At 39.0% G+C, this 138,681-nt stretch overlaps 6 protein-coding genes across 10 annotated transcripts in view; 5 read left to right on the forward strand and 1 right to left on the reverse strand.

Moving 5' to 3' along the window:
• The first annotated feature begins 28,024 nt into the window (after positions 1 to 28,024).
• Positions 28,025 to 73,227, forward strand: plppr2a (phospholipid phosphatase related 2a). Of its 5 annotated transcripts, none has more exons than XM_056233565.1 (8): positions 28,025 to 28,337; positions 33,011 to 33,132; positions 43,487 to 43,675; positions 60,000 to 60,120; positions 65,185 to 65,435; positions 68,365 to 68,541; positions 70,225 to 70,368; positions 71,889 to 73,227. In XM_056233565.1, the coding sequence occupies exons 2-8, from the start codon at positions 33,064 to 33,066 to the stop codon at positions 71,922 to 71,924; spliced, it is 987 nt and encodes a 328-aa protein (XP_056089540.1). In that variant the 5' UTR covers positions 28,025 to 28,337; positions 33,011 to 33,063; the 3' UTR covers positions 71,925 to 73,227. The 5 variants fall into 5 exon arrangements, with proteins under 5 accessions (XP_056089540.1, XP_056089561.1, XP_056089531.1 ...); XM_056233549.1 differs by having other exon boundaries at positions 28,026 to 28,337; positions 70,225 to 70,352; XM_056233586.1 differs by lacking the exon at positions 43,487 to 43,675 and having other exon boundaries at positions 70,225 to 70,352.
• A 6,321-nt stretch (positions 73,228 to 79,548) lies between these two features.
• Positions 79,549 to 99,967, forward strand: tlcd4b (TLC domain containing 4b). Its single transcript, XM_056233634.1, has 7 exons — positions 79,549 to 79,844; positions 83,283 to 83,435; positions 88,565 to 88,654; positions 97,657 to 97,715; positions 97,841 to 97,935; positions 99,434 to 99,507; positions 99,587 to 99,967. Exons 2-7 carry the CDS (start codon positions 83,290 to 83,292, stop codon positions 99,915 to 99,917), a joined length of 795 nt encoding a protein of 264 aa, XP_056089609.1. The 5' UTR covers positions 79,549 to 79,844; positions 83,283 to 83,289; the 3' UTR covers positions 99,918 to 99,967.
• Positions 99,968 to 109,763: 9,796 nt separating this feature from the next.
• cnn1b (calponin 1, basic, smooth muscle, b) lies at positions 109,764 to 121,565 on the forward strand. Its single transcript, XM_056233599.1, has 7 exons — positions 109,764 to 110,150; positions 115,837 to 115,958; positions 117,868 to 117,934; positions 118,231 to 118,368; positions 118,721 to 118,837; positions 120,345 to 120,491; positions 121,133 to 121,565. The coding sequence occupies exons 1-7, from the start codon at positions 110,091 to 110,093 to the stop codon at positions 121,370 to 121,372; spliced, it is 891 nt and encodes a 296-aa protein (XP_056089574.1). The 5' UTR covers positions 109,764 to 110,090; the 3' UTR covers positions 121,373 to 121,565.
• A 4,137-nt stretch (positions 121,566 to 125,702) lies between these two features.
• Positions 125,703 to 126,935, reverse strand: elof1 (elongation factor 1). The gene is made up of 4 exons (XM_056233681.1): positions 126,800 to 126,935; positions 126,111 to 126,238; positions 125,927 to 125,997; positions 125,703 to 125,828 (listed from the first exon to the last, which is right to left on the reverse strand). Exons 2-4 carry the CDS (start codon positions 126,224 to 126,226, stop codon positions 125,764 to 125,766), a joined length of 252 nt encoding a protein of 83 aa, XP_056089656.1. The 5' UTR covers positions 126,227 to 126,238; positions 126,800 to 126,935; the 3' UTR covers positions 125,703 to 125,763.
• Positions 126,936 to 128,411: 1,476 nt separating this feature from the next.
• Positions 128,412 to 129,249, forward strand: tmem205 (transmembrane protein 205). The gene is made up of 3 exons (XM_056233659.1): positions 128,412 to 128,553; positions 128,635 to 128,798; positions 128,879 to 129,249. Exons 1-3 carry the CDS (start codon positions 128,454 to 128,456, stop codon positions 129,179 to 129,181), a joined length of 567 nt encoding a protein of 188 aa, XP_056089634.1. The 5' UTR covers positions 128,412 to 128,453; the 3' UTR covers positions 129,182 to 129,249.
• A 4,438-nt stretch (positions 129,250 to 133,687) lies between these two features.
• The window catches only part of rab3db (RAB3D, member RAS oncogene family, b), a 10,753-nt gene continuing 5,759 nt past the window's right edge, over positions 133,688 to 138,681 (forward strand). Inside the window, exons 1-2 of the mRNA XM_056233609.1 lie at positions 133,688 to 133,801; positions 134,111 to 134,344. Coding sequence (XP_056089584.1) covers positions 133,772 to 133,801; positions 134,111 to 134,344 — 264 coding nt within the window. The 5' untranslated portion in view covers positions 133,688 to 133,771. The remainder of the gene's footprint in view (positions 133,802 to 134,110; positions 134,345 to 138,681) is intronic.

The raw sequence follows: 138,681 nt of genomic DNA on the forward strand, positions 1-138,681 counted from the left end.
GCCAAGGCTAGAGATAATAGGGATTTCTTTCTTACATCTAAGAGCGTAACATTTAGCACAAGTACTTCAAACGAATTAAACCTGTGACCTGTTTTCTGAGTAACATTAAGAATATCTCTATAGATTGTTGCAACACCGCCGCCACGACCGATCAGACGGGGCTCATGCTTATAACAGTATCCTGGCGGAGTAGACTCATTTAGACCGAAATACTCATTTGGTTTAAGCCAGGTTTCAGTAAGGCAAAGTACATCGAAGCTATTATCTGTGACCATTTCATTTACAATAACCGCCTTAGGTGTGAGCGATCTAATGTTTAGAAGACCTTGTTTTAGAAATTGTTTTTGTTCACTGATATTTAGATTTTCTGGTTTAATTACAATAAGATTTTTCCTAGATCCTACACTAGATTTATTGTTTGGCCTCACTAGACGAGGAATAGACACAGTTTCTATATAATGTTCTACACTACTTATATCAATTAAGTTGGGACAGCAAAGACTGTGAATTGGACTTTGACTTACTAGTCAGATGGTGTGCAACGTCTTGGAGATGTTGTCCGACAGAACAGCCGCTCCGATTCTGCTGGGGTGCAGGCCATCAGCACGGTAGAGCCTAGGTCGCTCCCAGAACAGATTCCAATTATTTACAAAGAGCAGTTTCTGTTCATTACACCATGACATTAACCATTCATTTAGAGTAAATAGTCTACTGAACCTTTCTTGTCCTAGTCGGTACGTGGGAAGCGGTCCAGACACGATGATCGTTGCCTCAGGCGCTGTGCTGCGTACCGTCTCGATCAGGCTCCTGTAGTCCTTCTTCAGAACCTCCGTCTGCCGCAGCCTGATGTCGTTCGTTCCCGCATGGAGGACAACGGCTCCGACGCGCTCGTCACCGTTCAGGATCTCGGGAACCTGTGCGGCGACATCAAGAACACGAGCACCAGGAAAGCAGTGAGTGCGCACCTTACCCTTACCTGAGGTAGCGCGGACATGACGGACCATGGAAGTGCCGATGATCACGGCGTCGTCGCGTTCCGACTCGCGAAGAGGGGAGAAGCGGTTCCGAGTGGAGATCTCGAAGACCGGGAGGGGCGGAGAGGTTCTTGCTCTGGTCCTGGCTCGTGTCTTCCGCTGTGGGATCACCCAGGGTCCATGGTGCTGTGTCGGTGCCGGAGTGAATGAAGCCAGAGATGATCGCGTCCTCCTGGGCAGAGAAACGCATGGAGTAGAGGAAGTCGGAGTCAAAAAGTTACTAACCACTGACTTGTGAGCATCGGCGCGTGACGTTTCAAGCGCTGATCGCCGATCCCGCAGCTCGGCTTGCCTCTCCAGCAGCCCACGGATCTGTTTCTCCACCGATTCCAGTTCCAATCGTACCGACATCAGCTCGAATGTGTCCTCACCTGCACTCAGAGGTAACGTTAGACACACATCCGATATGTTCGCCATTATAACAGATGAACAGTAAATTAGTAGTGATACTACCAATATCACTACTAATTTAGGACTGGAATGCTGGATATAACCTGTATCCTTTCAGTGAAACGGGTGTAAAATCAGACGCTCGATAGGCGCGAGCCCACGCGTGAAATGCTAGCGGGCTAAAGGCTAGTATCCGAGATTCGCAAAGTTGGATCTAAGTAGCGATATCAAAGCAATCCGATTGTTTTTTATAGGGAATAGTATCGAGGATAGGTTCACACGATATAAAAATAGAAAGTGCTTGTTAATAAATGAGTGGTAAAGAAGAAAATCAAGGATTAATGAATCAATTCGACGGAGCTCTAAACACAAACAAACACCGCACGCGCATGCGCAGATAATGTGTCCAAAATGATATCAACATAGCACATAAAACTTTTTTATCAAGTATGCCTATTGAAGTATGCGGCTGCACTGGCATTCATAACGACATCCATGGCGACGTTTTCATTTCTACTGCCATAGGAATTCATTCAAGCACACTGCGAGCGCCACCATTATCAATGTCCGTGCAGACGTCTGTAGGCCTACTTTACTTTCACTTTTAAATTAGCGATTTAAAAGCTCTCGCTGGTGTCACACGTCGATTAACCGGTGGGAAAATATCCTCAGAGCCACATACCTAATATATTTATATATAAATACAAAGTGTGACTTTAAAATTAGCGCAATATCGGGCGATTGCTTGAACTGTGAGTTCAATAGCCTATTATTTTTCACGGAAAACACAACAACAAAAGAGTACAATGACAGATTCGCTTAAATAGACGCTTTTACACAAAATATTCCGTCATCATCTTTTCAGTCAGCTCTTCACTCTCGTGATCAATGAAATTTGACTCTGGTTGCTGATCTTTGCTGCCTGCAACCTTCGTTCAGCTCACAATTTAGTAAGCAAACACGTTCAGGTTTTAATTGTAGTGACTAAATGATTTTATTAAACACACACACACATCAAATTGACAGTGGGGGGCCATGGTATATTTAAATCTGCATATTGTAATATCTGCAGGGCACCCCTAGTCTAGTCTTATTAAATGTTTGCTTCATCTTTCATTTTTAATTTGTAAATTTGATCAATAAATTCAACTATTTAGAATACTAAGACACTATATGGCTGTAAATAATGTTATGAGATTGTTTTAAATATGAGTTAATTAACAATCATTGGAAAGAATGATACTTTTAAACATAACACTAAACCGTTATTAGGTTTCGCCAGGCGACCGTCTTAATGAGCGAGTCATTGATTCATTCGTTCAAACAATTCGTTCGACTGACTGAATCATTCATGAATGAGACAGATGTTTATGGATTGGTCATTGAATCTTTGAGTCAACCGATTCTTCAAAATGCTGAATCATTCAGTAATGAGAAAACATGTTGCTGTGAGATGCGCAATGGTTCTGCTGTGATCTTTGTTTAACTATTTTCGCTGCTGAAACAGAAAAAAAAAGTAAAAATTGCATCTAAAATGTAAGTGTCTTGACTTGTTTTAAATGTATTGTTTGCTTTGAATTGAATTAAGATTGTAGATTTGGTAATTGAACCTGAATGAATGAATGTGATATATTTCAGATCAATATACAGGTGAAACTCGAAAAATTTGAATATTGTGCAAAAGTCCATTTATTTCAGTAATTCAACTTAAAGATGAAACTAATATATTATATAGACTCATTACATGCAAGGTGAGATATTTCAAGCCTTTATTTGTTTTCAGCTTATGAAAACCCCTAATTCAAAATTAGAATATTGTGAAAAAGTTGTCATAGCTGTAAGCCATAATCATCAAAAATATATAGGTAACTAAAGGCACCGGGGTTGCGGTGCCACCGGCTTGGGCCCGGCATCGCTGCTCGCAGCTATATTTTTCTTTGGCCTTTAATGCTGCTTAATTCTGGTAGTTATTGTTTATCTATTGCTGTGTTTTCCTTTATTGGTTGTTTTATTATTATGACTTAATTTTTTATTCTGTCCTGTACGGCTGTCATGAACAACCAGACAAGGTTAGATCCAAATGCAGCGTGAGTTTATTCACAGGGCAGTCAGACAGGCAAGGGTCACAGACAGCAAACACAGCATAGGAGACAAGGCAATACTCAGGATCAGAAACCAGGCGAGAAGACAGTGGCAGGCAGCAGACGAGACAGAATCCAGGAAACAGGCGATGGGTCAGATACACAGACTGGAACAGACTAGACAATGGAACGCTCGGGAATGTACACAACAGTGAAACCAGACTTAGCCCTGAGTGATAGTGAGAGTGGGGTATAAATGAGTGTGGAGCTGCCTGAGGAACTTGATGCAGGTGTGAGAGTGATCAGTGGAAACAGGTGTGTGCACAATCAGTTCAGGGTGTGTGCGAAAACAGTCCAAGTGAAGCCAGTGCAGAAGTGGAGCACCCTCTCGTGACACTAGAGGGCAATCCAGCCGAACTTCATCACAACGGCACTTTGGTCAGCCTTGGTTGTTTTTAAATGTGCCTTATAAATAAATAAATAAATATTGTATTGTATTGTATTGTATTGTATTGTATTGTATTGTATTGTATTAGAAATCAAAGTGAATCATTCTGAGTTTTCAAAAAAAGAAAAGAAAAACAAAACAATGAATCATAAATTTAATCAAGTGTGACCAACAAACATTACATACGTTTTCGAAATTCCCCCCAAGTCACGCAATCCCACAACGGGCCTGTGCGAGACGCGAGCGCAACGGTCACACACGTCCGTCTAGCGCATGATTACATTGAAAAACAATGGACAAGTAGCGCAGTGAATGGAAAAACACGTTCTGTGTGAACTGGCCCTGAGAGTCTTTAGATTCTTTACACATGAAATACAATGCATTGTTCATTTCTTTGTCCAATTGTAATGAGTCATTTTAATGAAGTATTTATTGTATTTTTCAGCTGTTCTGAGCAGTGTTTGTTAGCTTTAGTTGAAGTGGTTGAGCTCAGAGAGAATCCAGAGCTGGTGACTTCACTGTTGGAGGTTCTTGGCTCCTCCGTCAGTCTGGAAGGAAGTTTACCCAGTAAATCCTGCAGGATTGTGGGACGAGTCTTACGCTTCTCTTCTGACAGACTCAACCTCTCTCTAAAACCTAAAGCCATCTCTATAAGAGGAACCAGGCTTCTCTTCAGACACATCACACACATACACACACTCAGGTACAGACAGGATTATTAATAATCATTTCAAATGTTGATCTTGATTAATTTTCCAGCTAATATTTCCAGTGTGTGTTGTTTTGTTCAGGCTGAGTGTTTATATGGTGCTGAGAATAGTGCAGGTGTTGAGGTCAATGAGGGTTCAAACTCCCGTCACTGTTAATGAACTCACACTTGATCTGAATGGTGAACGGCTGTCAGAGAGGAAGTGGTCGAGAGTCCTGAGCAGTTTGGCCATCTTTCTGAGACGCTGGACTTTCCAGTGTTTGAACCTGACTGAACACAAGATGGCGTCTGTTTCTCTATGTGTCCTACTGTGTCACCAGGCCCCAGTGATTCTCAGGTATAAGACTATAAGACACATTTCAGCAGTGTTTGACCTTATATTTATCATGGCATAGAGATAAATCAGTTAATTCTGTATGTGTAGAGCATCTAAAGAGAGTCTCCAGAAGCTGGTTGAATGTGTCTATGAAGCTCAGGAAGAGGAACTGACTCAGCACTTCCTGCAGAAAGTGGGCGGAGATCTGACTTCCTGTTCCTTGAGCTGGGAAGAGCTTCACTATTTCCTGCAGCACAGAATTCAACAAATCACTGTGAACTTCAGAAAGAGCGACATTCAGTGCAACATCAGAGAAATCCTGCCATTTCTGCACAGGATTCAGTTTAAACGGTAAGCTGTTCAATACATTATTTCTATCTCAAAAACACTTCCTACAAATGAATGGCAAGATTTAAAGGTTTTCTTTTTTCATTTAAAATCTGGAACTGAATAAGAAGTGATAAAAAGATCAATCTTTAATCATGATGATGTGTGTGTGTGTACAGGATGAGCTCTGTCTTCATGCTGTCTGTAATCACAGAGATCTATGAGAGCGGCTCTGTTGGGTGTGTGTTCAGTCTGTTGAGTTCAGTGCAGAACTACATCAGCCTGCAGAGCAGAGATCTGGACTCTGGCCACTGTGCGGCGCTGCGCTTCACACTGCAACACTGCACTGCAGTTTCACTCGACCTGCTGTGGACCTCCATCCCAGAGGAAGAGCTGGAGAGCATTGTGCCTCTCTTCAGACATGTGTCCCGCATGAGGTCTCGCTGCTTTACTCTGGAGAGGCTTCTCAATGCGAAGGCTGCGTTCCTCCTTTACCAGTCCTTCTGAAGCGTTACACACTGGAGTCTAGTGGATCTGATATTAATAATATGTTGAAGAAAACTATACATTAAAAATCTTTATATTTTCTGTCTTAATGTAGTACTAAATGGCAATCATCCGTGGTCTCAAAGGCTGCTTTCCAAAGATCCTACAAATTGAATTCGCCAGTGTTGTGTGATCGAGATATGCAGCCTTTCATTTGAGAAAGTCCTTATTTCTCTCTTCTCCTCTTTCTCTCGGCTGTTTGTTACATTCAACAGATTTTGTGTGATATAAAAGCCTTATGGCCATCATGTGCTTGTGTGTGTTCGATGATGATGATGATGATGTTGTGTGTGTCTGTGTGTGTGTGTGTGTGTGTGTTCAGTGTTGACAGGCTGCTGTTACTGAAGATGCTTCACTGCTGCAGTGTTGATGATGGTGTGTGTGAGTGTGTGTGTGTGTGTGTTCAGTGTTGACAGGCTGCTGTTACTGAAGATGCTTCACTGCTGCAGTGTTGATGATGGTGTGTGTGTGTGTGTGTGTGTGTGTGTGTGTGTGTGTGTGTGTGTGTGTGTGTGTGTGTGTGTGTGTGTGTGTGTGTGTGTGTGTGTGTGTGTGTGTGTGTGTGTGTGTGTGTGTGTGTGTTGACAGGCTGCTGTTACTGAAGATGCTTCACTGCTGCAGTGTTGATGATGGTGTGTGTGTGTGTGTGTGTTCAGTGTTGACAGGCTGCTGTTACTGAAGATGCTTCACTGCTGCAGTGTTGATGATGGTGTGTGTGTGTGTGTGTGTGTGTTCAGTGTTGACAGGCTGCTGTTACTGAAGATGCTTCACTGCTGCAGTGTTGATGATGATGTGTGTGTGTGTGTGTGTGTGTGTGTGTGTGTGTGTGTGTGTGTGTGTGTGTGTGTGTGTGTGTGTGTGTGTGTGTGTTCAGTGTTGACAGGCTGCTGTTACTGAAGATGCTTCACTGCTGCAGTGTTGATGATGGTGTGTGTGTGTGTGTGTGTTCAGTGTTGACAGGCTGCTGTTACTGAAGATGCTTCACTGCTGCAGTGTTGTTGATGATGGTGTGTGTGTGTGTGTGTTCAGTGTTGACAGGCTGCTGTTACTGAAGATGCTTCACTGCTGCAGTGTTGATGATGGTGTGTGTGTGTGTGTGTGTGTGTGTGTGTGTGTTCAGTGTTGACAGGCTGCTGTTACTGAAGATGCTTCACTGCTGCAGTGTTGATGATGGTGTGTGTGTGTGTGTGTGTGTGTGTGTGTGTGTGTGTGTGTGTGTGTGTGTGTGTGTGTGTGTGTGTGTGTGTGTGTGTGTGTGTTCAGTGTTGACAGGCTGCTGTTACTGAAGATGCTTCACTGCTGCAGTGTTGATGATGGTGTGTGTGTGTGTGTTCAGTGTTGACAGGCTGCTGTTACTGAAGATGCTTCACTGCTGCAGTGTTGATGATGATGTGTGTGTGTGTGTGTGTGTGTTCAGTGTTGACAGGCTGCTGTTACTGAAGATGCTTCACTGCTGCAGTGTCTCTGATGTCCAGCAAGAGTTTTCCTCAGTTCTGCTCTCCGTCCTGCAACACAAGCTGGACTTCTCCTGCCGTTCTGCTCTGGATCTGACAACACACACACACTCTGAGACTCTACATCTGACCACTGAGGACTGCCGTGTGATGACCACAGTCATTCAGAGAGCTCTCTCACACACACACACACACACACACACACACACAAACACAAACACACAGCTGATTCTACAGGACTGTGAGATTCACACAGCTGGAATGGACCAGCTGTTCCCAGTGTTACATGCTGTTAAACTCTGGTGAGAAACATCCACAGATTACATTCATACACAAACAGACAGAAATATAATATAAATATTTCTCTTTCTGTGTGTTTCAGCTGTGATAAATCTCTGCTGCTTCAGTTTCTGGCTCATGTGAGTCCTGAGGAAGCGGAGTCTCTTTCTCGAGCTCTGGGTGACGAGGTGGACCTCAGTCAGACTCCTCTGGAGCCGCAGGTCTGTCGAGGTCTGGCGCTGATTCTGGAATATTCTGAAGGACTGACTGAACTGGATCTGAGTCAGTGCCGTCTCACTGATCCCAGCCTGGATCTGCTGCTCACAAACCTCCACAAAGCACAAAACATTGAGTGAGTGACTGAGACACAAAGAAGTAGGATGTAATAATTTTGCATTTCTTCTGATTTGTTTGTTTGATCTGCAGTTTTAGTGGCAATAGCATCACTGACACTGGGGCTCAGAGAATCTACAGTGTCGTCTGTCGCAACAGTGACATAAAGACAGTAAGGTGTGTGTCTGAACGTCACAGAATCACATTCCCTTCTAAAGTTATTTGAGCTGAAGTCTTATAGTATGCAACAAACATGAGGCTCAAAAATAAAACTGATCTCTGAGTTGAAGTGCTTTCTCTTTGATTCAAGGCCATTTTGTTACTGCTTTTCTTTTGCTCTCTACTACAATTTATCATCCATTAAAAAGAATTATTGGAACAATTTATGTCTACAAATCTGAATTCTGTTCCTGATGGTGTGTTTGTTTCAGCTGCTGTTTCTAATATCAGTGTGTGTTTGTGTCTGTAGGCTCTTCAACAACAGAATTGAATCCAGAGAGCTCTTCCTCACTGACCCACGATTCGAGATCTGGTGATGATAATAAACTCTCTCTGGAATCAACAAGCAGGAGAAACTACCAATGCAGATCTAGAGAGATGAGGCTCGTGAAAAGGGAACGGGTGTGAAGACTTTTGAAGAATCGGCCCATCAGAGTCCCAGAGATGAATCTAGCAGCAGATTTTAAACCATATTCATGTTTCAGCATCATCTTCAGTCATAATCAACATTGGGTTTCTGTTGCATTAACTGTTTTGTAAAATGAACATATCCATTTGTAAAATTTCTTTCCTCTTCTCGATCCCTTTATATTATTTGTGTCATGCAGGGTTATAGTTTTGAATTTAGTTTTTATTTCTGTTATATTCAACTTAGTTTAGTTTTCACTCAAATTTAGTTTTAGTGTAGTAAATATAGTAATTTTTTCTCAGAGACAGCTTTAGTTATTATTTCAGTTTAGTTTTAGTATTGTATCGGCTTCTAAAGTAAATATGCTAACTGGAATCGTTTAAAATAAAAACAGGGTTTAATATTCAAGTCTTTCAATCCAGTGTTTTTGCTATAGAGGCTTTTTCATGGTTAATTCAGGCGGGATGTAAAGGTTTTCTAGTTTGACGTGTCATGTATTAAAACCTAAAATTAATTGGTGGTCTATTTTAGTATCTTTTGGAGTCATGAAAATGTTATGTTAATCTTATTTTATGATTTTTAATCTCTGTATTTAAAATGTTTTCCAGATGTTTGTGCTTCATTGGATGTGGGCCTTGCATTGCATTTATGGCACGTTTTCACAAATGGCAACAGTTTAGATGTAAACCGTTTTAAGGTGATGTGTGTAACATTGAACAACTTGTTTGAGCATCTTAAAAAACAACAACACTGCAACACTGACGGTCCATAATGTGGTTAAGCTTTTATGAAGAAGATGTTGACGTACTCCTGTTGGAATATTCCTGTATGTGTGTTATCAGCATAATCTGAATATATGATGGATAGATGATAGATTTTATTTTTGCAGATTTGCATTTTTGATTTTATTTTTAACTGTGTGTAGATGCTAGAATTACACATTTCAACTAAAAACAAAAAGAGCAATTTGTATGTACAGTATATTACTGGCATTTTACGTTTTTTTTTCTTTTCTTTTTTGAATGCTGAAGATGCTATTGATATTTTAAATTTTAAATTTCAATGTCTTGCCAGTAGAGGGCAGCAATGATTTGTTAAAGTGAAAGTGAAAGGAAAGTGAAGTGATGAGAAGGCCCAGTTAGAATCTGTCCTCTGTATTTAATACATCCAAGTTAGTGCACACACATTAGGAGCAGTGAGTAGTGAAAGCACACAGACACACACACACCCGGTTAGGTACTCATGGGCATCTCAGTCGTTTCCTTGATAATCGAACCTGCAACCATTGTGTTACAAGTCCGACTCTCTAACCATAAGTCCACGACTGCCCTCTCATTAATAATGAAAACATCCAAACTGGAGATCAAACAGTAATGCATTTACACCATTGATTACCTGATCTTCTCCTCTTCATCTCTTCATCATGAAGGAGAGTAGAAACCGTTTGACTGCCTGAACTAGTGTTTACTGCAGACACAATACAAGAGAGACGTTATATTCAGGAAAACACACTTACCTCATTCCTCCGACTGAATGATTGGTCAGTTCGGCGAGTAAAACTTGCTTTAGTTTTTATATCTTCTAGTTCTTTCTGAACTTTATGGTACTAAGGCAGTTAAAATATAATGTATTACAAATGTTTACAGGACGTTTGCAAGGTGTCAAACTGTTACTTGACAGATGTATTTTGTTTTGTAGTTATTAGATGTGTTATTTCTGTGGATACGGTAATAACCTGTTACTGATTGAAATAAACATTTTCCATATTCGTGTCATATCCAGCATATGTTCATTTTGAAACATAATATTTTGCTAGACCTTTATTAAAGTTTTCCTGAATTTAAAGCTACTGAACTTTATCAGATTTTAGCAGTTCTTTAAGGTAGAGAAACAGGACGATCTGATCGAGAGGCACATTAGGAGAGACAGTAATGGCACTTGTATTTTCCTCTTCGTTATGATAGCTGTTGTCATGACGATTCCGTTTCCTCAGACATGCTGGAACAACGGCTCCAATCACTGAAACAATCTCAGTGTTTTTCAGTTGATGTTGAATGTGTCTGTATGAGGGAATCTCAGTATGACGACTGAGAGCTTACAGAACATAAAACATCTCAACATCTTTGAGAAAGAGATGAGCAGCTGTTGAAGTGTCTTCCACTCGTTCACTAATATATTACGCTTCACTGAGGTTTGTTTTGAAGAGAGAAACTATGTTTAATTTCTGCACTTCATAGTCTGTAGATTTAAAAAGTCATTTCATCAGAAGAACAATTCAAAATGTAAATTAGCCATTTTATGAAATCACTCTTATCATTTAACTAATTTTCTAGTCCTACAAGATATTGGTCTTCAGCACCAGCAAAGTACTTTTGCATTTATGAAAATCACGCAATATTGAGAAGCTTTCTCCAAATCAAACACATTGTAAGGTAACAAAGAGCTGGTTCAGTTTGACCAGCACAGATTTCCTTGCGCTTGATTTTTTTTTCCTTTTTTTTTTTTTTTGAAGTCCATAGCTGGACTTTTTTTTTTTTTTAATTTTAAGTGTGAACAAACTCTGTACTGTGTATTTCCAGCTGAGTTGAGACAGTGCTATCGCTGTGTGTGAGACTGAAAAAGCAAAAGACAGTGTGTGTTTAACAATTATGTTGTGAATGCTTAAAGCAGTTACGTCTCTCATCGTCAGGCTTTTTAAACATTAACTAATATTGAAAGATGTAAAACATGCAGTTAGTGTAGTTAATCCAAATGAAATGCAGTAAATGAAACTTTTCTAGTTTTCAATTCCGAAACGTTTCTCTGGTGGTTTTGTTTGTTTGTTAGAGCATCATCTTTTGGGAGTCTGTCTTTAACTCTTCGACAAGCAGAGTCCTGACGGGCTCTTCAATGAATTATTCAGCTTCTCCACTTTGACCGTCTGTGGCTTGTTTTTAAAGTCTTCTACAACCTTAATTTGCTTTCAGAGACCCGGCCAGCAGGTGTTTCAACACAAACTGGCTTCTCGTATTCTGGGTTCCCTTTCAGTCGCTCACTTTCGACGTAGTCGACGTGTCGACTGATTGGGATCACGCCTAGGAAGCCTGTCATCTTCGAGTACTATTGAAAACTTAGCCAATGGAATTGGCGTGCGTGATTTGCATCACACACCCCGAGGCAGGGGTATAAATACGGAAGTGGATGCATGCACTAGTTGCCTTTTGCTTCAGAGCCGATCGTTTTGATGTCTCTGAAGAGTGCTCTTGTTTTCAACAAACCAGTGTGTAGGTGTTCTTCTGGAAAGACTCTCCCGGTGCTGGTGGTTCTACAGTGCAGTGCAGCGGTGGTTGCGAGCTTTGAGCTATCAACTGCTGTTTTTACAGCAACCAATTTCTGTGTTTACCTTCCCAGAAGAAGCCTGGAGTGCCGTCTGGGTTGGGTGACCTGAGGATTACAGTGAGGGGCAGGCCCGCCCAAAGAAATGTCTGGGCCCCTGAAAAGGTCCAGTGAATGGGCCCTCCCCAAATCTGCAATAGGCTACTCATATCATGCGTGTGCTCTCTCTCTCCTACATTAACACATACATTTAACTGAGAGAGACTTACTCGGTGATGGGGTACACACACACACACACACACACACACAGGGCTCTCAAGTGTCACGCATTAAGCATGACAGTCACTAATTTCGGTCTTTTGTCACGCACTCCCGCCACATATTTTATTTCTCACGCGGAAAAAACGATTTATAATATATTTAATATGTCGCAGCGCCCAAAATGTCTCTGGCCGCACCGCTCAGGCAAATAAAAATGGTCATGAAACAACTCATTCCCGCGACCTGTCCAATATCTAATGGTGTGTTCACACCGAACGCGAATTTAATTATTTGCACGAGTAGATTACATACAAAGTCAATGCAAAGACGCGAATAGACGCATCATTCGCGCCGGGCGTCGCGAATGACGCGAATTGGGCGACGCGTTTGCCGCGAACGTCTTCCGCGCAAGTTGAAAAATTTGAACTTGAGTGGAAGATTCAAGCGTCTAACTAGACGCGTATTTGACGCTCCATTCGCGTTCGGTGTGAACACACCATAAGGCTGCCACTCTGCAGAAGCAAATTCCATCCTATCTTCGATATGTTGGAGTAGATTTAGCCGGACAGTGCACATGACAACTGTAAATGACATGAAATATTCTCTCAGTCCTCGCGCATCTGATAAGGCCTCATTAGATAATTTACAGGACGATTTTAGGCAATCGATTGCTATCACACTGGGGAGGTGGTGAGCAATAGGTCTTACTTTTTCGTTTACTGTCTATGGTCTTACCGTGTCAATTCGCGCACTCCATCATGTGTCACTCACTTGCGCTGCTGACCGCGAACTGCCGCGAAGCACTGGCGTTTTGACTTTGCGTAACTTACGTACAACAAAAAATAGCCTACTCATACCATTTTCAGGAGAGGGGTGTTTCATTATGACACAGGCTACATTTTACTCAAGCAACATTAAATAAAATGCATTTTTTCTCACTTTCTACAATAATGGTGCTATTTTGGTTAAAAATAAAATATGGTAACCTTTGCTTATATTTAGGATGAACATAATTATTGCTGGACTGCATGGGCCCCCCCTAGTGGCTGGGCCCCAGAAAACGTTCCCCTTTATCCCCCCTTATGGACGGCCCTGGTGAGGGGTAATCCGCCCAGGAAGGCCCTGCGGATCCCTCACTCCTCTCTTACACCGCAGCCGGTGGAGCTCCCCGATGAGCGTGCTGGTCCCTCTGTGGTGGACCGACCAGTCGTCTCGTTCGGGGCCCCTCCAGAGGACAGGATGTCCATCGCAGCATCGGAAGGGGAGCTGGGCTCTGGAGAGGACGACTCTGCTGTGCTGCCTCCCTCTGGGAGACCAGCATTGCCCGAGCCGGATCCAGAGATGGCAGCTTTGCTAAAAAAGGCCGCCGAGGCGGAATGGCTCGAGTGGAGCGCTTCTTGGAGCGGGTCGGTCTGGTTCTCAGCCCGCCGCTCCAGTACCTTTCTTTCCTGAAGTGCATGAGGAGTTGACAAGGGCATGTAGCTCCCCCCTCACTACCCTTGATGGGGGAGTATTGAAGGGTTACGAGGCTATCTCTCCAGTGGAGCGGTCTGTTGCGATGCAGCTGTGTCCAGCGACCACCACTTCATGGAAGGGGGATCCTCGTCTCCCCTCTAACGGACGAATCCTGTAAGTACTCATCTGTTCTGGCGAGGGGGATCCTCGTCTCCCCTCTAACGGACGAATCCTGTAAGTACTCATCCGTTCTGGCGAGGGGGATCCTCGTCTCCCCTCTAACGGACGAATCCTGTAAGTACTCATCCTAAGTACTCAAAGCCTGTGGGTAAGCTGCTTCCTCACTGCATGCCATTGCTTCAGGTCCACTAGGCCCAGGCACTCATGAACATGCACGAGGGTAGCCCAGACCGTGAACTCTCACCGAGATGGGTAAGGTCTCGATCTGGTGAGGTCCACCCTTGTTGTCTAGGAGCGCCATCTCTGGCTCAACCTGGCTGATATGAGAGAAGCGGACAAGGTTTGGTTCCTGGACTCTCCTATTTCACAGGTTGGGCTGTTCGGCGACGCGGTAGAGAACTTTGCCCAGCAGTTCTCTGCCCCCCAGAAGCAGGCGGAGTCTATCCGGCACATCCTGCTATCAGCCCGCTTCTGCCTCCACCCATCTGCCGGTGGCAGATCCTCCGCCTGCTCGTCACTGAGGGCGCCCGCCTGCAGCCGCCTCCGCTCCCGCTAGATTGTCGCAGCAGCGTCCACCAAGGTCTCAGCGTGGAGCCGGTCGCAGGAGGGGCGCCCTGCCTGCTTCAGGTGCTGCCAAACCAGGTGGCAAGCGACAGCGAAAGCGTTAAACCTGAGTGGGCCACCCAAGGATGAAGGGAAGCTCTTGGCAATGGTTAACGACGACTCCCTTCAGTCGTAGGAGGCTCGAGTGAAGTTTTTGTTTTGTGTGTGTGTCTGTTCCGCCACTGGCTCCCAAAAAAAAGAGGACCCAGCGGCACCCACATATTCAAATAATAGGGTCCCTGTCCTCCACCTCGCTGCCCCACCTCGGGTATGTCTGTGGTCTCCCTGGCCCCTGGTGGTGTGTGGAAGCCTAAAAGTGCTCCAACTGGTCCACCTGGCCCAAAACTGAGCAGCAGAATTGGCTTGCGATTCATTTTCGCTTGGCTTCCACCCGGGCTTAATGATGTTCATCATACCTGTCCTGTGTGAGAACATCCCAGTCCTACTGGCGAAGGACGCGATATAGCCTCTCCCTCCAGCCGATATGAAGACTGGGTTCTAAAAGTTCAGGTTACTACCGCAAGAATTATTATGCCGTAGAAGCCATCAATTCTTCTGTGAGAGCACCCTCTCAAAAATGAGGCTTGTTCCCCCTTAGAAGTGGAACCTTGACGTTGAACAGTCTTCTCTCCGTGAGGAGGTCCCGAATGTATTCGATCACTTCAGTGTTTTCTTCCTGCTAGATGGGTTGGAGTGACCCTGTCTCTTACACCCTCAAAATGTATCTTGCCTCTGTATTGATGCACATCATGATGCAGTAGGGTGCAAATGCGAAGCACGATTTGATCGTCAGGTTCCTGAGGGGAGCAAGGAGAATGAATCTGCCTCTTTACCCTCTTGGGATCTATCTCTGGTGTACTACACTCAGAGATTTACCTTGAGCCACTCCAGGCAGTGAGTTAAAAGTCCTGTTTTTAAAGAAACAGTTCTGCTTGCTTGGTCTCTACTAGGCAGACCCAGCCCTGGCTTTTCTCTGTCCGTCCTCTCCATTGCGATTATACGTGCTCAGAATGCAAAGCCTGGACCCCAGACCAGCTCTTGTCTGTTACGGAGACCAGCAGAAGGGAAAGCTGTTTCCAAGCAGAGGTTGGCCCACTGTAATAGTGGTTGCCTTCATCTTGGTGAAGATTCCCAAGCTGCACGTGTCCACATGGGTGGTGAGCTCTTCCAAAGTGAGAGTTGCTCCTTCTTAGGCATTGGAGTTTATGTGTTTATGTCCCAGTTTATGTGTATTTTTGGATTTTTGAGTGATTGTCCAATCTCATCCAATAAAACAATATTTGTTGTGCTTATTTAGAGTCAATCAGACTTTGACTTACATCTGCTCACTTGCTAGTTTAGACAGTAAATTTACACATCTATTTAGACTAACAAATACTACAAAATAGAAAATAAAAAAACACCATTTGAGAGCAACTATGGGCTCTATGAGGTTCATGCTTGAAACCAAGTGTTAGATCATTTATTTTTTGAGTCACAGATACTAGGATACATATTGTCCAAATGTCATTCCAACCAGCTCAGCAGAGAGTCTGAACAATGCAACAATGCTGCAGATTTGTTAAGAGTTCCCAGCATGCATTTCTGCATGAATAAATCATGTGGTTACTTTTATAGGATCCTTTTACTCTTTGCTGGCTGTTAGTTTCTTGTTGTGTGATGTTTAGAGTTCATCTTTTTACATGATTATGTATATTGATTGTCACTTTTAATGAGGTTCATGAGGTCCCTGTGTGTTGTCTTAAGAATGTATATGTTGTTGTTTTTTGTTTTGTTTTTTTTGCATGATAAAGATAAATAGTTTTCTGTGTTAGATAATCCAGTACAGTGTTGCCTTTTTTAATTTTTTGTTTTGTTTTGTTTATTTTATCTTATTTCAGGGTAGGAAAGTAAATATCTTTAAAGGGGTCATATAATGGTACATGCACTTTTACAAGTTGATTGTAGTGAAATGTGTGTTGGCAGTGCCTGTACACAACCATCATATAATGATAAAAATCCATCCAGTGTTTTTGTTTTAATCTCCTTATATGTTTTCCCCTGCCTCAAATCGAGCCGTTCGATTTTGTGACGTCACACGCTCGGACGCCCCTCCCATGATTGTTGATTGACAGCATCGTTTCAACACAGACCCGCCCTCGCTCGTGAGCGAGCTGTCAATCATAGTCTGCGCGGACCGGCGCACTCATTGTTGATATCGTCGCTGCCCGATGAAACTCACGTATGTCCAAAACGGTTACTTTTCAGGAAGTGAAAAAAACACGTAATTTCAAAAGCAGTTGAACGTAGCGTTGTCATACTTGGTACGACAACTTTAAATGTAACCATATTCTTGCCAGTGTAATGATATAATCCACATTTGACCAAAATTGAGTTTAAATGGACATACGTGCATATTTTACAGTAACGGTGGTCGATACGCGTTTTTCCGATCATTAATGACCCAGTCGCGTTTCATATTGACAGATAGGCTACGCTCAGTTTATTAAATAGCCTACGTCTCAGTTTATTAATACGCTCAGTTTATTATATGTCTCTTGCAAACTATGAAGGGACAATGAATCAATACACTGACATGGCAATGCTAGACTGATACTATGAGGGGGAAGCACAGGCGGAGCACTTCTACTTGGGCGCAGAGATCAGCTATCAAGCAACACCTGAAATAAAGCTGGCAAATTTGTTGATGAAAACATTTATTAAAATGAAGATACAATTTATACAAAACGAAATTTTCAAGCAAAAATAATATTCGAAGATCGCTGGGTATTATTTGATTATTAGCATGTGAGCAAAGCGGAGCGGTGTGACGCTTATAAGTTAAAAAACTTAAACATAAGTTAACGTTTCATATTTATGTTTAAATAATAAAATGTTATTTTTTTTATTTCATCTATGTTGATTATATGAAAACGGAATCGCATGAGATGAGTAAGATAGGATCATAAGATGACCAATTAGGCCTATATCGGAAAACATTTGGAATGGGTCAGATTTTGATCTAAGTTTTGTTTTGTAGAAAGCCTTTCCTTAAATTTTATTTCGTTTTGTATAAATTGTATCTTCATTTTAATCAATGTTTCATCAACAAATTTGCCTGGATTAATAAATAATCACTTCATATTTCTCTCTATAGGCGCGTTCACTACTGCGAAGATGGCGAGTCTGCATCGTCAACTTTTTCAACAATTCAAATGTTTCATGCATAATCATTACCTTCGCCGGTTCTTTGTGGCAAGCTTTATTTCAGGTGTTGCGTGATATCTCTGTGCCCAAGTAGCAGTGCTTCAAAACTTCACGAGACCGGCGAGATGCATCCACAGGGTGGGAGATACGCGGCGTGATTGACAGCTTTGACACCAAATGGATATACGTGAAAATCAGATGACATGATTTCACAACTTTTCATTGGTCATTTAGATAATGTGAAGCATGCTGTATACGTAAATGAACCTGGACATTATATCCGTCAAAAAATCTCAAAATCGGCAAAATGGACATACGCGGTTTTCATCGGACAGCGACGATATGCTGGAGCACTGTCAGAATGGCGTCTAAGCGACTGTGGTGTTCTGTTCTTGGGTGTAGTCACAGCAGTCATTTTAATGTTCCTAAATCCGAACCGCTGAAGACGCAGTGGCTGAGTTTGTTTTCGAAGGGAATATTCCCCACGAGCAACGTCAATGCTCTCATGTTTGCGCGAATCATTTCTCAGCAGACTGCTTTATAAACGAGGGTCAGTATAAAGCTGGTTTTGCTAAGAAGCTGCTCATGAAAAAAGGATCGGTACCAGCTATTCGTGTTCCTGCTGAACCTCTAGAACAACTGAAGTGAGTGTAACGTTTTATTAACCTTTATATTAATATTTATATTAATCTTTGCAAATCGCTAGCTGCAAACGGCGTGCTGAAAACAGGGCTGTTTTTGACCAAGTAAAATAAGTGTTTTCTTACAATACTAATGAGAATTTTTAATTAAAGTATATTACAAAGTTTGAATTTAGACCCTAAAGAATCATACTAGCTTGTACAAAAATGGCATTATATGACCCCTTTAATATCTAGCAAATGTAGACATTTTCTGAAGTCTTTTTCTTCTTAGATTTTTTTTTAATCCAGAGGAAAGTCCCCAATAATCTCACACATCTCTTCATAAAAAAAGAAATCGGAATAGTGTCTTAAATTGTGCTCCTAAAGTCTGCAGTTTATATTTTATAGCACAATATCTCCTGTATGATCTTAGGTGTTTTTGGAGAAATGTCTGAGACAAAGATGATATGATTCATCAATGTCTCCTATGAAAGAGAAATAACATTATATTTTTTTGATTTCACACCATGCAAGTGAGTAATCACATTTTGATGAAATATTATGAAGACAAACTTTCTTTTCTTTGGAATAACATTCACTGATTATTTGTGCACAACAAGAACAGGAACAATGGCATTACAGTCAGTTTTGATTGATGTTGACTTTAATTGAATTCTACAAATGCACTGCATCTCAAAAATCTCCATTTGTATTCCAGAAGTAAAGTAATATGGATTTGAAATGACATAAGAGTGAGTAAATGTTGACAGGATTTTCATTTTAAGGTGAATTGTTCCTTTAAGTGACACTCATTTGTAGGGAAGCACCCTCTTTATGTTACTGTAGCACAGAGCTGATTAATCGTCCTCTGCGTGTGCTTCGCCCACAGAACACATCCCTCCCTCCTCGATTTTATTTTCTGCTTTCATCTGCTCTCCTCTCGGGAAGGGTGAATTGTCTCATATTGTCTTTAAGCCCTAAACACGAAAGCAATCTGCTCAACAACTGACACATCAGACAGCATGAGGCTTTCCTCTGATAATAATGTTTGATTGCATAACAAATTTTAAAATGTCTATTTTTAAGAATGTACTGGGGGTTTTAAGGCACTATTCTCTGTAATGAACAGTACATATGTTTTTTTTTTTTTTTGTGAATATATTTGAGCTATGGACTTGTTACTGCTAATAGATACAAAGAGATGCTGCTGTGTAGATCTAGGCAGGTGGAGCTGGGGAGGTGGAGGGGTTCAGAGGAACTCTGATATCGCACTGCAGGACTAGTTTACAGCAAACAAGGAACCAGACTATTTAAATGTTGAGCAAGCAATCTCATTGGCTGCAGGATCAGCAGAAGCCAATCAGCTTGTGCCATGCTGTAATGATGTGATTGCTTGCAGATTGCATGTAAAGGACCGATCAGCCTGCACCCTCGAGTTTCATGGCTGAACTAGATATGTAAAAATTCTAACTTACCTACTGGATATCAACTCATTTTTAGATGTTATTTCTCATATTCAGATGTAAAAGCAGTCAGCCAACAGCCAGGTTTTCTACAGGATAAATCCCCTGGTTAGAGGTTGCAGGACTGCTGTATATTGATGGCAGAGATGCTGATGTCTGCAGATATTTTTGGCTAATGCTGATGAAGCTATAGAGCTCTCAGCTGTCATGATAGATAGATTCAGTGAAAGTGCAGATTATAGAGTCCACTTACAGCTTCACCTTGGCATGAACTTTCACCTGATTACCTAATGTACATCACCATACAACATACTGTAGAAAAATGCAGTTCATAGCACAGCAATAGATATCAGGAAATTCTTTATGAACATCCATTCCAGTCAAATATGGCTGTTATAATGGAACAATAATTGAAGAGTTCAGATGCAAAAGCCTCTAAAAGCCATCTGAAATTTTCTTCTAAAATGATAATTTTTATCAAGCTCGTATATTTAAGTTCAATAATTTCACTTGAATGTCAAGAAAAATTACCCAATAATTGTCATTTAAGTGAAATTACTGAATTTAAATATACGAGCTTGATAAAAATGATCATTTTAGAAGAAAATTTCAGATGGCATTTAGAGGCTTTTGCATCTCAACTCTTCAATTATACTGCAGCTGTTTTTGTTTCACCTGTAAAAGCTTCATGATAATGGTATTATAGTGACGATACCGGTTTCACTCCAGGTTTGAGTCATGGATTGGTCGGTAGAGGTTTATGTGTGCCTTTATGATCCATATAGAGTCATTTGATGTGAGCAATAGGCTATACGGCCAAAATGCTTAATAAATAAGCTTATACTCCAGTCCAGAGCAGCATTTTGTTCTTTTGTGTTCATATTTGCAACTATTGGCTTGCAGTGCCCTGCCATCAGTCATTCTGTCAAATTAATTCCCACCTCAGCCGACCGTTTCCAGTGAGTAACCACGGATAAATAAACCTGTCTTTAGCTTCAGTATAACCTGGCTCTTTATGAACATATGCCAAATAATGGCATAAAATCGTAAGTCATTGTCATATATTGTATTTATTTATTTATTTAGTCTATTCCTTTATGCACATACACACTCATTATACACACTTATTATATATTTTCCTCATGAGTATGCACTAACTGTGTATATATATATATGTGTGTGTGTGTGTGTGTGTGTGTATTATCTCCATAATTTCATGATTCTTATTCTTATCAAAATCCTCCAGTTTCTTGGTTTCTCTTGTCTAAATGCTCCATCTTTCACATCCTGAGGGTTTTGCCTGTTTGCATGAGATTTGCTCTGGCGTGACTCACAAACACTTTCTACTCAGATTTCGACCATGCTGTATTCAGAGGAACCCGGAGAGCCCCAGGCCTTGAAATATGACATGCTTCCACATCACCCAAGTCACATCTGCTCCACTCTGAACCCAAATGCATGACCAAATTTTATTTTATTTTTTACCCATACTAAAGAAATCTATTTTTGTGGGACAAGCTTTAATCCAGAATGTCACAAAAACAATTGTTTATATTTAAAGCTGCTGTCCGTAACTTTTTTAAGTTAAAAATAATCCAAAATAGTTATATTAAAAAAAAAAACATATTCTGCCAGTGGTCAAAACTATCTGCTTGCCATAGCTAGATTCAAAACGGTTAGCTTGTAATAATGATTTTAATTCCAGTGGTACTGGTGGCTTTTTCCCCCTTAGTTGGTCAGAACAAAAATGGATTTTACTTACTTGTTCAGAAGACATTTTCTTATAAAAATTCTTATGTTGGTCAAACTTTCAAAAAGTGAATCTGTGATTCTGTATGACAGTATCCACACAGCGCGGTGACTGACAGCACCACTCGCCTCAAAGCACTGTGTTCATCCGCGCTGTTTCATGCCGATTTACAACCCACGTAAAGATGATAATTCCGCGAATCACTGCAGTTACAGATTTCGAACAGAGAGATGGCGACAAAGAGGAAAAGCTACGGACTGGAGCTTTAATAATAAGATGGTTCCAAATAATAATGAATATTTTTTTAATTAAATGAATTCATTATGGTGTAAAGTGGATGTTTCAATTGGTGGATAGACAACTACTTTATTTTAACTTTTATTTTATTTTTTCAAATCTATTAGTTGTTGGTTTTGAACGTTTAATATGTCAATGTAAGCAAGCATTAATTTACAGCATCAACTTTGTAGATGTTTGTAAAAAGCCACTTGTGATAACAGGAAAAAACAATCAAGATTGTTTCAGAGACTAAGTATCACTATGATGAAATACTTTTTTGATTTTGGAGTAATGCAAACTGATGTATTGTAAGTAAATGCAGTAAATTTCGATTTCATGTAGAATTTAAAGTTATGGATATATTGTTAGGAATGACACTGATTTTGATGACAGTTTGGATGAACGTAAAATAATACTCTTTTCATTGTGCAAGTATACATTTTATGTGAATATAATGCAGGGATACTCATAAAGGTGTTTGAGAAGGGCAATACTACATTACTTTTTTTTTTTTTTTTACATGAAGTGTGCAGTGAAATGCATTAATCCTTATACATGCACTCACACATGAACATACATACATGCACACACATTGGGTTTGCCTCTCATGCCTGAAATATTCATTCAGTGGCATTATGGGATGTTTTAAAAGCAGCCAAGCATGCGGAGGGTGGACAGAGGAAGATTCCTGGCCATTTTTCAATCAACTTTCCTCTTATGTCTGTCTCTCACATAATGAAGAAGACCATGTGGGTATGATTTAAATGAGCTGGCTGTTCCAGACACAATCTGGATTCTCAATGATCTGCCAGCTAAGAACATCCAGCCCTGTGCCAATGATTCTCACTAACAAACGTGTGTGTGTGTGTGTGTGTGTGTGTGTGTGTGTGTGTGTGTGTGTGCATCTGTGTGCGCGTGCGTGTGTGTGTGTGTGTGTGTGTGTGATGTCTTTATTCTTTCTCTTAGACACCATGCACTGTTAAAAAGAATCTGTGAAATTCGTGATAAAATGTGGCTACCATATTTTTTAGGGTAAAGTGCAACCGTAGCTGCTGTTTTTAATTTAATTTTTAATTATTTTTTAGGTTTTACGGCTTAAAATTAAATGAACTGTAAAAAAAATGCTATGATGTTAATAAAATACTAAAATAATGCTTTGTAATATTATAATATACTGACAACCACCATTTTGATTTAATGTTCATCACAAGTATAGCTTTTCTAAATACTAATATAGAGAGATAAGACACAAATACAAAACAGTCACACATGACATTAAAACAATGCAATAAATATTAATGTAAAAACACAAGATGTAGGAGTTTTTAAATGTGACAGGTGAGTAACAAACAGTTATTTAAATGGAAAAACTAATTCTGGGAATGTCATTTTATGGTTTTCCACTGTAAATTATAGGATTACTTCTTTTTCACCTCCAAAAACTGTTAATTCAACTGTAAAATTACACAAAGTGTCTTGTTACTTGAAATGTACTTGCTTTTAATCTGCTGGGATTGGACCATGACCAGGGGCGTCACTAGGCCCTTTTTAGGGGGGCTTCAGCCCCCCTAAACTTCTGCCAAGCCCCCCTAAAAATGTGAGATTAATGTAGGCTACACAAATTCGTGTTCGCTTCAGTCTTGTTATAATCAGATTCAGCACGTTCTCAATCCACAGCTGCGCCGTGCAGAGAGCACGTCAGAAACAGAGGACAGGGTGTGTGTGTTCATTTGTGTGTTCATCTGAGCCTCATTGGTCTGTCACTGCTCGTCAATGTCAGAGACGACCAATCAAATCAAAGTAGGCGGGCTTTATGTTCACAGACGCTGCTGAGCGCGAATTTTAACAGTGCGAGTGCGACACGACCATTTTTTACAGTCTATGGACTCGACGCGTACGGTCAAGTGCGAGATAAGATGTAAGTAGCTAAACTTAACATTTCATATTTTACTTTTTTTAGGTCATAAATGTTAAACGAATGACAAAAAATAATCAGGCAAACTAATATAGTTTTGTCTAATTTCGCCATTTTGAACTGAAAATAGGCCTATACACTCATATAACTCATGTAATGTAATAATTAGTTTACAAGAAACATTAACAAAGCCGTTTTCATCATGTTAGGCACAAGATTAATAATGAATGTGTACATATTGAGAATATAATACGACCTCTGTGATTATAAAGCCCTGTCTACGGCCCTGTATTAGGCATAAGATCAATAATAAATGTGTAGCCTACATATTGTGAATGCATTTAATAAACTTAATTACCTTTAGTAGCTTTCAGTAAATAAACGCGTCTGAGAAAATGATTCATAGGCAAAATCAACCTATCACCCTATGTTTACTTTCTTCACTGACAGACAAAAATGAAAAGCCTATATCAGTCAAAGCTCAGCTTTAGGAGGGGAAGAGACAGGGCAAGAGAAAAACAAAGAGAAAAAAAGTGATGCTGCTGATGAGGAGAGAAAAATTGTCAGCTGCCCACTATCCAAGTTTTTTGGCCTTCAGAACATCTTAAAATGCACATATGTAGATCAGAGAAATCAAAATTTTCTCGGGGAGACCCCGAACCCCCCTATTTGCCCTGCCTCACATTTGGGACCACAGTTATTATAAAACCGTGCCTTTGCATCGTAATGAAAATGGTTAATAGTGATCTTTAGATCCTAAACTAAAGTGTTACCTTTTTTTATAATTTGTTTAAAAATCATATTGGGGGCTTAGCCCCCCTAAAATGAAAATCCTAGTGACGCCCCTGACCATGACATGAGGTTGGAGGGGAGCTGATACAAATTTGTGTGTAGGCTAAGTGTATTAAGAAAGTAAATTGGGTCAATTTTCTTTTCATATTGTCTTTTTAAGTTGCTAAAGCAGGAATACATGTTCCTACAGTATGTTGCAGAAAAAGAGAAAAGTTAATAATGATTAAGATGTTGTTCTTTAAATATTACATTGTAATAAAAATATGAATTAGGGTTTATAGTTCTATAGAATGTTAAATGTAATCGAGAGAAAAAACGGCCTGTTAAGTTGCAATATTAAGATATAATAATAATTAATTTTGCTTTAATCGGCACTCAAACCGCTATAGAGGGGGGAATCTCCTCAACCACCACCAATGTGCAGCATCCACTTGGATGATGCGACGGCAGCCATATTGCGCCAGAACACCCAACACACACCAGCTGGTGGAGAGTGATGAAGCCAATTAGTATATATATATATATATATATATATAAGAATGATTATAGGCCATGGTGGACAGAGGCCACTGGGCAAATTTGGCCAGGATGCCAGGGTAACACCACTCTTTCGAAAGACATCCTGGGATTTTTTATGACCACAGAGCTCGGTTTAACGTCTCATCTGAAGGACGGTACTCTTTGACAGTATAGTGTCCCCGTCACTACTCTGGGGCGTTAGGACCCACAAAGACCACAGGGTGAGCGCCCCCTGCTGGCATCACTAACACCTCTTCCAGCAGCAACCTGGTTTTCCCAGGAGGTCTCCCATCCAGGTACTGACCAGGCTCAGCTCTGCTTAGCTTCAGTGGGCAACCAGTCTTGGGCTACAGGGTGATATGGGTTGGTGATATGGCTGCTGGCTGATATAAAAAGCTCCTCTCTAGAAATGTGTTACTTCCACTGGGTGACACTAGTTGCTTGCTCCATTGTGCTCTACCGAAAAAACCGCAGGAATTCAACCTGTCCGTTCTGACTGTTTGCTAGCTATGACCTCTTTTTTGTCATGAATTTTAATGAGGGAGGGCCGTTCTGTCGCATCAGTGTAGTCTGCATCAGTTCTCCATCTGGCCCGCTGAATAACACGCATCATTTCCCACGTGGCGGCAGAAAATAAAGATGTTTTTCTAGGGGACGAGGTTCTACAAGATCTTCTGAAACAGGCTCTAATGAAACATGATGTTCATTTAACCATGTACATAACACTGTGGGGGAGAGTGAGTTGCACCCGCTGGTAGTGTCGTTTATTTGCGTAAGATGTTTTCGTCGCTTTAACACCTAATTCACTGAAGGAATTATGCAAAATAAATCCGACAACAGTGAAAATCTGTGCTGACCTCAAGTTGCATGGCGCAATCTTGTCCCTTAGACTGAGTTGTGGGTGGTTAGTGAGTTTCACCAAAATAATATAGTTATGGCGGGGTACTTCATCAATGTACGTCTATGGTATTTTTTTGCAGAAATCATTAATCGGAGGGTTTAGCACAGATCTCCTCAATTCTCATTATTCTGCAGAACGAGTTACACTTTAAATAGATACTGTTAGTGGTTTGTTCAGATCTATAACCCTAAAGTATAAACAATAATATGCTTTTGCAACAAAAAAGAAAAAGAAAAACATCAATGATCAGAAACAGAACTGGTTGTATTTCTAGTGGTGTACATAACATCCATGCTTTAAATATATTCATGATTTTGACCTTTTTGTTTTTATTCTTCCTCCTGGTCTTGGAAAAAAGAGAATGCAGTCATTTTTTTTTTGTATACAGCTGACATACAGAGCAGAAATATGAAGCATTTAAGGTCTTTATCGGTTTTTCACTCCCTCGTACAGGAATGATCAAGTGTGAGCCGCACTGCCTGACTGAGTACAGGACTCAAGGGATTGCCGCCTGACAAGATGTTAAGCAGAGCTGTCCAATCTCTCTCACACACACACAAACACACACAGTCTAGAAGTAAAAGGTTAAGTCACATTTGCACCCAATGGACTGCTATAATGCACATAAATCACCCTTGAGACATGCAAGCTGCTTTAGTTTCAGATTTCATTTGCATTTGCTCCAGTCCGTGATGTCTTTGCTATCTGCAATTAACATTAAAGCAATATCCAGAAGCTTTTATAGCAAAGGTTTGGTACTTTAATCTCTAAATAGATATTGCTCATTTCTAAAATATATGTGAATGGTGCTTGCACATGCAAAACCCATTCTGGATGGTTGTTAAGGCATTGCTAGGTCCATGCTTAAGTCGCAATGAATGTCATTCCAAATGCATTTTCTTTCCTCTGCAGAACAAAAGTTATGCCATGACAACTCTCAGAGTGTTTGACATGATAATGGATATGGCAATGCTGATGTGTTTGGTCTTGGCGTAACAGATCTGCTACGCTGCTGCTGTTATTGCTGGTGCTGCAGAGCAAGTACGGGATTTGCTACTTGCCAATACATACACGACACGCTGCTGTGAGCAAGTAAGACATGCTGCTGCTTTACAATATAGCGTACATGAATTACCCGTAGCAGATCTATACAGGTGGAGCTGGGGGAGGTGGAGGGTTCCTAAAAGTGCGCTGCACTGCTAAGGCAAATCCAATGACCAGTGAAGGTTGAGCACACAAGCTCATTGGTTACTGATGCAGCAGGAACCAATCAGCTGTGCCCTATAGAGAATTATGTGAATGTACAACCCGACCTCACGGCAATTCGTATGTATTTCACGAGGTGGCTAACTCGTACGAATTTGTAAGATTTTTGCTAAATCGTACATATTTTACGAGTTGCCCAATTCCCCTGACCCCGCCCCTAAACCTACCCATCACAAGGGTTTAGACAAATCGTACGTATTCGTATGACCCCACACAAATTCGTACGAATTGCTCGTGAGATAGCATTGGAATGTAAGCAGGTTGAGGGGAGGAAATATTAGCCTGCGTCATCAAGACAACTATATAGGCTATATTTTGAAGACAAAACAACATTGGACTTTTATTGTGTGTGCACACACAAAACAAAAAACATTTCAAAAGTCATAGAATGGCATAAGGGTGAGTGTAAATGGTGATAGTATTTTACTTTTTGAGGGAATGATACCTTAAACCACCTTTCACTGCTTACGAATACGATAAACAATAGACAGTCGTTTCAAATGAAAAGTTGCATGGAAAAAATGTGGAGTTCTGACTCAATTTGATCAGACTTTATCTTAAACACCTGCTATATCTGTAGAATGGACAGTTATAAAAATCAGAAGTAGGTGAACAGTTTAACACTAACATGTTTCATCACATTTTGGCCGCCATTTGTCTTATATGGGTCACCGTTCGTTCATCATACTGTATACATTACTATCAACACTCCTTGACAGTAGCTAATACTGATGCATGCTATAGTAAACACCACTAATGAGTGTAATCAAACTGTTTGTTTTTGATATTACCGACAAACTTTGACCTATACTGCAGATCAATTTGAATATAACATTAACCTACATTCACTACAGCTCAGACTGTTACCTGAATCCTCAGAGACTCAGAGAGAGAGAGAGAGAGAGAGAGAGAGAGAGAGAGAGAGAGAGAGAGAGAGAGAGAGAGACGCGAGCTTGAATACAAATCAGGCTCCCCGTTGCGCACACGCGCATTCTCTGCAGCCGCACTGGAGAGCTGCGGTTGAGGTGACGATTTAATCTCTCACGCCTCATTAAGCAGGATCCGCCTGTGCATGCGAGTGCGGTTTACACACAGACCGTGAGCGCGTCTGCATGCGCTAATGTGAGGAAACACTCCACGAGAAAAAAAAATCCTGTGTGGGTGGGAGGACAGAAGGAAGGACGAAGAGAGGAAAGCTGGATCGGTTCACAGGAGCTCCATGGCAAACGCGCGTAATGGCCACTGCATAGGAATCTATCCATCGTGACGGCTGCAGGGTGTGAAGTAAGTGGATATCCATTTAATTGTGCATACGAACGCTTCTGGTCAGCGTTACGCGAGGGTTCTTCCATTGTGGACGGTTCATGGCTGTAATTTTACGGCGAGTGTGACCGCTTTGGAGTGAATCACCCTGGATGCATGAGTGATGTTTCCTGTCCCATATCGCTGGAAATCAGAAGGACATGAAGAAGGAGGGTGGGGGTGTGTGGTATTCCCCAAACGCTAGCTCTAATTACCCTGTATGGCAAAATCCCTTTAGGGTTTTACGCTCTTATTGCCTTCGCATATACATCCCCCACCTTTAATAGCTTGAAATTGCGATGCTGCCGGATGATGCATGTGGTGATTTGAAACGTGCGTGTGTTTTGGTGGTGCTCGAAACCCAGAGACACGAAATCAATGATTGACAGAGCGACAGACTTAGACACGTACAGTAAACAGTGTAATCCAGGTGCTTACAACAACAGCGCGCCAGCAAGAGGATTACGCGCTTGAGCATGTGTTTTATTACTGTTGGGTTGGATAAATCAAGGAATGCTGAGAAAAGGGCGAGAAAAGAGACAGAATAAGTCGTGCATGGTATATGTTTTTGAGTTTCATTTGTGCATGATGTATAAAGGAATGATAGTTATGGGATAGTTCCCCCAAAAATGACAGTTCTAAAAACCTTTCTTGTGTGGAACACAAAATAAGATTTTTTTAACTATATCTCAAGTTTGTCTGTTTTTGTTTTTCCATGCACTGAAAGTAAGTGCGGTTCATATTTGGTTTGGACCCCAAATATCTTCTTGTGTGTTCTGCCGAAGAAAGATATGCATAGAGGTATAGAGCAGCATGTATTTTCTGTTTCCATTGAGTGGCATAAATCCTGCATCATTTAGGCTTAGACATATATTTGTTGATGAGAGGTGAGCTATTACTTTTCTAAGCAATATAATTGTTTTCCCTTGGTGGGATTTATGTTGTTGCCCTCTTAAATATCATAGACACTCTTTTGACTAAGCAAACACCTGGCAACCACCCAAAACAGCCTTAAGCCACCAGCTAGCAGTCAAGTCTACCTTGTTCTGTAAAACTCTTGATTAATTTCCATGAAATGGAATTCTTTTGTGATGTATATATTCGATTGAAAAACTTTAGGGCAGGACTTGATTTAGTCCATGGGTAATTGATTGGCTGGTTAGATGGTTGTGGTTTGCTATTGGTGGATCTCATGAGAGTGACATGTTTTCCCGCCCTCACGCCAGTGAACACATCATCAGAGAAGAGATGAGCTGCAAGAGAGGGAGAGGAAGTGATTTTGATTAAAGATTACAAGGGCACATGAATTTAAAAATAATGATGTGCACGGATAAATAATTTACTGCATAATAGATATTGCAATATTCCATATTTCATGGTGACTTTAAGGTAAGACTGTAAATAAACACACATATGCATCTTGCAGGACTTTTGCCGAAAGGAGTGGGACCAGGCAAAACCTGCTAGTGGGAAAAACAGACTGTAGGAATTACTGGAAAATGTGTTCCATATTTACATTGCATATAATTTTACTAAAAATTGCTGACAATAATGTGCAAAATGGCACGTATGCATGCTTGTCTTTTCAAACCATGTCTCTCTTGTCTTTTGTAACTTGTAAATGTCAGTTTGTATTGGTGAAGACAAGTAATGCTCTATTATAAGCTAAACACATTGTGGAGAATGTTTTGTTTTACTTTTCACCATCCTTTAATAACAATCATTCTGAACGCTAATGTAATATGAAAGCTGATTCAGACTGTCTGTATTTTCACACATGAACCATAATGGAAAGTCAGGGCAAGCTTTGCATTGTAATGGAGTTGGTCTAATTGAAGCTCGAGTGTCCTCTGAGGATATACTGTAGCAGCCTAATCTCGATTTGGTCATCCAGAAACCCTCTATCTCTAGAAAAGCCCTCCTTTGTGAAGTGGCTCTTTCAGCATAATGTATTATTTTAGTCATTGCCTTTGTGTTTGTTTGTCAGCTTGGCTCTGTAGATTGTATGACACACATGAGTTAGTCATACAGAGCCAGACTTTTGACTATCAACAAAGTCTGGCCAACTTTGCAGCTTATCCTGACCAAAACCGGCTCATTTAGTTGCAACACAATCATATGATTTGCATGGAAATATAATTTAATATTTTTTCGATGAGATACAAACATAAAATAAATATATATATATATATATATATATATATATATATATATATATATATATATATATATATATATATATATATATATATATATCTTAAGGCTTTTTAAACTGCTTTTTTTTTTTAAATAACACTCAAAATCTGTCTTAACAAACATTGCATTTCTAGTTACTAGTTAAAAATTAGTTCAACTGTCATACAGTACACACACACACAGAGAAAGAGAGAGACTATGTAATTTACCATAAAAAATGAACTAACCTGCTTGAAAATTGCTCATTGTATGAAATTGGTACCTTGTAAGCTTGTCTTTGTTTCCAAGCAAACTGACAAAAACTCTAAAGAACAAGAGCAGCAGGATTCTAGCTAACAATTTTCACTACGATCTTGCATTTGTTGTGTGTAAAACGCAACAGACGGTCCGTAATGTGTGCATGTAGGCTGAAGGTGTCTGAGTCTAAACATGAGTGGACCATATGCTCTTCCAGACACTTTACCTACATCATTTCTTTCAAGCTTCAAGCATCTACATAATTATCAAAGCACATGTTAACATTTAACCAGAGAGACCCAATTTGTTCTTAAACCTGCTTCCAGGTTGTTTACAGTTATATTTAGATGAATTTACCCCTGGAGTCCTACATTAGAGCACGTCCCTCTCATGGATCGTGCACTTCAGCTTTCTTTTTCCTCAAAGACATTAAAACGACACATGGGCCGAGTTTTTTAGAAAAACCTTCCAGTGTTGCCCAGCAACGAGGAAAGGTTTCAAAAAATGCTGGGCTCCTTTTTTTTTCCAATACATTATCTGAGGACTCGCACACTGACAGATGTAAAATGTTGACCGCTCCACCGCTGTGAGCGTAAGGCACACTAAAAGCGGAAGCGTGTACTAGATGCTTTCTGTCGTTGGGCTTTAGTGCCTGGCTTCATGTGATATTCATTTCCCTGTCCTGAACTCAGAGGTTTACAGTGTGATGTTGAACAGGCCAACTGACAAAACGCTGCTCTGTGGTTCACGGTCCAACGAAAGCCCAGTCCTAGAGAGTTGTTGGTAGGTTTAGACCAGTTAATATCCCGAAGTAAATGGGACTTTGTAACTACTAATTAGATTGTAAGCTGCTAAAAATGGTTGCACCTTCTGATTTTAACACAATAGTTAATCTTGTAGGTCATAAGCTCTCTGTAAAGGAATGAGCAGTCACTTAATATGGCATCTACCTTAATTGATCCAATAAGCGGCCTTAGTTTGTAAACAGCAAGTCTTGTAGTATTTCAGTTTGTCAATTTATACTTTAAAAATCCTTTTTGGGTCATGTAACTGTCAGTGGTAATACAATACATTTCTATAAAGGATACACAAGAACAGGAAATACGATAAATAATAAATCATGAAACAATAAATAGCATATTTTAATATGTAAATAATAAATATTTTCCATTGCTGGTTTGGGGGATGTTTTTGTTTTGGAGATCAGTCACTGGCAATTCATATAATGGCCACAGTTTTAAAACATAACTGAGCCTGAAAAAATCAGCCTTGTTGGTGTGTCTCAAGTTGGATTAATTAATCACACATCAAATTTGGCTGAGAAATTAAAGGCACGCAGTATTAATACAAATACATTAGCTAAAATAATACGTTTTTAATAATGTCTGAGTTAATACTTGTTCAAAACAATCACTTTGCACTATTTTCTGTTTACTTTGATAAATAAAATAATTAGTTTTTTTATTTTAATACAAAAATGTATTTTAAAAATACATCAAATTATTTTAAAAAGTAAAATATTCTGAAAGCATTGAATGAGATCCCATAATGATTTAATTGAGATTTACGGTAGTAACATGAAATCACGTTTTATTATATGATCATGTTTTTAAATATGATGGTTTCATTCAAAATATGGTGATTATCTCTAAGGTGGACACCCGATTTGATATGTATGTAATATTTACTATATGAATCTAACCATGTCATGTCAATAAATGGAAAAGACAGCCAGATATGTATTATCATGTTAATTATTGTCCTTTCACCTCAACAGCAGATGCCCTTTTTTACCCCAAATACCATACGTTTATATGTGTTTGCTTTAGGCTCCATCTCTTTTTCTTTTCTTTTTTTTATTCATTCAAGAAACAGAATGCAAATATACAAACACCTTCAGGAGAACATAAGAGTTCAAAAAACCATTTGTATGTAAAGTCATATATCTAAAGGAAGTAATAAGAATCGCTTACATGTATATGAAGAGGACAAATAAAAGAAAAGGGATAATGAGAAAAATTTAAGATTAAGCACCATACATTTTTATAGAGAACAACACTAAGTTTAAGGCTCCAAGTTATTGCATCATGTTAATGTTTCGTTTATATATCATGCAAGAGAGTTAGCCTAGATGTACAAGGACAAATGAGTTATTGTAATGGAGTTATTGAGTTTTCTAGCACCTGACCTGTTCTTTCTTACTCTCTCTTTCATGTGTGAAGACTAAAGTAGGAGTGCGAGAGGAGTGCAAGAGCAGAAAGAAGAGGGATCTACAATGGCGGCAGAAGAGAAGCCTGCAGTGAAGAGCAGTAGCTCCATTGTACCATGTTTCCTGTTTGTAGAGGTGAGTTATCAGAAAAAAAACATTAATAATCCTCAACCCTGACTATAATTAGGACTTCATCAGGAACGTTAATGAACTCTCAATGGGCCTGCAGTGAAAATATGAGGTTATCATGACCTGAAAGCTCAGATCAGCACCATCAGTGGTGTTATTGACATGGAGAAAGGCTGCACATCAACAATTCACTTAGTATTGACTGAATTCAGCTTCACTTTGAAAAAAACAAATGAGTAATAATAAATGCATCTAGTGAAGCGTGGAGGAAGAGTGTCATTGTGTGAGGAGTCTTTTTAGCTGCTGGTGTTGGTGAGATGCTTCACTGTGAAAACTCATTAAATGCTTTGGAGTACATGAGAGTATCGCAGAAAGTGAAAAGTTGTTATCCAAAGAGGAATTATCAGATGTTATTTTTCAACAAGCCAATGCTCCTGCGCACAAGTGTCTTGAGAACAAGTACACCAGTTTTGGCCTGTCAGAGTCTAGATTTGAACCCTGTACTGAATATTTGGTCTCACGTTAAACTCAAGGTGAGGAAGGCTATTCTGTTACTTTGTCTACAGTATTTGTGCAATTCTTGCTAATTTCCTGACCTGTGATTTGTGATTAAAATGGCGAAGACCGTTAAAAGACCACTAAATATTTAGCCATTTTTGGATTGGCCTTTTTGCTGCCAAGGAGTGTATATTAATAAATAATTTATGTTAGATATACATATTTAAAAACATTTTAATGAGATACTTCAAAGAGCTGCAAAATACAGCAAAAACAGCGATATTGTAAAATATTGTTTTCTATTTGAATAGTAAAATATAATTTATTCCTGTGATCAAAGCCGAATTTTCAACATCATAACTCCAGTCTTCAGTGTCACATGATCCTTCAGAAATCATTACAATAGTATAGGGGAGAGTGGGGTAAGATGAGCCAGTGGGTAAGTTGACCCACCCCCTTTATCTTGGCAACTGTACACTTTTATGGTCATTTGATCATATATTTTAGAATCACCCATCTTTTCTGTCATACTGTAAAAAGGAGATTGTTACATCAAAGCAAATTTGTTCTAAAAATTTTTATGATCCATATTGATGATTTAGCAATGTATAAAACCATCCAAATATTAAATATTAGTCTGAATTGGTAAGCTGGCTAGTTTTTTTCCAAAATGGCAGCTATGGGGCAAAGTGAGCCAAATGATGTGGGGTCAATTGAGCCAGTATTTTAACTTACACCACCATAAGGCACTGTAGTTAAGTTAAATCTATGAAATATATACTGGTATACTATCAATTTAATATTACACAAACGTTTTTTTTTTTTTTTTTTTTTAGTTTAGTTGATAGGAACAATGTACAAGTACACCAAATCCTTTTCTGATAAGAACCAGAAGATGCTTAATCATCTCTATTTGTCCAACTGTAGTCCCTAATGGCCTTACATGTTCGACATTGCAGAAAAACTACCATGCCAAGTGGCATTTGTTCATTCATTCTAATTCAGTTTTTATTTAGTTTTACTCAACAAACTCTCTGTTTAGTCTGTTTTTGGGAAGGTTACAACTTGTGGTTACAAGGTGTTCAACAAGTTGTTTAAGAACTGCAAACAATTAAAGATATTGACATTTCAACTTCATTTGGTTGGTTTTATGTTGTTTAAATTATCTTTATGAAAAGAAATAGAATGATTTGTAAAAGGAAATTGGATTATTCAATTCGTTTTTAAAAGGGAATTGGATAATTTGATAGTTTGAATCAGATTCATTTAGATGGTTAGTTTACACCCAGATGGTGCAACTTACCCCCCTGACTCGGATCAACTTACCCCTAACCTGGGGCAAATTGAGCCACATGAGCACTTTTTTATAAAAGGCCATATTTTTAGAAACCTTTGTCATAGATGCAGTCTGACAATTTAAAATGATAGGAAAGATTCTAAATTACTTTATACACTTTTAGTACACTTCTACCTCATTTCCCCTTATCTTGAGGACCACATAATAATAAAAAATGGCTCATCTTACCCCACTATATATATATGAGAATTTTATACATTTATAATAACGTTTTATTAAATGATTTCTATGATTCAGAACATTTCATGAAGAATAGTTTTCAAGTCAGTTCTAAATGTCAAGTTTCTTCCATTCTTTGTTTTCCTGAAGGATGGGAGGATAATGGACTGAATTGTTTTTGTGTGTGTTATTGTGTGTGAGCTCGCGCACTAACGTTGCGTGTGCATCACAAACACATCACGACACTTGCCTCCGCTGTTGTTACTATGGAGACCAATCAGCTGGATCTGGATCCCGTCTCTCTGTTATCATTTTTAGATTCTCTCCCCCACACGTGTAAATCTTCTCTATGCTGCTGCCTTCTGCTTTCCTCCAGTGATTCACCCGCTCATGCATTCACAGGCAGATCCAGTGTGCTCTTGCAGAATGCATGGATGATTATTTGATAAGCCACATTGATTTTTTTTCATGTAGCACATTCAACTACTGCTATGACTCACTTTAGCAAGGCGAAGCATAAAGCATGGAAGCTGCGAATGTGAAAGAACTATAACAGCCAGTTACACAACTCAATGGAAGGGTTCTCTGAATGTGTGTGTGTGTGTGTGTGTAAGTGTGTGTGAGAAAGAGAATCTGTTATTCAATTACAAATGTTCAATGAAAAATGTCAATTTACGAAACACAAAAGGGGAAATTTCGAAGAATGTTCACGCTGCTCTTTTTCACACTATGAAGCTGAGCAGGGATACTTTTTAATATATGATGACAGAATTCACAGTTTTATGAAATTGTTACCTTTGCCTCTGTAGGTTTGTGATGCTGAATGAGAAATTTGTTTCGCATCTCCTATAAGATCCAGCAGAGGGCGAACACTGCTGCGCTTCAGTGAACTCTAGGTGGAATTTGTAGTTTATCTATGGATCTGAAGGTTTGTTTGCATGTCTCTCTGGGTCTGATTTGACTAAATGTCCACAAAGACAGTCAAGTAAACCCTGATATATCAGCTTGGTATGAGGAAATTTGATGGAAATGGTTTAAAAAGGTGTCTTAAAGACATTAAATGCTGTGGTTTTCTATGGAAAAAAGCCTAACGATGCATCATTAATAAGGTGTATTTTGAATTTGGTCTTTTAACCCTTTAGCTGTCACCCCCCTTTTTGAGCGTTGACGTGAAAATGCACTACCCAAACTTAAACGGTTGTAATTCATGAAGCCTTTGTACTAAAGACTTATGGTTGGTCTCTTTTAAAAGAAGACTCTTGGCAGATTATTGCTGAAGTGGAATAAATTAATAGAATTAAATTATTTAAAAGTTATTGAAGTTTAAGTTTATTGTTATGAAAATATAATAAAATATATATTTTTCTTTTATTAAAAATATATATAAATTAATATAGGTTTCAGCCTAAAAATGACAGAAAGTCAAAACCATATATCTAACCAAGTTGTGTTCCAAATTTGAAGTTGATGTCACAAACATTGAAGTTCCCATGAGATTTTGTTTAGGCGTAATACCAAAAATACCCACCGGGTGCCATCGCATTCCATTGAATTTAATTGTATGCATTCTGCCATAACAAATTAATACATTTCTATCCACATATCACTTCTGTCACTAAATATGTAACCTTGAGACTCAGATCTTTCTGACAATATGTGTTTTTTCAAGATTAGAACATTTTTGATAATAAATTATGACAGATGATGCCCAAAAGGGGAGGGGCCTAATTAAAAAATACCGTTTCTATGGTAACACAACGTCCAATTTCAAAACGGTTTTCACAGGATGAATTCTGAGTTCTTAAGCTTTCAAATGATACCTAATTTATGATAACTACTAAAATATGTGATATAATAATAATAAAATATATATATATATATATAATATATATTATACTTTTTAGAGGACTTTTTACTTTACTTTTTAAAATATAATTTTATCTTTTTTATTGACAAATACAAGATTATGTTTTATTATGAACTTTTAGCATTAAAAATCAAAGTTTCAATTATTAAAAGTGTGTGCGTCAACTTTTTGTGACAGTTACAAAACTCCTGTAATGACGTCGATTTTTTGAGGCGCACTCTTGTCATAAATTCATATATTACTGTTCATACATAATTTGTAAGAAAAAAACAGCGCTAAAATATCTATTAAGGAGGCTTAGACCTTTCCAACGATATATAGTTTGTCATGACTAGATTAGGATGTAATAGTAATATAGTGAAGTAAATTTAGGTTGCCCGTATACGGGCAGGTGACAGTTATTAATATCACTGTCTTACTACATTAGTACTTAGCACAAACCTATAAGTGTGTGACGTCACGTATGAATAAAAATCAAGGTTCTTTATAGGCAATATACCTTCGATATACATTTGAAAAGGGTTCTCACACTAAGAAAAAAAAAATTATTTTAAAAGCTGTTTACTGAAATCTTACCCAAAATGGTTCTTTAATGGCATCGCTGCAAAAAGACAATTTTTTTTTCAGAAACTTGATTTTTAAGAGTGTACATGCAGAAGAAAACCCCATCTCCATCTTTCTCCTCATGGGTGGGTCTTTGGAAGCGAATGGCCCTAAGCGATAGCAGATCTGCTCGACTACAGTCTCTCTGGCTCCTTTGATGGCAGCGTAGAGATCTACAAAGGCACAGGAAAATGAAAGGAATAAAAATGTATTTTTTTAAACGAGTTCGACACTTGAACTGGCGGGTCACTGATGAGTGTTGTGAGAGCTGAGCGGTTTGACTCAGTAGGACGATAAAAGACTAACAGCGGGAAGGCAGAGGAACAGTGTTGCTCTTGACGAATTAAAGAATAGTTACGGAGACTTGTAGAAAGGGAGGACATGAAGGGAGGATGGATAATGTGTGTTTACAGCTGAGACTTCACTGCACACTCGCACAAACACAGACTAATAACAGACTGATGTTGCTTCTGTAGTCTCTTAACAAGCTGTTAATTGTGATGCAACAACAAACATCTTGAAACATTATTCATTTTGTGCTGTAAATAGTTTAAGCGGTGCTTGCCACAATATTAACTGAGCACACAACCTGAGCAGACGCTTTTAATGCAGGATTTAATGCATGGATTCATTGATGGCTGCCACAAAAACTACATTTTATAGATCTTGTTGTTGCATTCATCCATCTATCCATCCATCTATCCTCACACAGTCCGTGTATATGGTGCATGCTGTCCTTTGCTGTTTAGTTCATCGGACAGAATAAAAGCCCTTAATGAGATATGAATAAGAGAGCTGTCACTCAAACTGCTAGACAGTATTCAGTGTCTGTCGGCTTGAGAACGCCGTTGAAGAGGAAGAACTCTAAAAATACCCTGAAAGAAAGAAAGAAGAGTGATTTCAAGCGCAATTAGAGCTGAGACATTTAAATGACACAAAGAATATGAGTCATATCCATAGACGTAATTTGCGGGTGGGACATGTCCCCACCACTTCTTCTAAGGGTGGATATTGTCCCACCACTTTTTGAAACATTTCGAGGCACGGATGTACCTATCACAAATAAATAAAACACCTCCAGTTAAGCACTGATGAACATATTCGGTTTTGATGAGGAAAAACTCTATACGAATGCGGATTCGAACCTGTAACCTCTGACACGCTTGGCAAAAGATCTGACCGCCAGACCATTAAGGAACACAATAATAAATCATGCAGATCTATGTATTTATTCACGTGAAAAATCTCGGTACTAACAATATATTATATTAGTAGATTTAATTAAAAGACAAATTAAACCCAAAATTACTATTGAAATTGATTTCTAGACATCGTAATAATATTTTTTATATTTTTTCTCTTTCTGTCTGTCTGTCATTCTATCTATCCATCTGTCTGTAGTCTATCTATCTGTCTATCCATTTGTCTGTCTGTCTGTGTAGGTGTCTGTCTGTCTGTTTATCTGTCTGTCTGTCTGTCTGTCCTTCTATTTGTCTATCCACCTGTCTGACTGTCTGTCTGTCTCTGTCTATCCATCTGTCTGTCTGTCTGTCTCTCTGTCTATCAATCTGTCTGTCAATCTGTCTGTCTGTCTGTCTATCCATCTGTCTGTCTGTCTGTGTAGGTGTCTGTCTGTCTGTCTGTCTGTTTATCTGTCTATCCGTCTGCCCTTCTATTTGTCTATCCACCTGTCTGTCTGTCTGTCTGTTTCCGTCTATCCATCCGTCTGTCTGTCTGTCTGTCTGTTTCCGTCTATCAATCTGTCTGTCAATCTGTCTGTCTGTCTGTCTGTCTGTCTCTGTCTAACTCCATCTGTCTGTCTGTCTGTCTGTCTGTCTGTTTGTCTGTCTGTCTGTCTGTCTCTGTCTATCCATCTGTCTGTCTGTCTGTCTTTCCATCCTTCTATCTGTCTGTTTGTCTGTCATTCAATTTGTCTGTCTGTCTGTCTGTCTGTCTATCTGTCTTGTCTGTCTATCCATCCTTTTATCTGTCTATCCATCTGTCTGTTTGTCTGTCTATCTATTTGTTTCTTTCTTTTGTCTGTTTGTCTGTCTATCTATGTCTTTTTCTGTTTGTTTGTTTGTTTGTTTGTCTGTCTATCTATCTATCTATCTATCTGTCTGTCTGTCTGTGCAGGTGTCTGTCTGTCTGTTTATCTGTCTATCCGTCTGTCCTTCTATTTGTCTATCCACCTGTCTGTCTGTCTGACTGTCTGTCTGTCTCTCTGTCTGTCTCTGTCTATCCATCTGTCTGTCTCTGTCTATCTTGTCTGTCTGTTTGTCTGTCATTCAATTTGTCTATCCATCTGTCTGTTTGTCTGTCTATCTGTCTATCCATCTGTCTGTCTTTCAGTATGTCTGTCCATCCGTCCTTCTGTCTGTCTGTTTGTCTGTCGTTCTATTTGTCTATCCATCTGTCTGTCCGTCTGTCTATCAGTCCTTTTATTTTTTTGTATTTCACAAGGATGAAATTATAAATATTGAAATGATTAATAAAATAATAAAACAAAACAAAAAATCCTCAGTTTTTCCTTTGACAACCAATATAGTTAGTCCTAAACATCAGCAATGGAAAATAACTTCTCAGCGTTCAGGCTTTATGTCCTCCAGATGTAGTGTTTTACAGGCCAGCCACACACGGCTCTCGAATCCTGGATCAGAAGAAGGTCAGAATCCTCCGAGGAGCCGTACCTTCTCAAACAGACCTCGCTTCACCACGTTCTCCCCGAGATCACAGCACATCTGTCATAATTCATTTTTGACGGCAATGAATCTTGTCCTTTGGAAGTCCCTTCCTCCGCTGTCCTCCAAACTCCTCCAAAGCGTGGCGTCTGCTGTCAGCTTTGTTTACTGTGAAGCGGAGCTAATACGGCGAGGGCCTCTATTGATCTGTCTCAACTTGTTTGCTGTACGCGCCACAATATGGGTGTATAGAAGTACATTTATTACAGAGCAAATATTCATATGCATCCACACGAACCCGCCTTCTTTTGCTCATGTCTTCCACGGCTCTTTATTTCGGTTTGGTACAGTCATGTCTCCAGTCCTGTTCAGAATCTGACCTTTTATCTCAGGCTAACCTATTCAGAACTGACTGATGATAGCACAGCGGATTTCTGTGGGAAAACATGTTGGCATATGGAATATTCCTGCTCCCCCGGCTCGTTCATTAGACTCTTTGAGTGAACACGGATCCACAGAGGGATTCTGGCACAGTGGGTTTCAGGAGCGTTTCACTAACCCATGCCAAATACAAGCAGCATGTTCCAATGAGATACTATTTTTAAAATGTGGGTGGAATATTTCCAACTAGTGAATGAATGAATGATCAGATACTGCATGTATTGACATACACATGAAATTAATATGGCGAAAGAGCAAATATTGTTCACTAACATACTAATATCCATCCATCAGTTTGAGCTCGGTAAGATTTTTTAAAGAAGAATAACTGTTTTCTATGTGAATATATTGTAAAATGTAATATATTCCTGTGATGGTAAAGCTGAATTTTCAGCATCATTACTCCAGTCTTCAGTGTCACATGATCCTTCAGAAATCACTCTGATATGATGATCTGGTGCTCAAGAAACATTTCTGATTATCAATGTTAAAAAAAGTTGTGCTGCTTCATATTTTTGTGGAAACCGTAAAAAAATAAAATCAGGTTTCTTTGATAAATAGAACGTTTTTTAAACAATTGAATGCATTCTTGCAGAATAAAATGATTAATTTCTTTACAAAGCAAAATCTTACTGACCTCAAACTGCTCTAGGTGTTTTTCTGCAGGTTCAAGTCAAAAGACTCCAGCCTAATGAAGTCTGTAAATATGCCTTGAGGTTGTTTTCCTATTTTATTTTCCAAAATCATAAGTCTGATCATTTGGAAAAACTAATAGCACATCTCTCCCAAACAAACCACGCAATTTGTAATATTATTCATTTTTGTAACAGCTATTCACCAAAGTTTAATACTTATGGTTATGGATTTGTTCAAATTTCTTACTCTCTCTTAATATGAGCAATGGTAGTGATTCTTGCCTTATGAAGCGCCACTGGTCATCTTCAAAGCTTCAGTCTGTCCTCTAGTGGACAACTTCAGCATTGCACAGCACCAAACCTAAACTCTTTTTCTTTCATTTTCTTCATCTTTGTTTCCTGTAAAGCTGTTTTAGAACAGTGTGTTTTAAAAAGCATTGCGGAAATTTCTGGTTGGTTGTTATAATCTACTATTATATTGATGCTGTTACATAGGATTCAAAACTGCTGAATATTTTAACCCTGTATGTTTAATTCTTCACCACGGAAATTATACCCAACAGTATTTGTATTTCTCTCTCTCTTTTTAAATGCGAGAAACATTGAGAACTCTTGACTGACACGTGGGTCAAGGTGTGTGTGTGTGTGGGTTGAGAGATCTAGGTGAATAATGCACGCTTTTAAAATGCTCAGGAAGCAATTTTTTGCATTTATGAGAATAAGAAATGCGTATCGTATTCAAATATAGTGGCCTAAAAATGTATTTGAACACTAATGTCACAGTTATGCCAGGTCACATTTAACACTAAAATCAAAAGATTTTTTTTTTTTTTAACTGTAATATTATTGTCATGTGACATCAATTTACTGCCAAATTCTTATTACAAAAAAATGGCCAGATGTTTTCGAAATTTAAAGACAATGCTTGTAAGATTTTTGTATTTTCTTACATAGTGACATTACAGTCATGTCAACCATTTACCAACCAATTCTTATTTTTAAGCCTTTTTTATTTATTTTATAATATATTTCAAAACATTATTAATAGTTAACACACACACACACACACACACACACACACATATATTAACTATAATAATACAATTATACATTTATACATTTATTCAAAATATTCAAAATATTTAATCAAAATAATGTGAAATATTACAATAGTATTTTCATTTTATTATGCATTTCATTTAAACACAATATTTTTATATTTATTTTAATAGTCTATTTGAGTATTTTTAATAAAAAATTATGTAATAGTAGTTTGTAGTAGCCTATTTTAATATTCTTTTCATATTATTTAATAAAATAATATACAATATAGCCTTTACAATATTTTATTTTTTTTATATATTGAGTAATTTTTAGATCTTTAATTTATCATTAGTATTATTATTATTGTTGTTGTTATTATTATTGTATAGACATAGGCTATTGAAATATTATAATCACAAAATGTTGGCCAAATCATGCAGGCCTAAAACAAGCAAACCTGATTTTTTATTTTTTTATTTTTTTAGCCTAAATAATGCATTTAAATCGCAATCGCAATTAATTGTTTTCCCCAAATGGTTCAGCCCTACCAGATGCCTTTTGTGATATCAGTACAGAAAAATCATAAGCTATATCACTAGTTATATTTGTGGTTTGCTCGTGTCAAATCCTGTTGTCTTTGTGTGATAAAGGTTTGATGAGAAGCATACAGTAGTGTGAAAAGGCTTGAATGAAAGCGAACTCATTTTGAAAGTCGCTAATGAGCGTGTTCACACCCTCGTTGTGTTTCACACACATCCAAAATGTCATCCACATCCAACACACGGACACACACACACACACACACACACACACACACACACAGTGAGCCAATTTGTGTGTGCTCAGGCTCAAATTCACGCTGTCCCTCCCCGCTGTTTCTCTCCACATCTTTCCTCGCTTTCCACTCTCTTCTCGCTCGCTCTGTGAAGCGTTCCTGGTAGAACAGCATGTAACGTTCTCAGTATCACGACACCGGAGTGAGTGTGTGTGTCTCTGTGATTGTGCGCTAACACACAGGCTGTGGCGGAGCGTCTTCATCTCTGGTTGTAAAGCGTGGATCATGTTCTATTTTCAGCTGGTGATCATGGCAGGAACCGTTCTCCTGGCGTACTACTTCGAGTACACGGACACCTTTCCCGTACACATCCAGGGATTCTTCTGCTTCGACAAGACGTTCTCCAAACCGTACCCTGGACCGGATGAGAGCAGTAACGTGCCGCCGGTGCTCGTCTACTCTCTGGTTGCTGCGATTCCTACTATGATCGTGAGTAGCCTCTGTCTTCCCTTCATTTCTCTGTGTGCTTGTGGGTAGAAGTGAGACTCAACTTTAGCTTGAGTGATAAAGGATGAATCATCGTTCATTATCTGGATATATATGTGGGCTACATGTAATGTGATTTTGTGTGTGTGTGAGAGAATCCAAAATTCAAAAATGTACAAAACAGGCTTTATTATGTAATGAAGGTTATTTTCGGACTAATCATTTTGTATGTGACATTATTTTCCTAACCCCAAACTCTCGTTATCATAATGGAAAAAATAATGTAATTCTTATCACCATAATATGGGGAAAAAATCATAAAGATGTAGGACTTTTTTTTTTTTTTTCATGAACACGTTTTGTTATTCTGGTTGAAACTCTCTTCACGTCCTAAGAGCAATCAATAATAGAAGTGGTCTAAATATTAAAACATGCACATATATTTTCTGTGGAAGTCTCAGGACCAAAACAATGTCCGTCCAATCAATGGTGCAACAGAATGATCTGATAAACCAGAGCAACCTTCTGAGCTATAACTGGATGTGATGGTTTGTAGGTGCTGGTTTTACTGGTGTCGTTGTGAAGCGGAAGCAACAGATTGTGGGACCACACGGATCTGCCTCCCTCCTTTTTCCGAGTCTGTCAGAGCCACGTGTGGTACATGTGGGCATGTGTTTCTGGGCGAGTGTATGAGCCAGCAGTCGATCTGAAGCCTGGAGTACGAGCTTCATGTACGAGTGTACTGGCATGAGCTGTCAGAGCCAAAACACACACACACACACACAAAGTACCAGCCAAGTGAAGACGAGGTCGAGAGACGCATGAGAAGGTGTTTGATATGGAAGAGAACTTCTGTTAGATTCATAAATAAGGGAAAGTACAAGAATTCAAGCCAGGCATTGTGGGATAGAAACACGCGCAAGAGACTCATTTAGAGCTGTTATGATGGCCGACAGAGGCAATGATTGATTGAGAATGAGAAAGGGAATGAAATGTGCGACATCTGGTGCTTTTGTCCATCGGGACACAATCACTTTCTGTCCAAAACAGAGTGACACGGTCACCCAGATTCTTTATGGGGTAATATCATGCATAAAATACACTACAAAATTCGAAAACAAGTGATATTGTGAAATATTATTACAAAACGGGATTTTCAGCATCATTACTCCAGTCTTCAGTGTCACATGATCCTTCAGAAATCATTCTGATATGATGATTTGATCCTCGAGAAACTGAGCGATTCTGATTATTATCCGTGTTGAAAACAGTTGTGCTGCTTCATATATTTTTGTGGAAACAGTGATACATTTTTTTAGGATTCATTGATGTAGAAAGTACTTTCTTCCCAAATTCACTCATCCTGATTCACTATGTTTATATTATAAGTATTTATATTTTAGACCTGATGGGTTGGATTTCACAGGAAATTGTGTATGCGTCATTCGCCCGTGCTTGTCTCGTCATATCCGTAAATAGAGAAAAGTTGCTCCGGCTACTTTGACAAAACAAACGTTTTGTATGGGTACGATTTTTAATGTTTTTAAAAGAAGTCTCTTCTGCTCACCAAGGCTGCATTTATTTGGTCAAAAATACAAAAAAAACTGTAATATTGTTAAATATCATGACAATTTAAAATAACTGTTTTATATATATTGTAAAATGTAATTTATTCCAGTGATCAAAGCTGAATTTTCAGCATCATTACCAGGGTTCTAAAGTAACTTTTTTGATCACCAGCCAATGTGGCTGGTAACTTTCTAAAGTTACCAGCCATTTAGAATTTCCACTAGCCAATTTTTTTCCGGTGAAAATAAGAGAAATTATGAGTGCCACTGAATGCATTTGATAATTTTATTAACATTGTTGGCATGAAAAACACATATAAAGTACAATACAAGACAGAAAGTGCAAACATTTCATTTCAAGTTTGGGATCTATCTCTATTAGGGATGTGCACGAATATTCGAATTTTCGCTCTGTAATTATTATTAAAAAAATAAAATACTAATACTAATACTTTTTTTCTTCAATTTGTTTTCGCAGTTATAATTAAATGCACTGGGTGGAGCATTTAACAAGTGGATTGTGTTTTTGATCACATAATATCGTTGTCTGCCTCGCGAAGTTTGGAATTACTTAGATGAAAATGATAGCCTATTACAAAATGGAATTACGTTTAATCAATTATTAATTATTATTATTATCATAATATCACCACCACAATGAGAAATCACATGAAATCCAAAGAAACAGCAGTCGACTGAGGAAGCAGCTGTCCATCACTGCATTAACGACTGCAGGTCAGCAGCTGTACCCCGATATCTTCTGGTAGCAAAATGATTTTGACATATGCTTCCTTTAAGTTTCGTTGAGGGAGACAGGTTTAAGAACAGAAAACGCAAAGTGCTGTTACTTCACTTTGCACACACACACGCGCGCGCGTCTCTGCAACGCCTGTGTCAGCGCAGCGCGTTTTCTCACTCGAGCATGTGGATATTATTGTTTTTCTCAACATGAACGTGAAACAATATAAACACGATAATCATATGCTGACTCGAGTATGTAGGCTACGTTCTGTACGATAACTGCGCAGTCTGCTTCTTTTTTTTTTGGCGTTTTTTCCCCGTTTGCGCTGCCTGAGCTTAAATGCTTTTGTTGTTTATATATTTTGTTTACACATATTGTTTAATGTTTTCAACTAAAAGAAAACCTTAAGAGATATAGTAAGCTTGTTGTGTATAGGCTATTGCCTATAATGTATAAGCTTGTAAGAAATAATGACAAAAACCTTAAACTTAAAAACAATAACGTAGGCTATCTCTCGTTAAACGACATTTAAATTTAAACCCAGAAGTCTGTCCCAACCACCGCCGCATTTAGTTTAATCTTAACTTTTTACTTTAGCTACTTTACTAGCTCCCTCCTCTTTCAGTCTGCTCCCTGCTCTGGCTCGTTCTTCATCTTCCTTGTGTTTTCTGGTGGACGGACGCGTACGCTCCGTTTGTTTCCATGATCATTTCTCGCGCTGGTCTCACTGCAAACTGCGCGCAGCCAATGGGCGTATGAAACGTCATCACGTAGCATTACGGCACAGTGTTTATGGGAAATGTAGGAAGTACTGCCAGGGGGATAAATGACCGAGAGCAGAACCTTATGCATCACCGGCCAAACTGGCTAGTAAGTTTTTATTAACACCCGCCAAAATGAATTTTAACCCGCATTTGGCGGGTTGGCGGGTGTTAATTTGGAACCCTGATCATTACTCCAGTCTCCAGTGTCACATGACCCTTCAGAAATCATTCTGATATGCGGATTTGATCAAAAAGCATTCAATATTATTATCAATGTTGAAAACAGTTGTGTAAAAAAATTGTTCGGATTCTTTGATGAATAAAATGTTCAAAAGAACAGCTTTTATTTGAAATGGAATCTTTTGTAACATTATAAATGTCTTTACTGTAACTTTTGATCAATGTAATTCATCCTTGATGAATAAAACTATTGATTTATTTTATTTATTTCCCCCAGAAAAAAAAAAAAAGAATTCTTACTGAGCCCAAACTTTTGAACGGTAGTGTTTAATGTTACAAAAGCTTTCTATTTCAGATAAATGCTGTTCTTTTGAACATTCATCAAAGAATCCTGAAATAAAAATAACTGTTTTAAACTGATAATAATGAGAAATGCTTCTTGAGTATCAAATTGTCATATTATAATGATTTCTGAAGGATCATGTGACACTGAAGACTGGAGTAATGATGCTGAAAATTCAGTTTCGATCACAGGAATACATTACACTTTACTATATATTCACATAGAAAACAGTTATTTTAAATTGTAATGATATTTCACAATGTTACTGTTTTTTTTTTTTTTTTGTATTTAGTAAATGCAGCCTTGGTGAACAGAAGAAACTTCTTTAACATTATGGTATAATAGCATTTGTTCTATACTGTCTTTAATTCTTGCCAAGTTGAACAACAGCAGTCGAGGGAGTGTTTGAGAGTTTGCAGCTTCATTTGGTGCGGCAGAAATCACTTACAGCACCTTGACTCATATGGCCCACAACCGATGAAATGAAGTGTTCATCAAAAAACACACACCACTGCCCATGGGCGACATGACATCAGCCATCACCATCAAACACAGACATCACCTGTTTTAATGGTGTACATGTCAGCATGTTGGCCTGAGCTCTCTAAAGTCATATTCAGTCATTTCAGAGAGCTTTCCGGCAGCGCCAGAGGGAGAAGAGACGTCCAGATCAGTCTCCAGCTCTTTCATTAAACTCATCCATCATTAGACGCATCTTTAAAGACACGTTCTCTTCATCACAGACGACACAAACAGACATCAGTGCTTCATTTTAGATCTGTTGGAATGGTCAGTCTCACCCAAACAATATTATTTACATCTCTTTATCAGTGGTTATTTTCTTGTTGCATTTACTATTATTATTATTATCGCAGGCTGATCAGTCTTTTACATCCAATCTGCAAGCAATCACATCATTACCGCATGGCACAAGCTGATTGGCTTCTGCTGATCCTGCAGCCAATGAGATTGCTTGCTCAACATTTACATAGTCTGTTTCATTGTTTGCTGTAAACTATCAGAGTTCATCTGAACCCCTCCACCTCCCCAGCTCCACCTGCCTCTGCTATGGGATTTATGTATATTTAGCAGCATATCTTACATGTTCACAGCAGCGTCTCTGTGTATCTATTAGCAGTAGCAAGTCCATACTGTTATTATTATTTTTCCAAGTCCATACTATTATTACTATTATTATTATTAAATGCAACAATGAAATAACCAAGATTCAAACAAAAAAGCAATCACTAAGATAATATAAAATGTGTAGCCTAAAAATCAGAAGAAAAAAACGATATAGGCTTCCCGTGTCACATCTCTCACCACGTCTCTCGCCGAATTTGATGGAGTGTTTTCTGTCACCTGTTGTACATTCTCGCTGAGACTTCAAGCTCTAACCACTGAAGCTGAAATGTCACTCAATGTACCGCCACAAATCCCATCAAGCTCTGTGGTGTGTCTGACTCGCCTCATCTCTTTTCAAGTGTGACTCTCTTCTGGAGTAGAATTGGCTCCAATTCTAAGTTAAATCTGATGAGAAACTGTTTGACAGACAGACCTTCAGTTTCTAATTATCACGTCTGATTCTAGAGATTCCTGGTTTGATGTGAACACTTCCTTGTTTTCCCAAGGAAGGATAAAAAAACAACAACCTCTCATTCAAATACACATGTTGTGCAATTCATATTGAGGGCAGTGAGATTAACATTTAATATGGTTTGGTCTTACAATAACATGTTACATCACAGGGTAGAGGAAAAATAAAAAAGGTATTTGGGGAAAATACAATAATTCCAACATCGCTCAGGTCTGAAGTGCAACTGGATTTAGCAATACCAAGCAGCATTTTCATCTTCACCATCTTTTGACTAAAACATCTGATGTAGTGGCATATTAAATATTCAATTTCACAGTCAGGGAAGTACTTTTTACATAGACAAACAGATGTTACCTTGATTTCACATAACCAGATATTCTTCAGCCAAAATTATTGTTAATAATAATAAAAATAGTCAAAGTAAATTTTGTTTCAGGCATAAATCAATAAAGTGAGTCATTTTATCAAAGGGTTCTGCGCGTTCTCTAGCCAATTCTAGCCTGCAGAAGAGTAGGTATAATGCATCAAATAATGAAAAAAGTGAATAAAAGAGTGTTCACGATGATTAATTTGAAGGAAATGTGAGAACAAGAGACTGTAAGCATGAGTGATAGAGACTGATGAAAGAAAGCCAGAGATAAATGCTCTCTCTACACCGTATGATCAAAAGAGCCAAACTCTAATGCTGAAAGAATGTCAAAAAGAAGCCGTTAATAATTAATTATGTGCTGCTCTAAAAGTTATTTTCAAAAGGTGTTGTTGGTAACCCGTGTTTTCTGAAAATTTGATAGCAGACTGTAACCTATCCATGATTTAAACTCATGATCAGATCATGTTGCTGTTGTTATTGGAAATGTGTAGGAAATGGGAATATTTCCCATACAATTAACATATTCGGTTATCACAAGCTTCAAAAATGACAAAAGTGACATGAAATCACCACAAAAGTGTTACATATGACTTGTGCGCTATGTTCAAAGTATGTTTAAACTCTCTTTTAAAGCTCAAGAAATATCAAAATGATCAAATTTCATAGTCTATAAAAACCCTTTAAGTTGCTTGGTTGGCCATAAACTTCCCTAAACCGTTTTATCAGATAATTTCCAGTATTGTGCTTTCATTTATGAGCTATAAATATTTTGAGGATGTTTGTGCTCTGCTCAGGCATTAGACAGGTCACTAGATTGTTAAGACTGGACGCTGCACATTAAAATCTCCATGAAATCAATATTGACAATTCTGAGTATATTGCAGTATTTATTATAAATATTAGATTATTATATAACACATGTGCCCTTGTAATCTGTATTCAAAATAGCTTCCCCTCCTTCAAACATCTCTTCTCGTCTCTGATGATGCGTTTACTGGCGTGAGGGCGGGGCAACCTGTCACTCACATGAGATCCACCAATAGCAAACCACAACCATCCAATCAATTCCCACTGGGCAAAATCAAGCCCCGCCCTACATTTGTTCTTGTTTGAGAAGCCATTTCACTCGAATATACGTCGCAATAGAAAAGAAAAAACTATCGCAACTTCTGTTTCATGCCCACTTTAATTTATCAGCAATATAAAATTGCTGTTTTATGATTCGGCCTGATTCAAGGTGTAAAGTGCATCAAAACAGCCTAAAAATAAGCGTTTGATGGCCGGAGGGAGGGTCGGAGTGTGTGGAGGGTTAACAGTGATGCCACCTGAGAAACCGGAGCAGATGGCACTGGCTACTCGAGGGGGTGCATGCACTGGCATTTCAACATATGTCTGAACTGTGCACCTCTCTGTCGTGGCAGGAATGTCCACTCGTAGCCTCAGGGAAGAGCACGTTTATGGTCTGGCTTGCGTCACAATAAGAGCGAAGATGAAACGGGGTAAAGCAGCAGTGGCAGGCCTCTAGGCTTTCATTCGGTTTCATCACACATAATAAAAAAAGCACCGCTTGACTGTCTGGTTTTGTGTTGTGGAGCTCAGGAGATGAACAGAAGGTGCTTTTAAATGATGCAGATGTATTTATAGTATTTATACATATTTCGCATTTATCTTTACATAATCATTTCTAGCAAATAACATATACACTATACCATTCAAAACTTTTGAGGTCTTTTTTAAAGAAATTAAGACTCTTCTTCAGGAAGGACGCATTGAGTTAATCTAAAGTGACAGTAAAGAAAGACATTTATATCGTTACAAAAATATTTTTATTTCAAATAATGATATTCATTGGATAATTATATTCCTCAAAGAAACCTGAAACAAAACGTATCATGGTTTCCACAAAAATATGAAGCAGCACAACTGTTTTCAACATTGATAATAATGAGAAATGTTTCTTGAGTATCAAATCATCATATTAGAGTGATTTCTGAAGGATCATGTGACACTGAAGACTGGAGTAATGATGCTGAAAATACAGTTTTGATCACAGGAATAAATTACATTTTAACATACATATATTCACACAGAAAAAAACAGTTCTACCAGAAAGACTCGGGAAAATAATATTGGAACAATAACCATTTATTAGCAGCCCAGCAAGCAATATATGCAATAGAGTTCTTTGGCGTAGGCCCCGTCCGTAACTCGCGATCCGAGGGTACGGATTCTGCATTTCCTGCCTGAAGATGAAGGCAGGGGCGCAGCCGACCCCCCGTGAGGTATAGGAAGGGACCATCCTGGTGGTGGTGGGGAGGATGGATGGAACCAACTTGGTGGTGGGGAGGGTGGAGGTGAATGTAAGCGTCAGCATCTGCGAACTCAGACATGTGTAAGTACCCATCTTTTATACCACAATGTTAGACGCAATTGGATAGATGAGAAGGTAATGAATGACGTAACAATTGAGTCTTCCCGGCAGAACTTGCGCTAAAGCTTTCATTTCTACCAGAAAGACTCGGGAAAATAATATTGGAACAATAACCATTTATTAGCAGCCCAGCAAGCAATATATGCAATAGAGTTCTTTGGCGTAGGCCCCGTCCGTAACTCGCGATCCGAGGGTACGGATTCTGCATTTCCTGCCTGAAGATGAAGGCAGGGGCGCAGCCGACCCCCAAGAAGAGGTGGAAGATAATTCCACTGGACGGAGCCCACCCCCAAAGAACGGAAAAGAAAAGTATACCCACCAGCTGTATGTTGTGTAGTTCCTAAATAGGAGAAAAAAAAAAAAAAAGAGTTAGCGACGGCTAGGTAGAAATGGACCTATCAATTCCATAGGTCAATAGTTTATTATAGAGAGTTCCATTGATATCATTGTGGGAACAGTAACTCTATAATGAGAAGAGTGGAGTATGCTTTACTTTTAATGCAAGATACTTCTGCTGCTGAAATAGCGCATTTGCTAACGCTTATAACATGGAATCATATATATTTCGTTTTGATTATTTATTTTTATAGACGCTGAGCCAAGCTAAGATGATCCGCGCTGAGTCGCAGAAAGACAAGGCCACGCTGAGCCACACAGAGACGAGGTCACGCTGAGCCACACAGAGACAAGGCCACGCTGAGCCACACAGAGACGAGGCCACGCTAAGCCACACAGAACAAGGCCACGCTGAGCCACGCAGAGACGAGGCCACGCTGAGCCACAGAGACAAGGCCACGCTGAGCAACAGGGACAAGGCCACGCTGAGCCACACAGAGACAAGGCCACGCTGAGCCACATAAAACCGAGGCCACGCTGAGCCACACAGACGAGGCCACGCTGAGCCACATAGACAAGGCCACGATGAGCCACATAAAAACGAGGCCACGCTGGGCCACAGAGACGAGGCCACGCTGAGCCACAGAGACAAGGCCACGCTGAGCCACATAAAACGAGGCCACGCTGAGCCACATAAAAACGAGGCCACGCTGAGCCACACAGACGAGGCCACGCTGAGCCACATAGACAAGGCCACGATGAGCCACATAAAAACGAGGCCACGCTGAGCCACAGAGACGAGGCCACGCTGAGCCACATAGGCAAGGCCACACTGAGCCACATAGACAAGGCCACGATGAGCCACATAAAAACGAGGCCACGATGAGCCACATAAAAACGAGGCCACACTGAGCCACATAGACAAGGCCACGATGAGCCACATAAAAACGAGGCCACGCTAAGCCACAGAGACGAGGCCACGCTGAGCCACATAGACAAGGCCACGCTGAGCCACATAAAAACGAGGCCACGCTGAGCCACATAGACAAGGCCGCGCTGAGCCACATAGACAAGGCCGCGCTGAGCCACATAGACAAGGCCGCGCTGAGCCACATAAAGACGAGGCCACGCTGAGCCACATAGACGAGGCCACGCTGAGCCCCACAGAGACGAGGCCGCGCTGAGCCCCACAGAGACGAGGCCGCGCTGAGCCCCACAGAGACGAGGCCGCGCTGAGCCCCACAGAGACGAGGCCGCGCTGAGCCCCACAGAGACGAGGCCGCGCTGAGCCCCACAGAGACGAGGCCGCGCTGAGCCCCACAGAGACGAGGCCGCGCTGAGCCCCACAGAGACGAGGCCGCGCTGAGCCCCACAGAGACGAGGCCGCGCTGAGCCCCACAGAGACGAGGCCGCGCTGAGCCCCACAGAGACGAGGCCGCGCTGAGCCCCACAGAGACGAGGCCGCGCTGAGCCCCACAGAGACGAGGCCGCGCTGAGCCCCACAGAGACGAGGCCGCGCTGAGCCCCACAGAGACGAGGCCGCGCTGAGCCCCACAGAGACGAGGCCGCGCTGAGCCCCACAGAGACGAGGCCCCCCACAGAGACGAGGCCGCACTGAGCCACATAAAAACGAGGCCACGCTGAGCCCCATAGACGAGGCCACGCTGAGCTACATAAAACGAGGCCACGCTGAGCCACATAGACAAGGTTTGCTGAGCCACTAGGCTGCTAGAGCCGCGCATAAACTGAACGTGCATAGACAAGCCACTAGGCTGCGCAAAGCAGGCCCCCTAAGGACCGTATAGCCGGCGATGGCGCGAGGCGAATTATTCAAGCTGAGACAATCACCAGATAGATAAAGCATACACCACCACCAGTAATTGCATAGGAATTTACCTGAATCGTTACTGCAATGCTTGCTGAGCTTCGAGAATGATCTTTAGATCGGATCTTATTAAACTCTAATGCAGAGGAAGACAATCTGCCCAGGATCTTAATAGCTGAAGTGGAAAGCCACGATCAGCTGCTGTAGTGGCTTCCCAGATCCTGAAGGGATGACCAGTATATTGGGAGGGAGTTAGACTGCAGCTATTGAGGGCAGAACTGACGAATCCTGAACCAGGTTAAAGAGTAGTGCTCCGTTAGTTATGATAAATAGAAATTTGATCATAGATGAGAAGGGACAGATTTTAATCCCAATTTATAAATTGATAATGTGATGCAAAGCCTTTATAGTCATTCTTAGAAGGAATTAGATAAGGAACGTAATTAGAAAAGACCATGGGGAAATCGGAGTATTTAGCTCCTGGAGTGAATCCCCTGGATGCATGAGCCATGACGCTGTAACAGACAGCTACAATCTGAATACCAATAGAAAAGAGACCATTGCAGACAGGAAGTAATAAAAAGGGGGTTGGATGAATTTTGCTTTTCTAACTTACTTAGTGTGAAATGTTGCCGTATAAGCATAACCAACATCTTCAAGGTTACAACACTCAAAGTTCAAGCAATGGAAGAAATTCATTTAAGAATTGCTTTTTAAAGACTACAACAGCGCTGAGAGGAGCTAACGAAATTCCTCCTGGGTTAGTGCATCACAACCTAAATTACATGAATCCTGCCCACGGGACATGATTTAAAGAAAATCGAGACAGAATAAGCTAATTAGTGACTAGAGATAGCTACGATGAGCTACGTAATTCATCAACGACCATCCGGAATGTTGTCTATATGTTGACACTTGAGTCTCTCCATCTTGAATGATCCCGGTTGAACAAAGCGAAAAGTTTAAAATTGTTGGTGAGAGGTAATCGGAGCTGCAAAACGAGCTGTTGAAACTCTGACCCCTGTGCCGGGAGTAGCAGCCCTGCCACATCCAAAGGGATAGACAAAACGATATGCTTAATCACTTCGAAATGACCATTCCAACATGCTATTCAAAATTATCTGTGGGCATTCCGAGCCAAACCCCATATACACACCGGAGACCCACCACATATTTTGCTGTTTTACTTTTCTTATTTGTGTGTTCTGTAAAGCACTTTGGTCTGTCTAAGCGGCTGTATAAATGTGCTATATAAATAAATGAACTTGAACACATATCCTGCGAAAAGGGCACAATTATACACATTTTTATCTTTGTGATACAAAGTGATTGGCAGGCGTTTATCGGAGGTTTACTACAGGTCTTGGCTATGCCTTAAGTAGCAAACAAAGAGAAGGTATGGTGAACAGAGTTGGATAATTAGTATTAAAATACTTGCGTGAATTTGAATGCCTGCGAGCAAACTATGAATGGAAGAAATATTAAATTACGATTTCGTAATTGTAGACGAGGAAGGAACAATCGGCCGTGATGATGAGGATGTGAAAACAGGAATCTGAAAAGAAAAGCAAAACATTACTAATTTAACAAACTCTGTTAGAAGAGGGCAGGGTGATGGATCCGGGTTGCTGAACGGCAAAAGCCGTCTGAAAGCCTGTAACAAGAATGAAAGCGCGTAGCTATGGCTTTGCATTGGCAGGAATAAGCACGACCTTAATTATGAGATTAAAGACGATTGATAGCCAAATTAACGTCTCAGGAATGGCATGATCGCCTAACAATAAGATCTGCCTTGATGACAACCATGCTTTGTTAGCACAACGATAATATATTTTGCGACCACGTCATATCTCTAAGGATGCTAACGACCGCTATAGAATGATTTTGTGAAGAGCGGACGAAACGAACCTTGAGTAAGCTTAGAAGATTCATCTAGCCTTTACTGATCTAGATATCTGAATCTGAGATTGGACGTGCACCCTTTGTCTAGTAGTGTGTGTTTTTTAATTTTATTTATTAAATTCTTAAACCGGCTAAATCTGACTTCTTAATACGGTACTTACCTGAAGTAAGGTGACGGCGTCCTGTCAAGAAGCTACTATCATTACCTAAATGATACTTGATCTGTTGTCTTGAGCGTAGAATCCTTTTCTCAGATGTGCAGCATATGCCTGACATGGCTCCCAAGTAGCTCTTTGCAGAAATAGCCCCATTCTTCGCTGGCCACAACAATAGTTGAGACTCTTGAATAGAAAGATACATGAACATGTAAATCATACAGTTGAGTTGAGCAAAGACAATGCCACTCGAGGCTCCTTCACTGATTAGTTCTGTTTGATTGGTTTGACTTGATAAAACTAATATGACTGTTAGTTCTACTGAGTTAACAGTTTTTGCTAAGGATATGTGGCCTTTGACAGGAGCATCCTTAGTTTGCATTTTTCTGTACATTAATGTGGAAATACCCATCACATAAAATATTTCTATCACGCATATCAGTGGATTAAGTAGTCACCAGGAAGGTTGAATATTACAGCAATTGTACACATTTCCAATATTGTAGATCTAATTTCCATTAGGGGACTAATAATATGATTTTAAAGTAGCCTATGTTGAAAATAGTTGTTTGTGAAATGACCACACTTATGTAAATATGTAATTAACTGCCATTGTAGAGATATCCACTACAGAATGCATAACAGCCAATGAACAACTTGCTCTCTTTAGCTCAGGTTTATTTATTTATTTATTTTTAAACCAGTTACTCAGTTGTTAGTGAGTATTTGCAAACGGTATCGACAACGCTGATATTATTAGATCACTGTAGCCTACTGTGGAATATCGGTGACGCGAAACTGGTTTACACTTGCTATGAACATTTTCCCTTTAAGGCGAGCTATCGGGCCCCGTTGCAGTCTGCAGATCAGTAGTAATTATGAACACGTACGCCACGTCACCGTGGACTCCAATTTGAATTCTGCCGCTGGTGTAGGAAGCAACGGAGAAATACTTGCCTGGATGAAGTTTAATCATGATAGAGGGGACATATTAACAGTGGCTGGTGGAAGCGCCTACCAAAACTGAAAAACCGACTTGAAAGCCTTGGAAGTGGAGCTTGAACTTGGACCAGCGAGAGAAGATCGCCTCTCGTGGCTTGCAGAGTTGATGATTCATGTCGGTGGATCGGTGATCTGCGGGATAATGCACCCGTGCAGACAGCGAGGTTCTTTTGCTGGACAAGTTGTTGAGGATGACATAGATCTCTTCCTGCCGGATTATCCTGGCTGAGCTGACGCTGTTGAGGCTTTTGATGACGGAAAATGGAAACTGGCTACCCAGGGTGTTTTAGGCCTAGAGAGCAGAACTTCTCATGAGAGACCTTGGCTGATCAAAAACTCTCCGAAGACCACTATACGGGGAGATGCGGCACTAAACCATACTAAACGCGGGAACCTCGACGTGTAGCAGGAGATATGGCGGGACATATCCATCGTCTGAACTCAATAATAGTAACAATATGCGTGTCCTGAAACATGTTGGCTGGCGACTCAACGAGAGCATGAATGAACGCGACTGAACGAGAGCATGAATGTAAGCGTCAGCATCTGCGAACTCAGACATGTGTAAGTACCCATCTTTTATACCACAATGTTAGACGCAATTGGATAGATGAGAAGGTAATGAATGACGTAACAATTGAGTCTTCCCGGCAGAACTTGCGCTAAAGCTTTCATTTTTTTAAATTTATTTTTCAAATATTACTTTTTTATCATTTTTGACAAAAAAAATTTGATCATATTTAGTGTTAAATATGTTGAATATGAAACATTGAATATGTTTTTAATATTGTGGAATCACTTCCCATTTTCATCTGATTTACCTAAATAATAAACATCCGGATGTATTTGACATTCACAACCCATTGTAGTTCTGTAATATGATGTATTACTTGTTTTTGTCCATAAATAGGATATTCATTAGAGATTACAACAGAAACTTGTATAAACAAAGTAAACGGGGTTCATTTTGATGTCATGTTGGCTTAATGAATGTTAACTAAATATAAATCTTGAGCTATCCATTTTATTTATTTTTGTGGATTTTCTTGTCTGTGCTGTGATCTCATATAACTTACTGGTATCAAGTGATTATATGGTGGGAATTAGACATCAGATCCTGAGGGTGACACTTTTAGTTGGGAGCCGTTGTGCTGTTGAGTTGTGCTTTATAATATACATTAATATGAGAAGCATGAGCCACAAGCCTAATCGCTCATGACAGGCTCTAAAAGCTGATAGAAGGATCTAGAAACTCGGCTTTATCTCATCTAATGGTGCGTTATTCACACTTGAACTGATGTTCACACTCTCACCAACACACTATATTAGATGCAGAACCACGACATCAAAGTTGGTTTTTAAGAACAGTTCACCCAAAAATGAAAATCGGTCACCCTTATCGTTCCAAGCCCTCCAAACTTGCTCTTGCTGCATGAGTCACATGGACTGACTGTTGGTCAGTTCCTCACTGATGTCAGTCTGTGTCAGCGCTCAGGTGCTAAACTGGGAGATGTGTGAGGTGAACGCTGTGTCCCTGTCCCTCACTGTCTCGTCCCTGACGTATCTGTCTGTCTCTGTCTGTCTCTTCCAGTTTAAGCTCATGGATTTGATGTCTGTGTTTATGGTCTCCTGTTCTTCTGTCTTGTCTACCAGTATGGTTCAGATGTTTCGTTCAGTGTTTCAAAGCATCTTTACAATGATAAACAGGAAAATGATGCATTTCGATTGTTGTTCAGCGTTTAGTCAGTTCTGGTTTGAAGATCATTAATTATTAAATTAGTTAATTTCATCTATAAAGCAGCTTTGGAGAAAACAGTGATGTCATTGTCCAGCCCTTTCAGTTCTCATACAACAGGGTCAGATCAGTAATATTGTTGAATATTAAGAGTTTCCAACTAAGCAAGCCAGAGGCGACAGTGGCAGGGAACCCAAACTCCATCAGGTGACAGAATGGAGAATAATAAAAGCAGGCTCAGTCGGGGAGCCAGTTCTCCACTGCTCAACAAACAAACACAGTGTGATTATGATTCAGCGTGCATCACAAGTCAGAATTCATTTATTGTACGCAAGTAAAGGTTTTTAAAATGTTAATGCACTTTAAATAAAAAATTTAGCTATAGTAGTATTTGCACGAAATGCATAATCACAACAACATGCAAATATTTTAGAAGACTTTTAGTGTTACTCACTTTATTGATTATTATTTTTTATTTTTTTTATTTATATATTTTTTTAATGATCTCATGCATCCCATCCCGTACATTTTTTTTCAACATGGCTTTCAACATGGCTCTTTTTTTTAATAATGTGAGTATTTTATTTATTTTTAAAAGGTTTATCGGACCCAAGTAAATGTTCTTAAAACGTGAATGCTCTTAAAATAAAGGAATTGAAATGTAGTAAAATTTCCATGAATTGCATAATTTCAAAAAACTGCTACATTTTTAACTTGACTTTTAGTGTTACTTATATACAAATTGTTAATACACAAGTTATTTATATACAAATATGTCTCCAATATTTTAGACATCCCTAATTTTCACAACACAACGTTTTCTTTCCCAATACACACATAAACATATATGGTTTATGTGTGTATTATAAAAGTCATTGCATTTTGATGGTTTCATACACTCAGCATAGTATTGTTCATAGTTTTTAAACACAGAATGACATGATTGACCAATCAGAATTGAGCTGTGTTGTTATAATTGTGAATAATAAATGAGCTTTTACTGTTTGCGTTGCATATAGGAGACATACAGTATGAGTGTTTAAACGCATAGAGAACTGATGTGTGTGTAGCTCTCACATTGCTAAGCAGAATTAGTCACGTTGATGAGCTGTTACTCATCTTAACCGTTACCAGGGAGATCAGAAATAATGAGGTTCTGGTGTTGGCATTTGAGAACAGTGAAGATGAGGGACTATTAGCAACTCATGATTAAATTCTTATGGAGACAGAAAACGAAAGAATGTTTCCCTGCACTCGCATTTCAACCAAATGGAGCAACAACGCTACAACGACGCCGAAACAAATGGGGTGGAGGATGTTCTGGCGGGCCGAAGCAAAGCTACTGTTCGATTGATTCGTGTGTGTTTTCCTCCTTAGATCCTGGCTGGCGAGGTGATGGCGTTTTTCATGAGGTCAGAGGGCACGCAGGAGAAGACCATAGTCACCGCCGACTGCTGTTACTTCAACCCCCTGCTGAGACGCATCATACGCTTCCTAGGTACATTCAGTGAAGAAGAACCAACAATGAACCTTTTAGGATGAGGGTCAGGACATTTAGGAGATCGGAGAAAATATATTTGTTCATTATGGGTATAAAAGCCATTTTAATGCTACAAATTGTGATCATCATGCAGTCTTAAAAATAAAGGTTCCAAAAGGTGTTTTGATAGCGAGAAACTTTTTTTTTTTTTTTTTTTTTTTTTTTTTTTTTAACCTTTATTTATCCAGGTAAACTGTTTGAGAACCACTTCTCATTTACAAACATGACCTGGCCAAGAGGCTACAGGAATAAATAAGAACATACTGTACAGCTGTACATAGTCAAACACATAACACATAGAACAAGTAACTAAATGACAAAAAAGATAGACAACAAAGGGGAAAAAGAAAAGGAATAGAGTGCTTAAATATGTGTGTATAAATATGGTTCATGATTGTCAGCAGGAACAAAAGTCAACTTTGTAATTTTCGAGCTTTTGCTTAAAGGTGGAGATTGGGATCAGAGATGTAAGTTTCAGGGTATTTTGTAGTATGTTCCAGTCATGTACTGATGCAAAGCGGAAGGCATTACGTCCAAAGGTAGTAGGGGGGGTACTTAATTTAATCAAATTACTTGATCTTGTGTGATAGGTATTATGAGCGGCATGAAGTAGGGATGACAAATAGAGAGGTGCCTTGCCCAGAATTGTCTTGTATATGAAGAGAAACCAATGATGGAGCCGCCGAGTATAAAGGGAGGGCCAACCCACCAGTTTATACAGGTCACAGTGATGAGTGTGAAGGGTGCATTAGTGGCAAAACGAATGGCTGAATGATAGATTGTGTCAAGTTTTTTTAGAGCTGTGTTTGGTGCCATTCTGTAGATAATATCGGCGTAATCCAAAATTGGCAGTACTGTCATCTTAACGAGGGTGCATTTGGAAGCATGGGTAAAGGAGGCTTTATTACGGAAAAGAAAGGCTAGTCTAGCTTTGACTTTTGTTTGAAGGTTATTGATGTGTGTAATGAATGACAGGGATGAATCCAACCAGATACCTAGGTATTTATATTCTTTGACATACTCCAGAGCCATACCGTTCATGCAGGTGATTGTAGGTGGAGTCTCTGTAACCTGTTTTCGGCTAAAAAGGATACATTTAGTCTTACTGGCGTTAATACGGAGTTGGAGACTGTCAAAGAACTGCTCTATATAGGTGAAGCTGAGTTTAAGACTGGAAGCCGCAGAATTGGGAGAGGAACCAACTGAGTACAAAATGGTATCATCTGCATAAAGATGAATCCGAGAGGTACCAACAGCTCTGGCTATATCATTGATGTAGATAGAAAAAAGGATTGGACCCAGGATGGAGCCTTGAGGCACACCTTTAGAGACAGTGAGTGGGTCTGACATAATGTTGTCAACCTTTAATTGCTGGACACGGTTGGTGAGATAATTAGCAAACTAATCACAGCTAGAGGAGGACAGACCAATACTGGAGAGCTTATGTAAGAGGATCCTATGGTCGACAGAGTCAAAGGCCTTGGCGAGGTCTATAAAGGTGGCAATACAGACCTGTTTGCTGTCTAAAGCTGTAATTACATCATCAAGGACCTTTGTGGTGGCTGTTATGCACCCATGTCCCATCCGAAAACCAGATTGCATGTCAAATAATATATGATTTTTATCCAGGAAATCATTTAACTGTTTTTGTACGAGTTTCTCCAGAACTTTGGCAAGGCATGGAAGGATGGAAATTGGGCGGTAACAATTTGGGTCAGATTCAGAACCCCCTTTGAAGAGGGGGAAAATTGTGGCTGATTTCCAATCAATAGGGAACTCAGAGAACTGTAGGGACATGTTAAATAGTCTAGTGACGGGAGCGGCAATTATGCGGGATGCTGCTTTTAGGAACATGGGATCAAGACCATCAAGACCAGCAGATTTGTTTGTAGTCAGCTTGGTGAGTTCATCCTGGACTTCAGAGGTGGAAAGAGGCATAAAGGAGAAGCCCCTCTTGTCTGATGGAGAAAGTTGAGCATCTGCACCAGTTGTAACTGAAGTATCCAATGATTCAGAATTAGGGTTTGACATTGAAACTGTATGGGTTGCATTAATAAAGTGATGGTTTAGAAGTGAGGCCATCCGAGACTTCTCAGTAATAATAATATCATTAAATAACATAGAAACTGGTAAATGAGGGGAAATAACTTTATTTTCCATTACCTTGACTGTTTTCCAGAATGCCCTAGCATCAGTGCCACATGTGGTGAGTTTCTCTTTAAAATGCGAGATTTTGGCATTTCTGATAGCCTGTGTTGCTTTATTTCTGCATTGACGGAAGGCCAGCCAGTCAACTGGAGATTGGGTAGAGCGGGCCTTTTTCCAGAGGGCATTTTTACGATGAATAATCTCAGCCAGGTCATTGGAGAACCATGGACTATATCGATTTTTTATTCTAAATTTTTTCAGAGGGGCATGCTTACTCATAATCAGACTGAAAGTGTTTTTAAAAAAAGACCACGCCTCTTCCAGGTAAGGGAAGGAATTAATTCTATCCCAGGGCACAGCCGCAACATCTTGGAGAAAGGCTTGCATATCCAGTTTTTTTAAAGAGCGCTTGGTTACAATTACTGGGGGCCTTTTGAATGAAGGGCCAGAACGTATACATGCAATAGCGCAATGATCACTTATTTGACTAAACACTCCTGTTTGATAACTAGATGGATTGTTAGTCAAAATAAGGTCAATCAGAGTGGATGATGCGGAAGATTTATGGTTAGGTCTGGTGGGCTCAGATATCATCTGAGTAAGGTTTAGAGCGTCAAACTGTTGCAAAACTGTATTTGGGGGATTGAACATATCCCAGTTCAGATCACCCATCAGGACAAACTCAGAGGATATATAAGGAGCTAAGAGTTGACTAAAAGCTGTAAGTGCAGAAGCTGGAGCTGAAGGTGCTCTATAGCAAACAGCAACAGAGATAGAGAAAGTAGTTGAAAGCCTAAGCTTTAGTACCAGTAGTTCAAGTTGTTTAGGAACTGACTTAGAAAGAACAACAGTACATTGCAGATGATCTTTAACATACATAGCTACACCACCACCCCTGGTCACGCTATCCTGACGAAACACATTATAGCCTGGTATGCAGATGTCAAGATTAGTGTTCCCTTTTTTAAGCCAGGATTCAGAGATAGCAAGAACATCAGGATTAGCTGTGTGCACCAATGTTTTTAAAGTGTCAAAATGCTTAGAATTCAGCAGACTGCAGATATTTACATGTAGAAAACCCAATGATTTGCGGTCACAAAATTCACCAAATGACAGCTGGGCAGTAACTGAGTTAGCTGGGCCAGGATTTGGATGAACATTACCAGAGATAAATAACATGAGAATAATTAACATGCATCTAAAAGCAACACCAGAACAAATCCATTGCTTGTCTTTTACAAAGGGCAGAGCCAGTAACAAGTTAGAGTCAAACAGCTCCTGCAGAACCATAATTGAAAAATATGGAAGGGTTCGAAATACCTGGGTGACAGAAAGTCCAACAGATTTAGTAATCCAATAGGATGTGACATCTCTTGATTGAAGAATGAAGTCTAATGTTCCCCGACAGTGAAATGCTGTGGCAAATCCTAGATTGCGTTTACCAACAGGCCCGGGGTCCTGATACTGTACATGCAGCAAAAGGGTGGATGACAAAATCCCGAGAACCAGTAGGATTTTTATAAAGTAAAGCATGATTCTTTAGTAGTGTAGCACAGGCTTCAATGTGTGCTGGAAACAAGCCTTGGAGTAGGTGGAGTAGGCCGAGATCCTCTCGAAGACAAACAGGTAGGGCTCAGACCAGGTGGAATAGGCCGAGAACCTCTCAGAATAGCTGTAGCCAGATAGCATAGGCTTTAGTGTGTGCTGGAGGCGAACAACAATGCAGCTGGAGATAGATGTTGTTATCTTGCTGTAAGTCCTGTTACAAGAAACCGTCACAGATCTAGGCTGAAAACGAGCCACACTGCAGCAGATCCCTGGGTTGTAGTATGAAGATAGGCCTCAAACCAAATAATAGGCCAAGAGCTCACAAATATAACAGGGTAGGTTAAATGAAGGCACTGTCTGGATTATTTCGGTGGAAGGTGCTCTAAAAACCTTTAAAAAAGTTAAAAATGAACAGACAAAGAGCAGACAGAAAGACATGCAGCCATCTTGGAAAGGAAACATTTTGGTTTCCTAAAGAACTTTTTACTTGGAACTTGGAAAAGTTCCATGGATGTTAAAGGTTCTTCAAATGCCAATGAAGAACCTTTATTTTTATGCAGTTTGTGTATTTTTTCAACATTTTAGGTGAAAATATAAGGGAATGCATGTAAATATATATTTTTAACTGCCGTAACTGAATACCAAGTTTTCTGTTTTAAGTTTTTTTTTGTTTAAAATACAAATATTCCAGGTTATTTATCAATCAATTCAAGTTCATAAGAACCGCATTTATAATAAATGGACAAGAATTAGAAAAATGCTTTTTAGTTTCAGACGAAGTGTCACACGGTGGGACACGACTGTTACTATTTTACTTTTTAAACCAAATAAATATTTTATGACCAATAATCAAATATAATTGCCAATATTATAAATATTTTTATTTTACTATGACCAATAATTAATATGATGGACAATATTATTAAGTTGTTTTATTTTTGTTTATTTTATGACCTGGAGGCTAATATTATAAATATATTTTACGTGATTATATTTTCAATATTTAATATAAGATTGGCCAGCTGCATAAACTTAATAAACGACTATTCTTACAAGTTTTTCATTTGTTTATCATATTATTTATCATATCATTTTTTTCTTCAAGACTGGTCATAACCTTTTAAAAGTCAGTTGCATAAAAAGGTACATTGATCGGGTTCAAGACAGACTGACTACCCCTAACTGCTAGTTTGTCTGCTAGACTAGTTCATAACACAGTGGCTATGTTATTCAATTGGCCTATGCTCTCCAATTTATCAGCAGTCTCAATTTTGACATGTTTCCGCATGCATTTCTGATGCATTTCACCTCTGTTCTCTCACTCAGGTGTCTATACCTTCGGCGTGTTCACCACCACCATCTTCGCCAATGCTGGACAGGTGGTGACAGGAACCCAGACGCCTCACTTCCTGTCAGCGTGCAGACCGAACTACACAGCACTGGGATGCCATTCCAACTTACAGTACATCACTGAGCGCAAAGCCTGCACAGGGAACCCTCTCATAGTCGCATCTGCACGCAAATCCTTTCCCTCCAAAGATGCGGCCCTCAGTGTTTACTCTGCAGTGTATACCGTGGTGAGTGTAATGAACCTAGAACTACTTCAATCATTTTAGTGATTTCATGACTGAATCGGAAATGACTCCCTTGTGGACGTACTGACAGACAAACAAAAGAGTGCAGCAGCTGTAAATCTTTGGATTCATAAGCAATCTCACAAACCCCAGGACAGAAAAGTAATTGCTGGAAAGAGCAGTTCACAGTCACACCACTATGAATGTCAGTGTTTTTCCAGCTGATTTATGGCAGTTTGCACTGGTCTCGCTGGTGCACCGGTATGGCCATGTCAGCAGAAAATGGAGAAACTGGTTGAACATGTTCCTTCTGGTGAATCTGTTCAGACAAGAAAGTCTTAGTGTTAAGAGTGTCAGGAATCACACCTGCATCAGTGTCATTCTGTGAAACAGGTGCCTTTTGCCTTTTAGAATTTTAAAGACAGTTTCTGTAAGGTTTTAACCTTCTTTTAGACAAATAAACTGTTAATAAACTGCAAATTAATATAAATATGATTGGATTTTCTGAACGTGACCAGATGGCCGAGGTTATATATATAATATGTGTATGTGCACTCTTAAGAAAAATGGTTCTAAACCGTACCAAATTAGGGTTCTTCGGCCTGTAACGATATAGCAGAATCCTTTCTGGTGCTAAATAGAACCCTTTTTATAAGGTTCCATAAAGAACCATGCTTTGAAACCCACGTTTAGATAAAGCGTTGTGAATTCCGGCTCCCGTACCCCGAAGTGATAAAATAAAACAAAATTCTGTATCAAAATTTATAGGCAAGAAAAGTAGTTTGTTTAGGCTGGGTTGTATGAATTACAAACCTGCGCACATATTTTAAAAAGCACATAACTATAGAATTCTGAATGAGCATGTGAACGCCGTCAGCGTTAATCACAGGTTCGCGTTTAAAGTCTGATCATTTCGACGGAGGTGAATCAATCAAAGTTAACTTTAGCTGGAAGTAACATTATTCAAGAACCGCTATAACGCCAAAACAATCTGTTACCTTAAATTATATATTTATCTCTGTAAAGCTGCTTTGAAACAATCCATTGTTAAAAGCGCTATATAAATGAAGATGACTTGACTTGACTTGACTTGAAAGTGCTATATAGGACCTTAATGGTGTTATAAAACATTAACATTTTCAACCATAAATGAATGGGCTATCTATTTTCTATCTATCTATTTTCGTGACTACGTATGTTTAGGCATAAAGTTATAAAGTAAAAAAACCAAACAATATGGATCATAAATTCCATATCTCTGTTACTTACTTCATAAAAGAAAAAGACATTATTGGTAAGAAACCAGTTACAATTTTTAAAGTTATCATTTATAGACATTTTAAGGAAGAAATAATTTACATGTTGAGAGTATGTTGACAGTCGGTGTATAGTTGTATTGCTGAGCTCCAGAAAATCAGTAATGAGGAGGCTTTGACAGCTACAGATTTGAAAAACAAAAAGGCGGGAATAAAGAAGCCTAAACTCCAACACAAAATTTCAGCATTTAAAGGGTTCTTCAGGACGATATGGTACTAAATAGAACTGTTACTGCGTGTAAAGAACCTTTAAAGAACCATCATTTTTTAGAGTGTATATACATATATATATGTGTGTGCACTGATGGGCAGTAACGCGTTAGAAGTAACGCGTTACTGTAATCCAATTACTTTTTTCAAGTAACGAGTAAAGTAAGGGATTACAATTGCAAAAACAGTAATTAGATTACTGTTACTTCCCCGTAAGCAGGCTGCGTTACTGCGTTAGTTAACCGTCATTTTGTTTCGTGAGACTGTCTCGTGCCATGAGTCGTGCGTGAGTGACAATCATGTATGAGCGCCGCGACGTCAGTGGTAAACACCGAAATGTGTAGTGTTGAACAAGAGACAACGTGGAGCGCGGGAGAGAGACACGCATTTGATTGGTCTCACACGCCACACCCCCGATTTCTCACGCTGAAGTGTCAACCCGGTCGGTCAAATGCCTGAAAGATGAGTTTATCTATAGATCTACCTGTTGAGCCACTCGTGATCGACTAGTTATACCGCAAAATAGTTTAAATCTCCCGGAATCTAGAGCGAGCGTGCATGCGAGACAGAGGCCGCGTAGCGCACCCGCACCCTCAAAGAGGGAGAGCGTCAGAGCGAGCGAGAGAGAGAGAGACCTTGCGTGTGTAGAGAGCATCCTGATCTAGAAACAGGACCCCCGTTGGAGAATGTCAAAATTCCACCTCAAATCTGAGCAAGCACCTAGCAAGAAGAAGGAAGAAGGACGACTTTCTTTATTTCATTAAAATATGGTGGAATGTGCAGAAAATAGGTTTAAATGTTCATCAAAAGTCTGAGACAGTTGCATTTAATTTATTTTTTGCTTGATGCAATGTGCATAAAGTTAAAATATTGAAACTAATAAAACAAGTTTAAAAAAAGAGAGTGTTTCATTTGATACAATTTTAGATGATGGAATATGCAGAAAGAATAGAAGTAGGCTGAAAGGTCTATTTGCTTTATAGCGTATTCAGGTCGTGCATCATGTTTTTGAAAAGTAACTTAGTAAAGTAACTAATTACTTTTGAAAATAAGTAATCAGTAAAGTAACTGGATTACTTTCTTGGAGAAGTAATCAGTAATCAGTAACTAATTACTATTTCCAAGTAACTTGACCAACACTGTGTACAAAGTATTCTCGTCAAGTAATTTTTTCTTTTTTGAAAACGTAAAAATGCAGAACGTTTTCTGTAATGGTTGGGTTAAGGGGTAGAGTTAGTGTCAGGGGAGAGAATATACAGTTTGAACAGGATAAAAACCATTACGTCTATGGAGAGTCCCCACAAAGATAGTGAACCAGACGTGCGTGCATGTGTGTATGTGTGTGTGTGTGTGTGTGTGTAATTGTATCAGTCTTATTCTTCACCACTGTCTGCCTGTGCTTGCAGATGTACGTGACGCTGGTGTTCAGGACTAAAGGGACGCGTCTGACCAAACCCACGCTCAGTCTGACTCTGCTGTGTCTGGCCATGTTGGTGGGTGTGGTCAGGGTGGCTGAATACCGCAACCACTGGGCCGACGTCCTCGCTGGAAACTTCACTGGCGGAGCCATCGCTGTCTTTCTGGTGAGAGTGTGTGTAGTGGGATAAAATAACACTGAAATGACAAGATTATGGCACACATGTATGCAGTTTATGTATATATAAATTAATGCATATACACTACAGTTTAAAAGTTTGAGGTCAGTCAGTTTTTTTTCAAACAAATTAATAGCCTACTTTCATTACACAAGAGGACTTGTGTAATGTGTAATGATCAAAAGTGACAGTACATACATTTATAATTCGGATCACAAGTAGACGAGGGAGACACTTTCTTGTTTAAACCTGGTGTTTTAATCCGTCTCTTTTGTCCACTTTCAACCACTTCTGTCCTGATTTCTTCAAGGGGAGGGTCTATGGGTGGGTAAATGTATGTGTTTTTTCAGATCTTTCAATCTAATGGACAAAATAAGCTCATGCAATTCACATATGAATGAACGCTGTGAGTGTGTGTTAGAAATCGGGAATGGTGAGAGAACATTGAGATTGGTATGTTTTTCATCAAACTTGGGTCTTCAGCTGACAAAGTTTAAATCCCGTCTGGCTAGCCCATATTCCCATATTTTTTACGCATTAGATCAGTAGGTGGAGAGGGTCTTTTGAGGCTGTTTGAACACATTCGACCCCATGAGCGTTTACAATCAAAAGCAATCCGGTCGAATGCGTTTTCAACTACCTCTGGAAGTGGTCGAAAGTGGACAAGCTCAAAACGTTTTAGACCGCGTTTACACCTATATTTAGTGTTGTCCACTTGTGATCCGATCGACGAAAAACATCTTAAAGGGTTAGTTCACCCAAAAATGAAAATTCTGTCAGTATTTACTCACCCTCATGTTGTTCCAACCCCGTAAGACCTTCGTTCATCTTCGGAACACGAATTAAGATATTTTTGATGAAATCTGAGAGCTGGATCACTCCTCCATACTAGTCCATAGGCTTCTTCAGGGATTGAACTTGCCGGCCTCGTTATTAAAAAGTTATTAAAGACATCGTTAAAATAGTCCAAGTGACTACAGTGGCTCAATCTTAAGTTTATCAAGCGACGAGAATACTTTTTGTGCGCAAAAACAAACAAAAATAACGACTTTATTTCAACTATTCATGTCCTTCTCTTTGGGCCTCGAGTCAGTTAACGTAGTGTGATTCCGTAGAGCTACGTCACACGTAGGCTCACTATTGGCCGACGCTGGTCATGTGCGTGATGCGTGTGACGTACAACAACAGAAGCTTACGCTATTACACTAGTGAACTGACTCGAGGCCCAAGGAGATGGACATGAATAGTTGAAATAAAGTCGTTATTTTTGTTTGTTTTTGCTCACAAAAAGTATTCTCGTCGCTTGATAAACTTAAGATTGAGCCACTGTAGTCACTTGGACTATTTTAACAATGTCTTTAATAACTTTTCGAGGCCGGCAAGTTCAATCCCTGAAGAAGCCTATGGAGGAGTGATCCAGCTGTCAGATTTCATCAAAAATATCTTAATTCGTGTTCCAAAGATGAACGAAGGTCTTACGGGGTTGGAACAACATGAGGGTGAGTAATTACTGACAGAATTTTCATTTTTGGGTGAACTAACCCTTTAATACCAGGTGTAAACAGGGCCCAAGTGACCCCTCTCTCCATCACACCCTCCGCCGGTTCTTCTCTATCTCTATCTCTCTATCTCTATCTTCCTTCGCTGTATTCTCTCTCTCTCTCTCTCTAGGTAACATGCGTGATCAACAACTTCCAGCAGGCAAAGCCCCCGCCCCCACCAGCGCGACCCCAGCGTCCTGAGTCAGTGCTGGGCATGCCCATGGTGGCGCTGCCCTGCGTAGAGAGTCCACTTGAAAAGTTAAGTGGCACTCAGGTAAGGGGTGGGAGTGGGTTAGTGGCAGGACTGCACACATAAGGGGGATGGATTACACCCCACCCTGTCCTTCTGTTTTTTGACCCAGTGGACCCTAATGTGACTCCCTCGACCCACCCAGCCCTCCTTCTCCCTTTACTAGCATGACCAACCTGCACAACCCAAACACCAACCCTGCAAAACCCACTGACACTCTGGAGGATTGTTCTGCTCTTTGTCCTAAAGAGACGTTGCTATCACTTTTATAATAAAGTATCTGACAAGCAACAAAATATTTAGGGCCATTAACTCATTGATTCCTCAACGTCTGTAGAAAGTGGACTGTGTAGCATGTGGAACGTCAAAGGCGGAAGGCAATTAGATGTGAAAAATTACGACTGTGTGAGTTCCCCTTCGTAGGCCACCCTCATCCTCCTCACTTTTGAAACTGCTTTGACTTTTTTTTCCTCTCTTTGTCACATCGACCATTCAGTCATCCCTTTTCTCCCTCAGTCTTATATTTTGTTTAGTGATGAACCGAAAATTTCTGGCCGAAAGAGTGACGTTTAATTAGCGCTTCTCCAATGATACGTTTTAACTGTGTCAGTGTCTATTTCGTGCACAAAACTTGGATAAGCTACAACATGTGGGCACTAGTGTGGCGCCAATATAAGCTTTGTGCTTTGTTACGTTTTTAATATGAAATAAACGCAGTGAAGCGACGCAACTGACACATCAGTGGGTCACATGACAGTGACAACACAGATTCAACACTATGTAGATAGAACGCACTTTTTTTAATGGTCGTGAAGTAAGTTTCAAATCAAATGTAGTTCATACTATACAGTATGCGATTTCGGATGCAGCGAAAGTCTCAGCTTTCAGATTCCGTCAATTTTATTATGAAATTCCAACAATAAAACCGCCGTTCTAACGCTCTTAATGTGGCCTGACAGATCGCAGCCGCCTCAGGTCAAGCGGCAAGTGAACCGATTACCTCTTTCTCTTTACTACTAGTTATAGAACAAAATAAACATGAATGAACATCAGAAGGTATGTTGAAAGAAACGGTACAACCGAAGTACATCATCATGTCTCATTTAATTGCTCAATCAGCGCCAATAAATCAGCTTGTAAACAATATATCCTGCAGCGTTACATTTACTCGATAGTTAGCTAAAAATACTATAGAAAGGAGCATTTTAATAAATATGTGCACTATATTACATTTTTATTATACTTAACCTGTTGTGATGTCTTCATTATTTAATGTCTGAATAAATCTGTCTTAAAAACAAGTTTTTATTACAGATACCATTTAAATGTTTGTATTTCATCAACAAACTGGAGAAGAAACATAATTTTCTTTTAGGGAATTTTAGGGTTTTCTGCTTTAAATTTAGTCTCAGTGTTTTGGTTAAAAATACATTTCGGTGCATCACTTAATTTTAATTTACGCCGTTTCCACCTTCCAGTCTTGGTTTCTCATCCTTTCTCTCTCTCTCTCTCTCCCTTCACACTCTCTCTCTCCCCCCTTACAGACTCCAAGGGGATCTTCATTCACTGAGATCACATGACCATCAGCCTCATCGGTTCCCCGTCCCCCCCGATGTCCTCATACCGTCTCGCTCCATTTCCAGCGAAGTCTAGACCAGCCGTCCCAGCACGCGCGCCACTGCGCCGCCCACTCCGCGGGACACTCCTCCACTCTGCACCGCTCCTACTCCACGCAGGTCTAGATTTACTCACCTCCAACCCCTCATCCTCCATCATCCTCCATGCTGCCGATAGGGCCTCCACAAACCGCTCAAACAAACAACGAGAAGCACTTGTAGAGAGCCTGCTCGAAGATCTCGAACGCCAGGAATCACAGGTTGGCGTCTCACTCTTGCCAGAGGGTTTGTTTGGACTGTGGGTGGAGGATTCGAACGGATTTTTTGGGTGGAAGACCTCAAACCTCAACCTGACCTATTTCCTCGGGAACCGATGAAGAAGTCTTGATCAGCTTTTGGCTGAAATGCTCGATTTTTACTGCAGATATTTCAAGTCATATGTAAATACATGCACAGTTTTCTTCTTCTTTTGGTTAAAGGCATGTCTATTTTTTTCTATTTTGTTCATAGTACTGATTAAGTTTTTATATTCATCACATGGAGTACCCGTTGGTTGTCTTTGAGTCATGTTCACTATGCACTTGGGATAATCTTCATCAGCATCAGATACCTGGACTATATAAGTGCACATCAAGAATTCCCTTTAGGAAAAGACCTCTAAACTTGGACACGTTCTTGATACCAGCTCTTATAATAACGTTTGGATGCATCGTAAAGAATTGCGCTGTTTAATGACATGCACACAAAAACTCGACCACAGCATTCTTTTTCATATTTAATGTCCAGTTTGTGCTCACAAGGATTTCTCCACCAGCTAGACGTAATGCACAGTCTGACATGAGCCGTCATTTTCATTACTGTCGCCCCAGACGCAACACAACGCTTTCAGACACTAGACATTCTTACAGTTTGCCATCAAAGACGGATTGGATTCTTCGTTTCTGAGGAGAGAAAAGCAAGAATTGCATCCCATGACGTCAACAGAACAATAAAGACAACATCTGTATTGTTGTTGGTATTTTTGTGGAGGTTTTCAAAAATGCAGTAACCGAAGGTCGGTTAGTTTCTTTCTTGTATAGTGAATGACCTTTTCACCATGTGTTACTAACAGGGTTGTGCACCATACAGAATTGAATTGAAAATGCCATTTAATTTACAATTCGGTTCCCGAATTTGAATTGAACTTGAATTGAGGTAGCAGACAGATGCAGAATTGCAGTTCAAATTTGAATGTAAGGAAGTGATTGAAATTCAAAGAAATTCAAGTGACTACTACAGTAATTTGTAATGTAGATAGATGGATGGATGGATGGATGGATGGATGGATGGATGGATAGATCAATAGATAGATCAATAGATAGATAGAAAGATCAATAGATAGATCAATAGATAGATAGATCAATAGATAGATAGATAGATCAATCTTGTGGGGTGTAGCCAATTCAGTTTAAATTCACATTTGTAAATTGAAAGGGAACCTATTCTGAATTTTGCACAACCCTCATTAGCAAGTGTGTAAAACCTTTGGCTGTCATTTTATATTGATGATGTTATGAAAGGACCTTGCAATGAAATCATTCCTGCTCTTTGCAAACAGCACTGGATGCCTTGTAGTACAGTGAGATTTTAACGTTTAAAGCTATTTGAGTTATTTGATGATTGGTTAACATTAACCAATAGCCTGCACTGCCTAGGTGAGGAGAGCTCAAAAGGAAAGTAATTTCGGTAGGGGAGCTAATTTGAACATTTTGATGAAAGATTACAGAGGACCTATTATGCCCTGTTACAAAGTCTTGAATTTGTTTTTAGGATCTACTAGAATAGGTTTTCATTCCTGAATGTAAAAAAAACAACAACATTATTTTCCCTTATTTCGACATTATTGCTGCTCCTCTCTTCTCAGTCTGTCAGTAACGCTCTGTTTAGTTCCTGTCTCTTTGAAGCCCCTCCTTCTGAAAGCTCAGTGTGCTCTGATTGGTCGGCTGGATTAGGGTGTTGTGATTGATCAACAGCTTTGAGTGTGTTTTCAGAAATGTCCCGCCCCTCACCATAACCGTGAGTTTTAACACAATACTAATTAACTCAACCAGGCCTCGTCTTTATTTTGTGTATGCCTTGTGCGGGAATTATTTAAATGAAGAATATTCTGACGTGTTTGTTCCCGGAAGAAACTCAAGACTACAATGGAGGCGTTTCAGGGATTTCAGAAACAGTGTTACTGATATAGAGAATTACCAACGCTATCTCACGACCAATTCGTACGAATTCGTACGAGTGATTAAAAGGTGGCTAATTCGTACTAATTCATACGACTTCACTCGTACGAATTCGTACGATTTGTCTAAACCCACGTGATGGGTAAGTTTAGGGGCGGAGTCAGGGGTAGGTCATTCGTATGAATTCATACGAATTTGGTAACTCGTAAAATATGTACGAATTAGCAAAAATCGTACGAATTTGTACGAGTGAGGTCGTATGAATTAGTACGAATTAGCCACCTTGTAAAATTCGTACGAATTGCCGTGAGATCGGGCTGGAATTACTCCCTCTGGAGTGACTGTGCTTTGTAACTTTGCAGCAACAGCATCATTACACAAAAAGAAAGTTGAAAATGTAAAAAAGCATAATAGGTCCTCTTTAAGACAAACATTATTTTCTTTTGGAAGAACATGCATAAATTAATCATTCTAGACCTGGAAAATGTATTGAGAAAGTCCATTTTAAACAAATGGTTTGGTGTTTCAGGCAGCTAAAATAAAGTGATGCTCACAGATTCATGTGCGCAGGTTTGAGGTTTGACTATAATTGATTTAGAGTTTTAGTTTTTGTAAACTGAGGATGCTCATGAGCGTGTCAATTGGATGTATGTGCTGTACCATAGGCCAAGTTTTGTGCACTACATCATTTTATTGAGCTCTGTTAAATTGGTTTCTGTCTATTTTACTGATTTTTTTTATTTTTTATTTTTTTTACGTTTTGCTTGAATCACATTTTTTTAAACATTGCATTTACTTAGACTAATTGTTTGGTAATGTAAGTAAGCTGTGTATACAAACTGTGTGTACTGTAATCAGATGAGTGTAAACTCTCCACCTAGTTGCACTCCAAACGGATGAAAATTAATGTTTGTAACATTAACTGTGAAATCTAATCTGTCTGATGCCCCCTCAGCCTTTACATCCCGGCACCAGGTCCAGCCTCTGCCACATTCTGTGCTACGTACAGTTACTGTCTCTGTTGTAAGAGCACCATGCTTCACATGCTAAGATACACATTTACACCCTTAAACATTCCTTAAAGGTGAAGTGTGCAATTTTTATACGACTCGGGAACTGCAACAACAATAATTTTAAACATGTTTCCCAAACGTCTGCTATTGGTCAGACAAAAAGAAAGCCCCACCCCCAAACTCATGCAATTGGTTGAGCCAATGGGATTCTCAAAGAAACTGAGCAAGAAAAGATTGGGGGGGTTAGGGGGGATCAAACTATGAATTATTCATTTATAGTGTGCATATTAAACAAGGATACCAGAAATAATTTAACATGTAAAAAATTACTCACTTCACCTTTAGAAATCTTTTACCTTTAACTCTCAGCTCTCTTATTTATTCTTTCATACACCCAATAAAAAAAAAAGATATTTGTACAGTTTTGCAAACAAGTCTTTTTGTATTAAAAAATGTGCACCGGATTAATTTATTTCCTTTGGTGATCTTTATTTATATACACCCAACAAGTCATTGATCTGTGTTTTGGGTAATTGAATAAAGTAAAAGCGTGACCTGCCTCTGAATTTTTCTGCGACATCATTATTAAAGGCTTGCTCCATGTTAAAGGAGCAGTAAGCGATTTATGAGAAATCAGCCCAAACCAACACACCTCTTGCTTCATTGCTCCGCCCCCAAAATGCACAAACACGCAATGCAAGAGTGGATGTCTCTTTATCATAGCTGAAGTGTAGCGAAATAATGTTTAGTGAAGAATAAAGCGAAGATGACGAATGAACAACAAGGAAGGACAAAATATTAACACACACATGATTATAGACAAGCAAAAGTTGGTTGTTGGTCGCCAGCAGCTCCAGACAAACAATAACACTCAAAACTGTCCTGTTACCAGCTAACATTACAACAACAGCATATCTTGGTTCTGTGAAACAGCAAAACCGATGTTACTCACGTATGGAGCAGAAACAATGCAATCTCTGCGTCTGTTTCAGGCTTTCCTGCTTCGGTCTCTCCAGCGCTGCAAAGCATAATAATAACGCGGGTCCTAAAGCTCTTGCCTGATCATAACTCTTCTTTTCCCAGTGATATTCCTTTGACCTTTTCTATTTTGTAATGTCTCTCAGCCATCTCTCTTTCTACAGTCTTTCTTCAAATCTCCCTCTTTCTCACTTTCTCTCCTCCCCCATCATGAGTGACACCCCCCCCTACTGCTGATTGGCTCAATCTCTTTCCTCACCCATCATGAGTGGACACGCCCCCTACAGCTGATTGGAACACGCTCTCTCCTCCCCCACCATGAGTGAACACGCCCCCTACTGCTGATTGGCTCACTCTCTCTCATCCCCCTTCATGAGTGGACACGCCCCCTACTGCTGATTGTCTCACTCTCCTCCCCCATCATGAGTGGACACGCCCCCCTACAGTTGATTGGCTCATTCTCTCTCCTTCCCATCATGAGTGGCCACGCCCCTTACTGCTGATTGGCTCACTGTCTCCTCCCCCATCATGAGTGTGCACGCCCCCTACTGCTGATTGGCTCACAATCTCTCCTCCCCCATCATGAGTGGGCACGCCCCTACTGCTGATTGGCTCACTCTCTCCTCCCCCATCATGAGTGGACACGCCCCCTACTGCTGATTGTCTCTCTCTCTCTCTCCTCCCCATCATGAGTGGACACGCCCCCCTTCAGCTGATTGGCTCACTCTCTCTGCTCCCCATCATGAGTGGGCACGTCCCCCTACAGCTGATTGGCTCACTCTCTCTCCTCCCCCATCATGAGTGGGCACTTACCCCTACAGCTGATTGGCTCACTCTCTCTCCTCCCCCATCATGAGTGGACACGCCCCTACTGCTGATTGGCTCACTCTCTCCTCCCCCATCATGAGTGGGCACATCCCCTACAGCTGATTGGCTCACTCTCTCTCATCCCCCATCATGAGTGGACACGCCCCTACTGCTGATTGGCTCACTCTCTCCTCCCCCATCATGAGTGGACACGCCCCCTACTGCTGATTGGCTCACTCTCTCCTCCCCCATCATGAGTGGACATGCCCCTTACTGCTGATTGGCTCACTCTCTCTCCTCCCCCATCATGAGTGGACACGCCCCTACTGCTGATTGGCTCACTCTCTCCTCCCCCATCATGAGTGGGCACGTACCCCTACAGCTGATTGGCTCACTCTCTCTCCTCCCCCATCATGAGTGGACACACCCCTACTGCTGATTGGCTCACTCTCTCCTCCCCCATCATGAGTGGGCACATCCCCTACAGCTGATTGGCTCACTCTCTCTCATCCCCCATCATGAGTGGACACGCCCCCCTACAGCTGATTGGCTCACTCCCTCTCTCTCTTCCCCCATAATGAGTGAACACGCCCCTTACTGCTGATTGGCTCACTCTCTCTCCTCCCCTATCATGAGTGGACATGCCCCTTACTGCTGATTGGCTCACTCTCTCTGCTCCCCCATCATGAGTGGGCACGCCCCCTACTGCTGATTGGCTCACTCTCTCCTCCCCCATCATGAGTGGACACGCCCTCTACTGCTGATTAGCTCACTCTCTCCTCCCCCATCATGAGTGGACACGAATGGTTTTAATGACCAAATTTTGGATCCACCCAGTCTTTACTGTATATTTAATTACGTCTTTGCTTTTGTCTGTATGATAAAAGCTCCCAGCTAATTATAAGTTGGTGTCACCTGAAAGAAGGTAAACAACTGCAGGGCAACTGAAGTGGTTTTTAGTTAGTAATTATGATGTCCAAAAACTGTAGTTAAGGCTGGTTGAGTTAAATAACAAAAGCACAGCTATTCACTGCCATCTTCTGATGGTTACCATTGCCTGTATGCAATCAGTATTAACAGCTAGAGGGCAAAAAAAGAATCTAACAGAGTGAAGAGTGCTTTCCCCAACTAGTGACCCTCATGATGTGTCATAACATGGTCAATATTGCACAACACCTGAAAATAGACACTATTAGCAAACTGAATTCTGCTGCTGTCATGCTTTAATGCATGTTGTTTAAGTTATAAATGTAAGTTCTTTTGTCATATAATATTCCAGGAATACCTCAATTAATTTTCACATTAGTATTCTATGTATTAATTAGGGCTGGGGTAAACGATTATTAATTAAACGATTAGTCTGTCGATTATTTTATCGATTAGTCGACTAATCTAACGACTAATTGAACGATTCTTTTTTTGTAACATGGAAATTGCAGGAGTGCACATTCAATGCACAACAATTTTGATCTGGTTCTTACAGAGTATCTACACTGTAAAATGTTTGGTATAGGCTACTCAAATGAGCCCTATCACACTTGGATGTGGTGCTCATTTTAATGTTTTCAGTGCTCATAAAAAACATCCGGACTGATTTTTCGGTTTTGTTGACGGGGTGGGGTTTACATGCGCTTCATAAGGCACACACGCACATTTGCGCACACACGCGCAAGGTCTCTCGCTCTCTCCCTCGCTGCGCGCGCTACACGGTTTGGAGCTCGCGAGCTCTAGATTCCGGGAGATTTTAACTAATTTGCGGTCATCAGGGAGCCGCTATCACTATGCGGGAGACTTGGGATGTCAACTCCATTTGACAAAGAGCGCAAATAACGACACCTTTACGTTTGGGACTAAATTTGAAGTATTCCCATACCTTCGATGATTTAGTGCGAGCTGGGTTTTTTTAGGACTTTTTCTTTTGTTGGGACTTTTGCATGGCTTTGTTTTGAATTCTGTGAAGAGGTTGCTGTTTCGTCCTCGATTCTGCAATGTTTCGGTCTCCCACGTGTGTGTGGCGAGCTGTAGGCCTACTGCCGGGAACGGTGCAAAAAAATAAATACATAAATAAATAAAGAAGCGTCGACAAAAAAATATGATGTCGACGAATTTTTGACGTCGAAGCGTCGACGTCATCGACGCGCCGCTACAGGCCTAGTATTAATGCACAGTTTTTTTCGATAGACAGACGGACGGACGGACGGACGGATGGATAGATAGATAGATAGATAGATAGATAGATAGATAGATAGATAGATAGATAGATAGATAGATAGATAGATAGATAGATAGATAGATAGATAGATAGATAGATAGATAGATAGATAGATAGACAGACAGACAGACAGACATATTTTCTCAGAATGAGTTGACATGTTCTGGCCTGGGGGATTTCATCAGTAGTGTTTGTGCGGTGGGCGGGACTTTATTAGGATATAGACAGACAGACAGACATATTTTCTCAGAATGAGTTGACATGTTTTGGGCCTGAGGGATTTCTTCAGTAGTGTTTGTGCGGTGGGCGGGACTTCATTAGGGGCGGAGGAGGGGCGGAGGAGGGGCGGGGTCAGTGCCGACGTCATCACGGAGCCTGCCTGTCAATACGGTGAAGAAATGCAGTGTTTGGTGCTGCAGACTCCGTGGAGGTTTATGATATCCTTGCGTGTTTGTTAAATGTCTGAAATGGCCTCGCGCCAGAAATACCGGTTTATTCGTCCGTTCGCCCCCTGACGACGTGCGGTTTTAAAGACAGCGTGTGGGCTAAGCGCTCGCTAGCCGTCGCCATCGAAATAAGACTGGGTTCGTGGACAGAAGAAAGAAAGAAGACGACAGGATCTGGACACGTTTACACAGACCTATGCGACTCTTATCAGGTGATGCAAACTGTAAATGTCATTCAAAAAGCTTGTGTGTACAGAAGCATCGCTCTCTGCACCTGTCACATGCATTAGCCTATTTACATGGCCATTGTTAGCGCGACAGATGAATAGAAAAGTTTAGCGCGCTAGAGTTGGTTTGGACACTCATTCAAGTCGCTACGTGTGATGAATGTTCTTACGTGATGCACATGCAACGTATTTTCTGCGTAAAAGCGCCTGGATTCATTCACTGCGTGTGGGCTTTGTTATTGTTCACGAGTTTGAGAATCGGGGACGGTTAACGTTACAAAGATCATTATTATGCAGCGCATTATGACGCACTGTGGTATTATGACGCAGTCGCGCTTTCTTTCATGTTTCGGAGAATGTGTGAATGTAGAATTCAAACTTAGAATTGGTCATTTTTTCATTGTTATTCCTGCGAAACTGAACCTGCTCAGCGGAACGAGCTTCCGCATAATTTCGCTTGATAGCTGGCTTTGCCTTTGTCACACGTGTCTTTTCACACAGCCTCTTATATGTGGGTGCGATTGATTTTATGATTATGTATTTAGTTAATTTCCTTTACACACAGACATAGGCCGGCTATATGAAAAAAATGGCACTTTTTCCAAAGAACTTACAAAAATATTAGTATGTTTTTGTAACAAAGATTTGTTGTCCTCAATATTGCTTTCACTTTTTCACATATATATATATATATATAGACAGAGAAACACATTTATGACAGCACAGCAGAGTAACATTTACATGTTTAGATCATGATCTATTAGATGTTATTGCAGAACAAGTAGCTACATTTAGAAAAAAATCTATTTCTTATTATATTTTTCCATTAAACGATGATGACTGCCTGCTAGTTTAGATTTTGTGTTGGCAAGTACCATTTGTTTCCAGGTGTTTAAGCATGACTCGTGTATAATGACTTACTGGCATTTAAATAGATATATCGACATACTGTAAATACCAGTCAACCACACACATGCCATAAGACACTTAAACTGAAGTTCAAACTCTATTAAGACCTCATAGTGATGAGCCTATCATATGGGAATATTAAAAGTTTAACTGTGACCTTTGAGAATGACCCACTTACATGCACATGGTTCGTTGTTATTGAAACATCATCTAGTGTATCATGTTGTGGAATCAACATCCATGTGTGCATTATTCCCTAAATCTATCATTCCCAGATAGCATAAGCTTAGCAGAGTCTTTTGACCAGCGATGAAGGTCTGTGGTTATTATGTGGTGGTCGATTGTTTGTTGATGAAAGGTTACCTGTGGCCCATTCCCTCTCAACACCGTCACGCTACAGTATATATACAGTATGCTCCATACGTGCCCTCACCAGAGGGGATCACATGTTGCCAGTCACCTTTTTTAGTCTGTAAATAGATTTACAATGGAAGTGTTGAGTTGGGGTAACAGGAGACTGGTTACTAGATTAGAGAAAGACATTGTGCTCATATCATCATCATCATCATCATGACCCAATCTGCTCCTATTGTTGCAATCTCATCAGTACCTGGGTAAATGATTTAAACCTTTGTTAGTTTAATCTTAATAAAGTACAGCTACATGTTTACCCACATTTTTGGTGGGATTAGTGCGGTTGAGCCCATTGTTTCTGTGTTAGATGCAATCATGAGAGGTTTCGCAATAGAAGTTCAAGGAATTGCGTGAGATTGAAATGAACAGCCAGACTTTTATGTGGAAGAACGTATTTGGAAACCATGCTAAAAATAATGCATTTAAAAAAAAAATATATATTTTTTTGGTTGATAAGGTTAATATAAGTTTTTATTGCTGAAATGCTTTATTGCAAAGACATTGATGCACAAGTTAGTATTTCTTTAGTGTGTGTGTGTGTGTGTGTGTGTGTGTGTGTGTGTGTGTGTGTGTGTGTGTGTGTGTGTGTGTGTGTGTGTGTGTGTGTGTGTGTGTGTGTGTGTGTGTGTGTGTGTGTGTGTGTGTGTGTGTTAGCTTGATACAGTGATACAGCTTGAAAAATACCAGATGACTCAATATGACTCTTCAGCATGCTGGGGGACAGTGACCCCTCTCTATAATGAGTCTCTCTCTCTCTCTCTCACACACACACACACACACACACACACACACATTACATTCCTCTAGCCTCTGGCGCTCATTTTTCTGAAATTTCTAGACATTGACCAATGACCAGAGATATGAGACGTTTCCTGTGGTTGTTTTTGCTAACATTTTCTTGATCTTTTAAAGGGTTAGTTCACCCAAAAAAGAAATTCTGTCATTAATTCCTCACCCTCATGTCGTTCCAAACCCGTAAGACATGATTCAGTCATCTTTGTTAAACAAATGAAGATATTTTTGATGAAATCAGAGAGATTTCTTTCCCTCCGTTGACAGCTTACGCAACTACCACTTTCAAGCCCCAGATATTAGACATCATTAAAATAATCCTTGTGACTCCAGTGGTTTAACCTCAGTTTAATGAAGCGATGCGATGGCTTTGTTTGCAAAAAAATCATGATTTACCATTTTATTTATAAAATATTATCAACGACTGCTCTCGCGCCAACACAACGCGGTGCTCTCTTTACACTGGTAAATCTTAACAGTAACATCTTTTAACCCTTTTTATGTAGCAAGCCCATCACAACCATTGGTTTAAATGTAAAAATGCATGAAATGTGTGATTAACTGTCTTTTAATTTTTAATCTAGTAATGTTTTTTCTAGAACATTGTGTTGTAATGATAAATATTTGAAACTACTCAATAAATTAAACATCTTTCCTTTAAGACAAGTAGGATTTAAGGGATTTTAGAAAACAAACTTGGATGTTATCCCAACTTTAAGATTGTTTTTAAGTGTTGTTTAAAGAAAGAAATAAAGCAACATTTATATTTGGGACTTCAAAATGTATTTTTATTTCTTATTAGAAAATGAGAGGAAAATGGCAGTTAAGTATTTTATTCTTAAGAATGAATAAATACAATTATTAAATTTAATTTTACTTTTGAAAATTTGACAAACACTTTTGACTATTGCTGTTAGGTAGCGTAAACGGAGACGTAAAAAATAAATACATTTTCAGAAGTTATGTAATTATTACCATTTTCAAAAATACGAAATGTATTTACAGACAGTTTGTCTTTCTGTTCCTGCTCTCACATTCTCCATCACTCTTTCCCTCCGTCATAATCTTCTTTCTGGAAAACAATGAAGTGCTTTCACGATATTACACCTTTAATTACTTTCTTTGTCAGTCTACCTCTTTTCTCACAAACAGATTAATTCTTAACACACAGTCTTTGTGAAATCAATGAGCAGTCGTGCTCTTGTCTGGTAAGAGATTGCACACAAACGCAGTCAACATTGTGAGAGATTATTGGCTGAGCGAGCACAAGTGTGACGGCCGGTGTGTGTTGTGATGTCTCTCGTGCAGGTGAGCGATGGATATGAGAGAGGTGTATGTGGTGGCTGGCAGCTTCGTGGGGTTCCAGCTGTTCTTCTCCTGCGTCAGTCCGGTTCTGTCTTCCAACTTCACACACGGTTATGGGAAACTTCCACCACGCAAACTCAACGACTGGAACTCCAGGTATGAGCTCAAAATAAATCACAGCCGCCCCAACAGAAATGTGGGAGAAATGCATGGATGGGTATACAGTACAAATAGAAATGGATGGGTAGGCCTAGTTATACATGTATGGATAAATAATGGTCAAACTTGGAAACAAATATAGACCTAAACATAGACACAAAGCAGTTCTAAAGGAAGTCACATATTGTGAAATATAGCATGAATGTGTAGATGTGTTGATAATGCTACTGGGTTTATGAGTGCAGCTTGGTTCATGGAAATCATAAGATTAACATTATCTTAAAATCTTAGGATTAAACTCTAAGAACTTGTAAAAGGTTTTCTAAGGGCTTGAGAAATTCTTAATTTCTCAAAGAACACTTTTTGTTCTTAATAATAGAATAATAAAATGTTTGTTTGCATACTATCCAGCACATGAGGCTGCCTTGTCTAATATAACAAATTTAAATCAAATCTTAAAACTATATTTGACACGCTATTAACCTTTTTTTTAAGTAGCAAGCTCCTCCAGATCATTTTTTTTAAATGTAAAATGCATGAAATGTATTAATTTAATAACTTGAACAGGAGAATTTTCTAGATGATCGCAATAAAATTTTGCAGTAGCATTATTATGTATTATATGTTGCTAGTGTTATGTTGTGTAATGCTTAATTCTAAACTGAATAATGACACTTGTCTTCTGTTGAGCAACAAAATTTAAATTGTTGAATCATTGATCATTATTTTTCTGTTTATTACTGTGAAGCTGCTTTGAAACGATCTGTATTTTACATAGCGTTATGTAAATAAAGGTGACTTGACTTACTTGATTAAATGTATAAAACGATCCAATAAATCACTTTAAAGACAAGTTGTATTTAAAGGGATACTCCACTTTTTTTGGAAATGGTCTCATTTTACAACTCCCCCAGAGTTAAAGGCACACTGTGGAATTTTTGGCCACTAGGGTGCGCTCGACCTGTAATTTTCACGTCTAGTGCCCCTAGAGGCCACAAGCGCCGCAGCATTGTCGCAAAAGTCAACAAACAGTCAACCGGTCAACCTCCCGTGTCTGCTACCAGATGAATTGCATACAAATTAAACAAAGCCTATAGCTAGTTGTTAAGTTGCAGCCCTGTTTCGTTTCAAAATCGGAGGATAAAGTGTCTGCTGAATGCAAACCTTTCCCAATATTTATAACATTTATATTTGTACTAACATTTAGCTACCAGATTGATAATTCGCTAACTTACTCTACTAGCATTCCTTGTTACATTAAGTTAAATGGAGGACAATATAGAATCAGTAACATGGCCAGGCAGAGAACAAATTTGAAAAAATAGAGATATTGTGCAAGCAATATATTTAACTTACTAGTCCAAAAGCATGACGGCCAGGTCAGCATCGGTTGGGAATCCCTCATCCTCCTTTATCGCACACCAGCGAGGGAACGCTTGACCAATGTTTATTCTCGTCCTTGCTTTTAGTTTATCACTCTCCCTTTTTCTTTTTTTGGTCTCCTCTGACAAAATCTTTGCTTTCTTCGCTTTCTTCCGAGTAGCTGTTGATTCAGCCATGATGACGACAACATACAGACGGCAATCAAACGCGAGTTGAGCTCTCACGTTAGAATTTGAGGAAGTTGGGGTGGTGGGGGAAGTGACGTATGCCGTAAAGCGGTCGAATTTTGTAGTTCTTTTTGTGCTCGGGTTCCTACCCGAAACCCGAAGTTACATAGTGCTAGGAAAAGCGATACAGACACCTTCAGGCTTCGGCAGACGTGTCATTCAACCTATTGTAAGTCGATGTACCATCTCAATGGGTTTTGGTAATGTATTATAAAGGTTGAAAAGTTCCACAGTGTGCCTTTAAACTGTTGAAACTATTTTCAGGCGCTGCGTCATATCATTGCGCCTGCTGCACTCATGGTACGGCAGTGAAGTTTCTTGATTATTACGCAGGAATGAGAGTATAGTTCCTACCCATATCAGCCTAGAAAATCGCAACTTTACATTTTCCGTCTGTCTTTGTGCACGATGTAACTACAGAAGAGTCAAGTTTTAAATAGGAAAAATATCGAAACTCTTTGGTCATTTTTTTTTTTTAGAAATGCTAACGGTCTTGTCCACTTCAATGATGTATGCTAAGCTATGCTAAAAGTGGTACCGCCTTAACCGGAGATCGGCTGAATGGATTCAAAAACGGTAAAACTCAACAGTTTAACTCTGGGGGAGTTGTAAAATGAGACTATTTCCAAGAAAAGTGGAGTATCCCTTTAAGGGATTTTAGATAAATCCCTTAAATATCCAGAATTAAGAGTTTTTAACACAAGCTGATGTAACCGTTCAGATGCTGCTGTCAGTTATGAATATTTCAAGGTTTTTGAAGAAGTTTATCTTAAAAACCTTTAGAACTTAGAGATAATCTTAGGCCCTGTTTAAACCTGGTTTTAGGATGCGTTTTAGTCGAGATCGGATCACTGAATCCAGTCATATGAGAGAATTCTCTTTTTTGTTGAACATCTTCAAATGTACAAACAGGCCTTCAAACATCATTCGTAATGTCGTAGTACATGAGTGTAGGCCGACACAAGCGAGGTCTAGTGATCTCTGTACTGAATTGTGAAATGTAGGATTTCTCTAATCACCTTTCCTCTTTATCTTATGAACCTGGTTAACTTTGACCTTACACAACTCAGTCAGGAAGATATAGATCTCTGTACAGCACTTTAAATGGTTAGAGGTCAAACACACAAGATGATTGAATTGGTTTTAGAAGATATTATATACGCCCCGTTCTGGTTTTGACATCCTCCGTTGGTTTAAAAGTCATGACGTGTTTAGAGAATGAAAATGAGATGATATTCTGTCAGCAAATCTCAATGCTTTCATGCTGTAATGAAAGCACACAGCCAACTGCATTGACTCGCAGCTTTTCTTTCTTTCCCTATAAAGACTGCATTTCATTTTTGAAAGTTTGTTTAGCATCCACTACTTTTTAACAATGGTACAATAATATATTTATAATTATAGTGTTTTGTGAACACACAAAATATGCTAACACTTTAGTTTAGGGTCCAATTCTCACTATTAACTAGTTGCGTATTAGTATGCTATGCATATTACTAGAATATTGGCTGTTTATAGTACTTTAAAGCACATAATAATTCCTTATTTTGCATGACCATATCCTACATCCCTTAATCCACCCAATACCTAAACTTGGTAGCAAAAGCCAGTGAGAATTGGACCCAAAACTAAAGTGTTACCCAAAATATTTTGCATAATAGTTTGTTTATCTGTTGTAAATTAGCATACATACACTCTAAAAAAATTTTTTGGGTCAAACTTGGACAAACCCAACTGTTGGGTTAAACAAATTCTGGCCCAAACATGGGTTGAAATGACCCAGAATTAACCCTTCCTCCACCTCAGAATGAAACCTTATTCACACTATCATGGGATGAAAATAAGAATGTATGAATGTTTCCTGTCAAACTTGTCAACCTTGCTTACTTTTTGTTTACAAGACATGGTAGAACAGAGAATTTAAAAAACACATCGGATCAATGGTCTTCATCAAATATTTTTCTGTTTTCTTTTCTTTTTTCTGTTAAATAGTGAAAAGATTCCTAGAGAGTTTCTCAACACTCAGATAACAGATTCAAAGGTCTACAGTCCACAGACAATGCTCACGCTCAAACACACTAATGGATCAGATCAAATCATAGTTCATTCACTGTCTGCTATCTACCACAGATACTATCTCCTTATGTGTCAGCACCATGTTATCTATGTGAGATTCCTAATGTTGATTTCTTTCTACCCAGCCTGCAAATTATACAATGACTCACTTTTTAAAAGAAAATTCTAGGTCTCAATCTCGTCTCGCCAACTAAACTGTCTTTTCGTAGGTCAACTATCTTAAAGACTAAAATCAAGAAGCTTCCAATGGGATATGCATATCTATAATTAAATGATTGATCGTGTACTTGTGTACCAGCATGGTTGTGCAAAATTCAGAATTTAAGAATTGTCTCACTTTCGATTTATGCTATGGAATTGGATTTAATCACTGAACTGAATTCCCACAGGAAGTTGATATTTAGAATGAAAGGAAGAGGAATTTCTTACATGAGTTCTTCCAACCTAGTCAATAAATCAACAAAATTAATTTATGTAACAAATGTCAAGATTACTCTCAAACAAGACTGTCTAGCCATCATTTAAAGTTTGTTTTGACAATATTTATGTAGTTCCTTTTCTGTTTAAAAATGACACTAGTAATTTTCAATTTTCACAAAACTCTTTCACCGCCAGCATTTTTTTTTAAAATTGCTTTTAACACAAAAGTTGTATGGCCCCCCAAATATTTTGTTGTATGAATATCTGAACATACAATATATCAAAAGAAAGAACAGAGCCTCTGCTTTAAAAACAGACTGTAACTCCTTTTTTATCAACACTTAAAAGCAACAAAAAAGCACAATTTTGAACAAAAAGCTGAGAGAATTTTTTTTTTTTGTCAAAAACTACATCCAGATTAGATTCTGAACGATGATCACAGCATAGACGGAGTAGATCGTGTCCATCAACAGTCCTATACCTCTTTATGGGTTCGGCTTTTCTTTAGGTATTGTTAGGCAGTTTTGATTAATATGCAGTTTAATGTTTGATGATTGCATTAGTTTGCATGTGCGTAAGCAATGCTTCTATCGCTTGCTTCTGCTTCTTCTTCACTTGTTTTTGGATCCAGAGATTCTGTACTCTTTAAGAAGATATGTAATAGCGCGCCCTACCGTACATAGTGCAGTAAAACATGGATTGGCCAAAGAATTACGTCAATGGCGGGGAAATAGTTCAGTTCTGTGAATTTCAATCTTTAAATCCAGCTACCTTAAGTCAAGTGCAATTAAAATCCAGGAATTTATTTAAAAGGCATTCTCAAATCAATTCTGAATGATGCACAATCCTGAGTGCCAAACTGCTTGAGTTTGCGATTACTGAAATGTTGCTTGAAAACTCAGTGGAAATTTCCTGAAGTAAAATGTTGAGTTCCAAGCTTTTGTTTTGACTTTTTTTTTCAGGTTCAAGATCCAAATGATTCTCTGTCTGGGAATAACGGAGTTGTTTTTATGTCCTCAGGCTGGTGTCCACTGTCCATGCTTTAATTGTGGGGCTGTTCTGTCTCTATATCCTCTGGTACGATGATGCCGTCAATGAAGACCCTGTCTGGTAAGAGCCCAGTAGGTCAAAAAACAGGGCAGGTTTATTTTCACCTTTATTGTACTTTTTGGATCTCATTGTGAATTTTTTTTTTTTTTTCCACTGCTTAAAACCAAACTCACAAATGCGTCTTTAGTAGGATACCATAAATGGATACTATTTATGAATCTATAAAACCCCCCAAAAAGCAAGAATCAAACAATTAGTACCAATCAATATAAAAGTGCCAATATTTGATGGTATAAAGGATTATATGACAAATTTCCCTTTATCCTGAAGTTTTAATTGCAACTTTTGCTCTGTCATCAGAAATGTTGTATCCACTGTAGTCGCCAGTGCAGAGAACAGCCGTCTCATTTGTCTTCTTGTCTTTATTTTTCTTTTCTTCTTTCCCTCTCTTTTAATCTTTCCTTTTCTGCCTGCTGCCTGTTTGGTCTGCATCTTTGCATCCTGAAGGGGAAGAATGGTAATTTGTCTTTAGTTGTTGTCCTCTGTAGCTCTGCTCCAAAACCTAGTGAGCTGCCTACCGAGACAGCATTTTGAGGCCACTGTTGATGGCTGTTCCAAAAGGTAGACAGCAGCTTAGGGTTTATTCACACTTGGCAGGTTTGGTTCGATTGTTCAATTAAGTGTGAACTCTGCCATCCAAACCCTAGTGCGCACCAAACGAGCGGACCGAGATCACTGAAAAGATGGAAGAAGACCTCTAAATGAACCAAAAACAGGACGTGATGTCACCAGATGCGACCCTATAAAGGACAGAATGCTCAAGCATACCTGTTTGTTCTCGTTATAGTCGCGATGTTGCCCGTCACAGTTCGGTACAGGCATCAGAACGGCGTCTCCTCGCAGCAGATCTTCGATTGTGTGTGTGACAGGGATTCCTGCCGCTGTTTTGACTCCTTTACACGTTTTATAAGCTCTTCACGAGTTCTCAGCTGATCAAAATACCTTCATATGCAGGCTACACACACACACAACGAGCGCATTTAGCATTGTTTTGGATGTTTGGTCTCTAAATACTTGTGTTTTTTTTTCTTTGTATCATTAGTTTTGTCTTAATGGCAGTGAGAAATGCAAAGTGAACCAGGACTAAATGTATTGTTTTCTTTTTTGGTCCGGACCAAAAGAACCAACAGAATCGAACTACAAGTGTGAACACACCCTTAATGTTTCCTTCTAAGTTGCCTCGTTTTTAACAGCATTGCATGGATAAAGCAAACCCAGAATGCATTGCGGCACACAAATACTCTGAGCATAAAGCATAAGCTATGTCCCGATTCGAAGGGTCAATCCTTCAAAGGCTGAATGCGTCAGAGCGGCGCGATTCGAAAAGCTCTTTCAATGCGACTTACAAATGCGTCCTTTTTTTGGGCCACGAAGGATAGAACGAGTGGATCCTTCTTAGCCTAGCCTACACCAAGTTTCATTGTGCGGCGATGAGGATTGGATATTTTTTTAAGAGAAAAAGTAAGTATTGTTGGGTTTCAACATACTTGAATATCTAATGATACAAATGTTTTTTTTAAATGTTGACATATCTTACCAATATGTGGTTTTATTGATAGTTGGTACTCTTTATCAGGTACATGAGTGGACCAAGGTGAATGTGGTGTTTCGTTTTCAGACAGTTGAATATAACTTTCAAAAAAGTCCAGTTGAAACGTTACTGCCACTCGTCAACGGAAGCTGTCACAGGACAATCCTCTTTAGGCTAGACTGTCCCGTTTAACAACACTTGGTATGACCTTCGTGGCCTTTAAAGTCTGCGTCCTTCGAAGGATGCAGCCTCTGAATTAGCACACAGCTTTAGTTTACATGCATGAATATTAATTGCAACATGCTAATGCTAGACTCTATTGGAATCCCGTCTAATTCATATTTATGGTGCTTGTGAAATTGCTACTTTTGTCAAATAAACAGCAAGCCAGCTCACTAGGTTTGGGAACAGAGCACTTGTCTTTGCATTTCACTTCTATATTCATCTCTTCCTTCGCCATTTGCATTCTATAACAGTGACTAGACACTTTTTCTGCTATTTTGGTTCTAGAGGTCATTTTTTCCCTTTCATTTTCTCCATAGAGATTTCATGAAATTCTTTAATAAAGAGCCTTGAATCATACCAAACATCTCTGAGATGAACCACAACATTACATACTTTGATTTGAAGTAAATAGAGAACAAAGACACTTAAATTCTTTTATGAGGGAATGAACTATTCATCCCATAAAGCATTGCAAATTATCGAGTTTAGTCAAAAATGAGGGTACCACATAAAACTTGATTTATAATGATTATAAGTATAAACAAAGTATACTTTAAGTGTATTGCAAAATATCACATCTATAAATAGTTAAGAGAATATAGAAACCAACTCAAGTCTCGGAGTTCAGGGTGGCACTGTTTTGAAAGCTGTACATTATCGTTAAAACAGTTTCTCTATGGAACAATTGAATATTTCTTGAAGGAATTTTTTGAATATTCATATTTACTTCATGAATAACTTTTCCCCCAGTTCCTTGATTTGTCACTTGTCCTCTCGCTTTATTTCTTTCTCATCACCTCTGCTCCTTTTTTCCCTGTTTTCTTTGGTTACCTGTTGACTCTTTCAGAGAGGGAAAGGTATTTCTCTCTGTCTGTTGTCAATGTGTCTTTTCCTCTCTCCCTTCTTGATCTCTGAGATCAGAGTTTTTAATCTTGTCAACAAGGCGCTTTTCAGCAGGAAACATCAGATTCCCAGTCCCCCTCCTCTCTCGTATCATGTGACAGTCCTCCAGGCCATAGGCCGTCTCAGGCCAGAAATGCTGACCACAAACACGCTGCTGAGAATTCATTCCCCTCACTTCATCCTCACCCCAATAAACCCTTTTCACATTTCCGGTGTTTTAGAAGCTGAAGTCGTCATAGTTGGGTAAACTGGTGGTGAGCGGAAACTACAGAAAATATAATTTTAGCGTTCCCATTTGCTCGAATAGCAACAAAATCCACAATACATTTCTATGACTTTCCAAAAGAGGAAAAAAATATCGAGAGATTGATAACGGTGGTCAAAAGACAGAAATATGTCAAATTTGGCGTCACTTCCTCAGCTGTGGTATTAGAAACACTTACGCAGTGAAATTAATATAACACAAAATATAGTTACAATGTTAATAACTGTGGAAATGGATCATCATATGCTGTGTTTCCATCCAAAATTGTGAATTTAATTTTAGCGCAAACTTGGAATATCGCATTAAACATTTGCGAATAAAGCAATGTTTCCGTCCTATGTGTTCAAGAGAACAAATTTAGAACTTCCATTTATATTACAGAAAATTTACACCAATTTCCCAGGAAGTTGCTGCAATCGTGGAGATGAAACGCAATTAACGCTGTTCATGGTGTTTGGGAACGCAATCGTGTGAGACACTTCTGGGACGTAATGAAACCCAAGCATTTTGATGACAGACTTTGGTTCAGGCATTTCAGAATGACCGAACCAACATTTGAGATGCTGTATGATGTGATTGGTCAGCTGGTTAGTCCAGTTATCCAATCACATCCTCTGTTGAGGCAAAGTCCCGTGAGTTTTTTTGTTGTGCATTGGGATATATTTGGCAAATGCGTTTCCATCTTAGCTTATGCGTAGCTTTTTTATGTCATCTTATCAGATAAAAAAAAAAAAAAGTCTGCCTCATTGAGAGCATAAGATTTGTATGTGCATTTTTAGAATGTATGCATGCTTGGCATTTCTTTCCAGTCTTTTTTATTATTATTATTTGATAACCCAAAATTTGCTTAAAAATAGGTGGATGTAAGCATAGCTACAGTATGTCAAGTACATACCTTTTCGATTTATCTTCTTTTTTTTTTAAGTGTATTTCTTTTTACCAAAAATAAATTTTAAGTGCTCATGTGATTTTGTTCTAGATGATGTCAACTCTTTTGTCTGCTTTGCTCTTTTCATATTTGTTTTTGCTCTCAGTCTTCACTTGTTGTCGTGGGATCATGAAGGAAAGGTTTTTGGGTTTTTTGTGTGACCCGTCTGAGCAGCCACCACTTGGCTTGATAATATCCAGTTTCAAGTGTAGGTAAATTGCATTGTGCATCTCAAGCTACATGATCAATATTAATATGTCGGCTACTGTATAACTAATACAGTTTACAGCTGATGGTAACAGGGCTGGCAGTTTTACAGTTTTACTTGTCTTGTGCTCATCATTGTGTCATTCAAGGTGAATTTTAGAAGCTACATTTAATGCTAATATTGCAAGCACAATATCGTGTCAAATATGGGATTTGTCTTCATTTGAACCAGGACAAGAAGTTTTAGAGGATTTTGAAAATTTCAAAACAAATAAAATGTATGTAGCATGAAGAAGAAATATTATTAGTCTGCACTCTTTATTTTGTTTTTGGCTGTCCTCTGTTCTGTTTTCAACTATATTAGCAATTATGCACATTTTGAATCTACACGCATGATAATGAAAGCCACTTGTTTTGTCGAATGACCCAACAGAAAGAAATATGTTTCAGTGATTGGGCTTTTGTTTGCTAAATTAACAAAACAATTATGCCGGTTTACTCACTGTCTTGCCTGAAGAGTTAAGCTCCACAGAACCTTTTCAACCGCTCAAGCCGATCTCTTTGTGTTTTATGCTAACGGCTACATGCATTGCCATCCAGCTTGACTCAAGCCTTACGCTTAAATGTGTTTCATTAGATTCGTCTATACTGTAAGTCTGTTGGGTCAGTTGTCTGATTCTGTTCCCCAAAGCTGAGTGAATTAGATCACAGGTAAAGAAACTTGCTTAGGTATGTCTATCTGAAAGCTAATTCTACATCTTCTATATAAATGAACTTTTGCCTATTTTTCTCCCTAAAAACCAATCAGTTATCTGTACTCAGGTAATAAAAAAAAAACCCTGATTATCAAGTAGGTTTTAGGTCAATGTCAGAATAACATGTACCACGTTTAAACCATAAAAGTACATAAAGAAGTCGATTAGATAAGATGACACATTATAATTGTATATAATTATATATTATTCACATCATTTTAAAATAATTTTCTTTATAATTTATAAGGTAATAGTTGAAAGAAATGAATGCTGGGTTCTTTTTATTTTTTCCCGCCAAACTATCATCAAAGTTATGTACTTAAATGTGCAGTGTGTAATATAGACAGTTAGTGGTTGAAATGGGTACTGCATCCAAATTCACAATATTGGAGAGAGTTGTTTCCCCCACTCCTCGTCCTCAGACTCCGCAAACACACGGGTTGCCAGATTGAGGACACACAACAGGAACGAGCACAATTGAAAATGGAAGGCGGCGAGCCTTAACCTGTACGTTGATGCAGACTGATCTCATGAAATGGCGTATGTATGACACGCCAATTCGTATTTCCATTTTTGGCGTGCTATCAACACGCATAATCGCTTTTCAGCGTGTTTATCAACGCCGTTGACTTAACGTACATTACTGTATATACACTCACCGGCCACTTTATTAGGTACACCTGTCCAACTGCTCGTTAACACTTAATTTCTAAGCAGCCAATCACATGGCGGCAACTCAGTGCATTTAGGCATGTAGACATGGTCAAGACAATCTCCTGCAGTTCAAACCGAGCATCAGTATGGGGAAGAAAGGTGATTTGAGTGACTTTGAACGTGGCATGATTGTTGGTGCCAGAAGGGCTGGTCTGAGTATTTCAGAAACTGCTAATCTACTGGGATTTTCACGCACAACCATCTCTAGGGTTTACAGAGAATGGTCCGAAAAAGAAAAAACATCCAGTGAGCGGCAGTTCTGTGGGCGGAAATGCCTTGTTGATGCCAGAGGTCAGAGGAGAATGGCCAGACTGGTTCGAGCTGATAGAAGGGCAACAGTGACTGAAATAACCACTCGTTACAACCGAGGTATGCAGCAAAGCATTTGTGAAGCCACAACACGCACAACCTTGAGGCGGATGGGCTACAACAGCAGAAGACTCCACCGGGTACCACTCATCTCCACTACAAATAGGAAAAAGAGGCTACAATTTGCAAGAGCTCACCAAAATTGAACAGTTGAAGACTGGAAAAATGTTGCCTGGTCTGATGAGTCTCGATTTCTGTTGAGACATTCAGATGTTAGAGTCAGAATTTGGCGTAAACAGAATGAGAACATGGAACCATCATGCCTTGTTACCACTGTGCAGGCTGGTGGTGGTGGTGTAATGGTGTGGGGGATGTTTTCCTGGCACACTTTAGGCCCCTTAGTGCCAATTGGGCATCGTTTAAATGCCACGGCCTACCTGAGCATTGTTTCTGACCATGTCCATCCCTTTATGGCCACCATGTACCCATCCTCTGATGGCTACTTCCACCATGTCACAAAGCTCTAATCATTTCAAATTGGTTTCTTGAACATGACAATGAGTTCACTGTACTAAAATGGCCTCCACAGTCACCAGATCTCAACCCAATAGAGCATCTTTGGGATGTGGTGGAACGGGAGATTCGCATCATGGATGTGCAGCCGACAAATCTGCGGCAACTGTGTGATGCCATCATGTCAATATGGACCAAACTCCCTGAGGAATGCTTCCAGCACCTTGTTGAATCTATGCCACGAAGAATTGAGGCAGTTCTGAAGGCAAAAGGGGGTCCAACCCGTTACTAGCATGGGGTACCTAATAAAGTGGCCGGTGAGTGTATATATATATAAATATATGACCTACCCCAACCCCGTCCCTAAACCTACCCGTCACTGGGGTTAATACTATTTATGAGTCTTCCCCTACCATCCTAGGAAAAAAAATATTGCTCCACAGATGTAGATATGAATTTTGCTTCGTTTCGCTCGGACATTTAACGGCGTACACATACACGCGGAATCACTCGGACGTTTAACGGCGTAGACATACACGCAAAAGATGACGGTTCGTTTCGGCATGGACATACACGCGGATAGCTCAAAATGCGTATAGATAACACGCTACTTGACTTGAAAGTGGCGTGTATGTTTACGCAAAGTCATGATGTCATGTTGGTTGATGAGTTGATTTATCCGCGTTTTAAAATGTCACTGATCATAGCGGTTTTTAAAATGGATGCCGAGGCAGTGGGCGGTTTCTCACAGACCAAAACAAAACACGGAACATTGGACATTCCAACACGGAACGCACATTTCAAAATAGAATAACAGGCTTTATCATTGTTTTTCAGAAACAAATATATGAACTTAGCCTGTTTCCTAAATCTCTGCAAATGCTTTAGTACAGTAAAAAAAAACTTACATACAGCACCTTTAAGGCTACAGTAGGCCTTCTACAGTACTTCAGAACCACTTGCACACGTAAGATTAAGTGTGAAATCCTGCATGGAGGCGTCAGCTGTGCAGTGCTGGACGGGGAGTGAGAGTTCAGGTGTTAGACAGAGGGGTCAGAGGTCAGCGGAGTATACCGAGCTTCCTGTGCATGAGAGTCTGCTAGCGCTCGCATTGAGATCAGGTTTCACACACACATGTCCTCTGCTACTGGACACCTGCGATCGCTGTGTATCGGTTCCCTGATCGCTTTACAGACTCAGAGAGAGACGCGGATCTCATGCACAGATGTACTGTAACGCTGGCTTGTTATTCATTCACCAAGATATTCATCTTCCATATGGCAAGCGCATAGTTTTGTTTAGTTCATTGTCTCTCCCTTGTAACTCTCAGATGACCCCATCGACCTCACTCGAATGAATTTTCATGAAAACAAACTTCTTAAACCAACCTAAGCTGCGATGCTTGATGCCTTTTTCTGCAGTTTGAGATAATGGAATGATTGTGTATGTAAGTTTGCGTTTATGCGGCCTTTTGTGTAATTTCTCTGAACAAAGCAAAATATGGACATAATCATGGAATTCAGTCATAAAAATGGAATTTACTGTCGAATTTACTGGAATTTGGAGGAACAAAATAAGTGTCTATGAATATTAATATTATTAAATAATTATGACAGAAATATATTGCCGTTATACAGTAGAATGTTCCTCTCAAAGTAATAGTAACACAATAATATTAAAATATCACACAATTTATTTCTCATCCATGATTTCATTTAAACAGTAAACCAAAAAAAATGAAAGGATTTGTTTGAATTTCATTTGATTACATTTTAAAAGATTAATTCAGTCATAAGTTCTATGCATTAATTTACCACCATTTTTAATAAAAGATTTTATTATTCTATTTGGTCGAAATAAAAATCAAACAAAAAAAAAATCAAATGGAAAACAGAATTTTGGAAGAAATAAAATGGAATTTGGAAAATAAAAAAGTGCAGTGCTGCAGTCAAATCTCTTAATCGCAATTAATCGAATCTAACATTAAAGTTTATATATATATATATATCGATTTTTGATAGATTAATCGATTTATTTATTATGTTAGACGCGATTTAATCGATTTGACAGCACTAAAAAAAATGGGCCCTAATCTATTTCTGAATTTTTCCAAATGCATGAAACTGATCTGAGATCAGACAGTTCAAAAAGTCACAGCACACATTTGTTTCTAATTTCTGTTTTATAGTATTTTTGCGCTTATGTATATTTGCTTACAACAAGACACTAGTATTACCAGATATCTGTGACCATGAAAAAAGCATTCTTGAATGCTTGAATGATGTTTTTCATGCAAACGTTGTAGATCACTGTCATCTCAGATGTTCACCCAGGTCAATTCCATTAAGCATGGTTTCATTGGATTGTGATTTTACAGAGGAACGTCACTTGTACAGTTGGCAGTGTTGACAGAGGCATGTTACCAGTGATGGTACAGTAATAAATGGCTTCAGTCAAAAACAGCTTTTGTTGGCTAAGTTTTTCACCTGCAGGTTTACTGGGTGGTGACGCTTTTAGGGATTACACCTTTCAGAAATAATGCTAAGCTTTTTAAGTCCAAACAGTACAACATCTCCATTGCTGGGTGACTGCATTTCATATTCTGTTGTCTTTGCCTTTTTGTTTGAGCTTTATCTTTTTCTGCTTCTTCAGGGGTGATCCTAACCTGGTTAAGCTCAATGTGGCCATCACCTGTGGTTACCTGTTCTATGGTATGAATCGTTGATTTATTATGGAAGTTCACGCACAGATGACACATTTCAGATCTTTTCAGGTTTGTCTACATTTTTTTACTCTCTTGTTTTCTCTTCTGTCCTCTACTCTTCTCTTCACTCAGACCTGGTGCTTCTAGCTTGTAACTGGAGTACCATGGGTGACGCGTTTTTTGTCTGTCACCACTTGGCGGCGCTGTATGCTTATGGATATGTGCTGGTAAGTACCTGGTAATACAGAGCACAACATGAAAGGCCCTTGAAATTGAGGACATTTACTGTAAAAATTTAAAACCTTTTATGAGAAGAGTCAAATAAAAGTTTAAATCTTTAAAACGAAATTCCTAGGTGTCATATATATTCAAAAAGTGACTATTATTTTCACTGTTCTTTGTTATTTCAAGATTTATATACTTTTTTTTTTTTTAGCTTGTGTCATTTGACAGCCCAATATAACCTTTCAGTTTTAAAGAGACTTACTAGCATTGGCACACAGTCTAGTTAGTTAGTTAGTTAGTTGACAACAAAATGGCATTTTGGGTATATCATCCTGACTTTGATTTGACTGTGTAGTGTGTATATATTTACGCATGTGTATGTATATACAAGTTACTAGCCACTCAGCATTTTCACTGGCCACAATTTTAACATTAATGCCATAGGGAAAAACTGCCATTTAGATACATAGAAACTCATAATTTGGCAGCAGATATATTAGGCTGTTGTCACTTTAAGAACTGCTGCACAGATCCGTTATACTGATACGCATGCATTTTCTTTCTCAACTGTTTACGTTCACTTAAAATAAAACTGACTGTGTTTACGTGAATACTCGCCAAGACCAACATTTTGACATTGTTTTGTGTGTATTTGACTGTTTAAACGCAATAAGCAGGGAAAAATAACTTAATTTAGTACTGAGAGGAGGCTTTATGTGCCGCACTTTGGGTGTGAGCACATAATGTGAGAGTGAGTAAATTATGCTCAATATGTGAAATCCCATGCTGAAATTCAAGCCCTTTACCAGCAACGATATTCATCCAGAGCAAATGAAAGATATCGATATGTATAGAAAAAAAACGATATTTCTGACAACACTACATTGTACTTAGTTTAGTATTTAAAATGCATTTTTAAAAGATTACAATTGAAAAATGTATATATTAAAAATAAAATGCAACCCGCCAAAGTGGCTAGTAGGAGTGACTGCGTTACACGCTTTATATATATATATATATATATATACATATATGTATGTATTCAATCTAACAAAAGTTTGCGTGTGTGTATATATATATATATATATATATATATATATATATATGAAATCTAACAAAAGTTCGCGTGTGTTTGAATATATATGTATATATATATATATATAAATAATCTAACATAAGTTTGCGTGTGTTTATTTATATATATATATATATATATATATATATATATATTCAATCTAACAAAAGTTTGCGTGTGTGTATATATATATATATATATATATATATATATATCTATCTGTATATACACACACATTATATATTTACAATTTATTAAATATAATTCGCGATTAATCGATTTGACAGCACTAATAATACAATTGTAATACTACTAGTAATCATAATAATAATAATAATAAATGTTTAAAAAAAATAATAATTCAGAAAATGAAAACTTGTTACTCATTGGAGAGTTATTTAAATAATTGTCTGTTTGATCTGCAGAACCGTGGAGTGCTTCCTTATTTTGCTAACTTCCGACTGATTTCAGAATTGTCAACGCCATTTGTGAATCAAAGGTGAGATTTGTTTACTCATTGGGAGAGATTTATTCATGACCATAAACTTCTCGGTTGACCTCTATATGTCCCTCCGCAGGTGGTTTTTCGAAGCGTTGGCCTACCCTCGTACCGACCAGCTGGTTGTCATCAACGGCATCGCCATGGCGGTCGTGTTCTTCCTGGTGCGGATTGCCGTGATGCCGCCCTACTGGGCGAAGGTGTTTGGCACGTTCGGTACGCCAGCGTTTGAAAGGCTTGGTCTCAGTGCTCAGGTGGCTTGGATCTTATCCTGCATTTGTTTGGATATCCTGAACACAATATGGATGTACAAAATCGCCCGCGGCTGCTACAAGGTCATTACCGGCAAGCTAAGAGGGGGCAAAGCGGACGCCAAAAAGACCAATTTCGTGAACAACCACACAGACTGAGAATCATCCGCAATAAAGACATGTAGATTAGACGTATTCTCTTCCCAGAATATAGCGACTCCCGAGTCGTTTCCTTTGTGCTCTGGATGGATGTGCTCTCAAAAAGAGGTTGAGAGGATCCATCCCAGTGTGGTTTTAACCTCTATGTCATTTACAAACAATCTGAATTCACCTACACCGGTGAACATCAAGCAGATAAATGCCTCAAACACAACCAAAGTGCCTCAAAGCACAAAGAGAAGCAATAGAACATGAGCTTGTGACCACGGAAAGTCCATCGCATCTCCCTCGCAAAGCCTTATCCAGTCAGTACCCATCCGTGTTTTTTCTCGAAACCAATCGTGGTTGGCTTAAGAGCCATATTTCCTGTGATATTTAACACTGATGTGCCTCAGTGGTCTCCAGGCTTGAACTTGCTCCACAATTGCTCGTTTGTTGGCGAATTCATTCAGTCTTACGTCAACACTACATTGCCAGTCTGACTTGTCGCAAGGCTTCCGTGAAACCACAGATCTACCTCTCTCACCGTGTCAAGCACAAGTGCAGCACCTGCCCGTCCCAGAAACAACTCCGTATGGACTTTTGGCGCTCACGGCCTTTACTGTTATAGCCCGTACCTGCAGAACTCCTCTTATGTTGCACCGCAGTCGCTCTTTTGCATTTACAGAAGTTGTCTTCCAGGTGGGAATGGAGTGGAAAGGTGGTTTGTAAAGCTTTTGAGAGTTTCGTTAGTTTGTGTGCATGCCGTGTCGGTCAGCTTTGACGTCATGTCTGCATTCGATTTCAAGGCGGTTTATTCATTTCTCAGGTTGTTGACTTTTCTAAAGCCCTTCATTTTCTCTATTTGCATGTGTTTCTCCAACATGCTGAAGTTGCATTACGGTCTCTCTAAACTACACGTGCACAGGTTTTAGATCGTTTCTGTTCTCGCCAAATAGATCATTTCAACGACTTGAACAGGTGCAGATTTTCATCTTAGTCCTGTTTCTGCCAGATTCAAAGGTTTTTTCAGCTTGTTGGTCACTAGAACTTTTGGCTTTTGTCATGATGCATGAATGCGGATTCTCTTGAATGTGATTTCCAGCTTATATTTATCTGGGCATGTGAACCCATGTCGCATTGTGATGTGGTGTTACGATATATATATATATATTTGCATAAAACATATGCGTACTTATTTCTGCCTAGTGACGGGAAAATCGTGTGTATTCAGAGCTAGTGTTTCTCTTCTGAAATTCAGGTACACCTCCAAAATGAATGTCATTTTGACTTCTTAAATTGGGTAATTCTGGCAGAGAATGGGAGAGGATTGTGGGAAATGTAGTTTTTTTTTTGTTTTTTGTTTTTTGCCTTAGATCCATAATTTGAAATAACCAAATCATCCTCCAGGCCTTGAATATGTGAAGCTGTGACAATAGAAATATACTCTGGTGATGTTTTTGGAGAAGGAAATGAGCCTTGGTCCTGTAATCATAGTTATGTATAATGTCTGAAATGAGCTGTAATCTTCGTGTTTATGAAAACGCGAAACAAGGTTAGGCTTTGTGGTACGACATCCCACACAAACGTTGCACAATCGGATGCCTTTGTCGCGCTAAAATTGTAATGTTCTTCAGTGGCTGGCCGTCCTCACTATGCTATTGCATTTTTGAAGGGCTGATCGAAATCAATAAAAAGTTCAAGTACAAATTGAATTGACAATACTCTAAATAATAAGTATTCATTAAAACTGACTTTTCTCTACAGTTATTGATTGTTTTCTTTAGAACAGCCACAAAAACGTGCCTGTTGCTATCCAAGCTACGAAATGAGCATAGATGGGACTGTGCTAGCATGAAGCAGTCGTAGAGTTAGCACAACCCTAATATTAGTACTGCGCCTAGCCTCGCTTTAGCTTAAACTCTTGCGTCATAGTGGACGCTGTGCTAATTCAAAGGGTGGCAGAATGTGAAAAATCTAGGATAACCTTAGTAGACGGGATCCCTCATATCAAACGTCCCATTATTGTTTACAAAGACCTCTTTTATAATCCATGCTGCACTTGCCTGCTTTCCTTTGGTCCGATCCTCATGTGGAGCAGATTGCCGGTATCCTAACCGGGACAACAACTGTTTTTCATGATCACATGGAGCCCCAAATTATTTGTCATTGTTTCAAGCTCACATGATTTTAAAAACAAGCAGTCGCCATCAAATAAATCATATAGGCAGGCAAATTGTGGATTCAGTTAGACTTTATAAATTGGAGGAAGGAGACCCGTATTTGTTTTCAATTATCAATAGAGTGCAACGGCGCCGGTTCCGGAAGTATTTTTTTTAATTCATTTTTCCCATAGGGATTTTAAAATAGTCTTTGTTAAAGAGTTATAAGCCATCAGCCAAACCAACCAAGTTTTTGAAAAGACTGAAAAGTCTTTTGGAAAGAGCTACAATCCCATTAATCATGAACAGCATAATCAAATTACAAACGAGAGAAATTTAAAACTACTCATTTACAAATGTTGATTATATGTGTATACATTTTAAGTTTATTGCAAAGCATATACAAACATTTCAGAGAGTAGAGAGATTGTCTGTCATTCGCATTCGAGATCTTGTGGTGCGTTTTGCTTGTTTCGACTCTGATTGGTGGAATTTTCTGCACGGCATCATGGGTAATGTAGTCTTTCCACCTAAAATTCCACTGTTAAACAATTATTTTAAAACAAAGCTGAAAGGATGCGGGTTGACTGTTTCAGAGAAGCAAATACCATGGATTAACACAGCCCGTTCTCATCCTTTGGCGTCATACATGTGACGCTTTGGACATTTCGTCAAAATCTTACGCACATGGCATCCTTTAGCATCAATATGAGACGCAGAACCCAAGGCGTCATACAGGTGACCCTCGTCTAAATCCGACGCACATGGCATCGTTTAGCGTGAATATGAGACGCAGATCCCAAGGCGTCATAACCGTACCCTACCCCAGACCTAAACCTACCCATAACAGTGCGTGTTATATTGACGCTAAAGGATGCCATGTTCGTAAGATTTTGACGAAATGTCATATGGCGTCACCTATATGACGCCAAAGGATGAGAATGCGTTGATTAACAAGGTTTTTAAAGGTTTACAAGTTCTCGTAAAAAAAAAAACGAAAAAATGAATTGAGGTTTTACTTCCGGAACCCGATTGTTGCGCTCTATAAGGAGCAATAATCTAGACAGACTTTTCTACCTGTCCAGATGTTCGGACGGGGCTTTTTCCCTCTAATGCTGTCGGCCTTTTGTACAGACAACCTGGTATATTCAATGGAATCATTAACTATGTGCAATTTGGTGACTAGTCCAATGCCAGTATTGAAAAATCAATGTATTTGTATTTACCTTCAGTCTTGAAGTATAAGTTGCTTATAAGAATACTAAAATGAGCACAGAACTGTTGGATAAATGTAGAAGATTTGATTGATTTTTATCTTCTTTTTTTTTTCTTTTAACACATTACTGTGCTGTGGATCTAATCGTCTCTGGAAATTTGAATGTGAAGATGGACACCGAACCGAGGCCTCAGAGCCCCGGCGTCAGCACACTTTGAAACTGATGGATGACATTTATGACCACTAATAATATTGTCCAAGTAGCAGTCAAAACTTCAGAAGTGACAGATTTGTTCATTAATAAATTTGAGTCCTGAGTTGTCGTTGTTTTGCATTTCTATTTGTTGACTACATACACTACTGTTGAAAAGTTTGAGGTCATTAAGCTGTTTTTTTAAGCTTTTATTCAGCAAGGACTAAAAGTGACAGTAAAGACATTTTAAATGTTGCAAAAGATTTCTATTTCAAAATAAATGCTGGTTCATAATTCTATTCGTCAAAGAATTCATCAGTTTCCACAAACATTTTAAGCAGCACAACTGTTTTAATTCAAAATTTAATTCAATTTAATTTTACTCGCATATATAAATATATAAAATATATTCACATAGAAAACAGTTCTTTTAAATTGTAATAATATTTCACATTATTGCTGTTTTACTGTGTTTTTGATCAAATAAATGCAGCCTTGATGAGCATAAATGTACTATTTCAGGTATATAGTTCTTTGTGAAGGATGGATAAACTTTAACTTTTTTCATTTAAGTCTCTGTACACATTTACTTTAATAGTAGAATGATTTTGTGAATGAAATATTTTAGATTTAGTTGTGGGCCAAATTATTCATCCTCATGCTTGCGCTTTACACATTTTTCTCCCTTTACTCTCTTGTTGCAACATTTTTATTATTATAACATGTTTTGATGTGTTCATTAATCTGCTGAATGTTTGTTTAAGTAGATATTTGACATATGAAGTGACTGTTTTGATTATTTAGCTGTCTGTTTGCACATTCAGAGCACTTTTCTGTTGGCAAGACCGTTGGCAGATGACGGTTGTTTGCTAATTCTTGATGCTAATTGAAGATTCAGCCAGATTCAGTGGCAAATGGACATCCTCGTGTTTAAGAAGTAGAACAAAGTGAAGATGTATATCTATCTGTCGTTCTATCTATCTGTGTCTGTCTGTCATCTCTTCAGCTCTACCTGTTGATGAATGACATCAGGTTCTTCCTCAGCTCAGAGCTTATGTAATACTTGAGGACAGAATAAAGCAGAGGTAAAGAAAGCCAACGAGGATGACAGAGAATACTAAAGCGGGAGAATGAGAGATCTTTGAGTCTGTAGTCTGGCTCTGATTGAATCCAGCTCTACTGCATGTACTCATGGTCAATGGGTTAGCTCAGAGAAACTGTGTGTGTGTGTAGCTTTTACCAAACATGGTCACACAGTGCATCTGAGGCTCAGTGAAATCTCCCCTGGTACCTTCACACACACACACACTACATATCGTACATCTCCAGCACTACTGTCTGTGACATTTTAAATGCCTCACACCAAGCTCAAGTATACTCTACACTTTGCTATTACCTGCCAGAGATGGTTTTCATGACTTGTTTTCATGGGCATGTATACATTTAAAACATACGCCAAGAAAACTGTAAATCACAGCTCTGACATTAAATCCAATGCATAGCACAGATCTTTAAAATAGTGATCATACACACATCCAGGAGTTAAAGGAAACTGAACTGCACTCAGACATTCATCCTGAAGTGGTTCCCAGACGTAGATTTGCATTCCAGACTCTATGATCTTTATATAGTTACATTTACGAGGCATTAAAGTTGCTTGAGGGTCGTATTGTCCGTTCTAATCAGAGTTGTAAGAACGTCAAGCAGATTTATGACGGGGTTATGCTTGTTTACAATAGTCTCCAGTACATTTGGTTGGTGTGTTGAGGGTACGGGTAACTACTGTGTGCAGAAAAGCTTCCCCGTGGCTGTTAGATCTCCAGAACAGCCTCCTAAATTCCTCTAAAGCTTTGTAGCTTGAATGAGCCATCGACCATAAATAGGCAGACAGACCTATCCTAGAAAGGAGAGAAGGAAGCAGGGAAATCTCTGGAACTGGCGCTTTCAGATGCTGTAACATTTCTGTTTTTCTCACCATTTCTCCATCCTTCTTGATTTTTCCTCTGGCTCATTTGTGTCCATATACACACATATACAACCCATTACTGAGTCTGATGCAGATCAGTGCCAAACTCTCATACACATAAAACTGCAGCTGTTTGTCTCTTTATAATCAGTATTGTCCGCTTTTCCTTTGGCTTTTTCCTTCTAGCCATGACAAAGCCAAAATGATGTTATCGTCCAAACTTAAGAGTTCTTTCAAAATCTCCAACCAGAGATTCACTAAATACACAGTCCATTATTGAACATATTTCTAGAAACCACCCAGCAACCCACTTTCCTTTTCCAGTTTGAAACTTGTCTTGCTTTGTGTGTTTTATTTGCTTATCTTTGCTAAAAGCTGTTTGACAGACCAGTGACCGACTCGCACGTCACACTGACATCCTCGCTGGGTAAGTTATAGGGATGCACGGTGAAAAAAAAAACACTTTAACACAGAACAGATCTCCAGAGCATCTAAGAATGGATACAGCTAGATAAATGATGCCAGCGTTACAAAAGAATGAAGAAGTCATTTGGACACATTTATGGTGTACTTGCTGAACTTCAAGTGAAAGTGAAGTCCTCTCATGAGCTGCGCAGTGTGAAACACCTCTTCGTCTCGACCCCTAATAGCAGGGTGATAGTCTGCCTCAGTCATGACCAAATAAAGCGTCCAAATTCCTCCCCTGCTCTTTTTCAACCTCTAGAATGTTTACAAGAGCGCTGGATCAGGCTTCGCTCCGAATGACTCTCGCTGGGACCCGGCTACTGTATGAGAGCATCACAGACCCGCTTTTAGAGGGCTTACATGATGTCAGTGGTTTTACCCTGGTGATTTTCAGGGAGACACATTATATCATCCAACCACACTCCACTGTCCTAATGTTAAAGCGTCGTTTAGTGGAGAAAATTTCATTTTTGGAGGTTAGACTTTCACTTTTATAAAAAGAAAGGATGTTTTAAGGAAGGAATAATTGACTCTGGGCTGTTGAATTATTAGAACAATAATGCACACCCAAGCTGGCAATGCCGTTACACCTCGAGTGTGCATTATTTTTTAATAATTCAACGGCCTGGAGTCAGTTATTCCGCTTATATATACGTTAGAAACATTGTTCAGATGATGTATTTCAAGACATTTGTAATGTTTTGTCCTTAAAATGGTCTTGTTTTTAGGACTAATTTCTTACCGATCTAATCCCAATTTGCTAATTCCAAAATGTAATTTCAGAGCTCGTAACGAAAGCTCGAGCCACTGATAGTGATAGCAGTGTGCATTACCTGTGCGTCTCTGAACAGTGTTCAGCAACAGCGTCTCTACCAGCGAGACTGTAAGTTTATCTGCTCCAAGAACAGTGCCGTTATTACTGTACCTCGCTGGTGAGAAATGGCATGCAGCTTTTCATTCGTTTCATTTTATTTTTATTTGGATGGGACAGTGCATGATAAGTTGACGTAAATACACCGGATTTAGCACAATGCTAATTTCCATCCGTAGTCCCTTTTAAATTGTTAAATTATTTTCAGAGCAGCGCTGACGACACGTTATATATATATACACTCACCTAAAGGATTATTAGGAACACCATACTAATACTGCCTTCAGAACTGCCTTAATTCTACGTGGCATTGATTCAACAAGGTGCTGAAAGCATTCTTTAGAAATGTTGGCCCATATTGATAGGATAGCATCTTGCAGTTGATGGAGATTTGTGGGATGCACATCCAGGGCACGAAGCTCCCGTTCCACCACATCCCAAAGATGCTCTATTGGGTTGAGATCTGGTGACTGTGGGGGCCATTTTAGTACAGTGAACTCATTGTCATGTTCAAGAAACCAATTTGAAATGATTCGAGCTTTGTGACATGGTGCATTATCCTGCTGGAAGTAGCCATCAGAGGATGGGTACATGGTGGCCATAAAGGGATGGACATGGTCAGAAACAATGCTCAGGTAGGCCGTGGCATTTAAACGATGCCCAATTGGGCCTAAAGTGTGCCAAGAAAACATCCCCCACACCATTACACCACCACCACCAGCCTGCACAGTGGTAACAAGGCATGATGGATCCATGTTCTCATTCTGTTTACGCCAAATTCTGACTCTACCATCTGAATGTCTCAACAGAAATCGAGACTCATCAGACCAGGCAACATTTTTCCAGTCTTCAACTGTCCAATTTTGGTGAGCTCTTGCAAATTGTAGCCTCTTTTTCCTATTTGTAGTGGAGATGAGTGGTACCCGGTGGGGTCTTCTGCTGTTGTAGCCCATCCGCCTCAAGGTTTTGCGTGTTGTGGCTTCACAAATGCTTTGCTGCATACCTCGGTTGTAACGAGTGGTTATTTCAGTCAAAGTTGCTCTTCTATCAGCTTGAATCAGTCGGCCCATTCTCCTCTGACCTCTAGCATCAACAAGGCATTTTCGCCCACAGGACTGCCGCATACTGGATGTTTTTCCCTTTTCACACCATTCTTTGTAAACCCTAGAAATGGTTGTGCGTGAAAATCCCAGTAACTGAGCAGATTGTGAAATACTCAGACCGGCCCGTCTGGCACCAACAACCATGCCACGCTCAAAATTGCTTAAATCACCTTTCTTTCCCATTCTGACATTCAGTTTGGAGTTCAGGAGATTGTCTTGCCCAGGACCACACCCCTAAATGCATTGAAGCCACTGCCATGTGATTGGTTGATTAGATAATTGCATTAATGAGAAATTGAACAGGTGTTCCTAATAATCCTTTAGGTGAGTGTATATATATATTAATAATAAAATGTATCATTAAAATATATATATATATATATATATATAGGCCTATATACATATATACACACACAATAAATATTAAAAAGGTTTATTTGTATTTTCTTTTTTTGTTTCGATTCCATTGAAGTGTTCTCTTGCTGTTGACAACATTATAATCCGATATTAATCTGGTCTATTAGAAATAAATGTTCATTTTTATTTATGTACATTGGTGTGAATGCAATGATTTCCTTAGTGTCTCTGTGCACTGATGACGCAGACGATGAGCTGATTTTCCTTTTTCACTGCACTACGTTATTCTGATACAGATGACAAACCATAGGAATGTGGGGCCAGGAGTGTGTCGTCCAGTCAGAGAGAATAAGCTGCTAAAACATCCTGATCATCCACAGCAAAGCACAATGTTCAGCAGAACTATGATGTAATTATGGCAATATGAGGTCCGAGAATGAAACGGTCATCATGATGTCATGAATGATGTTTTTACACTTTATGGGAACCTGTTTTAATGTAATTTTGCCATTTACAGGTATGTTCTGTGGTATTTTCAGTTTTGAAATCAAATCTCATTATTTTAAACTAGTGCATCCGTGAAAAGAGTATATGTCATTCAGAGGCAAAATCTGATCAGATACTCTTAAGTGCTCAGTCAAACAAATTCAAGCACAACCTTAGAGTGTTTCTTAAGATGAAAGTGCTCATGTATTTGTACTATAACCATCTAATCTGAAACCACTGGGTCTGAATTATTGTGTTAACATTTACAAAGGTGGAATACAGTGCTCTTGATCTATCACTGTAATCCATGGCTTATCTGACTCCAGGCTTACTAACTCCTGCAAAATGACCAAGCGTTAGGAAATATGGCCAATTAAGATGTTCATGTCAGAAACTACAGGATGATCCATGTTAAGTTTGCCCGACTACTGATTAAAAACATATTAGTCCCTCATAATGAAAATGACACAATTACTTTTAGTCATGATAACAAAAATCATTATAAAAAATACAGTATATATGCCATGGAGTCATTTTATTAGAAATAAAACGTATTATAAGCATATAACATATTTAGAAATGTATTATATTCTGTATATATTCAATATATATTTGTGCTTAGTTAATATATAAATATATATATATATACAGTTGGGTATTGTTCAAAATTCATGTATAACTTTGATTAAAGGCTTTGACTACTGTCCATATATATATATATATATATGTATATGTATATGTGTGTGTATATATTAATTATATGTATTTAGGACACATAAAATACTAGTCAAAATAAGATGCCTTCTATTTTATTCCAAAATGTTAACTAAATTGTAATTTCCATCACAGAATGTTATCAGAGACAATACATCACTTGAAATATTAGGACATTCTGTTGAGGTGACTGACAGGAATGAAAATATGAATTCATATGAATGTTGTAATATTGTTTATTGTATGATTTTAAGGGCATTTTTGTTTCTTTTGTCCGATAGACATATTTGGTAGCCTAACTGTGTTGGGGCAACACTTGATGTCCCAAGTAAAATCCAAAGCAAAACCAGCTGAGAAGCGCTGAACTACACAAATCAGGAGCATCCCTGATTCACTTCAAAGTGGAAAAAGTGACATCGGACGCGTTTAATGCCATGCGGGTGACATCATTTTTGCAGAGCGGCGTGACGTCACAGTTGAACGTCGGCCCCGGCCAATCAGCGCTCGCTCAGCGCACGCACAGATGAGAAGAGTTTAAAAAAGATTGTGGAAAAGAAGATGTGGCCCAAACCTTCACACATGACCGGACAGTTGGACTGGAGATCACAGGTCTAACATTAGCTATATCGCCATCCTCTCGCCGAATCTGCTGACAAACACAATGTCGACTCACTTCAAGAGCGGACCTGCTTTCGGACTGTCTGCGGAGGTCAAGAGTAAGGTAAGATCTGCTTTGATTGACAGCTGTCAGGGATGCGCTGGAGCACGTGCGCTGCTCGAGTCAGACAGTTTACGGTGTCGTTTATTCTGTATAGGAGGAATTTAAGGTGTTTTGATCTTTCAATGTGTTTTATGGGAGGGTTATGGAGATCTAATCCAACTTAAAATTGCCCTAAAGTCAAAACAAAAGGTTAAGGAGGTTTTTTTTTTTTAACAGTATACATTATTTATAAACAAGTAGGCTACATTGTCAAAAAAGTTGCTGCCTTAAACATCCAAGTTGATTGTACTTAAAAATTTAAGCAATTTCAACTTAAATTACATTAAACTGACTTAAAAAATTAGTTGAATCTTGTATGACAAAAAAAAAAAAACAGTTGAAAATTGCTTAACTTATTTTGGTGAGTTAAAGCAACATTGTTTTGTTTTAAATGCCTTAAATGTATTTACTGTGCTAGACTCCGATATTGTAGCCTACAATTAGCTCAATGGTCCTCAAATACTTTATAATATTTTCAAACTATATAATATAGGCCTACATCTTGCCATGTGCAATAAAAAGTGTGAAATGTAGTGACGTAGTTATAAATGGATAACCATATAACTTCTACCTAGCTAAACTTTAGCAGAACTTTATGAAAGCATGAGAATATGATATCCTTGTTGACATCTAGCTCTCAATATTAAATGTCATGTGTTCAGATGCAAACTGTGGTTTAGTTGGGTCTGATTTCTGTCATATTTGCACATGTTCTAAAAGTTGCATCTATAAAATGACAAAAACCATATGTGATTTCCATCATAGATTATTTGATGAGCTCGCGATATCATTCCTCAGTCCTAGTTTTTGGCCTTGATCATATCGTTCTGTCCTGTAAGTGTCTTTGTTCACTCTTCAAAATAAAGGTTCTTTATTGACATCGATGGTTCCACGAAGAACCTTTAATCAGTGGAACCTTTTCAATGTTCTTTAGATTATTCAAATGTTCTTCACACAAAAAAAATGGTTCTTTTAACAACTGTGCGATGAAAGGTTCTTTTGTGAATCCAAAATGGTTCCTCTATTGGATCGCTATGAAAACCCCATTTGGGAACTTTTATGAGTGTTTGGCATCAGAAGGGACATTTAATTGATTCCCCTGTCAAACTTCTGCCACAATTTTTCCCATCAGTCTCGGCGCTCCAGAAAAACCTGAAACATAAATGTTTTCTGGCTTTCATGACACTTCCTGAGAACAGAAGTCATAACAGCACCACATTCTCTGCCGTAACAGAAGTCATGCTGCACAGTTTCAGGTGTCAAACTATGGACTTTGCATGTCATTGGGATTATGTCAGATGTGTCTTCCTCAGCACTATTGGTATGTGGCTTTCCGTCCCCATATAAGGAAGAGTTGTGTTCACTCACAATATCTGAGGAGAGGAGCATGTTGTAAACAGTTTAGAATAAGGAGGAGCATTGTTGAAAGATCATCTCCGTGAGCCTCAACGAACCATTAGTCTTTTCAGACAGGCCTGCTCTTTATGTTAAAAAATTACATTATATATATATATATAAATAACCTTTATAGATTCTAAAAGGAATTCCAAAAGGCCAGTAATTTATGTAATGTTAAAGGTTAAATTTACGGTAAAAAAACGTCAGCTGTGGCTGCCAGATATTTACTATTAATAAAAACAGTAGTAACATGTTAGGTTTTATAGAGTTAACTTAAATTTACAGTAAAATAAACATATTTCTTATTTGATATAATGTTAATTTACGACATTTCGAAATACTAATATTTGTTTTGTACCATTGTAATACACTGACAACCACCAAGTACAAGTACAGTGGAAATGAGAGTCATCAAAGCTCATCACAAGCAGCTTTTCCACAAACTTAGATAGTTATTACTTATATAGAAAAGCTATAACACTAAACACCATCATGGTAACACACGTGAAATTTTAAAAATGCAATAAACATTCATTTAACAACATTAAATGTAACATAAAACCCTAATTTACATAACTGATCAGAAAAAAACTCTGAAGAAACATAGTTATTTCAACAAAAATACATCAAATGAGAAGTGTCACGCAGGGAATTGTGGGAGTTTACGTTTTTTTCACTGTAAATTATTCAATGATTTGTTCTTTTTCACGTCCAAAAACTGTCAATTTAATGGTATTTTACTGTTAGATCTATCACAGTTATATAGTACGGAAACTTTCTGGTAACCAATTAACAGTTTTTCACCGTAGGATTTTTACAGTCTTTTACCGTTAAATTCACAATCATTTTTTTTTTTTACAGTGAACTTTATTTTCGAGTGTACTCAAAGTTAGGAATCTTATACAATGTAACTGCTAAAAATAAATGTCAATGTACAACATGCAGGTATTTCCGTGTAACCAAGGGTATGAAGGAATGTTATCCTGGCCGTCTGTGACAGAATTCCTGCTGCTGCAAAAAAAAAAAAAAAAAACCTCCAATCTTGGCCTGGCCTCTAGAGTTAGACTGAGGTCTACTCTGTTCCAGATGTCCAGAATGAGAGAAAAACAATAAATCAAGTCCTCAGCAGAATTCCTTGGATGGTTATGAGTGTCGGCCTTGGCTTCCTTTTATCGGACACATTTAGCATGTGTTAAGTATGTCCCTTCACACGACACATGCAGGTGGGAGCGGGAAGAAGCTGTATGATGAAGAAACAAGCCGAACGGAGACACCGACTCGCAGCTGTGACAGAGAGAGATGGCCAACAATAACACTGATTTAAAGTTACAGCGTTTGTTTGGTTTCCACACCAGCACACCAAACTTTGGAGAAACAGCTCTCTCAGATCTCTCTCGCTCTGTCTCTCTTCCTCTTTTCTTTCTTGTTCTTCCTTTATTAGAACTTCTTCAGAAGAAAGACTAAGATCTATAGAGTAAATATTTTCCCACCTCTGCGATACAACGAAGGAGACGATCCGAGTTTTCCCCAGCATTCCCAATCTTTTGTTTTCCTTTACAACTCGCTGAGCCTCAGACAAAATGTTTTATTTAAAGACTTCCATCTTTCTGATAAATTGAGATAAAGTGGAATATTATATACGTATTGAGTTTTTTTGGAAGCATCTTTTTTAATAAACATTTGAAATGTATACTGTACACTATACTGTTCAAATGTTTGGGGTCATTAAGTGTTACGACAGTAACGGCTTTTACTGAATTCTGAAAAATGTATCACAGTTTCCACAAAAATATTAAGCAATATTAAGCTGTTTTTAACATTGATGATACAAATAAATGTTTTTTGAGCATCAAATCATCATATTAGAATGATTTCTGAAGGATCATGTGACTCTGAAGACTGGAGTAATGATGCTGAAAATTCAGGTTTGATCACAGGGATAAATTATATTTTACAATATATTCATATAGAAAACAGTTATTCTCGTTAGTACCGGTAATATTTCACAATAATACTTTTTTTACTGTTTTAATCAAATAAATGCTGCTTTGGTGGGCAGAAGAGACTTTTTTCAAAACCATTAAAAAAATCTTAAAGCTGCAGTCCGTAGCTTTTCCTCTTTGTTCGAAATCTCTCTGTTCGAAATCTGTAACTGCAGTGATTCGATTTGTAAATCGGCATGAAACAGCGCGGATGAACACAGTGCTTTGAGGCGAGTGCTGCTGTCAGTCACCGCGCTGTGTGGATACTGTCATACAGAATCACAGATTCACTTTTTGAAAGTTTGACCAACATAAGAATTTTCATAAGAAAATGTCTTCTGAACAAGTAAGTAACATCCATTTTTGTTCTGACCAACTAAGGGGGAAAAAGCATTCGACATGATAAGCTTCGTTAGATTTAATCAACGCGATTTACAGCAACCGTGCAAATTATAGCCTACTTTGTTCTCAAATTGTTCATGTTAACAACATCACATCAGCATTGCGTGACTAATGTTAAATTTAATGTGTTTTATGGTTAGCAGCTACCTGCGTAGTTCAGAATTCATATTCTCCATAATAGCAAAACGAGAAAGGCACAACAAAGGAAACTCCATAACTGTGTGAATTAAGAAAACGTACTGTTACACGATTGAACTATTGAAATGTCTTACTTGTTCAGCAGAAAAAAAAAAGCCGTCTCTTCTTCCGTTTTGAACCCCTTCAAAACACGGAGTTCACGCACTTTTCAAAAGCCCCGCCGATGTTTAAAGACCCACTCCGATGAAAATAATGTTTTTCTAGGTGTTAACATGTTCTTGTGGCATTTTTCTTATGTTAGAGGACATATCTTGAGAAAAATAAGCTCAAAGTTGTATTTCTGAGTATTTCTACATTCAAATGGCTGTGAATCAGTAGCGGACGCTAAAATGCCGTTTAAAATAGACTGGAGTTGTGACGTAGTAACTCCACTGGGCGGGGCCACAAGCTTGTTAAAATTAATCGAAAGTGCCCCTCTCAAACAAATATCAATGATAATATTGTTTTCAATAAAACAAAATCCATTTGATTATAATTAACATGACAATGTGACAAAATTCACGTTTACTTGTATGTTTCTGTCGGTTTGAGCTGTCGTTGCCATGACTCGTTGCTATGGGTTGCGTCACTTGCGTGTCTTGCATCGGACTCGACTGAAGGGGTCAGTCTCCGTTTTCGAGGCCGAGGGTCAGTAATGTGGACGGCAGGAGCGCATAATCGTTGCAAAAGTTATGCGTTTTAAAACGAAAACGCACTGTACGGCTGGATAGCTCCAATATTGCTCTCAATTTTTGTTGCACCGGTAATGACAGGTTGGGGGTGTAAGCTAGCGGGAGAGACAGAGCTCTCAGCAACGGGGAGGGGGAGGGTCATCTCCGTGCCAACGGCTCCGCCCACAACGCAGAGGCGAATTGCTAATGAGCTACTGCCGCTCTGCTGAAGCAAAGTCCCAGAAAACGGCACAGGTTTTGTGAGTTTGGCTAAAAATGGCATAATCATAATTTAAAGACCACTGGGAATGTTTACAAATAGCTCAAAATATGATCGGAGTGGGACTTTAAATCCTTGTGTTCGCATGAGACGGTTTCTTTCTCTTTCTCTAGCCACCTTAAATCCGAAGTACGAAGTCTTTTGGGTTTTATAACTGCTGAATCTCCAGTTGACACTGATGATTGTTGTTTGGATCTTTCTGGATGCCATAAGTTTAATTATGTAAAGTGCTGCGAGAAAAGCCTATACATCTAAACATCTCGTCATGCGCAGTATAGCCGGCTAGCCGAAACTCCTTCTTTATGTGTACGGGTGTGACGTCATCACACAAAGACATGCTCGAATTTCCCGCGGAAACCCACCAGTACCACTGGAATTAAAATCATTATTTCAAGCTAACCGTTTTGAATCTAGCTATGGCAAGCAGATAGTTTTGACCACTGGCAGAATAAGTTTTTTTTAATATAATTTTTTTGGATTATTTTTAACTTAAAAAAGCTACGGACTGCAGCTTTAAAGACCCCAAACGGTAGTGTATACGTAAAAAAAAAAGAAGTGTAATATTCAAGTGTTTATTTTATATTTAAATTTTTTTTGACTGTTTGATTTAAACTAGCCATGCAGTGTGACAAATGAATTCAAATCTGCATGTGTATTAATTGTTAAAGAATTGCTGTAGAGTATGTAAATACTGTAAACTAGATGTGTGTAGTGATGCTTTGACCTTTGACCCTCAGCTGGCCCACAAGTACGACCCCCAAAAGGAGGAGGAGCTAAGAATGTGGATCAGTGAGGTCACAGGCCGCAAGCTCCCAGAGAACTTCATGGAGGGACTGAAAGATGGAGTTGTCCTCTGCGAGTGAGTGATTCCTCAAACTATCTCAAGATCTTAAGATCAAAGATCATTAGTTATTAACTTAGGGGCCGCTTGTTGTAACAGAAAACCCTTAATGCGCTCCGGCCCGCTCACTCGCACAGCAACAGTGCCTGGCGGCTCGAGAACCCAAACCTTGAATAGGTTCCAAGGTGCAAGTGTTGAAAATTTTAGAAAAACGTTATCATCTCCGAGCAAACGTCAAAAACGTGAATCTGTGGAAGCGCTGACGGCGTGCACATGCATATTACGTGTTCAGTCTATAGGTAGGCTGTGTGCGTTTGGATATATATGTGTGCAGGCGTGTAGTCTTTCTTTACAAATTGACCTTAACAAATTACTTGTCTGTCTTTAAAAATTCATAATACAGAATTTTTTGTCGCTTCCACTCATCCATGTGAAGTCAAGTTTCTTTATATATAAATATTGATTAAAAATGTTTCATAAACAGTATGTATCTGTCACAGATAAATATAACAAAATACATGTAAATATCTATCTATCTGTCTGTCTGTCTATATAGGCTCATTTTGTTCCTTTTATATATATATATATATATATATATATATATATACACTCACCTAAAGGATTATTAGGAACACCTGTTCAATTTCTCATTAATGCAATTATCTAATCAACCAATCACATGGCAGTTGCTTCAATGCATTTAGGGGTGTGGCCCTGGTCAAGACAATCTCCTGAACTCCAAACTGAATGTAAGAATGGGAAAGAAAGGTGATTTAAGCATTTTTGAGCGTGGCATGGTTGTTGGTGCCAGACGGGCCGGTCTGAGTATTTCACAATCTGCTCAGTTACTGGGATTTTCACGCACAACCATTTCTAGGGTTTACAAAGCATGGTGTGAAAAGGGAAAAACATCCAGTATGCGGCAGTCCTGCGGGCGAAAATGCCTTGTTGATGCTAGAGGTCAGAGGAGAATGGGCCGACTGATTCAAGCTGATAGAAGAGCAACTTTGACTGAAATAACCACTCGTTACAACCGAGGTATGCAGCAAAGCATTTGTGAAGCCACAACACACACAACCTTGAGGCGGATGGGCTACAACAGCAGAAGACCCCACCGGGTACCACTCATCTCCACTACAAATAGGAAAAAGAGGCTACAATTTGCAAGAGCTCACCAAAATTGGACAGTTGAAGACTGGAAAAATGTTGCCTGGTCTGATGAGTCTCGATTTCTGTTGAGACATTCAGATGGTAGAGTCAGAATTTGGCGTAAACAGAATGAAAACATGGATCCATCATGGCTTGTTACCACTGTGCAGGCTGGTGGTGGTGGTGTAATGGTGTGGGGGATGTTTTCTTGGCACACTTTAGGCCCCTTAGTCCCAATTGGGCATCGTTTAAATGCCACGGCCTACCTGAGCATTGTTTCTGACCATGTCCATCCCTTTATGGCCACCATGTACCCATCCTCTGATGGCTACTTCCAGCAGGATAATGCACCATGTCACAAAGCTCGAATCATTTCAAATTGGTTTCTTCAACATGACAATGAGTTCACTGTACTAAAATGGCCCCCACAGTCACCAGATCTCAACCCAATAGAGCATCTTTGGGATGTGGTGGAACGGGAGCTTCGTGCCCTGGATGTGCATCCCACAAATCTCCATCAACTGCAAGATGCTATCCTATCAATATGGGCCAACATTTCTAAAGAATGCTTTCAGCACCTTGTTGAATCAATGCCACGTAGAATTAAGGCAGTTCTGAAGGTGAAAGGGGGTCAAACACAGTATTAGTATGTATGGTGTTCCTAATAATCCTTTAGGTGAGTGTATATACAGTAGGCAGTTCCTTTATACATAAACATGTTTTAATTTATAATCAGTAATTTTTTTCTCTCTTATTCATGTTCATTATTTATGAGCAGGCTTATCAATATCCTTCATCCTGGCTCTGTAAGAAAGATCAACAACTCTCCTCAAAACTGGCATCAGGTGAGCAAGAATATCACTTTCTCAAGCATATCTGGCAGTTTCAGTTCAGGTCAGATCTGCACATGACGTCCAGGGAAATGCTTCCTAATGGAACATGTCATGTATACACTAACAACATGTTATTGGAAGCTGTGTGCGAAGTAGAACGCTTGTGTCATTCATAAAATCTAATAATCTTCTGTTCCAAATATAAACAGGGTTTCTTGTTACTTTGGAATCAGTTGTGCATACTTTCAGATCCTGGACAAATCACAGAGAATGTCACTTTCTTCCTGATTTGGCCTTGTTTGTTGCAGCTGGAAAATATTGGCAATTTTGTCCGAGCCATTCAAGATTACGGAATGAGGCCAGATGATATATTTGAGGCCAACGACCTGTTTGAGAACGTCAACCACACTCAGGTCCAGAGCACACTTATCACACTGGGTGGCATGGTGAGTCAACACATTAATACAGAAGTGAACTAGACTTATTTTCACTTTTTATAGTAAGGAGAATCATAGTTCACAGTGAGGAGAATCATATGGGAGTATTTAGCAGAGTGATTAAGATCACTTGTTGTTGTTTGAAGTTGTTGTTTTTCTCCAAAAAATGGATGTTCAGGGGGTTTTTTTCTTTTTTTTTCTGCAAACCAACGATCAAGCAAACACCAAACAAGGAATCTCTCTTTTGTGTGGTCAAATTATACTAAGTTATTTGTGCATGTTAGTTTTATATAACACCAAGCACTTTCGATTTCTTGAAGTAAAATCTCTTTACCTTATTTATCATCATTTTGAAATACAGGCGAAATCTAAAGGCTTCCATTCTAAATGTGACATTGGAGTGAAGTACGCAGAGAAACATCAGCGCAGATTTGCTCCGGAGAAACTAAAGGAGGGACGCAACATTATCGGTCTGCAGGTCAGTGGCCGTTCACCAGGAAATTATATCGATTTTCACTCTATGATAAAAGAAACTTGCATTCATTGAATTTTTTTTTATCAATTTGAAAGATTTGATCAAATTAAATTCAGTGGTAGACATTATATATAATCATATCAATATAAAAATATATTTTTTAATACCATTCAAATGTTTGGGGTCAGGAAGTTTTTTTTATAAATAAATAAATCATTTATATAAATGATCCTTTATTCAGCAAGGAGACAGTAAATTGATCAGAAGTGACAGTAAAGACTTATTTTACGCGGTACATTGATTATATAAATATTTGAATGATTTCTGAAGGATCATGTGACACTGAAGACTGGAGTAATGATGCTGAAAATTCAGCTTTAATCACAGGAATAAATTACATTTTACAATATATTCACATAGAAAACAGTTTTTTAAAATTGTAATATTATTTCACAATATTACTGTTTTTATTTTATTTTTGATCAAATAAATGCAGCCTTGGTGAGCAAAGAGACTTCTTTAAAAAACATTTCAAATACCTTACTGACCCCAAACTTTTGAACAGTAGTGTATATGGTATATACTGTAAGACCAGTGTTCGGGGAAAGATACTTAAAAAAGTAATGCATTACAATATTGCGTTACTCCCTAAAAAGTAACAAATTGCGATACTTAGTTACTTTTTCTAGAAACTAATGTTACATTACTTTTGCATTACTTTTTCTCACCTGGGCTAGGCTTGCTTGATTGTTTTTTAATAGCAAAACAAAACAAAAAAACACAAAAGTTCTATTTTTAGCAAATGTAAAGGCCCTTTTACCATCAAAAATGTAAATGCAAAAGGAAATGCAAATTGACTCCTGTACAGTAGAGGGCGCCGCTCAAACAAACCTTTCAGCTGTGCTGCCATTCTGGATCGCAGAAGAATAGGACACAGGAGAAGAAAGTTCAACACTCTTACTTTAACTATAAAAAAAAAAAAAGAAATGAAACGCAAATATGATGTTTATCTAAAGTAATTTTTGCTTATTAGTATGGCTGAATTGGATCATCAAAGGTCTGCAGCAAAGACATTGGTTAATAAAGTGAGATTAAATGCATAAAGAATACAGTATTTGTATTTAACACTTAATTATTGCAGGTTTGCATTTCACTGTTTTTATTCATTTTGAGGAATACTGAATCTGTTTTTTGTGCAAGATGTGTAAATTGCTGCTCACATTTAGTCTAGAACTACAATGTTCATGTTCACACACACACCGCACACAACGCCTCTTCACTTACTCACGATTTCTCTCAAAATGGGGACAAAAGAGTTGTCAGACAATACATGGGAAAACAAAGTAACTTGCGTTACTTATTTGAAAAAGTAACTTAGATATTTTGTTGTAAATTTAATTAAAAGTAATGTGTTACTTCACTAGTTACTTGAAAAAGTAATCTGATTACAAGTAATTTGCTTTACTAACACTGACATCCTTTATCTATCTATTCTTCTTAACATTATCAGATGGGCACCAATAAGTTTGCCAGTCAAAAGGGCATGACATCATATGGCACACGGCGTCACCTCTACGACCCTAAGACGGGTATGGAAAATCCTCTGGACCAATCAACAATCAGCCTGCAGATGGGCACCAACAAAGGAGCCAGTCAGGTACTCAAACGTTTTTCCACAATTTTGCAATTTAATGCAATACAAAAATGCATCAATATGTATCATGGATAGTGACAATATGCATTGTGTATAATTCACCCAAAATGACATTTCTGTATGAGAAAAAAAATTCAAGTTTACATAGATTTAGTGTCAGTACTACATTAAACTACTACATATAATGTTGAATATAATGTATAATAATGCAATGGGGGAATATTTGTTGGTCCTGATAATGTCAAATATCTTATGTTACCAGTAAAAAGTGTCCTACATTAGTTTAAATATATCTAGTTAGTGACAGTGCAAGCATATTCGTCTAAAATAATTCTGTATTTTCAGCTTCAGAATCATGAATATGTTTATTCTGGTGTCTCTATTGTCCTGTGCATTGGTTTATCAGCAACAAGTCCAGGCCTATTCATCTACACCCACATTGTAATATCAAATTTAGCATTTTAATCAACTGTACATTTTTTGTTAACCTTTTACCATATGTCTTGGAGTGTCGCAATAATATCGTATCGTGAGTTCAGTATCGTGATATGTATCGAATCGTGACACGAGGGTCTTGCTTTCTACTATTCATTGCCCACAGACCCAAGACGCGGCTCAGTTCTTTTCCTTTTGTTCTTCCACAGGCCGGCATGACGGCCCCGGGCACCAAGCGCCAGATCTTCGATAAGAAGCTGGACATGGAGATGTGCGACAGCTCAACCGTCTCACTGCAGATGGGCACCAACAAGGTGGCGTCCCAGACGGGCATGACGGTGTACGGTCTGCCCCGTCAGGTGTACGACAGCAAGTACTGCTCCAGCCCCGACGACCACATCAACAACGGGCAGGACTCAGAGATGGACGGATATCAGTATTCCGACTAGGACGGACAGACAGACAGCCGCCAGCACGCTGCTTTTTTAAAACCTTCACCAGCACTATTTTTGATATTCCAGATTCATGTCGACCAGTAGGACCAGCTTGACCTCTGACATCACAGCCACAGCACTTCAGTGACTGACCGTGCGTAGAAAACAAAACTAGGAGGATTTCCTTCGCTTTTTGTTTTTTAGAACACAGGCTACTCACTTGTCGTTTTTTTTTTTTTAGATTATTTTATATTATTACTTTTTTGAGTGTGCCATTCTTCCATCACCTGCATGACCCAATCGTCTTTATGTATGAAAAATGCAGATGATTAATATGAAGATATTATTTATGATGCCTCATAGTTACATATGCACTACTGTTCAAAGTTTGGAATCATTAAGGTTTTTGTGTGGTTCTGAAAGAAGTCTCTTATGCTCAACAAGGCCGCATTTATTTAATGAAAAATACAGGAAAAATAGTAAATATTGTGAAATACTATTAAATGTTTTTATGTACTTTATGCCTGTGATCAAATCTGAATCAGCATCATTACTCCAGTCTTCAGTGTCACATGATCCTTCAGAAATCATTCTAATATGCTGATTATGCTGTTAATATTTCACAATTTTACAGTTTTTACTGTATTTTTCATCACATAAATGTAGCCTTGATGAGCGGACAGAAAATCTTTTGAATGGTGGTAGTGCCAGTGGATTGCTCTTACATTTTATGTTCCTAAAGAAACCAACATGAACTACTGCATCAATTAAGCGTTTTACTAATGTCAAAAACTAATATAGCATAGTTGTTTGAAAAGGTGTAAACTGAATATATACGTATCTTGACTTCATAAGGCAATTTAAACAAATGGGACACATTCTGGAACAGCATCCCTATCAAACAACCATAGGACAGACAAGAAATGCTGGGTTGTTTCAACCCATGTTTGGGTCAAATATGGACAAACCCAATCGGTGCTGGTTTAAAATGTAAAATTACATTTTAAATTTAAATTGAAACAACCCAGCATTTTTTTAGAGCGAACCAATAATTACACTTTAAATCTGAACCAATAATGCCCTTTAAATCAGAGGTTGGTAATACCGTAAGTACCCTGCTCCAAGACAACACTGCCTGTAGTTTTCAAGTCATTCTGAATGTGTTGACCATAGATATCCAAAATAAAGGCTAGATTTCTCATCCGCGCTGCTGGCCAATGGAGGTCGACGTCCGCACCTGGCGGCCATCTTGTCACAGGCAGCTCGCTCACTCGTAACATTGTGTTTTAATGGTGCATGTACTTTTTAAAAAACCATAACTTGCTCAATTTTCTACCGATTTTCAAACGGTTTGGTTTGTTATAAACGTCAGAGATGTAGTTATGACACTGCACACTTATGAATAATAAGTGTATCAATAAATAATCATCCAGAATTATAGCCACGTTAATAACGTTTGTAAGAAACCAAACCGTTTGTAAATCCGTCAAGATTTCAACGAGATAAGAGTATTTGTGTTCGTGCTGATCACTCATCTTACATCAGGAACCACAGAGCCCGCCAGAAAGCTTGCCTGTGACAAGATGGCCGCCGGTGATGACGATAGAGACTCCGCCGTAAGACATCTAGCCTTTATTATGGATATCCATGGTGTTGACTAGCTGGTTCAGATGTGTTTAATAGTTGCAGGAATGTGGCTCTTCAGGAGTTTCCAATCCTGCTCTTGGAGGGTCACTGTCCTGCAGAGTTCAGCCCAAATCCTAATCAAACACACCTGGACCAGATAATCAAAGTCTTACTAGACATACTGGAAACTTCCAGGCTGGTGTGTTGAGGTTAAAGTTGGAGCCAAACTCTGCAGGACAGTGGCCCTCCAGGACCGTGTTTGGACACCCCCCGCCCTAAACGCAGATTCAGACAGGAACTTTATGGTGATCCAGGAGCATGTCTTGCTGAGGTAACCACATTAAGCTTCTTGATTCATAGTTATCACTACTAAGAAAATTGAGAGGAAATTTACTTTAAAGTCCCCCTGTCTTCAATAATTGCATCACTTAAAACTCATCACCAAAATTACATATTTACAAGTTTTTTCCTTGAATGTAACTCTACACCCTTGCCTCATTTAATATACGTGGTTCTATGAATATGCTAATGAGCCCCGCCTCCACTCACTCACTCACTCACACCAGCTCAGAGATCCACTCGTTGACGATCACACATTGATCTGATTGGTTACAAGGTAGTTTGTGACGTCAGAAACGCCAGCGATTTCAAACCACGTTTTTGAGACCGTCTTTGGTTCACTGCAGTTTTAAGGTGTTGACTTCTGAATTTACACAGGGTTTTTGTTAAAGCATATTAAAAACACCACACAGACATATAAACAACTAAAAAGCTCGATTTTCACCGCTGGGGGACTTTAATCTCAAAGTACAGCTAGCAATTATAATTGGACTTTTAATGTATTAAGTGAATGAAGTAAAAAGTATATGTCTTTCATAGTGAAGAATAGCATATCCCCAGGCTAAAGATTGAAAGAAGTAATTAAGTGTAATTGTAAATATATCTTAATAATTCAGCTAGTGTAGTGACGAGTTTATTGGGAGGATTTGGGGCAAAACTATTTCTGAACATATTTTTTATTCAGTTAATCCGTTACAAAAGTAAATAAACAGAGCGAATTGACAAATAGAGAACAAACTACTGTTAAAGAGGGCTGTTGAAAAGCAGTTTTTGATCACCAAAGCATACTGTGAAAAATCATGTGAACCAGAATGACTTAAATTGCACTTTTGAAAGGAATGACTGTCACTCCCAGAGGCTAAATGCTCGTATGCGAAATTATTCAATAAACTTGCATATATTCAAGCGTGACTGTTCTTCAGCCTGTCAAACCTGACGCTCAATGATCAAAGCGACCAATCACGTAAGAGGAATTATATTTATGCAAAATTAACTCGATATAAGATGTTTGTGAGACCATTCTATATAGGAAATAACAAAGTGCAGAGTTAATATATTTAGCTTATATAAATTGTTTAGACATGACTATATTTTTCCCTCATGAAATTTTTAAACGTGTTGCAGACTTTTAAATATCAAAGCGTTATGTGTGTCAAGGAATGTCGTTGCTTTGCATTTCTGCTGTGAACAGCAGAACACAAGATCATAAAACAGTGAATCTTTCTTGCGTGTCCCTCTTGCATCAGTGCTTCAAATGTCTTTATTTATATGAGGCTTAGCAAGTGAAAAAAAACTAATAAATCACTATTTTCAAATAACTTGTCTTTATTTTCTATTTATATGAATACTGGATAAAAACTGAAATCTTTGTAACATTACAATTCAGGATACATTGACACGAAAACAATGAACTAAAAACGGAAAAGTTTTTCCTTTGCATTTTTTCGCGCGCAAACGACAACGTTGTCAAAACGATCCCCGTTCACACGAATCCGCGAGAACGACTGGAAATGCTGTATTATTCATGCCAGGCCAGTAGATGGCGATGTAACTTTGTAAAGAAACAACGCGCCTATAGGCTGAACAAGTAATATGCATTACATCACCATTTTCACAGATTCATGTTTTTGTAGTTTATACTATAGCGGACTGTGTATAGTTTTCAAAAAACAGTTTCCAAAAGTTTGCGTTTTCAGGCCGCAAAACAGCTGTTGTGTAAATGAACGGCCAAAATGCATTAGAAAGTGTTTTTTTAGTTGAAAATGGCCCCTTAAATGATCCCCGTTCAAAAGGATCCATGAAAACAACTAAAAAAAACACTTATTCATGCCAAGCCAGAAGATGGCGATGTAACTTTGTAAAGAAACAACGCGCCTATAGGCTGAACACATAATACACATGACGTCACCATTTTCACAGATTCGTGTTTTTGTAGTTTACACAAGAGATGATAACAGTATCGTTTTAAAAAACTTCCCCTTTGAAACCCGTTTCCAAAAGTTTACGTTTTCAGGCCCGCAAAACGCTGTTGTCGTGTAAATGAGCAGCCAAACAGTTTTCCGTTTTTAGTTCTTACGTGATTCAAACACAACAGAAACAGACCACAGTTTTCCACGAGAGAGAATATGCAAGTCATTTATTGACACTGAATGGTCTTATAAAAACCTAAATTGTAACAACTAAAAGATTAGAAACTAGTGAAAAGAAGAAAAATGGCTGAATTAAATGAATGACATCCCTTGCATTTTCTCAGCAACTAAACAAAAGGGAAAAGGCTGGGTTTAAAACCACAATCTCAATGTTTCCTGAACCTTCATCTGTGGCTATATTAGATCATTCTTAAGGAAAATCATTACAGCGAATCATTACATGGGTTTAAAACAAACAACAAACAAACATAAAGCATAATTTGGTCGTCTGTGACATTTGACCCAGCGAAACTACTGATTGGCTGCTTCACAAGCGTCTATCCAATCGCTGTACACGTCCACGGGCTCTGAGAGATCTGAGAGGGTGTTTAAGGACAACAACAACATCACTTACATACACACTGTTAATAATTCACATGCACATGTCTTTTCAAACTGATTTTGAGAAGGATACAGGTAATTGGTGTCTGGAATTCTTCTAGACACACAGTACATGATATTATCCCCGTGTTTCGACTCCTTTCCCTGGAATGAAGTAAAACGGTTGTGTGTTAGTGATTGTTTTGTTCAACGCAACAGATATGAAAGTCTAAAGAGTATTCTTGCTCTAGTATTAGAGCATTCTAGTATATTCTTACATCTTAACGTCGCATGATTTCTCGTGGTTACAGAAGGGGCAGGTAAACTGGGTGTCCAGGTTTCCCGTCATCTTTTTCTTAGGAGGAGGCTTTCTCTTGGACTTTCGGCGTCCCATCTTGTCAAAAGCTTCATGGAGGGGAAATAATACATGTTGACAAGCACAAACAAAATTAGATCAATTATAGTTTTCATAGTAATGTTTATGAAACATGAAGGCGCTGCTTGTGTCATATATGAACAATAAACAGAACAAGCAACAGCCTTGAGGTTTACAATAAACAAAGATCATGCTAACCTTTCATGTAATGACATTCAGCATCTAAAAGTAATGTAAGATTAATCTACATTCTTAATGGCAACATATTAATTCACGCTTACTGTCTCAACAGGTCTTAAAACTGCCATAATGAAGATACAAATAATATTCAAACTGGTGTATTTCTAGCTGGGATGTTTATAATGTTTCTTTTCTTATTCGCATTTTACAGTTTTGTGATATTTAGAGGTGCTCAAAGATCTTAATGAGTTTAAAGTAAGGAAACACACAACAGAGAAACAAACAAAACACATTCAGTAAACTGCAAATACATTATATCCCCGAGCAAACCCATATGGGTAAAACTCCCGCGATATATACGAGCATTTAAATAAGACATTATGCCTTCGGTGAAACACAAATCCCTTACCAAAAACTGCGATTAACGTCAGGCGACTCTCGCTAAGAGAACAACAGCACACACTGCCTGGGATAAACACGGGATCCGGTTCACTTCCGCCCGGTCACAGGAGTTCAGGAGCGGCTCAGGTCTGAGTCTGGAGCGGAGCGCCCTCTACTGAGGGACACCGGAACTACAACATGACTCGACATTCAGAGCAAAAACAAACTACGCACAAATACATTGTGTGCGTTTTATGTGCATACTTATTATAGTTATTAATATTAGCAAAAAATTATCCTATTATGCTCTTAAAATTAGAATCGGCTCTGACTCCAACCATTAAACACCAGAACGGCAACACACTGTAATTGAGTGTTTTAGATAAACAATACAGTCTATAGATATTATCAAAAGCATCTTTATTTATTATTCTCTTATAAAAAAGATACATTTTTAATTTTATGTTTGACTTCTTTTATATTAATAGGTTGAGTTTGATGTTACTAAGCCATTCCTTACATCTCGATCAATAAACTCCTAACAAAACAAATACTTTTCATGTGTTTAGTATTATCGGTGTTGAAATTGTTGACTAATTTAAATAAAGCTGAAATAAAATGACATAAAATGTAAGTAGGCTATATGATGAAAAACCTCAATTAAAAACATTTAACGGAAACTTAAGCACAAACAAAAAGCACAATACAATTACAAAAGCTGAAAAACTAAAAAGTATGAAAAATATTTATAAATATTATAGAGTCAGTGTTATAACCATAGATATCCATAATAAATGATATAGCCTTATATAGGCCATAATATAGCCTTTATTATAGATATCTATGATAACCCAAAGTTTAATTTCTGTTAGTTATCTGTTAATTTGTCACAATTTTGGGTGGGCATTAGAGAGACAAGCAGCACCTTGCATCATGATTGGATGATATGCGTCCTCATATTTGAATAATAGAGCGTTATTGGATGATACACGTCCATATACTTGAAAAACAGAGCGATTGGATGTTGTCGTAATGGAGGCGGGACTAACAAGTTAGTGGTGATAATCGAACAAACAGGAGCAGCAGAAATTTTGTGTAGAAGACAAGACAATTACAGGTTTCTTCGAAACGGATTAATATAGAAAGACCTGCATAAAAAAATCGGGTATGTATTTTCTATGAATGGACATAATGTACCACGAGAAGGAAATTGCTTCAGTGTTTCATGCTTGCGTAAGTAACAAATTGCGTGAACGACCATCACGGAAGTCTCGAAACGTGCTGTTGTCATTCCTGTATTAACGGGACATAAAGAAATCTGATGTGAATTTAATAAGTGGATGGATCCAAAAACATAAGCGATCAGGATCATCGCTAAGGTTCAAAGGCTAAAAAACTACAGGCTGTGTATTGCAATTGCATGTTGTTCTCATCTTATCAACACCAGTCCAGCAGAAAACACTGCTCTTATCTATGGAGAACATTAGACACACTTTGAATGGACGTTATGTGCATGCATGCAATTGTAATTTATTTATGTGTGTGTGTGATGGTATATGTATATATATATATATATATATATATATATATATATATATATGTATGTATGAGAGAGAGAGAGAGACTGTGCATCTTTATGTGCTGATTATTGATTGATTTTCACTTTAGTTTTCAGAAGTTAATTATGGCTACTGAGGGAGACCCAACTGACTTTATGAAAGTGCTTCACCTCCTGGTGATTTCGTTCACCTGGGGAATGCAGGTGTGGGTGTCTTTTATAGCAGGTAAATTAATATACACTAGTATTAAGTTACTTTCAATTAATTATGCTGCCATATGATCCTTATTCCATTTTTCACCCTCAGGTTTTGTGCTGATCTCCCAGGTATCCATGCACACGTTCGGTCTCGTGCAAAGCAAGCTGTTCCCGTTTTATTTTTACTGTGTGCTTGGCGGTAATGCAGTCAGTCTGGCCATATATGCCGTGTACCATCCCAGAGAACTGCTGGACTGGCATGAGGGCATACAGGTGACCCGTCACAAATTTCTGCATTAATTTTTCCCTCACTATCATGCCTCTCTCACGCGCTCTTTTAATATTCCCAACAGATGAGTCTGTTCTTTGTGGCCGTGATCATGGCCGGTCTGAACGCACAGTGGTTCGGTCCGTCTGCCACAGAGAGCATGCTGGTCATGCAGGAGATCGAGAAGGAGCATGGGCTGGGGGCTCAGGTGGGTATGAGCTCTAATAAGGAAGGATACGTCAAACTGCGTGAGCAGGACCCCAAATACAAGGAGCACAGATCCACCTTCTACCACTACCATGGTCTGTCTAACCTCTGTAACCTCATAGGCTTTGTCTCCACCACCATCAATCTCATTTACCTGGCCCTCCATTTGGGATCTATATGAGTATGAGAGAGTACAGACAGACAGATATGTTTATATGAATTATCCTGTGTCTGTTCGCTTTTATTTTGTATAACAACAATGATTCTAGTTTGTATACAACAAGAGTGTTTAGTTTTCTTTAAGGTTAAAAGAAACCAATTCAGACCCAAAAGTGAAACGAGTGAAAAGTTGCCCAGTTGATTTTGCATTCACACTGTCCCTAAAAGTGGAGTCAGATCTCTTTTTAGTCCATTTTATTTGTGATTGGGTTTCAGTCTATTTTCCATTCACACTAGAATATTATTATTATTTTAGTTATAATATAATGTATAATAAACTGAGTAGTAGGAAATTGAATTAAAATAATAATAATCTTCTGCCATAATTTCTTCACTTTAAATGAATGGCAGGCTAATGCTTTAGTTTGCATTGAACTAAAGTGTGTTTGTGACAATTTATGTTACTATCAAGTTTCTTTTTTAGCGCATTAACAATGAGTGATACATTTGTTACATTTATCAATCTTTTTGTAAAGTGTTACCCCAAAAAAACTATATATAAAGGCATAACTCTTTTCAGACAAAGTATATTTTTTCGTTTTATTTTTTATTATATAAAGATGCCCAGCCATATTAAATTATATTATTATGGATATTCGCAGTATTTCTCCCTACTTTAAAATGTTTCAAAGTGGGTAATTGCACTGAATCTTTTGTTTATAATAAACAGAATATCTATTTAAACATATGTTATTGATAATATAGCTGTTTATGATTGCTTAAAGAATGTGTTTTGGTCAAGTATGTACTATAATTCGTATCTGTTTTTGCCTTTATCCTTCACAATGTGAACAATACTTGTATTTTCCCACTAGAGGGCTGTTTGTGGAGGACCAACATTAGGATTGACCATCATAAAATGCTGTTTATATTGGCTATATTTGAATGACACTAAAATGGCAATTAAACTCTATGGAAAAACGAATGTACAGTAAATGAACCTTTGATCATCTTTGTAAACTTACAGTTTGAACAGCAAAGTACATTTCCTGTTATGACGGTGGACATGGAAAAGAGCTGTTGAAGATCAATACATGCTAATGTACTTTTGTGGATTTGGCATATTCAAGCCTTTGCTGTGAAGATCTGTTGATTCTTTTTAATCTATTCAGATAACAACTGCTGTATACATGTTTAGCTCAAGTTGAGTTTTTAAATAAAATAAAATAGATGTGGCTACAAATGTGACATTCTGACGCTTACACTGACAAAACAGACACTTGCAAACATTAATGCTAATAAGACTTATAGGTGACATAAACAAGGAAGAGATGCAAAGGATTTATTGAAGAAAACTCATTTTAAGTGCTGTGATGATGCTATTTTCACAAAAACTTGATACTTTTGAGCATAATTATGACTCAATCAGTGTCGAGGTGATATCAATGAAACTAGATTTGCATTTCATGAGTTAGGATTTGATATGAATTGTCTACAACCTACAGGAAGTAACTGCATCCTGGGAAATGAAGTGTTTTTTCCCATAGATATCATGGTTTTTCCAATGAAAGATTATTTACTAAACAATAAAAACAATTAGCCTACACTATAGCCTAGCCTACTAATTGTCTTTCCTATTTATCCATCGACTTTTTTATTTTTAGCCAAGGATTTTCATTTGATTCCTACTTACATTTTGATATTCCTACGTGAACGTTAAATCCGCATCCAACCTCAATTTAAATTCACTTCAAATGCAGGAATCAAAAATTAATAGATAGATAGGTAGATAGATAGATTCACATTTCCTATATAGAGTAGGCTATATATTTGCGAAACAAAGAGTGTGTAGAGTAAGAAAAAGAGCTGAGGTGCTGTTCAGGACGGAGCTGGAAGTCGCTGTGTACACACTTCAGATCCGGGAGCTCCGTCACACGCGCGCGCGCGCACACACACACACACACACACACAAACACAATTACACACCGACACAGACTACAGAGTTTGTTACATACGCTTTTCCACGCGAGGAAGTCCCGGTGGCTTTACCGGAGCACGAGATAAAGCACCGACTACCCGTCTGAAGGTATGGATCTCAATTTAATAGTCTTTACGTTTGAAAGTTATTTTTTGACCCTCATACAAACGTTTCTCTTTCTCCGGATGGGAAAACGACAGCAGCTTCATGAACTCTAGGTCATGTTCATGCAGGATATGAAATGTTTACATTTTGTTCATTATGCCACCGTGATTATGTCATTGTTGGTCTTTAAAATAGTTTAGAACGTCAGAGAGTGAAGATTTGAGTTCAGTCCAGCAGCACAAGAACACTTTCATTAAAAAAGTATCCATTTACCGTGGTACAATTACCTTCGAGGTACTTTAAAATACCATGCAAATACCATGGTAATGTACATATCAAAGTATCATGTGATACCAAGGACAAGCTGAAAAGAAAGCTGAGTTTATTAAGTTGAAGGATTTATACCCTTTCTTTTTTCATTCATTTAATCAATCACTTTATTTATATATTCATTCATTTAATTATTATTTATTTATTGCTGTTATTGTTGTATGGTAAACCTCCTGCATTGCACGGATCAAACAACACATTATTTAGTTCATTAGATATCAGCTTATGTATTTTATGAAATGTAGTTGTGATTGTCTGCAATGCATGAAAGTAAATTGTGTCCTGTTTAATTCCATTATGCTGGAACACAGTTTGGACATCTGCCAGACGATCAATAGACAGATCAGCAGCACCATGGTAACCAGAGACCCCGTCCCTCCAAACACCGATCGGCCCTCTGGTGAATCTCAGATGTTCCAGATCACTGATCTATTAGCCAGCCGTAGGGCATTCAACCCAGCTGAGGTGCATTTCGGTCCTGCGGGTCTCTGAGCTTTTGCAGAGAGATCTGATCATTGAAATGGAGTTGTGTTCATTTAATGCTGTACAAATCACATGTAGTTAAACGCATCCAGTGGAAGTCTATGAGGCAAGACATTCCCGTAAGGTTTAAAGCAGAAAGGCGAAGCTGGTATTTTACTTAAAGCATTTTTTTTCCTTTTGTTGGCGAATGAAGTTCTGGTTAATGCGAAGATGCGTTTGGCATTTGTTCCATGTAGACCTATTTTATGGATGGTTACCTCACGTCCCTTTCTGGTATCCTTGCGCATATCATCATGCATAATGTAGGCTATTCATAGTTTATGCATAGTTTAACAGAACATCATACTGAAACTTTTGAACGTCAAATTAGACACAAAGACCCTTACGTAATTGTGCAATGGTACTAACCGGGCAAATCAAACTGTGGTACAATTTTCCTCAATGAGGATTACATGGTTGAAGGTGATGCCATATTTCATGTTGTAGTAGGTCTTTATTATTAATGTGAAAGTGTAAACGTAATGTTAATTGGGGGAAGGGGAGTCCATAGCATAAGCATTATTGATTTGTCTTCTTAATGGGACAATTGGGATGCGATTCAGTGTTCTTACTAATGGACGGAGAGCTGTGCTGAGTGCCATTTGGTATCAAACTATTAAATTGAGCTGTAAAATGAATGCCGAGCATATTCGCCTTATCAGATCTGTTTTATGGCTTCATACAGATGCGCATTTGAACTGCAGAAATGACAATAAATAAAACCAAAGCAGCTATAGGGGGATTTGGCTCGCCAGTGTCTCATTATTATAAATAAATCCTTTTAATGACTTTGTCTTTGGCTTCAGTTTTAATATTGGAAGGCTTCATGTAGCCAGTGCACATGCTCAGCATGTGACAAGGGCTTTTAGGGAGCTTAAGATCCTTAAAGGCCTAAGAAACTACAGTTTTACTCAACTTTAGTGTTCATTCAAACAATAAGGCAGTAACAGCAAGTTAAAACGACGTTGAATAGAAAAGTGTCACATGATCCTTCAGAAATCAGTATAATATGATGATTTTATGCTCGAGAAATATTTCTGATTATCATCAATGTTGACAACAGTTGTGCTGCTTCATATTTACTGTCACTTTTGTTCGATTTAATGCATCCTTGCTGAATAAAAGTATTCATTCATTTTTTTTAAAAATCAGAAACTGTGAGTAAACCATCCACTTAATGCATTCTGTGCTTCCTTTCAAAATAGGAAGATGTTTCAAAACCTCTCGAGTGTTTCTTATTGTCTTGCCCAACGATTTTGCAACCCTACTCTACACTGTTATCTGAACGTTAGGATTAACCACCAGACCAGTTGCAAGCTTCTCACACAAAACCGCGATACTGAGCATGAATATCAGTCCTTCAGCCCCTCCAACTCACAAACTTGCCACTCTAAATTACTACTGCAAATGAGCTCAAAAAGATCCTAGCTAACAAGTGCTCTTGTGTCCTTGAGACAATAGCTGATGTGGGCAGTCGGTCTCTTTGTTGTAGCATCTCCACCTCTGGAGTGGAGTGGTGTTCGGAGCGCCTGTTAATGGGTCTGCATGCTTTGTTTGGGGGGCCCGTCGCGATGGAGACGGGCCCGTGAGGGTCTGATTGATCAGCTGAAGGGTGAAGGGGTTGTGTTTCCATTCCCAAGAGTTTGCTTGTTAGTTTGGGCTCTCCTGTCGGCGGAGATGGCTGGTTCTGAAGGCTGTGCTCAGAGGGTGAACAGACACTCGTTTTCAGACATGAATCAATGTGTCATTTATTTGAAGTCAACCTGAAACAGTGAGACAGTTTGATTAGAAACAATGTTGGACTGTATGTTGTTGTTCTTGCAATATGTTTAGAAATTTAAATGGGGTCGATTTTGATTTCATGTCGACTTGAAATGAGGCACAATTTGGACTAACAAATTTCATATGGTTTTATGTATTTAAATAGTTGTAGGCAACTTCTAAATGAAATACGAGGTCATTAAAATAAGAAGAATTTCTCAAATCTTGTATTGATTTTTGAAAGCTCTCTTTCAGATGGCATCAGTGGCCAACTCGCACCTCCAGCCGTCACAGAAAGACGCAGCTGACCAAAACTTCGACTACATGTTCAAGCTCCTCATCATCGGCAACAGCAGTGTGGGTAAAACCAGCTTCTTGTTTCGCTACGCGGATGATTCCTTCACTTCGGCCTTCGTCAGCACGGTGGGGATCGACTTTAAGGTGAAAACCGTTTTTCGCAACAACAAGAGGATCAAATTACAAATCTGGGTAAGTTTGATTATCACCTGATCAGTAATTGGAGAAATTCTCTTCAAACTATATTTAAAGGTCAAGTTCGCTGATAGTTCAAACCTGAGAAGATTGTGGAAACTGTTTATTAAATGAACTAAGTCCAATTTCTGTAAATTTCTTTTAAAATCCTAAAGTGTCTGCAATAGTCGTAGACATTCTAAACGTAAAGGTTCTTTATTGGCATCGATGGTTCTATGAAGAACCTTTAACATCCATGGAATCTTTCCATTAAACGAGAGGTTCTTTAAAGGCACACTGTGGAACTTTTCAACCTTTATAATATATTACCAAAACCCATTGAGATGGTACATCGACTTACAATAGGTTGAATGACACGTCTGCCGTAGCCTGAAGGTGTCTGTATCGCTTTTCCTAGCACTATGTAACTTCGGGTTTCGGGTAGGAACCCGAGCACAAAAAGAACTACAAAATTCAACCGCTTTACGGCATACGTCACTTCCCCCACCACCCACAACTTCCTCAGATTCTGACGTGAGTGCTCAACTTGCGTTTGATTGCCGTCTGTATGTTTTCGTCATGGCCGAACCAACAGCTACAAGGAAGAAGGCAAAGGTTTTGTCAGAGGACACAAAAAAAAAAGAAAAAGGCATAGTGACAAATGAAAAGCCAGGACGAGGATCACCATTGGTCCAGCGTTCGCTCGCTGGCGTGAGCTACAGGAGGAGGAGGGGTGCCCGACCGATGCTGACGCTTGCCTGCACACAAATGCCGTTTCCAAGGTGACCCAGATAAATCATATAAGTAGTGTAGTATTTTCTGGTATTCCGGCCACAGCCGATAGTGTTATGAGTGTAATAAAATGCCCACAGCCCATTGTTCATTTCTACACACAAACACAGCCCGCCACAGTGCAGGGCTCGCACAAATAAAGTCGACTCATGTCAAATGTACATTAAATGTAGTGAACGTGCCCATGACTCAGTGCCCACAAACACTACACACAACATGTCCCACGGTTTCTGTAAAACGAAACCAACACGCATAAGTTACAGTCAGCTCAGGCCGACGGTGTTTTTAGTGCAGTAAATGTGCCCGCCGTCCCGCGCCCACATTCACTCAGACATGTTAGCACTAAGCCCCACGGGGCTCGCCCCGCTCGCTCTCTCTCAGCAGACTGCTATAAGGGAATCGAGCGCGGCAAGGCTGCCCGCCTCAAACACTGCAAGCACACACAATCTAAAGACACGGGAAGCTGACCCACTGTCTATGGTCTGACCGGTTGACTGTTTGTTGACTTTTGCGACAGTGCTGCGGAGCTTGTGGCCTCTAGGGACGCTAGACGTGAAAGTTACAGGTCGAGCGCCACTAGTGGCCAAAAGTTCCGCGGTGTGCCTTTAAATTTTTTAGTTTATTAAAATGTTCTTCACACTAAGAAAAACATGGTTAAGATATTGGATACTGGAATATTACAAATCATGCATGCATGTATAAACCAGCTTTAAGTTTCAGTGGATCATGCATGTTTGTGGTATTAACTACAGTAGCAATTTTGCAGATGCAGAATGACTTCTAGGATACTAGTATATGCTGTAAAATGACTAACAGGGACTTTTGAGAATGTTTCCTCTGTCTGAATGTGTTGTGCTTTGTTTGCATGTGAGCTTTAAGATTTAGCCTTGGGGACTGAAGGTCAGATTACTGGTGTTATTTAAGAACGCATCTCAGAAAGCCATAATTATCAGCCACAGATGGGTGTGTAGATGTGCTGTAATGTCAGTTGCTGGCTGGTACAGTACTTTGAGTGGGAGTGAAGTCAGTAAATTCCTCCACAGCAGAAATGCTGCAATGATTTCCAAATTGTGGATTAGCTGGAACACTAGTGTGCTGCTACCTGCCCAATAAAGGGCCCTATTATGCTATTTTAAAGGTTTGTTTTGGAGGTCTCCTACAATAGGTTTGCATACATCCAAGATCAAAAAACACTTTAATTTTCTTATAATATACAATGCAGCATCACCTCTTTTCTCAGTGCCCGTTTGATAAAGGATTGTCTTTATAAACCTCTCCTTTCTGAGAGCTACTCTGCTCTGATTGGTCAGATGGCCCCGTCTGTTGTGATTGGTCTACTCTGCTCTGATTGGTCAGATGGCCCCGTCTGTTGTGATTGGTCTACTCTGCTCTGATTGGTCAGATGGCCCCGTCTGTTGTGATTGGTCTACTCTTCTCTGATTGGTCAGATGGCTCAGTCTGGGCTGCGTTCAGTCCCGACAAAACGTTCCACAACGTTTTTTAAACAGAAACGGTGATGCGTTGAACACACTGTTCTGATGACGCAAGAGTTGCAACTATGGCAGCTGAGAAAGGCCATTCTTTGTGTTCTTTGTGAAGAATTTTCGGAGCCTGATGAAGTTGGTATAAATATGTGTTAAATATGTGTTTAATACTACAAAATATGCCCGATGTTACAGTTACTGCACTTGCCGGCCAGAACACAAGAGAACATCCCAATCGAGTGAAGGGATTTGTGGAAACTGAAATGGATGCACACATCTTACCTAATTCAGACTAAAACACATCTATTTATCCTCACATACTGACTTTATTTGTAGTTCATACTGTTTTAATACCCTGTATTTTTTTTCTCATTTTTAGGAAAAGCACTTAATTGCCATTGTTTATTTCTATACCAAATATCATACACTTGCAATGAAGCTAAAAATATAAACAACTACATCATTATGTTGATATCCTATATTTTTACAATAAAACTTACGACAAACATGTCTTCTAATATCCTCAGTTGTTGCGTATACCGAGTTGCATCGAACACATTTGTAAATTACTTTCCTTGAACCCATTGTGCGAGTTCACTTTAATACCGCGTGCTTTATATACATGTTGCTGCTGATTGGACTGCAGTTCTGACACACCCACTAAACAAGAGAAAACGCATCTCAAACCCCGTTGCACACCGTTTCCAGGAAACATACCGTAGCAAAACGTTGTGCACCGTTTTGAACTTGAACGTGCCCCTGTTGTGATTGGTCTACTCTGCTCTGATTGGTCAGATGGCTCAGTCTGTTGTAATTGGTCTACTCTGCTCTGATTGGTCAGATGGCCCAGTCTGTTGTGATTGGTCTACTCTGCTCTGATTGGTCAGACAACCTTGTCTGTTGTGATTGGTCAGATGGTCCAGTCTCTTGTGATTGGTCTACTCTGCTCTGATTGGTCAGATGGCCCAGTCTGTTGTGATTGCTCTGATTGGTCAGACGGCCTTGTCTGTTGTGATTGGTCAGATGGCCCAGTCTCTTGTGATTGGTCTACTCTGCTCTGATTGGTCTGACCATAGATATCATATAATAAAGGCTAGATGTCTCGTCCGCGCTGCTGGCCAATGGAGGTCGACATCCGCACGTGGCGGCCATCTTGTCACAGGCAGCTCGCTCACTCGTAACATTGTGTTTTTATGGTGCATGTACTTTTAAATAACCATAACTTGCTCAATTTTCTACCGATATTCAAACAGTTTGGTTTGTTATAAACGTCAGAGATGTAGTTATGACACTGCATACATATGAATAATTATAACATATATGTTCAAGCATTCAGAATTATAGCCATGTTAATAACGTTTGTAAGAAACCAAACCGTTTGTCAATCCGTCAAGATTTCAGCGAGATAAGAGTATTTGTGTTCATGCTGATCACTCATCGAACATCAGAGCCTGCCTGTGACAAGATGGCCGAACGGTGATGCCGGAAGTGACTCTGCCGTAAGACATCTAGCCTTTATTATATGATATCTATGGGTCTGACGGCCCCGAAAACAAAATGGCCATTACCATATTTGATCATTGAAACTTTACAGACCGTTTACATTCACAAACATCTGTTACACATCATGAAAGGTAATATCTAAAAAAACACTTTAAATACTAGTATGTGAAACTACTGTATATCAAATTATTCATCAATACAAATGTACAAACTCTAGTATCCTTTAGTAAAGTCTAGTATACTACATGTGACAAAGTACATACTACTTCCTGCATACTTAAGTAGTCTACATGTTTATCACATGACTCATGCATGTTTAATTGAGTAAATGTCATCCAGTTATAATCTCACAAACGTATAATTTGAATTTTAATCCAATTTTATGTGAAAAAACGTCATAACTTTTGGCAGTTTGATCATGCAGCTTATCACTTAGTTATCACATCTGTCGTTAATCTGTCTCGACAGGTAGGTCAACCCGAGTGCAGTGCATTGTGGGATACAGTATCTCATGCAGTATACACTGTCCGCCGTATACTGTAGTTCATTCAGGTATTTTATACATACAAAACATTT

This window comes from Rhinichthys klamathensis, unplaced genomic scaffold, assembly GCF_029890125.1.
Source record: "Rhinichthys klamathensis goyatoka isolate OS25496 unplaced genomic scaffold, OSU_Roscu_1.1 h1tg000015l_1, whole genome shotgun sequence".
Classification (NCBI taxonomy): Eukaryota; Metazoa; Chordata; class Actinopteri; order Cypriniformes; family Leuciscidae; genus Rhinichthys; species Rhinichthys klamathensis.

Bases quoted from the DNA above. Each gene is read 5' to 3' on its own strand.
- tmem205 (XM_056233659.1), top strand. From the start codon at position 128,454: ATGGCTACTGAGGGAGACCCAACTGACTTTATGAAAGTGCTTCACCTC. The intron at 128,554-128,634 runs GTAAATTAATAT...TTTCACCCTCAG, and splicing joins GTGGGTGTCTTTTATAGCAG to GTTTTGTGCTGATCTCCCAG. The intron at 128,799-128,878 runs GTGACCCGTCAC...TATTCCCAACAG, and splicing joins ACTGGCATGAGGGCATACAG to ATGAGTCTGTTCTTTGTGGC.
- elof1 (XM_056233681.1), bottom strand. From the start codon at position 126,226: ATGGGACGCCGAAAGTCCAAGAGAAAGCCTCCTCCTAAGAAAAAGATG. The intron at 125,998-126,110 runs GTAAGAATATAC...ACTTCATTCCAG, and splicing joins AAATCATGCGACGTTAAGAT to GGAAAGGAGTCGAAACACGG. The intron at 125,829-125,926 runs GTATCCTTCTCA...ACACCCTCTCAG, and splicing joins ATTCCAGACACCAATTACCT to ATCTCTCAGAGCCCGTGGAC.
- tlcd4b (XM_056233634.1), top strand. From the start codon at position 83,290: ATGGATATGAGAGAGGTGTATGTGGTGGCTGGCAGCTTCGTGGGGTTC. The intron at 83,436-88,564 runs GTATGAGCTCAA...TTATGTCCTCAG, and splicing joins CTCAACGACTGGAACTCCAG to GCTGGTGTCCACTGTCCATG. The intron at 88,655-97,656 runs GTAAGAGCCCAG...CTGCTTCTTCAG, and splicing joins GTCAATGAAGACCCTGTCTG to GGGTGATCCTAACCTGGTTA.
- cnn1b (XM_056233599.1), top strand. From the start codon at position 110,091: ATGTCGACTCACTTCAAGAGCGGACCTGCTTTCGGACTGTCTGCGGAG. The intron at 118,838-120,344 runs GTCAGTGGCCGT...TAACATTATCAG, and splicing joins GCAACATTATCGGTCTGCAG to ATGGGCACCAATAAGTTTGC. The intron at 120,492-121,132 runs GTACTCAAACGT...GTTCTTCCACAG, and splicing joins CCAACAAAGGAGCCAGTCAG to GCCGGCATGACGGCCCCGGG.
- plppr2a (XM_056233549.1), top strand. From the start codon at position 33,064: ATGGCGGCAGAAGAGAAGCCTGCAGTGAAGAGCAGTAGCTCCATTGTA. The intron at 43,676-59,999 runs GTGAGTAGCCTC...TTTCCTCCTTAG, and splicing joins CTGCGATTCCTACTATGATC to ATCCTGGCTGGCGAGGTGAT. The intron at 60,121-65,184 runs GTACATTCAGTG...TCTCTCACTCAG, and splicing joins ACGCATCATACGCTTCCTAG to GTGTCTATACCTTCGGCGTG.